Here is a 127,774-nt window from a genome sequence, read left to right on the forward strand (position 1 = left end):
TCTTACTCGCAATCTCCAGGATGCACCATACCGGAGAAAGGAAGGATCTGGGGGATCCTGCCCTTGTCTTTCATCGTTGCACCTGTTGTTTGGGATGTGGACGAAGACATCCGCCTGGCGGCTCAGGAGGACCCAGCGCCTGCCAACGCCCCTCCGGGGCGCGTGTATGTACCCACCAGTGTCCATGACCGCCTGCTGATCTGGGCGCACACCACCCTTATGGCAGGGCACTCTGGTATTACGCGCACCCTGCATTCTCTAGCCCACCTTGGCTTCTGATGTCTCCCACTATGTCAACTCCTGTTCCGTATGTGCCCAAACGAAGACACCTCGGAATGCCCCGGCAGGCAAACTAGTTCCTCTCCCAGTTCCTCAGCGATCTTGGTCACACCTGTCCATAGACTTTGTCACCGACCTTCCACGTTCTGACGGCTTCACCACAGTCATGGTGGTCATAGATCGGTTATCCAAATCATGTCGTTTTTTGCCACTAACTGGTCTTCCTTCTCTTCTCCAGGTCGCTGAGGTCCTGTTCCAACAGGTCTTCCGGCATTAAGGTATTCCGGAGGACATCGTCTCGGACCGTGGCCCCCAATTCACCTCCCGAGTGTGGAAGGCTGTCCTGGAGAAGATCGGGGCCACGGCCAGCCTCACTTCCGGGTATAGGCCTCAGTTGAATAGGCAGGTGGAGTGCATGAACCAGGAGCTGGGGAGGTTTCTTCGTTGCCAATTGGCATGGCATGTGCATGAGAGGGTGTGGCCCTTCACACAGCTTCACTGGCTTGAAACTCTAACACTGTGGACTGCAAATGTGTTCAACATATTTAGCAAATATGGGCAGGCTATTTAACGAACTAGGCTATAACGGACTAACATTCAAATTGGATTTGATCACAACGCAATACATAAAATACCGTAAATACACAACCTAAAGCAACCACATATTTAGCCATGGAGCATGTTCTGATTGGCCAGTGAGGAGCCAAGCCTCAACACACCCACAACTTGTTTATTCATCAAACCCAGCCCTTTCGCGACACCGCCAGCTACTGCGGCCATAATTCCGGTTGTGAAAATAGCAAAAATATTTCTGACACACCCCAAAACCTATATAACACTACCTACCGCCAGCGCTAAGATTTACCATTGCGTTAGGTTTGTTAAAATAGAGCCCAGACTGTATCTTGGTTGTGGGTTCATGGTCTGTTACAAACGAGAGACATAATATAAAAGTATTTGCATTCATCATTTACATAGTGTATTGGCGGCAGAAGGAAATCCTGATGAACCGGACCTACAGGATTAAGAGGGATGTTTACATCTACTACTGCCACCATAGTAGACTGGGCGAGGTGTCGGTGACAACCTGATTCATGAGTCAACTGCTGAGGCACAGCCCAAACTAGTAGCAGCCTTTGCAGCTTCATTGGGATCTAATATCACTGTTTGCCAAGGGGAAAACAGTAACTTCTTGTTCAAGTAAAACATGTCTGTGTAATACAAACTTAAATATATCTCTATTTAAATTATTTCCCCCTCTTTTACAAAACACTGAATTACAACAGCATTTAGTGATAACATTATATTTCATAATTGATGTGATCTTATGGAGACATATACTTAGTTTACAAAACATTAGGAACACCTGCTCTTTCCATGACAGAGACTGACCAGGTGAATCCAGGTGAAAGCTATGATCCCTTATTGATGTCACCTGTGTATATGAAGGGGAGGAGACAGGTTAAAGAGGGATTCTTAAGCCTTGAGACAACTTAGAAGTGGATTGTGTATGTGTGGCATTCAGAGAGTGAATGGGCAAGACAAAATATTTAACTGCCTTTGAACGGGGAATGGTAGTAGGTGCACCGGTTTGTGTGTCAAGAACTGCAACGCTGCTGGGTTTTTCACGCTCAACAGTTTTCCGTGTGTATCAAGAATGGTCCACCTCCCAAAGGACATCTAGCCAACTTGACACAACTGTGGGAAGCATTGGAGTCAACATGGGCCAACATCCCTGTGGAACGCTTTCGACACCTTGTAGAATCCATGCCCAGATGAATGGAGGCTGTTCTGAGGTAAAAAGGGGGTACAACTCAATATTAGGAAGGTGGCTGGCAGGCTCTTACCTGGTATGCCTGAGTTCAAAGGTTGGAGTAGAAAAACAACAAGACTAAACACTGTGAGGGAGTTCTTATTTTAATAATGTCCAGATTTCTCTTCTTAGCAAAATAAAGTTAAATGTCATTTTGCATACGCTCTTATCCAGCGCAACTTATAGTAGTGAGTGCATACATTTTCGTACTGGTCCCCCCATGTGACTCGAACCCACAACCCTGGCTTTGCAAGCACCATGCTCTACCAACTGAGCTACACAGGACCCTGTCCCTCATCGTTGAGATGCTCTATGCCATCAGAACTTTTCATTGACCCTAAAAGGTATTTACTACAAATAGATTTTATGATGACTATGATGTTCATTTAAATTAAGTACGAGTTTTGGTTTAACTTTGTTTTATACATTAAGCCTACATTGCTGTTAGTGTCACTCAAAAATCTACAAATTGTTGAATGATTTCCTATCAAATGATTTGTTTCATGGTTTCCAAAAGAGACTCCTAATTGTACAAGTTTGGGGTCAGGTCAACATGACTTATTGACTTTGGGAAAGTGTTGCAATAACATTGACCAAGAAATAATAACTACACTATGTAAGCCACAGAGCCACATCTTTGGTCACATCTCTGTGACTCATACCTTCCTGTGAGGCATCAATGACCACATCATTTCCTCTCTCATAGATTAAACAGAACCAGTGTGGTAGTTTGGTCACCTATTCTATGCGGAACTGAAAGTTGTTTGAGGATTCAAACAGGCAACATAATGTTTTTTGATCAAGCAACAATGCACAACAGGATGTGTATCATCAGAGGTGTTTGTATGTGACCATTTTGGCACACACTCAAGATATCATTTTTTAAAGTCCATTGATCTTTGACCAGGTAGTGTTTTGTAAACCATAACATTAGCCCACTGTAATGATGCATCTGATTATAACATTTGGGAATGAATATTCATATGCAATGTACCTTATTATTCATGCAGAAACCAGTGATAAGTGTATGGTAAGCTCTTTGATTTTGAAAACCTTTCTGTCCTTACTGGAAGTAATTGCTAATGTGCTGTGTGTGTGGTTTGTGACAGGGTGTGGGTTACATGGAATGTGATCCATTCAGGGTAGGAAGTTTACCGTATTGGCCTCACCTCAGGTATCACATGACCAGACACAGGTCGGGTGCATAGGGCGATCTGTCTGTCTGACATATATCACGTCACCTCTGTCCTGCCTCACCTGGAGGCGTTGGGGTTGAGTAATGCCCCCCTAGCTTTGTCCCACTGTGACTGAAACGCCATGCCCTGAATGGTGCTTAGCACACACACAGAGACTTACACTACAGACACTCAAATAGAAACTGAACTCACTCAGACAGAAACACAAAATACAGATAAATAGACACACGTGCACATACACAAAACAAAATGCATTAACACACACTTGCAAACATGAACAGTCATGTCTGTGTACAGTACATAGGAATAAGTAAGAAATTCATAGGAAAAATGTAAGGGTGTGCCTTTCAGCCAGGGCGTCACAATGACTGTAGTGCCACCTGCTGGTCCTTAGGCCTCTTTATATTCCTCAAATGTTTGTGAGCAGATCTAATTATCCTCACTTTTTATCAGGGTTGTGGTTAATTCCATTAAAATTTAAGTCAATTCAGAAAGTAAACCAAATTACAATTACAAATTTGTCTGACTGGAATTTAAATGAAACCCTGTTTCTACAAGATTTTTGAATGTTACTCCCTCTTTGTATTGGCACTACAGAACGAGTGGCGCATCTGTCGATCTATCCCTGCCCAATCATAACATACTTACCAAAAACAAACTCAGAATTCGATGCTGGTAGTTAGGTTTGCTAGGCCGTAGTCTTGCTTGGCCAGACTCACAGCACTGTGCTAGAAAATCAAGACTAGCTAGCAAGGCCCTAAAGTTGTGTAGCCTCATGGTTGGGGAGTAACTTATTACATGTAATCTGATTACCAAAAAACTGTAATCAGTAAAGTTACCAGCAAAAATATTGTAATCAGATTACAGATGCTTTTGAAAAACTAGATTACTTCTTGGATTACTTTTTAAATTGAAAAAAAGGTGCAAGTTTATGTTTGTTTCACCTGAGCGAGTCTGACCATAAGTGAGACCACTATGATGGCACACCAAATGCGTTTGATGGAACCTTTTTGTCTTCTAATGCCTCTTAAGAGGAAAGTAATCAAAAAGTAACTGAAAGTAATCTGATTACTTTACTGAGTTTGGATAATCCAAAAGTTACATTACTGATTTAGAATTTTGGACAGGTAACTAGTAACTGCAACGAATTACATTTAGAACGTAACCTACCCAACCATGTGTAGCCTAATGGTAATTACTTTTTCCTGTGTCACAATAGTTCTCCTGCATTGTAGCAGTTACTTCAAAGCAGTAGTAGGACCACGCACATCCTGGCAGGCTTGTAATGGTTGATGACAGTAGCCAGAACACACTGTGACATTTCCCAATCCCTTCCCCACCCCCAAACACATACAGCATTCCTCAACATCCTAAAGTAAGCAGTCTCAGCATTCCCTTGAAAGGAGTCATCCACTTCCTATATCAGTTAGGGAGCGAGGACGCATGGCTGACTCCCATATAGTGAATGAATCCAGGGGAGTATCAGATAGCATTCTGGGTTGGGAAGATTTACTGAAAGTGATGCAGTAACAGATACAGGAAAGGGAGTTACCCTTTTGACACTGTCTGACTCAATGTGACAAAGGAGCCTAGTAAGCCTTCACAATGTGAGTTAAAGGTACACACACACGCACACACTGTCACGGTTTCGGCCGAGGCTGCTCCTCCTCCTGGTTCGGGCAGGCTTCGGCGGTCGTCGTCCCCGGAGTACTAGCTGCCACCGATCTATGTTTCATGTTCGTTTGGTTTTGTCTGGATGTTGTACACCTGTGTCTTGTTAGTCCTCGTTAGTGTCCTATTTAGTTTTCGTTGTGTGTGCTTGTCGTTGTGTGTGATTGCGCTTCTGTTTCGTGTTTGGAGCTACATTTTCCCTCCAGTGTTTTGGAGAGGTTATTTTGCACATGTTTGTGCTCCGTTTGTTTTGTCGCCTGTGTGCGCCGTGTATTCGCCTTCGGGCTTATTGGGCTTCTGTCTTTTATATATCTTGCACTAAAGCCTTTGGACTGAGCCTCTGCGTCCTGCGCATGATTCATACACCACACCCACCTTCAGCATGCCTTGACAGAATCACACACCTTAATGGAATCAGCAGGATCGGCAGTGACGCCTGTGTCGCTCGAGGAGCATCTCCGTGGGCAAGAGGGCCAGATAAGACAACTGGAGACCGCTCTACAGGAGGTAATCAACACCTTGCACCGATGGGAGGCCAGCAGGGTACCCACACCTCCACCTACCCTGCCCACCCCATCGGTCGGTCCACCAGTCCCAGGTTCGGAACCCAGGGGGATTCGGCTCTCGCTCCCGAGGGCGTATGACGGAACAGCTGCCGGGTGTCAGGGGTTCCTCCTGCAGGTGGAGCTCTACCTGGCCACTGTACACCCAGTGCCCTCGGGATACGAGAGCGTTTCCGCCCTCATCTCCTGTCTCACGGGCAAGGCGTTGGAGTGGGCTAACGCCGAGTGGAGGAAGATGGACGCCAACACCATCACCTACGCCGAGTTCTCCCGCCGCTTCAAGGCCGTGTTCGACCATCCACCTGAGGGCAAAGCGGCGGGGGAGCGTCTAGTCCATTTGAGACAGGGGAAGAGGAGCGCTCAGGTGTTCGCTCTAGAGTACCGGACTCTAGCGGCGGATGCAGGGTGGAGTGAACGGGCTCTCATCGACCATTTTCGATGTAGCCTACGAGAGGACGTTCAACGTGAGTTGGCCTGCAGGGATACCCATCTTACCTTCGACCAATTGGTCGATATGTCCATCCGTCTGGACACCCTGCTGGCCACCCGTGGACGTCCCGAGGGGAGTCCGTCCATTCCGCCCTCCGGCACCTCCGAGCCGAGCCCTATGGAGCTCGGGGGTGCCGGCGCTAGAGAACGGAGGAGGAGGAGCCCGAGGGGGCCTGTCTCCTGCACCAAGTGCGGTCGTGGAGGGCACACTGCGGCCAGGTGCTGGGGAGGGTTCTCCGGGGGAGAAGACAACAGGCCACGCACTGGGGGGGCCTCCCAGGTGAGTAGACGTCCCACTTACCCAGAGCTTTCTGTTGCGCACTTTTGTATACCTGTTTGTTTTCCACAGGTTGCACCTCATTCCCAGCATAAGGCGCTAGTAGATTCAGGCGCAGCTGGGAATTTTGTTGATCGGAAGTTTTGTTTTGAGTTAGGGATCCCTCTCCTACCTGTTGACAAACCTTTTCCCGTTCATGCCTTAGATAGCCGCCCGTTGGGGTCGGGGTTGATCAGGGAGATCACAGCGCCACTTCGGATGTGTGCGCAGGGGGGTCATGAGGAGACTATACAGCTGTATCTGATTGACTCTCCTGCGTACCCAGTGGTGCTGGGGATTCCCTGGTTAAGCACCCATAACCCTGCTATTTCGTGGCAACAGAGGGCTCTCGATGGGTGGTCTGCTCAGTGCGAGGGGCGATGTCTGGGTGTTTCCGTGGGGGCGACTTCGGTGGAAAGTCCAAACCAAGTGCCCGCACTGCACATTCCGACTGAATATGGGGATTTAGCTCTCGTGTTTAGCAAAACTAGGGCGACGCAGTTGCCTCCTCATAGACAGGGGGATTGTGCGATTGATCTCCAGGCAGGAGCAGCGCTCCCACGGAGCCATGTGTATCCTTTGTCTCAAGAGGAGAGAAAAGCTATGGAGACTTACATAGCCGAATCTTTGAGACAGGGATACATTCGGCCCTCCACTTCTCCCGCCTCCTCGAGCTTCTTTTTTGTGAAAAAGAAAGATGGAGGGTTGCGCCCGTGCATTGATTACCGTGGTCTCAATCAGATTACTGTGAAATACAGTTATCCACTCCCTCTGATTGCGACCATGACGGAGTCATTGCATGGAGTGCGGTTTTTCACAAAACTGGATCTCAGGAGCGCGTATAACTTGGTGCGCATTAGGGAGGGTGACGAATGGAAGACAGCGTTTAGTACCACGTCAGGTCATTTCGAATATCTCGTCATGCCATATGGGTTGATGAATGCTCCATCAGTCTTCCAATCCTTCGTAGGTGACATTTTCCGGGATATGCAGGGACAAGGGGTGGTCGTGTACATTGATGACATTCTGGTGTACTCGTCTACCCGAGCCGAGCATATAACCCTGGTGCGTCGTGTATTGAGGAGGCTGTTGGAGCACGACCTATATGTCAAGGCAGAGAAATGTCTGTTTTTCCAGGAGTCGGTCTCCTTTTTGGGTTATCGGTTGTCCGCGTCAGGGGTGAGAATGGAGGTGGATCGTGTGTCCGCTGTGCGTAATTGGCAAACCCCAACTACTGTAAAAGAGGTGCAGCAGTTTTTGGGCTTTGCGAATTACTACCGGAGGTTTATCCGGGGTTTTGGACAGGTGGCAGCTCCCATCACGTCCCTTCTGAAGGGGGGTCCGGTGCGCCTGCAGTGGTCAGCCGATGCGGACAGGGCCTTTAGGAGACTGAAGGACCTGTTTACGTCGGCTCCGGTGCTGGCGCATCCGGATCCCGCATTACCCTTTCAGGTCGAGGTAGACGCGTCTGAGGCTGGTATAGGGGCCGTTCTCTCTCAACGGTCCGGCACGCCACCTAAACTCCGCCCCTGTGCTTTTTACTCAAAGAAGCTCAGCCCGGCGGAGCGTAACTATGACGTTGGGGACAGGGAGCTGTTAGCTGTAGTTCAAGCCCTTAAGGTGTGGAGGCATTGGCTTGAGGGGGCTCAACACCCTTTCCTCATTTTGACTGACCATTGGAACCTGGAGTACATCCGGGCAGCGAGGAGACTGAACCCTCGCCAGGCTCGATGGAGTATGTTTCTCACCAGGTTCGTATTTAAAATCACGTACATCCCTGGGTCCCAGAATGGTAAGGCGGATGCGCTGTCCCGGCGGTATGACACGGAGGAGAGGTCCGTTGAGCCCACTCCCATACTACCGGAGTCTTGCCTTGTGGCACCGGTGGTGTGGGAGGTCGATGCCGAAATCGAGCGAGCGTTGCGTACCGACCCCAGCCCTCCACAGTGTCCTGAGGGTCGGAAGTACGTTCCGCTCGAGATTCGGGATCGACTCATTTACTGGGCTCACACGTCACCCTCCTCTGGACATCCGGGTATCGGCCGGACGGTGCATTGCCTTAGCACTAAATACTGGTGGCCCACTTTGGCTAGGGATGTGAGGGTTTATGTCTCCTCCTGCTCGGTGTGTGCCCAGTGTAAGGCGCCCCGACATCTGCCCAGTGGTAAGTTACAACCCCTGCCCGTTCCACAACGACCATGGTCCCACCTCTCGGTGGATTTTGTGACAGACCTTCCCCTCTCTCAGGGGAATACCACCATCCTGGTCGTTGTGGACCGGTTCTCTAAGGCCTGTCGTCTTCTCCCTATGTCGGGTCTTCCTACTGCCCTACGGACCGCTGAGGCTCTATTTACCCGGGTCTTCCGGCATTACGGGGTACCCGAGGATATAGTGTCTGATCGAGGCCCCCAGTTTACCTCTCGTGTTTGGAGAGCGTTCATGGAGCGTTTGGGGGTCTCGGTTAGCCTTACCTCAGGGTACCACCCGGAGAGTAACGGGCAGGTAGAACGTGTCAACCAGGATGTGGGTAGGTTTCTGAGGTCGTATTGCCAGGACCGGCCGGAGGAGTGGGCACGGTACATTCCCTGGGCTGAGATGGCCCAGAACTCTCTCCGCCACTCCTCTACTAACCTAACCCCCTTCCAATGTGTGTTGGGTTACCAGCCGGTTCTGGCACCTTGGCAGCAGAGCCAGATCGAGGCCCCTGCGGTGGATGATTGGATGAGGCGCTCGGAAGAGACGTGGAACGCTGCCCACGTCCACCTGCAGCGGGCCGTCCTTCGTCACCAGGCGAGCGCCGATCTCCACCGCAGTGAGGGGCCGGTGTACGCACCCGGAGATCGAGTCTGGCTCTCTACCAGAAACCTACCCCTCCGCCTGCCCTGCCGGAAGCTGGGTCGGCGGTTTGTGGGGCCCTTTAAAGTCCTGAGAAGATTGAACGAGGTGTGTTATAGGTTACATCTACCTGTTGAGTATAAGAATATTAACCCCTCGTTCCATGTGTCTCTTCTCAGGCCGGTGGTAGCTGGTCCACTCCAGGACAATGAGATAGGGGAGACTCCTCCGCCCCCACTGGACATCGAGGGGGCTCCGGCGTACACCGTTCGGTCCATCTTGGACTCTAGACGCCGGATGGGGGGTCTCCAGTATCTCGTGGAGTGGGAGGGGTACGGCCCGGAGGAGCGGTGCTGGGTGCCGCGGAGGGACATCCTAGACCCATCTCTCCTGTCGGAGTTCCACCGGGACCATCCCGCGCGCCCTGCTCCGCGTCCTCCTGGTCGTCCCCGGGGTCGGCGCACGGCTGGAGCCGCGCGTCAAGGGGGGGGGGGGGGGGGGGGTACTGTCACGGTTTCGGCCGAGGCTGCTCCTCCTCCTGGTTCGGGCAGGCTTCGGCGGTCGTCGTCCCCGGAGTACTAGCTGCCACCGATCTATGTTTCATGTTCGTTTGGTTTTGTCTGGATGTTGTACACCTGTGTCTTGTTAGTCCTCGTTAGTGTCCTATTTAGTTCTCGTTGTGTGTGCTTGTCGTTGTGTGTGATTGCGCTTCTGTATCGTGTTTGGAGCTACATTTTCCCTCCAGTGTTTTGGAGAGGTTATTTTGCACATGTTTGTGCGCCGTTTGTTTTGTCGCCTTTGTGCGCCGTGTATTCGCCTTCGGGCTTATTGGGCTTCTGTCTTTTATATATCTTGCACTAAAGCCTTTGGACTGAGCCTCTGCGTCCTGCGCATGATTCATACACCACACCCACCTTCAGCACGCCTTGACACACACGCGCACACACACACACACACAAAGGGCACCTAAGGACAGGATATGGAACTACGTAGTAGTTGATAGGATGTTGTGATGTGGGTCAGTGAGAAGCTTTATGTGATCTGAAAGTCGTATTGTGCTGTCTCTTAATCATCATGGTTAAACACTGTGTTCCCTTGATGACCTAACTATTAGTGACAATGAAATAAGCATTTCACTTTCACTGGATTTCACAAGTTATTAGTGGGCGGCAGGTAGCTTAGTGGGTAAAAGCGTAGTGGGTAAGAGCGTTGTGCCAGTAACCGAAAGGTCGCTGGTTCTAATCCCCGAGCCGACTAGGTGAAAAATCTGTCGATGTGCCCTTGAGCAAGGCACTTAACCCTAATTGCTCCTGTAAGTCGCTCTGGATAAGAGCGTCTGCTAAATGACTAAAAATAAATAAATAAATAAAATTAGAGTTCATGTTGCGTTATGGATCAATAACACAATGAAAACAGGAATGTTTTAAGTGGAAAATCATCAGATTACTTAATTCTGAAAGCCCCATTCATGATTTATCAATGTCGTTTTTGTATACAACTCCCATATCCACACTAGTCAGTCACCCAAAAGTCAATATGGCCTAACTGTACACACCTTTCCGTTCACATACAATAAGTGCAGCAGCAGTACTAGCAGTACAATGTTTATAGCCTACTGTACAGTACACACTATACATGCAAGCATTTTAAAGGCTTGTGGGGCACTCTAATGGCTGATCAAAGGAAAATAACCCCAGAAATGTATAGCAGAGACAGAAGAGGAAGCGAGACATCTCACTCCTTTATTTTTTCTGGTTCATATAAAGACAATGAACGAAGCAGACCAGACCCAGCTGCTAATGCATCGATGCCTATGGGAGAGGCACCCCGTTAAGCAGACCGGAACGTACCTTTTTGTTAATGGAAAAAGGCCTGAGTGGTATATCTTCATTTATCCACCATCTTTTTGTATAGTAGCCTACATGCACTCTAATGGCTGAACATAATCTACATTGATTGCACTGTCTCTAAATGATTAAATACCCCACAAAACAGTCACAAAAAACACAACATGAAACATGCATATGCTAATCCTATATTCTACTTATAAATAGTTAATTAATGGCATATTAATTAGAAAAGTTTGCCTATTATAAGTTGTTCAATTCACATAGGTAGCCCAAACCCATAAAATAATTTCCAGACTTTTGATATAATAAATGGACCCATTTTTTACATTTTGTAAAAAAATATATTCTCAGAATTGTCATTCAGAACGGGAAGTGACGACAAGTGTTTTTCTTCTATCACACACAGTTGCAAAAACTGCCTACGCGTGCCAATGCGAAAGTTCCATATTGGTCCAACAAACTGGCACAGGCCCTACCCACTGGGCAAACACTGGTTGACAACGTTGTTTCCACGTCATTTCAATGAAATAACGTGGAATATACAGTTGAAGTCGGAAGTTTACATACACCTTAGCCAAATACATTTAATCTCAGTTTTTCACAATTCCTGACATTTAATCCTAGTAAAAATTCCCTGTCTTCGGTCAGTTAGGATCACCACTTTATTTTAAGAATGTGAAATGTCAGAATAATAGTAGAGAGAATGATTTATTTCAGCTTATATTTCTTTCCTCACATTCCCAGTGAGTCAGAAGTTTACATACACTCAATTAGTATTTGGTAGCATTGCATTTAAATTGTTTAACTTGGGTCAAACATTTCGGGTAGCCTTCCACAAGCTTCCCACAATAAGTTGGGTGTAACTGAGTCAGGTTTGTAGTCCTCCTTGCTCGCACATGCTTTTTCACTTCTGCCCACATATTTTCTATAGGATTGAGGTCAGGGCTTTGTGATGGCCACTCCAATACTTTGACTTTGTTGTCCTTAAGCCATTTTGCCACAACTTTGGAAGTATGCTTGGGGTCATTGTCCATTTGGAAGACCCATTTGCGACCAAGCTTTAACTTCCTGACTGATGTCTTGAGATGTTGCTTCAATATATCCACATCATTTTCCTTCCTCTTGATGCCATCTATTTTGTGAAGTGCACCAGCCCCTCTTGCAGCAAAGCACCCTCACAGCATAATGCTGCCATCCCTGTGCTTCACGGTTGGGATGGTGTTCTTCGGCTTGCAAGTCACCCCCTTTTTCCTCCAAACATAACGATGGTCATTATGGCCAAACAGTTCTATTTTTGTTTAATCAGACCAGAGGACATTTCTCCAAAAAGTACGATCTTTGTCCCCATGTGCAGTTGCAAACCGTAGTCTGGCTTTTTTATGGCGGTTTTGGAGCAGTGGCTTCTTCCTTGCTGAGCAGCCTTTCAGGTTATGTCGATATAGGACTTGTTTTACTGTGGATATTGATACCTTTGTCCCTGTTTCCTCCAGCATCTTCACAAGGTCCTTTGCTGTTGTTCTGGGATTGATTTGCACTTTTCGCACCAAAGTACGTTAATCTCTAGGAGACCGAACGCGGTTCCTTCCTGAACGGTATGACGGCTGCGTGGTCCCATGGTGTTTATACTTGCGTACTATTGTTTGTAAAGATCAACGTGGTACCTTCAGGCGTTTGTAAATTGCTCCCAAGGATGAACCAGACTTGTGGAGGTCTAAATTATTTTTCTGAGGTCTTGGCTAATTTCTTTAGATTTTCCAATGATGTCAAGCTAAGAGGCACTGAGTTTGAAGGTAGGCTTTGAAATACATCCACAGGTACACCTCCAATTGACTCAAATGATGTCAATTAGCCTATCAGAAGCTTCTAAAGCCATGACATCATTTTCTGGAATTTTCCAAGCTGTTTAAAGGCACAGTCAACTTACACAAATGACTTGTGTCATGCACAAAGTAGATGTCCTAACTAACTTGTCAAAACTATAGTTTGTTAACAAGATATTTGTGGAGTGGGTGAAAAACAAGTTTTAATGACTCCAACCTAAGTGTATGTAAACTTCCGACTTCAACTGTACGTTGAATTGATGCCTATGCCTAGTGGGTAGCCTCTTCACTCCTTGGTCTCCCGGAGCAAAAAGCCTAGCCCAGGTCCATGAATTTGTTGAACAGTTTAATCAGAAACGTCATTTTTCTTCTTGTTCAACGTCCAAGCGTAAAGGCTTCCAAAACATGCAACTGTTGGTGAACTAAATTATATGGAGAGGGAGTACAAACCAACGACGCTAGACAGAGAGGAATTTGCTTAAGCAAAAGGCAGTTTATTAAACAGAGATATCTTGTCCTGCTCAAGCTACATGCATGGACCCAATCAATTGCCTCTTATGGAGACAGTTGAGAAGGATGTTTAAACAGAGTTTACAGCATTACTTTATACAATGTAACATAAAGGAAGGGGTCCTTCTTCTAGTCCCTTGATTGGTTCCCGAGGCGTAGGAGGCGGGTCTGCTCTGTCCAGAGCAGATGCCCCATTGGTGCACGGCAGAGTCCTCTGCCCTTGGCACCCGACCAGTAGACAGGGGAGTGGAGTTTGAGTGTGCGTGCACAGTGAAATGTCTGTGTGTGTCCAGGGAACTCGTGAGGAGTTGAGAATGAGTGTGCGTGCAAATGAAATGTTTGTGGTCAAAGAAACTCGTGGGGAGTTGAGAATGAGTGTGCGTGAAAATGAAATATTGGTGTGTGTCAAGGGAACTCGTGGGGAGTAACTGGTGGTTTATGGCCGGAGGTGGGGGTGTTGTCCTGTTATCGCATTCCTGCAAGACTAGGCCATCTGGTGACAAGATATGGTGTTCTCCTCTGTCCTTTGTTCTCTGACCTGTGAACAGCATTTATTGAAAACAAGCTCCTAACACAAATGGGTCTTGCACAACATTTTAGTCAGACCAATCTATAACATTTTATATTTACTACGACAAATTATATTTACTACGACACAACCCACCTCTTGCTGAATTATTTTTACCTCACACATGAGTTGGGGTAGAGTTCTAGCTGCTGCATCAATTTCTTATTGACGAGGATCACAGCGGTCCAGCGCGAGAGCCACGATGGTTGTTGAAATGGGATCAACAGCATGCGAGGGGATCTATTCTAATCTTATCGACAACGATAGTCAATATTTTGAAGATGCAAACGTTCGCAGTCCAAAAGTACACACTGGTAAGAAGACAAACGTGTTTCCTATAAAAATGAGTTTATTTAGGGAAATTATACAAATTATCTCAAATGTTCAGGTAACAAAAGCAGACAGGGATTGGAAATCAACCTGCTCTCAGAGCATTTCATATTATTCTGTATGTAAATCCGAAACACTCCATTTAGTACGATATGTTGCATTTCGTATGTTTTGTATGAATTTGTGGATGTCATCATCCATTTCGTATATGTTACGAATTACAATTCGTACAATATGTTACGATTTTGCAAAACCTATTGACATTCATGGCATGTGGGACAAGAACACAGTTCAAATCTATGTGACCATCATTTGACAAAATAATATTTGCATAATTTCCAGCAAAGAGAGCCTAATGACTGATTTACATTGTAAAGTTTGGGATATACTGGTTGAATCAACATTGTTTCCACGTCATTTCAACAACAAAAAATAAATGTGAGGAAGTTTAATCAACGTGGAAAACTGATTGGATTTGCAAAAAGTCAAAGGGAGTGTCAAGGGCTGAGGTGTAAGGTGTGTGGAAGTCTGGCGCAGGACACCGAAGCTAGTCCAACAAAGTTTACTGAAGTTTACCAATAGGCAAAAATACAGAGAACGACCTCAACAATAAACAGAGGCGAGCAAATACGCAAACTGTGCGTAAAACTAATAAACAAGAAAACAGGTACAAAACACGCAGCACAATGGACAGGCGAAAAACAACACATAATCTAACCTAAGCAAAACAAGGAACTTATAGGACAAGTAATCAGCACACAAACGGACACAGGTGTAAAAGACAGACGAAAGCAATCACACCAAGAAACATGGAGCGGTGGCAGCTAGTACTCCGGGGACGGCGAACGCCGAAGCCTGCCCGAACCAGGAGGAGGAGCAGTCTCGGCAGAATCCGTGACAGTACCCCCCCCTTGACGCGCGGCTCCAGCCGTGCGCCGACCCCGGCCTCGGGGACGGCCAAGAGGACGCGGACCCGGGCGCGTGGGATGCCCACGGTGGAACTCAGTCAGGAGGGACGGATCTAGGATGTCCCTCCTAGGCACCCAGCACCGTTCCTCCGGACCGTACCCCTCCCACTCCACGAGATACTGGAGACCACTCATCCGGCGCCTCGAGTCCAAGATGGTCCGGACCCTGTACGCCGGGGCCCCCTCGATGTCCAAAGGGGGCGGAGGGGTCTCTCCTATCTCATCTTCTTGGAGTGGGCCAGCTACCACCGGCCTGAGAAGAGACACATGGAACGAGGGGTTAATATTATTGTACTCAATAGGCAGTTGTAACCTGTAACACACCTCGTTCAACCTTCTCAGGACTTTAAAGGGCCCCACAAACCGCCGACCCAGCTTCCGGCAGGGCAGGCGGAGGGGCAGGTTTCGAGTCGAGAGCCAGACTCGATCTCCCGGTGCGTACACCGGTCCCTCACTGCGGTGGCGATCGGCGCTCGCCTTTTGTTGACGGATGGCACGCTGCAGATGGACATGGGCAGCGTCCCACGTCTCCTCCGAGCGCCGAATCCACTCGTCCACCGCAGGGGCCTCGATCTGGCTCTCGTGCCATGGTGCCAGGACCGGCTGATAACCTAAAATACACTGGAAAGGTGTTAAATTGGTGGAGGAGTGGCGGAGAGAGTTCTGGGCCATCTCTGCCCAGGGGATGAACCTAGACCACTCCTCCGGCCGGTCCCGGCAATAGGACCTCAGAAACCTACCCACATCCTGGTTGACACGTTCAACCTGCCCATTGCTCTCTGGGTGGTACCCCGAGGTAAGGCTTACCGAGACCCCCAAGCGTTCCATGAACGCCCCCCAAACTCTGGAGGTGAACTGGGGACCTCGGTCAGACACAATATCCTCGGGGACCCCATAGTGCCGGAACACATGGGTAAATAGGGCCTCAGCGGTCTGTAGGGCAGTAGGGAGACCCGGCATTGGGAGGAGACGACAGGCCTTGGAAAACCGATCCACAACGACCAAAATGGTGGTATTCCCCTGGGAGGGGGGTAGGTCGGTCACAAAATCCACCGATAGGTGGGACCATGGTCGTTGTGGAACGGGCAGGGGATGTAACTTACCCCTGGGCAAATGTCTAGGCGCCTTACACTGGGCGCACACCGAGCAGGAGGAGACATAAACCCTCACATCCCTAGCTAACGTTGGCCACCAATATTTCACGCTAAGGCAGTGCACTGTCCGGCCAATACCTGGATGTCCAGAGGAGGGTGATGTATGAGCCCAATAAATCAGACGATCACGAACCTCGAGCGGGACGTACGTCCGTCCCACAGGACACTCGGGGGGAGTAGGGTCGGTACGCAGTGCCCGCTCGATTTCCGCATCGACCTCCCACACCACCGGAGCCACCAAACAAGACTCCGGCAGTATGGAAGTAGGCTCAATGGACCTCTCCTCTGTGTCATACCACCGGGACAGGGCGTCTGCCTTACCGTTCTGGGACCCTGGGATGTATGTGATCTTAAAAACAAACCGGGTCAGGAACATGTTCCACCTAGCCTGACGAGGGTTCAATCTCCTAGCTGCCCTGATGTACTCCAGGTTACGGTGATCAGTCAGAAGCCTGCCCGAACCAGGAGGAGGAGCAGTCTCGGCAGAATCCGTGACAGGGAGTTTTGTAAAAAAAAACAACGTTTAACCTAAATCCAATGACGACAATTTTTGTTGATTTCACGTTAGTTGACAACTCAACCAAATGTAAATAAAAACTAGATGTTGAACTGACGTCTGTGCCCAGTGGGTTTGGTTAGGCAGTGTTCACTCCGGCATGATGTGTATTGCGTTCACAATACAGTTATCTCAGGGTTGCCATATCTGTCTTTAATCATTGTCTTCCTGTCAGGTCAACTCAATAGTATATACTTTTAATTTATATTCAAAATGCTTCCTCTCACGTATCTGACACCATAGCTAATTGTATAATACTACAGAACTGTCACAAGTTCTGAAGAACAATAGTTATTTATCAAGAAGTGTCATTAGTTAAATAATCTTTCATCTAATGTGAAAAAATATATTTGCATGCTGTGGCATTATGACTGACTCCTAATACTGTGAAGTGGAAATATTGTCAATTTCAAAATATGTCAATCTGTTCCTCTGGGAATACTTGTATTCTACAAGTACTGATTGATAGGATATAAACAGTATACCTAATAATTAGTAGTCATTAACCTGTTTCCTTATCAAAAACCCACAGTAACAATTGTGTATTGCAATAATTTCATTAAGGCTAATATCAATGATTCCAAAATTTGAATCCTTTTTTTCTTTGTGTATACCACATAAAAATGTAATTATTGAAATAATTTCATCACACCTCTCTAGTTTTGATTTCATATTTATTTTCTATACTTTTTATAACGATTTATGAAGTCTATCTAATTTTCTACTAAACACACATATATGGTTCTTTGTCTGCTGGATTAAATGTTGTTGACATTTTGAAAAGATTTCAGTGTAAGCATGTTGTGCATCCCCAGCTAGTAGGCTGTAGTATAGTATCTTACTGTGCCATCAAGTGTTTCTGTTGCACAAAAGCCCCCCAAAACCACGTACAGGGCAATTAGCAGGGTGTCATGTACTTCTCTTTGCCCTCCATAACAGTGTCTGTTCCCTCACTGAGAGCGGGCCCCAGACAGTGGCCCCGGGCCCTACAGGTTAGCCACGGCCTGCCTGGCTACACTGTGTGCTGTCCTGCTGCTGTGAGCACCCACTGTGAGTATATCCCCAGCAAACACACAACCACCACACAACGTTGTTTAAATGTTGCCTCCATAAACCACTTCCTGATTTACCCTAGTGTCCCAATGTGACACATCTAAATAGAGGGCTCTACTTCTGTTGTTTCCCCTCCGTTAGGTTACTTGTGTAATCTCACTTAGGGACCCCAAAAGGCTAGAGCCGGCCCTGCATCCCAATAAATGCCTTCCTGGAAGAAATGACTAATACAAAACTCTACTTGCACCCTGATAAAGTGTGAGAGGTCAAAAAGTGGTGTGGAGTCAGTGATTGTTGCCGTGCCGCTAACTCTTATCCTGAACAGATCTTGATGATTTCATACTCAGCACATATAAAAGACAATTAAAATATGTTTGCTTGTTTTGTTCTATGGGGCTTCTTCCTATGACTTATGGCTGCCAAGTTCAACTAGCCTTATCAAAGGTACCTTGTCACCTCTGCCCTACACTCACCTTATTCTTTGTCTTTGCCTTCCCTTCTTTAAAGACATTGTTTTTCCTAGATGCTTTGGACTGAAGTCCCCTGCTTCTCGTCTTCCTCTCAGATAAGAATCTCTATCAGGGCTTGCGCAATGAGCATCAGGCTCCTCTGCCTCAGAACGAGTCTGATCCAGATGCAGAGACAGACCGTCAACGTGAAGGTCCTGACTGCAGCCCTGAGAAAACTGTAGACGGAGAAAGAAGACCTTGTGAAGGAGAGAGATGAGATTCTGGCCAGGTTGGCCAAATCAGATCAGCAGTGTGTTATGACATGATGCTGAAGTAAAACATGTATATCTAAATCCTTTTTATGTGTATGACAGAACCAGAGCCCACATCACCACTCACGTACGTCAACCCCATTGCCCCCCCCCCCCCCCCCCCCCCTTCAATGCCGGTAACCTGTCCTCGGGACTGGCTGGTGTTCAGCAGCAGCTGCTACATCTCCACCAGGAGGATGCGCTGGCACCACAGCCAGGCCTGGTGCAAGGAGGCCACAGAGAGAGAGAGAGAGATATTTGTGAAAAACACTAAAACACTATTCTTTTGGCACCGAATGACCGATCTGCACGAAACTTGATATGTGGCATCTATGGACAAAGGTGTCTTAACACAATATTTTCCATACTAGTACCTAAATCAACATGGACCAATAAACATTCACGTAGGGGTGGTCCAATGCTTCCCACAGGTGACAACTCAAACAGGTGCGTCTGGCACCTACCATACCCCGTTCAAAGGCACTTCAATCTTTTGTCTTGCCCATTCATCCTCTGAATGGCACACATACACAATCCATGTCTCAATTGTCTCAAGGCTTAACAATCCTTCTTTAACCTGTCTCCTCCCCTTCACCTACACTGACGGAAGTGGATTTAACAGGTGACATCAATAAGTGATCATAGCTTTCACCTGGATTCAATGTCTATGACATTGAAAGAACATGGAAAGAGCAACATGTTGCAAGAACATTCATATTGACCACACGGTGGCGCTATAATGGGCAAATGTTAGAAATGTGGCTTATATGCTTGAAATTTGGCGCCCATGCTCAGGGATATGAGTCTAGCTAACTCACACGATATCTGAGACATCACTGGGCCGATTTTGACGAAACTTGGGTGAATGAGGCGTCTTGCCATAGAGATCCGGCATTTACAGAATTACACTGATTGGCCCAAGGGGGGCGCTATAGTAATCAACTCTATGTATGTTAGTCACACACAATATCCCAGACACCACAGGCCCGATTTGGATGACATTTGGGTGAATGATGCGTCTTGCCATAGAGATCCGTCATTTACAAATGATGCGCTGTATCATTCGTGGGGGACAAGATGTTTACTGTTGCCTTTTTTAAAATCATGTACTATGTTATACTCCTCATCACTCACATCCCAATGTAATCATGTCTCCTGTTATAGACATTGTCACATCCCAATATAATCATGTCTCCTGTTATAGACATTGTCACATCCCAATGTAATCATGTCTCCTGTTATAGACATTGTCACATCCCAATGTTATCATGTCTCCTCCTATAGACGTTTCTGTGGGACCAGTTACCTCGGGGCCACTGGAATACCTACTGGTTTGGAATCAACGACGAGACAGCCGAGGCAGACTGGCTTTGGGTCGATGGAAATAAACTGGTGGGAGGGTAAGTTTTTTGGCTTTGCTGGGCTACAACAAAAATGTGGGCGTGTTTCGTGGACGCAGATTAAGTCTACCCCACGACTATTGGATTATCCCTGGACTGTGGTGGTACATTTTTAAAATATTGAATCGCAGACCATAGGTCTGACTAACCAATTCAACTACACCTGGGATTGTTTAATCTGGGTCTGTGTCCCATAATGTAATGTGAGAACCTGCTTTCTCTTTTACAAATGAGTATATTCATTTCGTTTTTCAAATGTTTTGGTTTACTTGGTCCTATGTGTTCTCAGTTGGTACCTGTGATGCAAACAGGTTATGGTTCATTTGACTGTGTTTTTCATATCCCAAGCCAGGCGTGTGCTATACTGTAGGCCCTACCCATTTGTTTTTCCATCTTTAAACTTCTTCAGTTGAGCACCTGCCCATTTTGCATTGATGGACAGGATCAAGATGGATGACTGTCTTTTTGTATGCTGTAAATTTGACTTTTTAGTGTTATAGCATTCTAACAAATTCATGTTTTGCCTTCTGCATGCTCTGAGTCATCCAGAAGATTACTAGAGAGTCTGTATACTGTTATAAGACTATCAACATGCGGCCTAAGGTTCACAGCCTTAGAAAGATAGTTGGGCTGCACCCCCCGCCATCACTACTTTCATTCAATATTAAATCTGCCATTTTAGTGGGTTTGTCAAACACTTGCAGCCCAACCCCTCCACCCCCACACCACCCAATATTGTCAATGTTCTATATTTGCATTCTCTCCTTTTTGGTTTATGTAACTTGCTTGCTCGTTAGGCCTAGTTTCCACATGTTGAATGCAAATGCGGCATTTGAGCTTCTATAGATTGAGAGATAATGTATCACTGCAAGCATAAACCTTGTCTTGTCAGAACTGCAGGACCAGTACTTTGGGATGGACAAACTGGTATTTATCAGAGTCAATGTGCCTATCATTGCAATCAACATATTTGCAAACTTATTTTTTGCCTTCTGCCTGTTCTGTCCTCTGCGAGGCAGAGAGCGACTCAAACAGCCTGTGAAGATACTACTGGGATCGTTAGTTTGCTGCACCACTGTTTTCCTGGTTTCTCTTATTGCAATGAAATACTTCCTCTTCACGGAATATCTGGAGCTCTCGCTTGCTGCTAATCTGATAGTGGGGTACACTTTCCCCACTAGTATGACAACCTCTGTTTGGCTGAATTTCTTCTACTACACTCAGATCGTCCCTTCCCAGCGAGCTCTCTTCACCTGGGTGAAGAGGAACATCAAACTCATCATTTACTGGGTCCTGTTTATCGACAGAGTCTTGTTTTTGTTTGATATTTCTCTTCATATTCCAGCAATAGTTGATTTACTCAACTATGTCTCTGGAAATGCTAATGGCACTTACACATCAATGAACTGTACTACGTCTGCCGCCCCAAAATACACTGAGATGGCACGTGTTGTTTTGAAAATAACCTACATCTTTTTTGGACTCTGTGTGGTAGTTGGGTCGAGCTGTGCCACTTTGCGCTACCTGTACAGACACATGAAGAGTATGAAAGAGAGTGGTAGCCCCTTCTCCTCTCCCCGTCTGCACAGTCAGATGAGGGTCACCATTACTGGGATCCTGCAGGGAATTCTCTACATAATTTGCTTTCTGTGGCTCATCTTTTATATCGTCAAAGACTTTTTCTCTACAGATTTTGACAATAATGGAAATATCTTCTACACAGTCATCTCTCTGTACACGTTTGGCACCACTGTAAACCTGGGTATTGGTCAGTCTGTTTTCCGACAGAGGGCAGCTGATGTTTGGCTCAAAGCTCAACAGGCTGTAAGGTGGTCGAAGTTCTGTGGATGAAACAATCAATCAGGTGTATAACATTGAAACTTATGCATTGTTTAATTTAAACGTGTCATGCTGTGTTGAGTTATAGTGTACTCCAGTTATAGTTGAGTTATAGTCTATCCCAGGACTATATTGATACATAGATGTAATCAATGCTAATAATAATTTGGCTTCATAGACATGGCCTAAATTATTTAAGATTCAATAGTTTACCAACAAAGTTCTTGTTTTATAAACCAGAATTAAGCCTTCACATGGATTCATTTAAACTGGGTCTGTGAAACTGGCCCATAATGTAGTAGGCTATAATATTTAACAAATTAGTCATTATACTCAATTTATTTACTTTTTATTTATTTATTATGTGTTCCTTTGTAGCTAATTTGGTAGAGAATGGCTCTTGCAGCGCTACGATAGTGGGTTTGATTCCTGGGACCACCTGTACGTAAAGTGTATGCACGCATTACTGTTAGTCGCTTTGGATAAAAGTGTCTGCTAAATGGCATATATTATTATATTTATGTTTCTACATTATATTTTACATCTGTATCTGAGATGCAATTATATTTGACAGCGTTTGTTTTTCCATCCTTTAACATTTTTGGTGGACTGTAATAATAGATTTTATATAATTATATATTTTATATATAATCTGTTTAGTACATAATATGAAGATTACTAAAATGGATAACTATACATGTTCTTGCTGTAAATTGACCTCTATATTCTCTACTACATGATTGTACTTTCGGTTACTCTGTAACAAATCTTTAACTTGTTAAAAGCAACTTGTGAAATGTGTTACTTTGCTTTGTGTACTCAATAAATAATCTAGAAAAGAAAATAACAAAAATGTGTACCCCAATGGATCTCCATGCAGGATAGGTAGGCTATTACAAACTACTGATCAGACCATAGAAATAATATTACTTTCTGTTTTACTCCTATGGGTACACTTAATATGGCCGCCGGTCCACCCATCAAGGGCATTGACTTGAATGGCAACAACCATTCTAGTCATTCTATTTCTATGGGTCCATCTAACTACATATAGCCCAGGTAAAGAGAGCCTGTGGCTCTGGATCCGTAGGTAACCGCCCCATTCCGCCCCCGTCCCGCACCCCCTGGATCCCCTGTAAAGATCCCTATCACGTTCCGTGCATGTGTTTCTTTACCTCTACTTTAAGCACACATTTTTGTGGTCACATTTCTCACTGTCCAATCGTTTTGATTCCAATCAGTTTCATGGGAATATGCATTTCGATCTTCTTAGTTATGTACAGTGTTGTTTCGAATATTGTACAGTCAGCGAATTCTAGAGCAGATAGTGTTAACAAACTGTAACGTACCTGTTTTGTATCATTATGTGATCTTGCAGACACTGATTCAGCTTTGATCTAACTTTATTAAACAAGCACCATTTGCCGGAGTAGCCTGTTCTCTAATGACCCGATTCAGACTTAGAAAATGTACTCCTTTCCTATACACGCCTTTTCTACCACTTCTCAGTAGTGGGTATTCAGATTTACCTTATGCAGGTGCATAATGGGCTTCGCAGGCGTGGTTCCTCTGTAGCTCAGCTGGTAGAGCACGGCGCTTGTAACGCCAAGATAGTGGGTTCGATCCCCGGGACCACCCATACACAAAAATGTATGCACGCATGACTGTAAGTCGCTTTGGATAAAAGCGTCTGCTAAATGGCATATTATTATTATTATTCCCTTGTGCGTGCTGAATAAATGTAATTAAACCGCTGAAAACCCTCCCACTTGCTGGCCAGCAGATTTTCTCATGGAGTTTTCATTCAATAGGGCTTTCAGCACATTTATCTAAAGCCATCCATTTAAATTTGGTGTACATTTTTTAATTATAATTTTCTCAACAGACTCACTGGAATATATGGAGAGAATGGTTCAGAATATAGCGCTCAATGGAGAAAGCCATGTAAATACACGCATATTCATCTCCTTTTCAGCACCAATTGGTAGATTTAAAAATACTCAGATCTTGGGGCGGCAGGTAGTTTAGTGGTTAAGAGCATTGTGCCAGTAACCGAAAGGTCGCTGGTTCTAATCCCCGAGGCGACTAGGTGAAAAATCTGTCGATGTGCCCTTGAGCAAGGCACTTAACCCTAATTGCTCCTGTAAGTCGCTCTGGATAAGAGCGTCTGCTAAATGACTAAAATGTAAATGTAAATGTTGTATATTATTTAGGGCAAGGAAATTATTTATGAATAATAAAAATACAGGTTTGGAGAGCCTTTACGCACGAAATATATTGGTGAATAAAGAATAGTGGTTTGATTCACCCTGAAAGTTGCCATGTTCAATTGTTTAATCTATGAACTATTGGAAGGTGAGAAAAGTGTACAATAGGGGTTGAACAGTAGTCCTATAAATCTACCCTAATATTCCTCACTAATCATGGAACTGTGATAACAACGGTCCAGTCGTCGTGAACCGTGCGCACAAATTACGGTCTGCATTCCATAATGATTAAAATAGGCTACATGTCCCAAATTACTGCACAACTTGTAATATGTTAGCCTAATATGATCCACTATTGCTAGCGATCCTCAGGAACAACCACACGAACATGACAAAGGAATGAAAGGTAAACTAACAATGGAATGGAATGATGCAAAATGTAAGGAAACGAACACTAAAGTGACAGTTATAAATGTAGGGGGATATAACTGACGGTGGCTACTGATAGTGGCTAATATTTAACCTGATACAAATTGTAAAAAATACAGTGAAAAGTCCGGGAATATAATTAAAAACATTCAACTCGGTAGGTTTGGCGGCATACTGTCATTTGCGCATGGCTACAGAAACCTATAGCTTGGGTCTCCAAATTTCATCCCTGCAGGTTATAAGGCCAGCATTTCATAAACGTCACTGTGGAAAAGGTGATATGCTTCAGTTTGCTGCCATATGACTGGTTTCACATTTGTCTCCAGCGATCATAAGGTAAAATAGATCTAAAACATTTGTCATTTATATTTACAATCCACTTATCCAAACGGCTTACTCATTTACCTAGCTCTTATCAACAGCTCAGCCTCTTATCCATTTGTCAATGGCAGTGCATGGAGAATTCTGTTATTTATATCGAGAAAAAAAATAAAGTAGATGTTACACTTGCAACCTTGCTAGATTTTGAAGAATCGCTCAGTTTAGTCTATTGGTTTTTCAGCATTATTACAGGTTCTTCAAACACTGAATTACTTTGCTGTTACAATGAAAAACATTGATCTTGAACAAATAAGACAATTTCCAACTGCTGTTGTGACATATATTGCATTATTTTATGACTGGTTATGACACCTACATAAGAGTGTCAAAACCCGCAAAACCTACCACACAAGGCAAAACATTCCATTACACCATAGCCTACTTGTCAACAGTATGGTTATGTTATATAACATTTTCTGAAATTGCCCATATTAAATTATCATTGTCAGACATACAACTACCCCAATGCTCTGTTGCTGATGACTGGAATGAATGCAGGAGGAGATTTCAGGAGCAGGACAAGACACCCTCTTTTTGACTGATGACTGATATAAGGGCATGATAGGCCTATCTGGCTTATATGATTATGATGGTCATAATGCTTCTTGACAGTGTCATAAAGTGTATTTTCTTAGTCCAAGTAAAGTGACACAGGATGGTCATAATGCTTAATGACAGGCATAAAGTGTATTTTCTACAAGTTATTTCAAACATGGTGAAAGAAAACATGACTGTATACAATTCATTACAACCAGGCAAGTGGACAGATAAGGCTCTACCTGTGCAGAGCACATGCCCCTTTGCCCTTCCAGTTTCCAAAGTGCCCTATTTGTTGATGGTATAATTTCCCTTGATTGTTGACCAATGACCAGTCATCAGCATTGGTGCGCAAAGGCAGATGCCTTATCCAAATTAGAACATAAATAACGTGTTTCATTTCCTCCTGTATTGCCTGACAAAAACAGAGTAGGTCTAAATGTATCATACATAAATACAGTTTAGCAATCAACTGACTCATCTTTGCCAGAACAATAGGATCCTGGCAATTTGATTGATCATTTTCATATTTCAGATAGGCCTAGTTTGGGTGGCTACTGGCTATATTTCTAAGATAAGCAGCTGTAATACTATGGGACCAAGATGTAACAAAATCTGGTGAATTGATTACATATTTGTGAGGAAGAACAAGGCTACTCGGCTGGCAATGAGCACTCTGCAGGCAGGCTGCCCTCCAAAGTGATGGCGCGGTGCAGACAGAACATGCTTTCCATCCAATCCTGCAACCTCCGCTACAAGTAGGCTGTATGATTCTGCTTCCTCTGGACTCCAGAGAAGTGACATGTTATATCCATAGATGATATTGGCTGCTTACAAGAATGACTTTCAGCTCCAAATGCAGCTGTAAAACGCAGTTATTTCTGTAGCCTATCTTGCATTTTGAAAATGCATCACTGTTTATGGCTGTAATGACAGGCTACATTTGCGCAACGATTATGTGCGCATGTTCGCGCGTTCACGTGCGTGCGCGGGGGTCGCACGTTTTCTACCACTCCTTTTTGGGGGTCGCGGTTCAAAACGTTTGAAAACCACTGGGATACATGATAGTGGCATCAAATGGATTTGGGTTGGGTATAGTAATGGTACAGTGTTTCTTACAATCTTCTATTTTGACTGGAATTGTGTTGGCAATTGTTAATAAGTGCAGCATTTATTCCAGTTCAAAATAGTTAAAAAAAATACTCAGATAGGGCTGCTTTCCCCTGTTCTTGTATTAATTGCTCAATGAGTCAGCTGTTATGACATTAAGACATGGTTATGACCATGTCATAAGGTGTTATGACGCTGGATGTCAAATAAAGTGTTACCCTTTGTGTTTACATCATTAAGCCTTTATGTATGTGTTATAAATTACCAAAGGGGTCTGACTTTAAAGTAAGTACTGCATGATGCAACATAGAGTATTTATGAATGTGTTATGAATGACCGAATGTGTCTGACTTCAAACTTAGTATTACATTACACTACATAAAGTGTCATTAAATAGGTTATTAATGTTCTGCTGATTTATGAAGGTTTTCTCACAATCCACAGGTTACCGTAGGGTGTGAGAGGTATTTAAATGGTTTGATGGACCAGCAAAGCTTGCGTTTGTGTGTGTGTCAGAGCCAAGATGATTTGGAGTAGTCCAACCTGAGACTACCGCACCAGGTATTCCTCTTCTGTTCCCATGCTGGAGACCAGGGCTTGATTACAACCTGTTACAATGGTGCCAACATTTTGTGGCTGATCTTTCAGCGGGGGAGTGGGTGAATGTGTCAAAGACCTTACTGGGTCCAACACCGCACGGTATGGCTCATTGTATTGTTGTGTGCATATTTGTGTACTGAGGATTTTGTCATTTGGTTCCAGAAAAAATACACTTTAAATGTCCTTATGTTGGGGGCTTTCATCAAGGTAAGAATGCATGTTTCTCCAGGAGAATATAATTTGCAAATACCCTAATACCCTATCATTTTCACTCTCACAGACACATTTTGTTGACATCTGGAACATCTGACACCAAAATAAGGTGACAATTTGAACATTTCAAATATTTTACAACAATATATTTAATACTAGTAAATGTTTGTGCTGAATACTCAATGTTGGACTGCTCTGCATTAAGTGCTGCCCTGAAAACATGGACCATGACAGTATTGGACAAACCCTACTTCAGCCTGGTTGTCTACTTTGTCAGCTTTCGTCCAGATACATTTGAAATTGCCTCAGTAGCAGTACTTGAAAGGGCAGTAACCAACCAGGAGAAAGGTGTCATGACATGGGGAGGGTTACTGGGTTAGATTCAACCTGCAAACTAACACCTTATCTTAACTTTTCGTCCTGAGGACTACTTAACACTGTGGCTGTCATCAGCAATATAACATGCAGTGGAGGCTGGTGGGAGGAGCTGTATGAGGACGGGCTCATTGTAATGGCTGGAATATAATTTATGGAACGGAGTCAAACGTGGTTTCCATATCTTTTATGTGTTTGATACTGTTCCATTTATTCCATTCCAGTCTTTACAATGACCCTGTCCTCCTATAGCTCCTCCCACCAGCCTCCACGGATAACATGGCATAAGCTCTCACTAGTCATGATAGCTTAAGACAGACAGTTGTAGAAAAGTGTTACCACACACAATATATGAACATACACCACATATCAACTGTTGACAATGCACACCAGAAAATCATGGTGCGCTCAATCTGATTTAGACCGTGTAATGTTTAAATTTAAACCATGCCCATTTAGGGCGTATGGCAAAATAAATGCAAGGCTGACTATTCTTTCAGGGTTTTTTCTTTACTTTATTCAATTTCTCTGATAGGGGCAATGCACATGAATCAACAATGTTGTACATGTGCCAGAATTAGCCAATTATACAAACGGCTCATTCATTTGGTCATGGTGATATAGCCATTGTATGACCGGCCCAACGATACATTACATACATCCACAATGATCTCTTACACTGACCGTCATGTGACCATGTTCTTAGTGGGTCCTGTGTCAAAGGTAACAGCGGTTTGTGTGCTGTACTCTAACTTCCCATCTACCGCCTGAGCTTGTTACTAACAGAGTCGTCAGTCATTTGCTAGCCCATTTCTGTCATAGTTGGTTAGAGGTTAGCTAGGATTACAGCAGGGAAGGGAGGGAGTCGGAGAGAGAGATGTAGACTGACAAAGAGGCATACAGACATATACCCCTTTCATACACAGAACAAAATCCCACTAATTTACAATGTGTGCATTTTTATACAAGCTTTTGTGTATATCTGAGTGGGGTAGAGGGTAAAAAAACAACATGGAAAATAAAAGCCACCTAAAGACCTAGTCATGATTCCTGCATTTTCACAGACCCTCTAACCAAAATACAGGTATCCGGACTGTGTGAATGGTTCCCTGCTTTTTTGCAGGTACATTCATTAACACTTCCATTGTTTAACACCTACCTATTTGAACTGCAAACAGACCCCAATGGTTTAACAACACCCCCGCCCCTCCCACTTTGCCAGTTAACCACTAGTATGTATAAATAAGTAGCAAATAAGGGGCTGTTTGAAAGGGGTCGCATAAACATAGCCTTATATATTATAATTTTTTACTGGTAGCTAACATACCACATCTTCTGTCTGAAATGGGTAATAGAGAGAAGAGAGAGGGAGGAGAGGGAGAGAGGTGAAAGAGTGCAGAGAGAGAAGAGGGAGAGAGAGGGAGAGAGAGAGAGAGAGAGACATTACATTACATTTACATTTACGTCATTTAGCAGACGCTCTTATCCAGAGCGAGAAAGAAAGAAAGAAAGAAAGAAAGAGAGAGAGAGAGAGAGAGAGAGTAATACTAGGTGTCCTACTGGGGCCTGATTGGTCTAAATTTACAGCCTTGCACTAATACTGAGAAAAAGAGGAATGAGGAGATGGCTAGATTTCACAGAACCATAGTAACTAACAATATTACTGGAAAGCATCAGTTGGCTTCACCTTTGCACTATTTTTAAGGAGCTTTGCAGACCTTTTCAGTGCTGACTGCAGAAAAAAATCTACACAGAACATCAATCTGTGTTATAAGGTGTTATAAGATTATAAAATGTATTATAAAGGCTTGGATCAAACACCAAATACTTAACTTGTCAAATACTTTACTTGCGTTCAATGGAACCTATACAATGGAACCAATAGAATAGTCTTTGTCACAAATGCAAACTCCAAGCTAAATAAAGCACACATACACATTTGCACAGGTCTGTAAGCTGTCACAACTTGTTCCCAAATATTCAAACAACATATTCTATAGTAATGTAATGAGATTTATAATGTGCTGTTAGCGGGGCCATGGTGCAAGGGTTTCATGCATATTGAAACTTTTATCAATTTGTATGCATTACAAAAAAGATAAAGAAATTAATCTGTCTTTTATGCAGAGGTCATTCAAAGATATCAGTGCCACTTCCCCGTCATGAAAATAGTTACATGACGCCCAGCAACTTTATCACATATTTATTGGAATCTCATGGTCCACAGCCCTTGTTTGTAGCCAGGTAGCAGTGCATAATCTGTAATATCAATGGATTACAGATCAAACCCTTTTGACTGGTGAAGGGGTGAATCCAATCCGGGTGTCGTTTCACTATGTGTACTGAAAACCAACAATCACCTCAACCCTTAATTATTTCTGACCCCATGACACATGCCACAGTGTAGGGTAATTGGTAGATCGCCCTGATATGGAACCTGTAGAAATAAGCGGAATAAATGGTAGTGTTGGTTCTACGGTGCAATCAAATACATGACCTCATTACTGTATATCTAACTAATTCTTTACGTGCTTTCCATTGAAGAGGATTCAACTACTTTTAAAAAATTCTGCACATTGCAACTAGGATCTTAATTCCTGATCGTTTAGGTTTTCACTTGTATTCCCTCTTGACTAGGAGATCAAGGTGCATTGTCTCGTTAACACCAGAGATTGAATTGCATAGAATAGATGTGTTTGCACAAGATTTCTCCACTAACACGACCTATAAAGTAATTGTTGCATTGGCGCCATCTAGAATATCAATATTGGGCCATAACTGTGTGTGCATCAAGGTACAAGGTTTGTTTGTTAAATGTCATTGGCATTCCTTGCAGCGAATTGGCATTTCAAGCAACAAATCTTGTGTTACTTCATCGAGCGGTAATTGTCTCAACTCAGACAAATCTTGCTGCGAGTACATCTGAATCTATATAATGCTGTAATACAGGAATTACTGCAGCAGCACTCCCCCAAACTTCTTGTTCCCATCCAACCCAATCTTTAACTACACCCCGATCTTGTGGGATCTGTGAAATCTCTCCCTCGGAGCCACAAGTCAGCTAACTCCCTGTGGCTGAGAAAAGACAATCAACTCTCAAGGTACAGTAGAATTCTCCCTTTATCTACCACAACTGGAAAGGCTTGCCATTTATGCCCAAATGCATTCTGCAAATCCAGTGGCATGTTCACATCCAAATCTCTATTTTAACCCTCAATCGATCCCTCGATTTCTTGATCAATTTTCTGCTTGTCTTTTCTGTGTCACTTCTGACGCACGTTCTGGTTGGACTGCTCTAATTCCTTAACGAGATTTCAGATTCCCCGGATATCCAATTGGATCCTGATTAACTGGGCTCAACTCATTAGCTCTGATAACTGAATTCAACCCCCATCAACCTCAAGCCCTGCCAATCTCTCAGAAACCCGACAAAATTCAACCGCCCCACCAATACAGTCAGACAATAATACTCTGATGTCTGGTAATCTCTGACTGCTGCATAAGATGACCAGAAATGAAGGCTGCCATTGATAGACTGGAGAAGAATCCAGACACCACTCATTAGTGATGTGTAAAGTAGGCCTACCATGCAGATTTTTCTGAGCCACTACAGGTCAGCAAAATCAAATACCCTCTCCTCGCAGACGTTAACACTATTATACTGTTGAATCATGAGGAACTGAATGAGGAAGACATGAAATGTGTTTCTCTACCAGCTTTATGTAGTAGCCATTGATATTATGTAACAAATTATACGTTCTCACCGTCAGTGCCACTCTTGCATCTCTCTACTGGATTGTATCTCAAACCCCTCAGTGTCTCTCTATTTACTCTTATTCTCACATTTACACCTCCACCTGTCCCTCTCTCCCTTCATTCTTCCTTCTCTCTTTACCTGCTCTTGTCTTTTGACCTCATAACCTGGTTTTCTACTCCAATCGGTTTACCTACCTCCTCTTGCCATGCTCTATGCTCTCTCTCTCTCCTCCTCTCTCTCTCCTTCCCTCTCTCTATTTCTATCTTCGGACTTATCCCTTCATCCCTGATCTCCTTCATCCCCTCCAATCCTCATCTGTTCCCCACAGGAGGACAGGAGAGAGAAAGAGAGAGTTTTCACAGGTTGCCTGCAACCAGTCTGTGGGTGAAAGCGTAAGAGGAAAGAGAGAAAGAGAAGGATAGGAGGGCTGACTTGAGGATTGTGGGACATAAAAAGCTGCTCCAAAGGACTACTGAGGCAGAAAAGCCAAAGAAAAAGAAGAAGGACCACATTTTGTGTGGAAAGGTGAGTGATTTTGGGCCACTTTGGTAGCAAATTCTTCTGGGCACATACGTGGAACTACACGGAACTACATTGACTCCTCTGATGATTACGAACATGGACCCATATCATCATGGACACTATCTCTGTATTCTCATCCATGATAAGATTTCACAGTTGAAAGATTGGAACTTCATCTGATTTGCAGTACGGGCCAATGGATTGATTATGAGCGAAATAAACGACTCAAGGGTTGGTCAATGACAAGAAGTAGTAAATGGAGTTCTCAGCGGTGCTCATTTCCATCTGATAATGAATTCTAATGGCATGCATGCAACAAGTGTGCCGTAGTCCAAGGAAAACTTGTTGACTGCTGTCTTTGCAAGTGAGAAAGAGAGAGAGGGAGAGAGAGAGAGAGAGAGAACTGGTAGGATGGGTGAAAGAGAGAGAGAGAGGCAGAGAGAATAGGTTTTTTATGGCGGTCACCAGTAGGTAATGACAGTGACGTCATTGAGTGCTTTTCTTCTCAGAATCCGTTTAATTTATTGGGTAACAACAGCAACGGCATTATCAGCATTATCATGAAGGTTGCAAAACCTCCCTGATTGATTCTAGAGATCCAGTAAAAGAGGAACAACATAAAAAAAACACGAGTGAAAGCAGCAAACTTCAGAACTTGTGCATAACTTTATATCACATTTTTGCAGGTGGCAATGTCTTACAGATATTGATTTTATGCATTGAAGTCTTCTTTAATTCTGCAGACGTGCTAATATAATGGTGCACGTCTAGAGTACTTCTATCTAGACAAACACCACTCTTTCTCTCTTCTCCCCTCTCTCGCTCCCCCTTTCTGATCCAGTGGTAAAGGACAGTCAGTAATCGGATGACAGGAGATTTGACTGGAAAAGCCTACCTTAAGATCCTCTGCTGGGGCTTTAAAGCTCTCTTCCCACTGGGCACAGACGTAATTTCGTCTAGTTTTGATTTACATTTGATTGAGTTGTCAACTAATGTGAATTCAACATGAAATCAACTAGAACAGTGTCATTGGATTTAGGTAAAAAATTGGGTGAAAAAAAGTAAAGAAAATCAGAAATTCCTTTACATTGATGACTTTTTCCATGTTGATTCAACGTCATCGCATTGAGTTTTTGTCGTTGAAATGACATGGAAACAACGTTGATTCAACCAGTTTGTGCTCAGTAAGTTGTGCCCACCCCTCCTCGCCCTCTGTCTCCCTGGCTCTCATCATGGGTCAAACAACCTACTGAACAGAGTAGCCTATGCTTTGTTCAACGCGTGAACAATTGTTTCTGTGAAAGTAATACCCTTTGTTAATACTGTATTTGCAGGGATGTGTGCTGTAGTAGTTGGATTAGTTTTTTTTCGAGATTTGTTGTTAACCTTTAAACGGTTTAGAAAGTGGTGTGTGTTGGTAATTGGCCTCCAATTATGAAAACGTCAGCATCCAATTAAAGAGTATTAGGGTCATAAAGTAATTACCTCTTGGTCATGAAATATTCTCTCTTAAAAGGCATTGAAAGTCAGAGTGAGGGGTGAGAAAATAAGGTTAATGGTCAATTGTGTCTTAAACTTGTTTTAATTCTAACACAAAAGAAGAAGAATTTAAGTAATGAATAGGAAAATAAAAGTAAAAAAGTAAAGTTGTAAAGTTGTGATAAATGAGGCAATCTAAGTAAAAATGGCAAGTACTCTCGAAAGACAGACAACACTTCCATAATGAACTATAAAAAAACAAAATGGCTGTCTATGTTACAGATAAAATGGCCAGTAATTTGCCTTATTCTTCAGATAGGTGAAGGTAGAGCTTGGATATGTCACTAATTCTGCATATTAGACTTCTAGCACAGAGGATGTGGGATTATACCTCATACCATACTCAAGAAGGCCAATCTAGGCTCTTGCACTAGACTAGATGACGAAGCACCTGAGTGGTTTCGTTTAGGGAGACAGGGGCCCTGGGGGGGTTACTGGAGCAATGAGTCCAGTTATGTTCTCCTCAAACAGGTGGCCACTGTTTATACAGTGGGGAGAACAAGTATTTGATACACTGCCAATTTTGCAGGTTTTCCTACTTACAAAGCATGTAGAGGTCTGTACTTTTTATCATAGGTACACTTCAACTGTGAGAGACGGAATCTAAAACAAAAATCCAGAAAATCACATTGTATGATTTTTAAGTAATTAATTTGCATTTTATTGCATGACATAAGTATTTGATACATCAGAAAAGCAGAACTTAATATTTGGTACAGAAACCTTTGTTTGCAATTACAGAGATCATAAGTTTCCTGTAGGTCTTGACCAGGTTTGCACACACTGCATACAGACCTTCTCCAGATCCTTCAGGTTTCGGGGCTGTCGCTGGGCAATACGGACTTTCAGCTCCCTCCAAAGATTTTCTATTGGGTTCAGGTCTGGAGACTGGCTAGGCCACTCCAGGACCTTGAGATGCTTCTTACGGAGCCACTCCTTAGTTGCCCTGGCTGTGTGTTTTGGGTCGTTGTCATGCTGGAAGACCCAGCCACGACCCATCTTCAATGCTCTTACTGAGGGAAGGAGGTTGTTGGCCAAGATCTCGCAATTCATGGCCCCATCCATCCTCCCCGCAATACGGTGCAGTCGTCCTGTCCCCTTTGCAGAAAATAATCCCCAAAGAATGACCTTCTCCCATTCCTCCTCTGGATCATCCAGATGGTCATTGGCAAACTTCAGACGGGCCTGGACATGCGCTGGCTTGAGCAGGGGGACCTTGCGTGCGCTGCAGGATTTTAATCCATGACGGCGTAGTGTGTTACTAATGGTTTTCTTTGAGACTGTGGTCCCAGCTCTCTTCAGGTCATTGACCAGGTCCTGCCGTGTAGTTCTGGGCTGATCCCTCACTTTCCTCATGATCATTGATGCCCCACGAGGTGAGATCTTGCATGGAGCCCCAGACCGAGGGTGATTGACTTTCATCTTGAACTTCTTCCATTTTCTAATAATTGCGCCAACAGTTGTTGCCTTCTCACCAAGCTGCTTGCCTATTGTCCTGTAGCCCATCCCAGCCTTGTGCAGGTCTACAATTTTATCCCTGATGTCCTTACACAGCTCTCTGGTCTTGGCCATTGTGGAGAGGTTGGAGTCTGTTTGATTGAGTGTGTGGACAGGTGTCTTTTATACAGGTAACGAGTTCAAACAGGTGCAGTTAATACAGGTAATGAGTGGAGAACAGGAGGGCTTCTTAAAGAAAAACTAACAGGTCTGTGAGAGACGGAATTCTTACTGGTAGGTAGGTGATCAAATACTTATGTCATGCAATAAAATGCAAATGTATTACTTAAAAATCATACAATGTGATTTTCTGGATTTTTGTTTTAGATTCCGTCTCTCACAGTTGAAGTGTACCTATGATTAAAATTACAGACCTCTACATGCTTTGTAAGTAGGAAAACCTGCAAAATCGGCAGTGTATCAAATACTTGTTCTCCCCACTGTATCTACTGCACATATTTGAGAACATGAATTCTTAGTTCTATTTAAGGTCTTCATTATATTATTGAGTTCTACATTATATACATTTTACAATGAGGACAGCATTTTTGCCAAGCCTTGATCTGTATAAATATGTATGCAATCAAATAAGTTCTAAACAGAAAACATTATTTCATTTTCTCTTTCTCCCTTTCTTCTAGTCTGCTAGTTTTTTTCTCCAGCGGTAACAGCCCCTATCAACCGTTGCCATGGGTGAAATGGACACGTTGAAAAAGGAGGCTGATGGTCTCAAGGCACAGATTGAAGTGAGTCTTGCTATCACAGCATGGCAATCTGTAGGTACTGTACATTAATGATTGTGCATTATTGGTGCTATGATTCCTAGTTATTTATCCGATGATGAGATATTTTTTGACTGGGGGTGATATTCAATATCACCCCCAGTCAAAAAAGATCTCATCATCGGATAAATAACTAGGAATCATAGCACCAATAATGCACAATCATTAATGTACAGTACCTACAGAGTTGGTAACGTATAGCATACATTTCGTTTCCTCCACATACCAAAACTGACATTGAGCTAAAGTTATACTAAGACATTGTAAGCAGTGTCTGGTTCCTGAAAAATGAAAATACAACAGAAGTATGGAGAACATTCCAAACAATTTATGCCTATTTTTCTACAAATATTTGACTCTTCACTTAACTTATTCCTCTCCTACCTGTAAATCCCCTTCCCACCACTAGGCAGCCCGCAAGGCGGTCAATGACACCACCATGGCCGCTGTAGCATCTGGTGTGGCGGCTGCACCCCGTGTCCAGCTGAAGAACAGAAAGACGCTGAAGGGCCACTTGGCCAAAATCTACGGCTTGCACTGGTCCGCTGATAACAGGTGAGAAGGCGTTCTTGTCCAGATAGCTGAGAATGGGAATAGCGTCAGGGACAGCCCAGCTCACCATAGACACCCCGTCACTACCACTAGCCAGTGTGATATAGGGACTAATGAACAACATAGAGAAGGTCTACCTTGAGTAAGATAGAGAAGGTTGATACAAGGGGTTGTCTGATGCGCCACTCAAACCAAATGGACTCTGACATCGAAAAGTCCCATTGTGTAATGTGTCCACAATGACATGCAGGTGTTATGGGGTTCAATGAAAAAGCTTTTGAAAGGCCTTCATTGTTTCAAATGTTGCATTGTAGCAAGTATCAAGCCAGATTCATACTGGACCTCGTGCCTAAACCCTGTTCACACAGAATTTGATACACTGACTGACCACTTGTTTAACTTTATTTTTCTCTCCAACAGGCACATGGTGAGTGCCTCACAGGATGGCAAGCTTCTTATTTGGGACACCTACACTGGCAATAAGGTAAGGAGGGATCACTAATCAGTCATCATCTTCACATCTCTAACTGTTTTCATAATAATGCATAGGATTTATATGGAGAGTTTTCCACTTGGTTTGCAAATGCATGGAGTAAATCCCTCCTTCAACCACCGATGTGTAGAAGCAGTAACCACTTTTCTTTCAGATTGTCTTGACTTTGACTACACACTACACACTCTAGGAATGTATTTATATGATAAAAGTCAGCTAGTTTGGTATCTTAAGTCTTCTAACCTTGAGACAAAGCGAACTAGAAAGTGAGTGGTTAAGCATTCTTGTCCCTGCCCTCCAGGTTTATGCCATCCCCCTCAAGTCCTCCTGGGTAATGAGTTGCTCCATGGCCCCTTCTGGCAATCTGGTGGCCAGCGGAGGCCTGGATAACATGTGCACCGTCGTCAACATCAAGGCTGCCAGCCCAAAGACCCTCAGGGAGCTGGATGCACATGAAGGTAGGTTTCATAGTACACTGTCTGCTTCACCCAAGTTATCATCAACTCCGATACCAACTGGGTTACGGTCAACTCCGTGACCAACTGGGTTATGGTCAACTCGTGACCAACTGGGTTATGGTCAACTCTGTGACCAACTACAAGAGAATTCATTACAATCGTGTTCATAAATTGGATGAGCTACAAATATGTAGGAAATAAGAAGAACAAACGATAACATCTCTATCTTTCTCCTTCCATCTCAGGCTACCTTTCTCATAGCCGCTTCCTGAGCGACACTGAGCTCCTCACTGCATCCGGTGACACCACTTGTTGCCTGTGGGATCTGGAGACTGGAAAGCAGAAGGTGATCTACAAGAGCCACGTGGGTGACTGTATGTGCCTGGCCGTGTCTCCAGACCAGAACACTTTCATCTCAGGGGCCTGTGACTCCACCGCCAAGCTGTGGGACATAAGAGATGGTGGCTGCAAGCAGACCTTCATCGGCCACACAAGTGACATTAACGCCATTGCGGTGAGCACATAAGACACAGCCCTGAGTTTTTCCTGGTCAGAATGACTCTGAATTATCTATATATATTGTAGTGACCTTAACCCAACAACTAGCGACCTTGTCAAGGTGTTGGGTTGCAGTCACAAGATTCTGGGTTCAAGCTCCGGTTGAGACTACCCCCTGACTTCAATATAAGCCAAGCAGGAGCAGAGTGCGATCCAAAATCTAAACATAATTTAGCTTCACAACACCAAATCTGTACTCTGCTAACTCAGTCAACTCACCGGGCAAACTAACCTTCAAGCTCAATAAACAAAACAAAACAAAACAAAACATACTGAAATGGCCTTCCCCTCTTTTCTTCATACCCCAGTTCTACCCTAGTGGCACTGCAGTTATCACAGGTTCCGATGACTGCACCCTCAAGATGTACGACCTCCGTGCTGACCAGGAGGTCAATGGCTACCAGGACGCTGCATTGAATGCTGGCGTCACGTCAGTCTCCCTCTCCAGCTCAGGGCGCCTCATCTTCGCTGGCTACGACAACTTTAACTGCAACATCTGGGATTCTCTGAAGGCCGAGAAAGTCGGTGAGTAAAAGTGTGAGAGAAATGTGTGAGAGAGAGGGGAGAGGACTGAGGGGATGGGTGAAAAGGAGTGGGTAGAGACAGAGACAAACACAGAGAGAACAGTCAATGTAAAGAGAGGGAGGCAGAATAGGAGATAGATGGCATGAGTGAAAAATCTGCCGAAGTGCCCTTGAGCAAGGCACGTAACCCTAATTGCTCCTGTAAGTCGCTCTGGATAGGAGCATCTGCTAAATGACTAAAATGTCAATGTAAATAAGTGGGTGGTTTAAACAGAGGCAATAAAAGGGAGAAAACATATAGTCAAAGAAGTCTGGATGAGAGGCAGTCAATCAAAGAAACATGGGTAAAAAGGGAATAGAAACTAGAACTGCATCATTTGCATCAGTGTGGATGACTTTCTTCTTCTTCTTCTTCTCTCATCTCTCTCTCTCTCTCTCTCTCTCTCTGCTCTCTCTCTCTCTCTCTCTCTCTCTCTCTCTCAGGTGTTCTGTCTGGCCATGACAACAGAGTGAGCTGCATTGGGGTGCCAGACGATGGATTGGGTGTCTGCACAGGATCCTGGGATAGCTTCCTAAAGATCTGGAACTGAGCTGATCCTCCAGAGGCGACATTGGGAAAGAGAGAGGGGGAGACAGGGAGAGGGGGGATGGATGGAGCTAGAGGAGGAGAGGAGAAGGGAAATCCTGAGAAATAAGGATGCTCATTTTGGGATTGGGGAGATATCAGGCGGAGGATGTTTGTTGTACCAGTTCACATAATTTCTTCCCTTCTCTCTCTCCCTCCTTGTCATATATGTATGCAATGTGAGAGGTGGTGAATGGGACTTCATAGAACATACTGTATAAATGGCATTGACAACAGAACAAGATGCACCCCCACTACACGTACACACGAGAGTTTGAAAGTTATTGTTGAGACTATCAACATTGAGACAATGACAAACACCAAAAAATAGGATTATTTGAAATAATAAATGAATTAATGAAGAAAATATGCTCTACTTGTATCTAAGGTGAGAGTGACAATTACACATATAGATTTCTGACAATAAAAACGTGAAATAAATACAGAAATATAATGAACATAAATAAAGATTTAGTATTACAGATCTATTTGAATTGTTTTGAGATCTTTGATGTATAAAGCCCACATTTATTAGCTGAAAGGTGATATGTACATTTATTTACATTTATGTCATTTATTAGAGTGCAGAGTACAGTGTCGTTTGGTCACACACATCCAATGTATGTGTGCCACAAGATTTGGCTATTGCCATTTTGGGCCTACAATGATACATGCTAACCAGCAGCACCCTCTGACTTTGCCCCAAAATGGCTGCCGTCACCTATCACCAGGCAAATATATGATGTAAAACTAAATGAAACCAAGTTCAATCACGTTCAATCACATACATCCGAGTTTGTCTATCTCTCTACTTTGAGTGTCCAGCACTACTGAATCCTACTTCAGGGAAAAGGTTATTGAGGAGTTACATATCAGATACGAATATATTCCCTCCCCAACTGCATTTTCTATAAAAATGCTATGTTTGTTGAAAAACCTTTCTAATAAACATATAACTCTGCATTAACATCATGTCTGTGTATTTGTGCTTTGACAGTCAACCATTTAGAAAAAAGTTTGGCCAGGCTAATGTATACAGTTGTATTTCATATACAAACCTCTTTCTGGAGGACATTATTAAATGTTTTAGTTACAGTGGTCTTTGATACACTGCCGATTTTGCAGGTTTTCCTACTTACAAAGTATGTAGAGGTCTGTCATTTTTATCATAGGTACACTTCAACTGTGAGACACGGAATCTAAAACAAAAATCCAGAAAATGACATTGTATGATTTTTAAGTAATTAATTTGCATTTTATTGCATGACATAAGTATTTGATCACCTACCAACCAGTAAGAATTCCGGTTCTCACAGACCTGTTAGTTTTCTTTAAGAAGCCCTCCTGTTCTCCACTCATTACCTGTATTAGCTGCACCTATTTGAACTCGTTACCTGTATAAAAGACACCTGTCCACACACTCAATCAAACAGACTCCAACCTCTCTACAATGGCCAAGACCAGATAGCTGTGTAAGGACATCAGGGATAAAATTGTAGACCTGCACAAGGCTGGGATGGGCTACAGGACAATAGGCAAGCAGCTTGGTGAGAAGGCAACAACTGTTGGCGCAATTATTAGAAAATGGAAGAAGTTCAAGATGACGGTCAATCACCCTCGGTCTGGGGCTCCATACAAGATCTCACCTCGTGGGGCATTAATGATCATGAGGAAGGTGAGGGATCAGCCCAGAACTACACGACAGGACCTGGTCAATGACCTGAAGAGAGCTGGGACCACAGTCTCAAAGAAAACCATTAGTAACACACTACGCCGTCATGGATTAAAATCCTGCAGCACACGCAAGGTCCCCCTGCTCAAGCCAGCACATGTCCAGGCCCATCTGAAGTTTGCCAATGACCATCTGGATGATCCAGAGGAGGAATGGGAGAAGGTCATGTGGTCTGATGAGACAAAAATATAGCTTTTTGGTCTAAACCACTCACCGTGTTTGGAGGAAGAAGAAGGATGAGTACAACCCCAAGAACACCATCCCAACCGTGAAGCATGGAGGTGGAAACATAATTCTTTGGGGATGCTTTTCTGCAAAGGGGACAGGACGACTGCACCGTATTGAGTGGAGGATGGATGGGGCCATGTATCGCGAGATCTTGACCAACAACCTCCTTCCCTCAGTAAGAGCATTGAAGATGGGTCGTGACTGGGTCTTCCAGCATGACTAAGGAGTAGCTCCGTAAGAAGCATCTCAAGGTCCTGGAGTGGCCTAGCCAGTCTCCAGACCTGAACCCAATAGAAAATCTTTGGAGGGAGCTGAAAGTCCGTATTGCCCAGCGACAGCCCCGAAACCTGAATGATCTGGAGAAGGTCTGTATGGAGGAGTGTGCCAAAATCCGTGCTGCAGTGTGTGCAAACCTGGTCAAGACCTACAGGAAACGTATGATCTCTGTAATTGCAAACAAAGGTTTCTGTACCAAATATAAAGTTCTGCATTTCTGATGTATCAAATACTTATGTCATGCAATAAAATACAAATTAATTACTTAAAAATCATACAATGTGATTTTCTGGATTTTTGTTTTAGATTCCGTCTCTCACAGTTGAAGTGTACCTATGATAAAAATTACAGACCTCTACATGCTTTGTAAGTAGGAAAACCTGCAATATCGGCAGTGTATCAAATACTTGTTCTCCCCACTGTATATATTTTTGTTGTTTCTGAAGGATTCACACCATGCTGCATTGTTGACAATATGACCGGGGGATGCAGATTACCTGTTGATTTGAGCATGGCACGCCTCCCTCACTTGCTTCGCCCGGTCACGTGATGGACCATAGTCCGGTTCAACCCGGTGCGAGAGAGGCAGGTTGAGGTTCCCAGGGTCAGAGTTGTGGGGAAAAGGTGTCGTATGCTGAGGCAGTGAAGAAAGGTAGTGTCCCATCCTCCCAGGCCGTGGGCCTGGTGAAGGATTAGATAGGGTTAAATCAGTGGAATAGTATTTTTTTTTATGATTGTAGATAAAGTAGTTGGCAGGGTGCTTTTTTTTTTCTATCACAAAGTAGAATGGATTTATTCTCCGGTCCAGTTGGTGGCGGTAATGCAACATTATATTGGTTGCCAACCGCCGTTAAACCCCACCGCAGAAGAAGAAGAAGACGGGGAGAAGACTGCTTCTGCTTGGCCACTGTTTGTAGCGAGCACATCACCTCCTAGTGTCGTCGTTTTTCCGGTATCGTCTACCGCTCAGCCATCATGTCGTCCAGAACATTTTTCGTAGGAGGAAACTGGAAGATGAACGGTGACAAGAAGAGCCTGGGCGACCTTATAACGACCCTGAACACTGCGAGCCTCAACGATGAAACCGGTAACCGGCATTCGATTTTTGTCTCTCAAAATATATTCAGTCTTAAATGTGCCCTAATACGTTGTTGACATTACATTCTTATTGATACCAATGTTCATGTTAACATGAAACTAGTAAATGTGAAGGTGTTTTTAGCACTAAACAGATGAATGATGCAGATGATTGCGTCAAACGACACAAAACAACACCATGACGTTGAAGTAATCTTTTGACCGTTATGCGGAATCCTTGGGACGGCCCTACCCTTGACCTAACCTTAACCCTTACCCTAACCAGTGGCGATTTTTAGCATGTAAATCTTGGTGGGGCAAAAAATAAACATATGTGGGATGCATGCCAGCAAAGCCACTACACAACACTAAACAATACATTAATTGCACTATAACGGTGACAAACGGTGCCCACAAACTGTTAGGGCCTACATAAAGCTGTCCCAACAGCAGTCTCAACACCTTACCACTGCTACACCTGGCTATCAGCGGAGCCTTGTCTGATAGCGAAACAGTTCATTCAGCCTAATTTACTGCCTTAAAAAAAAACATAGCTGATATGGCTGACTTGCTTAAACAAATGTGGCTTCAACTGAAAATTGAGATGTACAAACTATGGCATAAGGAGATGACAAGCGGATAAGAGGCAATTAATGAGCGAGCTAGGACGGACGTAGTCAATATAACTATTTGTTCAGCACTTTTGAAATGTACATCGACAGAATTCAGAACATGGGCCGTTCTTACAGCGTTCTCCCTGTACACCAAGTCAGAACCGTAGGATAAATAAAGGGGGCATTTAAGCAGACAATGAAACCTCTTAAAATATTTGATGATTACATTTCTCTAAAACAGGTTATAGGCTCCATGTGCACCACCAAGTCAGAACAGTAGGCTCACTTGAACAGGATGGTGGCACGGCGGTCCATCGTGGGCACATTTTGTCATCAAAGTCTGGCATTCTCTGGATTTATTTTGCTTTCAAGACAACTGGGAACTCTGAAAAAAACAAAACAAGGTTGAATCATGATGACGTCAGTGATCTTCAGGTCGTAGCTCTAGAAAGAGTCCTGAGTTCCGGATTTACAATTCTGAGTTGGATGACCGTTCAAAATGTATTTTCCCAGTCGGAGCTCATTTTTCCCCGAGTTCCCAGTTGTCTTGAACTCTCACTGAAGTCAGATTTCGCAGTTCCGAGTTAACAGTTGTTTTCAGTGCGGCACAAATCATGCTTCATTGACAGCATGGCCAATGTTGAATGTTTATCATTTTAAACTTGGAAAAGAGACCCTTAATCCCAGACATGGGACCATACAGCCACTCCACTGAATAGCAGGCTAGTGGTTGCTTTGCAATGTTTGCAGTTAGCCACGGATTCCTTCCAAACCACTCATTGTTGAATTTGCGATTTCCAACTTGTTGTGTAATGTTTATGTCCAATGGCCGATGAGCACCAATATGTTTTATCTATAATTTCTCTTCATTATTTCTCTTCGTATGACAAGGATTAAAAAGGATTTGCCAGTAGATTGTCGACTTGATTCATGATGATGACTGCTAGCTAAGATTTTGAAAGTATGATGTTGACATGATCAGTCCAATCAAAGTTACTGTAGATATAATGTGATTTTACATAATTTTATCTGTGGCCAATGACCTTGAGGCTTTTTGGATGGGCACTTCTAATGTAACTCTATGGCAGCACCCAAGGGGCTTGAATTTTCGACCTCTACCATTAGACTTCGCGGTGACGTAGTGTCCCCCCATGAGTGACAGAACACTGAGCCAATCACGTCGCAACTAGAGAACATTACCAACCCCTACGCTCCGTATTTTCCGCTGGCTGCCCCACCACCACCACAGAAAGCACTGAGCTAGGCTGAAACACCTGCATTTTGGAGCTGCCTTACTAAATAAAGCAAAAAAGAGGCTGTGTTTGTATGTGGCTTTATTATGTATTTTTTTGTATTTTTTTTACATTGTTTGCAAACTGATATGTGACACGTATTAATGCCAAAATAACATGCAAAACAGGCAAAGAATTGTGGGGCTAAAAATGTGGGGCTTTGCCCCACCTGCCCTAAATGACCTAACCCTACATTTAATCCTTACCTCAACTATTTTACATTTGAACTTCAATGGGGTAGGGTCGTCCCAAGGATTCTGGATAGCACGGACCGGGGCTGTTAGCCTAATGAGAGCTATGCTCATTGGACTGAGCATAGTTTCCCTTAACATCAGCGTGCATTGATAAGACCTGGGGATTAAATTCCCAATAATAAGCCGCCTTGTCCGCAATGCCTTGGGAGTGACTGGCTAAACACAGGTCCTGAGTCAGCTTTCCCACTGTCTTAATCCACTATCACTTACAAACAAACCTTATGCTGGGCCAGTGCTTATGGGATAGGCTATTACCACAGATAAAAGGGGAAGCCTCACAGTGCATATCCACAAATAACATGTTGAGGACGATGAAACAACGGAGCCCCATTCATTTTCAATGGAGTGAAGCTGAACTTTATGCAAATACTCTGCGAAATCGCGACGCTTTTGACCTCACTATAGCTTCCAGCCCCTATTGGATTGGCTGTTGATACCTAGCACTACCTAGCTTGCTAGCACCCACATGAGGATGAAGCTACAGTGGCTATCTGATTTAATGTGATATGTGCCAATCCCCTCTTACAGTGCCTCTTAACTGAAGACTATGTGGGAGAAACTACAGAAAGCCATTCATTTCCAATGGAAGAGAAGAGAAGAGAAGAGAAGCGAAGTGGGCGGGGGACTGTTAGGCGACGTGAACAGGGCGGGACCAAAGTTGGGCAAAGCCAGAGGGTAAGAGGCGAAGTGAGAGGGTTTACTCTGCCCAAAATCTGTCCATGAAAATAAGGCCACAAAGTGAGTAATTTGATCAATAAATAATGTAATAGCTAATTTGCTACGTGAGGCTTATTTGATTGAATAGAAGTTTCGTAATGGTTAGGTTGCACTGATATAAGTGGACATACGTGGCATTTCGGCATCTTTCAAAACAACTTTGTTTCGTAGTTGTGCCTGTTAGTCACACGTATCCAGAGCGACTCACAGTTAGTGAGTGAATTGAACCCACAACCCTGGCGTTGCAAGCGCCATGCTCTACCAACTGAGCTACAGGAGGCCTAGTATCTACCCTCTCATTGGCTATAATGGTCCCACCTGATCTCACCTCCTCCCGCCTGCCTTCCATACTTGAGGACATGTATTTCCATTGACTATCTTATCAATATAATAGATCATCTTTGGGAAAGCTGAGCTTTATGCAAATACTCTGCGACATTGCGGTGCGCTGGACCAATCAAAGCTCACTATAACTTCCAGCCCCTACTGGATTGGCTGTTAATACAGAGCACTATTTAGCTTCCTTGCTAGCACTCACACAAGGGCAGAGTACAAGTGCTAGTTAAAACGTACTGTAAGTTCTATAATCTTTGCTATCACTGTGCACATCTGTCACCTCTCTGTAAAGTTCCCTTTGTTGGGTAACAGCATCCATGAGGGTTTCCCACAGTGTAGTAAAGCTGGGAATAGCTCTCGAGAACCCAAGGGGGGTTTGTATACCCAGCCCTTGAGTTCTCAATTGAACATATGGCCCACAGCTTAATGAATAAACTACAATCCCGACGCTCTGTTTTAACATTTTAAAAACGTTATTAATCCTCTCTAGCAATAGTTTTGGAAACCTTTGGAACTTAACTTTCATATAAGCGAGAAATAATATTTCAAATACAAAATATACACTTACTGTGCTCAGTTTAGCAAAGTGCACCCAGCTGGATTCACACACTGTTGGCTAAGACACATCCTCTCACCTTGCGCTCGTGTTTTCATTAGGCTATTCCATTCCACATTTCCGGCTGGATCGCATGTGTTTCTCAAAAACAGCTGGGTACAACTTTCCTAATCTTTTGTATACTGAACAAAAAAATATAAACGCAACAATTTCAACGATTTTACTGAGTTACAGTTCATATAAGGAAATCAGTAAATTGAAATACATTCATTAGGCCCTAATCTATGGATTTCACATGACTGGGCAGGGGTGCAGCCATGGGTGGGCCTGGGAGGGCATAGGTCCACCCACTTGGGAGCCAGGCCCACCCACTGGGAAGCTAGGCCCAGCCAATCAGAATGAGTTTTTCCCCACAAAAGGGAAAAACAGACAAATATTCCTCAGTTTCATCAGTTGTCCGGGTGGCTGGTCTCAGAAGATCCCGCAGGTGAAGAAGCCAGATGTGGAGGTCTTGGGCTGGCGTGGTTACACGTGGTTTGCGGTTGTGCAGTCGGTTGGACGTACTGCCAAATTCTCCAAAACGATATGGTAGAGAAATTAACATTCAATTCTCTGGCAACAGTTCTGGTGGACATTCCTGGAGTCAGCATGCCAATAGGTGCTCCCACAAAATTTAGACATCTGTGGCATTGTGTTGTGTGACAAAACTGCACATTTAAGAGTGGCCTTTTATTTTCCCCAACACAAGGTGCACCTGTGTAATGATCATGCTGTTTAATCAGCTTCTTGATATGCCACACGTGTCATGTGAATGGATTATCTTGGCAAAGGAGAAATGCTCACTAACAGGGATGTAAACAAATGAGTGCACAATCTGAAAGAATACGCTTTTTGTGCCTATGGAAAATTTCGGGGATATTTTATTTAAGCTAATGAAACATGGGACCAAAACTTTACATGTTGCGTTTATATTTTTGTTCAATCTATCTATATATATATATATATATATATATATATACATACATATACAGTGGGGAGAACAAGACCTTAAATAGAACTGAGAATTCATGTTCTCAAATATGTGCAGTAGATACAGTGGGGAGAACAAGTATTTGATACACTGCCGATTTTGCAGGTTTTCCTACTTACAAAGCATGTAAAAATCCAGAAAATCACATTGTATGATTTTTAAGTAATTCATTTGCATTTTATTGCATGACATAAGTATTTGATACATCAGAAAAGCATAACTTAATATTTGGTACAGAAACCTTTGTTTGCAATTACAGAGATCATACGTTTCCTGTAGGTCTTGACCAGGTTTGCACACACTGCAGCAGGGATTTTGGCCCACTCCTCCATACAGACCTTCTCCAGATCCTTCAGGTTTCGGGGCTGTCGCTGGGCAATACGGACTTTCAGCTCCCTCCAAAGATTTTCTATTGGGTTCAGGTCTGGAGACTGGCTAGGCCACTCCAGGACCTTGAGATTCTTCTTACGGAGCCACTCCTTAGTTGCCCTGGCTGTGTGTTTCGGGTCGTTGTCATGCTGGAAGACCCATCCACGACCCATCTTCAATGCCTTTACTGAGGGAAGGAGGTTGTTGGCCAAGATGTCGCGATACATGGCCCCATCCATCCTCCCCTCAATACGGTGCAGTCGTCCTGTCCCCTTTGCAGAAAAGCATCCCCAAAGAATGATGTTTCCACCTCCATGCTTCACGGTTGGGATGGTGTTCTTGGGGTTGTACTCATCCTTCTTCTTCCTCCAAACACGGCGAGTGGAGTTTAGACCAAAAAGCTCTATTTTTGTCTCATCAGACCACATTACCTTCTCCCATTCCTCCTCTGGATCATCCAGATGGTCATTGGCAAACTTCAGACGGGCCTGGACATGCGCTGGCTTGAGCAGGGGGACCTTGCGTGCATCAGGATTTTAATCCATGACGGCGTAGTGTGTTACTAATGGTTTTCTTTGAGACTGTGGTCCCAGCTCTCTTCAGGTCATTGACCAGGTCCTGCCGTGTAGTTCTGGGCTGATCCCTCACCTTCCTCATGATCATTGATGCCCCACGAGGTGAGATCTTGCATGGAGCCCCAGACCGAGGGTGATTGACCGTCATCTTGAACTTCTTCCATTTTCTAATAATTGCGCCAACAGTTGTTGCCTTCTCACCAAGCTGCTTGCCTATTGTCCTGTAGCCCATCCCAGCCTTGTGCAGGTCTACAATTTTATCCCTGATGTCCTTACACAGCTCTCTGGTCTTGGCCATTGTGGAGAGGTTGGAGTCTGTTTGATTGAGTGTGTGGACAGGTGTCTTTTATACAGGTAACGAGTTCAAACAGGTGCCGTTAATACAGGTAATGAGTGGAGAACAGGAGGGCTTCTTAAAGAAAAACTAACAGGTCTGTGAGAGCCGGAATTCTTACTGGTTGGTAGGTGATCAAATACTTATGTCATGCAATAAAATGCAAATTAATTACTTAAAAATCATACAATGTGATTTTCTGGATTTTTGTTTTAGATTCCGTCTCTCACAGTTGAAGTATACCTATGATAAAAATTACAGACCTCTACATGCTTTGTAAGTAGGAAAACCTGCAAAATCGGCAGTGTATCAAATACTTGTTCTCCCCACTGTATGTATGTGTATATGTATATATATATATATATATATATATATATATATATATATATATATATATATATATATATATATATATATATATATATATATATATATATATATATATATATATATATATATATATATATATATATAAAAGTTACAAATGTTTCCAAAACTGTATCACGTGTGAGGCGTATTTGCATTTAGACAGAGCATTTGGGCAGCGTCGGGCCATTCCCCTCTCAAGGCTAAAGGGGACGTCCAATGGCTTAATGTAATGCAATGGAATTTCAGTCATAAGGGTAAGGCTGGGAATTGCCAGGGAACTCACGATACCATATTCTCACGATATACCGGAATTTTGGCGCAGGTACAGCCGACTAGCGCTAGCTAATGCTACCTAGCAAAACATGTTTGTTTTTTTGTTGTACAAATCGATACTTTGAGTCAGTATCGATAAAATATTGCGATATGTAACCGTAACGATTCCACCCCCTCCCCCATCACTACAGTGCAGGCCATGGATCTAAGTCATTGAGCACATGTACTCCATTCCCAAAGTAGCAAATAAATGATTGCATGTTTTGTTTGTGATTCATGTGTTAATGATGAAGTTTTATGAATTACGACACAAAGGAAAACGTAAAAAAAAAAAAATTCAACAGAAAACTAAAATGAGCATTTCTTAAAGGATAGGTCCAGATAGTCCCTCCATGTTTCAGTCCATGTTCCTCCATTTACTCCGACCTTTGAAGCCATGTGACCAACCTTCAACCATCCACTGACCTCAGCAGTTGCAAGGATGTTCTTCTGCTGTTCTCCTAAAGGCATCAGCATTCGGCTACGCGAACCGAATGAGTGCGCTCGCATACTCCCTTAAAATACCTTTTCTTGAAAAAGTGGCAATAGTACTGTGTCCATCTTGAGACGCTGTAGACAGTATACACTTTCTCAAAATAGCCAGAATTAATCTAAGATAACTCAAGAAATCTGTCATAATTGTTTTTGCTGAGGAGAGCTTAGTATCTCAATTTTACACACATCTAACTAAGATGTAGGGCTGTCCCCGACGAAAATAAAATAAAAATAATATATATATATATATATATATATATATATATATATATATATATATATATATATATATATATATATATATATATATATATATATATATATATATATATATATATATATATTGGTCGACCAATTGATTGGTTGAAATTTTAAAAAGTGTATTTTTCCATATAGACACACCTTTTATATTTGAATAATAATATAATATGCCATTTAACAGACGCTTTTATCCAAAGCGACTTACAGTCATGTGTGCATACATATTTACGTATGGGTGGTCCCGGGGATCGAACCCACTACCCTGGCGTTACAAGCGCCATGCTCTACCAATTGAGCTACAGAGGACCACCAATAAAATCAACTATATGTAGGCTACTTTGCCTGATGCTTTAAGCGCTGCAATTAACAATGAAGACACACAAATTACTAAAGAGGGAGCCAGAGATCAATATAGCCTAACCAGAATAAATGAACCTGTTCCCGACCCTCTTCCTCCCGCTGCTGCTGGCCTTCGCAGATTCTGCAATTATGCTCCTGAAGTTACCGGTAATGGGCTACACCAGTGGTCGGAAAACTTTACCATTTGTAGTGCCAAGTTATCGTACCATTTCTACTGATCTGTGTGCCAGTTATGATTTTCATATGCACAAGTCTTCATATCTCAAAATCAATGTCATGTGGCTAATCAAAATTCTATCTAAATGAAAATGATACAAATCTAAAAGTAACTTCTATTCCTATTGCCAATATGTACAAAAAATTATCCTGTAAATCACATTGGCTATGCATGGCCTGTTTGCAAGGAACTTGAAACATTGTATCAACTATTAACTTGGGTCTGGCCAGAAAAACTTGCAACATTGTATAAAATATTCTTGGCCCTCAAAGTTTCCAAGCCAGTGAGCTCAGGACAGACTCCGGACAGACACACAGCTGTAGGCTATTTGTGAAGTAATCCGGTAGGCCTTTTTATGACGTTTCCACCAGATCAGAGGTATATTTGCCACTGCTCTACTAAAATATCGGCCGACCAACAGCCTATCGACCGGTCGACTAAATGGCGTCAGCCCTACTAAGATGTTTGGTGCAGTATTTCTCAAGTCGAAAAATGTGCATGAAAACGAGTCGTCTCTCATTGAATGACAACAAACACTTCATTGAAGAATCCCTACTGTTGACCAATCATTGACGAAGGGGTGTAATCTTCGGCTGCTGACTTCGGCTTGCCTCGAGGAAAAAATGTAGTGTGCACGAACAACATAAATAACCCTTGCCGAAGACCTAAATGTCCGCATAATATATGCACAAACTATTCCGAACTGTTTCGGATGGGAAGCATGCGGACGCCTTAACTCCTCCTATTGTCTCCCTCTCTTTTGTCTCCTCTCTCTCTCTCCTTTTTCTCTCCCTCTCCACCTCCCTCTCTCTTACACAATCACACAGAGGTGGTGTGTGGTGCTCCCACTGTCTACCTTGACTTTGCCCGCTCTAACCTGGATGCCAGGATCGGCGTGGCCGCACAGAACTGCTACAAAGTCGCCAAGGGGGCCTTCACTGGCGAGATCAGGTAAGGCTCCACTCTAGCATATGACGACACGTCTTCCACCTTGAGACGGAATCTGTGAAAAAACGTGTTCAAGATGGCCTCCTTATTGGCGCCAGCGGGAGCGTAAAATATTTTTGGGAGCTCCGATTTTTCTGGAAATTCTCATTTAGAAACATAATTGGGAAAATGGATGTTTAACATGCTTTTTACATTTGTATCACAAACCATTTCTGAGAAAACCATGATGAAATTGGCAATTTGAAGCCCTTTTTAGACCTATGCTTCCTGTAAGTCCCTATGATCTGTGAACTGTACATGATACAGACATCTTGGTGTCGTCGTATTCTTTATAGTGTTCTCAAATATGGAGCATGTCTAGTTTCTGAAATACACATTATCACATGAATTTATTCCACATTAAATATATCAATATCTCAAAACAACCCTTTTTGATTTTATTTATAGACATATTGTTTAACAATACTCTTCAAACACGTCAAATTTCAGTAGTGGGCTCTCTGAACTGTTTTCCCCAGTTCTTAACGACGGCGAGGGCAGGTGTTTGGCAGGCGGGAGCGAAGGACACTGTGTGCTAGCTTAACCAGCTAGTCCGGTACACAGCAGGCGGGAGGCCGGGGGCGACACTGTGTGCTAGCTAGCAAGCTAGCACACGGTGTCGCCCCAGCCTCCCGCCTGCTGTGCAAGCGGTAGGCGGGGGCGGCCGGTAGACAGTGTCCTTTGCCCCCTGTCAGGCACGGTTTTCTCCAGTACACAGCAGGCTTGAAGGAACCAATGGGATGCTCGAGGGGGGGCATTCCTGCCCCAAATTGCGGGCTGCGGTTGCACACTATTGCACCCAAGTGACTAAAATATTTGCGTGTACATTGTACTTTTATTGAGCATGGAACAATCCAAGTTAACTTTTAGTAATTTCTTATCATAACTCTTTCTCAAATTTTTCATTATACTCCTACATGTCTTTGTGTGCTGCTAAATGTGCTCCTTGTAAAATATGTCAGCGTAGAGCCCTGAATTTTCATGTCCCATGTGGTAACGATGAGTCAAAATCCACTTAGCCTTTTATTGTTTTCTGGCACATTCATTTATTTTATTTGGACTGTTTCATATAACAGTCACCTTTCACTTATTTTTCAAGATGATGTGGGCTATGAGAAGACCGGTTAAATGTTAAAGGTTTAATGTTATTTTACTTAGAAAATAGTCCTGATCATATACACTGAGTGTACAAAACATTAAGAAGACCTTTCTAATGTTGAGTCTCCCCTTTTTGCCCTCAGAACAGCATCAATTTGTCGGGGCTTGAACTCTATAAGGTGTTGAAAGCGTTCCACAGGGATGTTGACCGGATGTCCTTTGGTGGTGGACCATTCTTGATATACACTGTTGAACTTGAAAAACCCAGCAGTGTTGCAGTTCTTGACACAAACCGGTGCCCCGTTCAAAAGCACTTAAATATTTTGTCTTGCCCATTCACCCTCTGAATGGCACAAACACAGTCAATGTCTCAATTGTCTCAAGGCTTAAAAATCATTATTTAACCTGTCCCCTTCATCTACACTGATTGAAGTGGATTTGACATCATTTGTTCATAATGTTTTGTACACTCAGTATAGGCCTAGAACTAGACGATATCCAAAACAACTAACAATACACTGAATTCTTCATACATTTTCAGTCATTTAAATTGTAAAGTAATGTCGTTCTACACTTAATACCACAACACATTTTTACAATCTGGGAGGTACATTTGATAAAGTATTCATAATTTTGCTGTGTATTCCGGATGGAATCAAGGCATTATAAATGTACCAGAGGCCACCGAAATATAGGTTGTGGCCGGGGAGGCCTGGCCGGCTACATTTCTATTTGGCTGGCTATCCAGGTACTTGTGGAAAACACTGATCACAGCCCTCCTTTAGGATTGCACATTCAGCAAATCACCAGCAGAGGGAGTTCCCTTTGAATCCATTTTCCCATTCACTGAGTTGGGGGGACTCATACCTTCAGAATTAGCAGAGAGCCCAATCTGGAAGTTTGTGATACAAATGTAAAAAGGATTTTAAACATCCTTCCTCCCAATGAAGTTTCTATGTGAGAATTGCCAGAACAATCTGACATACTAAAAATATTTTCTGCTTGCGCTGGAGTGGAATCTCCCTATTTCTATTTTCAATTAAATCTACTATTTAGTGGATGTATTGATAATCCCTCCCTCTTTCTTTCTCTCTTCCTCAGCCCTGTGATGATCAAGGACTGTGGCGTGGAGTGGGTGATTCTGGGCCACTCGGAGAGGCGCCACGTGTTCGGGGAGAGCGACGAGCTGATTGGTCAGAAGGTGGCCCATGCCCTGGAGAGTGGCCTGGGGGTGATCGCCTGCATCGGAGAGAAGCTGGAGGAGAGAGAGGCTGGAACCACCGAGGAGGTGGTGTACACCCAGACCCAGGTCATCGCAGGTAACAGCTGGGTTCAAACCCCATGTCTGCTGTGTGTCACAGGAATGTATTAGTCTGCTCATCTAAAGCTTTCTCATCATGCACGCGTTGAACCCTTGCAACACTAGGGTTGTGGGTTCGATTCCCACAGGTGACCAGTAGGAAAAAGTATGTAAAAGTATGCACTCACTACTGTAGGTCGCTTTGAATAAGAGCGTCTGCTAAATGACAAAAGTGTAAACGTATAGACCCATTGTTTTCTCTACTGAATAAAAATGTCCATGAAATCTTAATTGTATATCTTCTACCCAATATACCCACTTCTACCTGCTCTGTTGCACTCCTTCCAAAATATTTTAAACATTATTTTGGTTTATAAGTTGAAAATGTTACTATTTTTTGTAATATTTTTTTGGGGACAAACAAAAACATACATAGACAAAAACAATAGACAACTTAACATTTACATACATTTCAACAAACATTAACAACATCACACTTGCTCTGAAAATGTTAGCCTCAAAGGCCCTGGATGTTGCCTTGGACTTTTATGTACCTTATTCAGGAGGTAGTCAAAGGGGTTGGAAGTAGTTCACTAAACGGTGGTCTTGCCTGAGACCTAAAAAACTAACTCTGGGGTCTATTCCATTGGTCTACCTACCACATGTTGTATTATACATTTTAAGGCAATTAGTGGTAGGCCAAATATACCTTATCATTATCTACATACAGTGCCGTCCATTATCTTGATAAAAAGTTGTTGTGTTGTAGACAACGTGAAGGACTGGAGTAAAGTGGTGCTGGCTTACGAGCCTGTGTGGGCCATCGGTACTGGCAAGACGGCCTCACCCGAACAGGTACGACTCATCACCATTTCATAACATCACCATTTCATAACAATATTTACTTAGTTACCTACAACAACTGTTTTTTAATAGTTACAAGCAGATCTGTGAGAAATGGATATTGGTTCTCTTAATTAAATGCATTGAAAAGTTAGAAAGAGTTACCCAGTTGTCTGTACATCAAAACTATTGGGACAAATTCACTTATGTGTATTAAATGAGTCAGAATTGTTTAGTATTTTGTCCCATATTCCTAGCACACAATGATTGCATCAAGCTTGTGACTCTAGAAACTTGTTGGATGTACACTACATGGCCAAAAGTATGTAGACACCAGTGGAGGCTGCTGAGCAGAGGACAGCTCATAATAATGGCTGGAATGGAGTCAATGGAATGGTATCAAATCAAATCAAATCAAATTGTATTGGTCACATGCGCCGAATACAACAGGTGCAGACATTACAGTGAAATGCTTACTTACAGCCCTTAACCAACAGTGCATTTATTTTTAACAAAAAAAATAAAACAACAACAAAAACAGTGTTGAGAAAAAAAGAGCAGAAGTAAAGTAAAATAACAGTAGGGAGGCTATATATGCAGGGGGGTACCGGTGCAGAGTCAATGTGCGGGGGCACCGGCTAGTTGAGATAGTTGAAGTAATATGTACATGTGGGTAGAGTTAAAGTGACTATGCATAAATAATTAACAGAGTAGCAGCAGCGTAAAAAGAATGGGGTGGGGGGGCAGTGCAAATAGTCCGGGTAGCCATGATTAGCTGTTCAGGAGTCTTATGGCTTGGGGGTAGAAGCTGTTGAGAAGTCTTTTGGACCTAGACTTGGCACTCCGGTACCGCTTGCCGTGCGGTAGCAGGGAGAACAGTCTATGACTAGGGTGGCTGGAGTCTTTGACAATTTTGAGGGCCTTCCTCTGACACCGCCTGGTATAGAGGTCCTGGATGGCAGGAAGCTTGGCCCCAGTGATGTACTGGGCCGTACGCACTACCCTCTGTAGTGCCTTGCGGTTGGAGGCCAAGCAGTTGCCATACCAGGCGGTGATGCAACCAGTCAGGATGCTCTCGATGGTGCAGCTGTATAATTTTTTGAGGATCTGAGGACCCATGCCAAATCTTTTCAGTCTCCTGAGGGGGAATAGGCTTTGTCGTGCCCTCTTCACGACTGTCTTGGTGTGTTTGGACCATGATAGTTCGTTGGTGATGTGGACACCAGGGAACTTGAAGCTCTCAACCTGTTCCACTACAGCCCCGTCGATGAGAATGGGGGCGTGCTCAGTCCTCTTTTTTTTCCTGTAGTCCACAATCATCTCCTTTGTCTTGGTCACGTTGAGGGAGAGGTTGTTGTCCTGGCACCACACGGCCAGGTCTCTGACCTCCTCCCTATAGGCTGTCTCATCGTTGTCGGTGATCAGGCCTACCACTGTTGTGTTGTCGGCAAACTTAATGATGGTGTTGGAGTCGTGCCTGGCCATACAGTCATGGGTGAACAGAGAGTACAGGAGGGGACTGAGCACGCACCCCTGAGGGGCCCCCGTGTTGAGGATCAGTGTGGCAGATGTGTTGTTACCTACCCTTACCACCTGGGGGCGGCACGTCAGGAAGTCCAAGATCCAGTTGCAGAGAGAGGTGTTTAGTCCCAGGATCCTTAGCTTAGTGATGAGCTTAGAGGGCACTATGGTGTTGAATGCTGAGCTGTAGTCAATGAATAGCATTCTCACGTAGGTGTTCCTCTTGTCCAGGTGGGAAAGGGCAGTGTGGAGTGCAATAGAGATTGCATCATCTGTGGATCTGTTGGGGCGGTATGCAAATTGGAGTGGGTCTAGGGTTTCTGGGAAAATGCTGTTGATGTGAGCCATGACCAGCCTTTCAAAGCACTTCATGGCTACAGACGTCAGTGCTACGGGTCGGTAGTCATTTAGGCAGGTTATCTTAGAGTCCTTGGGCATGGGGACTATGGTGGTCTGCTTGAAACATGTTGGTATTACAGACTCAGTCAGGGACATGTTGAAAATGTCAGTGAAGGCACTTGCCAGTTGGTCAGCACATGCTCGGAGTACACGTCCTGGTAATCCGTCTGGCCCTGCGGCCTTGTGAATGTTGACCTGCTTAAAAGTCTTACTCACATCGGCTACGGAGAGCGTGATCACATAGTCATCCAGAACAGCTGGTGCTCTCATGCATGCTTCAGTGTTGCTTGCCTCGAAGCGAGCATAGAAGTGGTTTAGCTCGTCTGGTAGGCTTGTGTCACTGGGCAGCTCGCGGCTGTGCTTCCCTTTGTAGTCTGTAATAGTTTTCAAGCCCCTTCAAACACATCAGACGTGGTTTCCATGTGATTGATACCACTACATTGACTTCATTCGAGCCATTATTATGAGCCGTCCTCCCCTCAGCAGCCTCCACTGGTGGACACCCCTTCAAATTAGTTGATTCGGCTATTTCAGCCACACCCATTGCTGACAGGTGTATAAAATCGAGCACACAGCCATACAATCTCACCATGCGCAATGCTAAGCGTCAGCTGTAGTGGTGTAAAGCTCGCCGCCATTGGACTCTGGAGCAGTGGGGATTTTTTAAAATCGTGAATAATGATGAGTGAGAAAGTTAGACGCACAAATATCATACCTCCAAGACATGCTAACCTCTCACCATTACAATAACAGGGGAGGTTAACATTTCTGGGGGGGTATGGTATTTGTGCATCTGTAACCTTCTCACTCATCATTATTCAAGATTCATTCAGGACTATCCGTAATCATGGTTGAATCCACATTTAATGTAGAAGTGTTTAGAAACATTCTATTCTCACTAAAAGTGACTCCAAAATGACACAATACATTATTTACCATTCATTTCTATTGGGCACCAAATAATCTGAAACACAACCGAAACAAACAGCAAATGCATCCAACACGTGTAGAGTCACAAGCTTAATTTAGTCATTGCATGCTATGGATATGGGACCAAATACTTAACATTTGACTACTTTAATACACTGAATTTGTCCCAATACTTTTGGTCCTCTAAAATGGGGGGGAGGGGCTATGTACAAAAAGTGCAATAATTTCTAAACGGTTCACCCGATATGGATGAAAATACCCTCAAATTAAAGCTGACAGTCTGCACTTTAACCTCATAATTATTGTATAATTTGAAATCCAAAGTCCTGGAGTACAGAGCCAAAACAACAACATGTCTCTACCAATAGTTTTGTTGCTCACTGTATGTTAAGTAAATCTTCAACGATAGTTCCATTGTTTTGTTTTTCTGTGTCGTTAGAAGAAATAGCTTAGTGGTTTGTGCTAAATGTGGTTATATTAAGCACTAGTTTGTTTCTGCTGCAAGAGTGTATTTTTTATTTTTTTTATTTTTGGTATATACAGGTAAAAGTCAGTAAATTAGAATATTTTGAAAAACTTGATTTATTTCAGTAATTGCATTCAAAAGGTGTAACTTGTACATTATATTTATTCATTGCACACAGACTGATGCATTCAAATGTTTATTTCATTTAATTTTGATGATTTGAAGTGGCAACAAATGAAAATCCAAAATTCCGTGTGTCACAAAATTAGAATATTACTTAAGGCTAATACAAAAAAGGGATTTTTTAGAAATGTTGGCCAACTGAAAAGTATGAAAATGAAAAATATGAGCATGTACAATACTCAATACTTGGTTGGAGCTCCTTTTGCCTCAATTACTGCATTAATGCGGCGTGGCATGGAGTCGATGAGTTTCTGGCACTGCTCAGGTGTTATGAGAGCCCAGGTTGCTCTGATAGTGGCCTTCAACTCTTCTGCGTTGTTGGGTCTGGCATTCTGCATCTTCCTTTTCACAATACCCCACATATTTTCTATGGGGCTAAGGTCAGGGGAGTTGGCTGGCCAATTTAGAACAGAAATACCATGGTCCGTAAACCAGGCACGGGTAGATTTTGCGCTGTGTGCAGGCGCCAAGTCCTGTTGGAACCTGAAATCTCCATCTCCATAGAGCAGGTCAGCAGCAGGAAGCATGAAGTGCTCTAAAACTTGCTGGTAGACGGCTGCGTTGACCCTTGTTCTCAGGAAACAGAGTGGACCGACACCAGCAGATGACATGGCACCCCAAACCATCACTGATGGTGGAAACTTTACACTAGACTTCAGGCAACGTGGATCCTGTGCCTCTCCTGTCTTCCTCCAGACTCTGGGACCTCGATTTCCAAAGGAAATGCAAAATTTGCTTTCGTCAGAAAACATGACTTTAGACCACTCAGCAGCAGTCCAGCTCTTTTTTTCCTTAGCCCAGGTGAGACGCTTTTCGCGCTGTTTCTTGGTCAACAGTGGCTTGACACGAGGTATGCGGCAGTTGAAACCCATGTCTTTCAAGCGTCTCTTGGTGGTGGATCTTGAAGCCCTGACTCCAGCAGCTGTCCACTCCTTGTGAATCTCCCCCACATTTTTGAATGGGTTTTTTTTCACAATCTTGACTAGGGCGCGGTGATCCCTATCGCTTGTACACTTTTTCTGACCACAGTTTTTCCTTCCCTTTGCCTCTCTATTAATGTGTTTGGACACAGAGCTCTGAGAACAGCCAGCCTCTTCTGCAATAACCTTTTGTGTCTTTCCCTCCTTGTGCAATGTGTCGATGGTTGCCTTTTGGACAGCTGTCAAATCTGAAGTCTTCCCCATGTTTGTGTAGGCTTCAGAACTGGACTGAGAGACCATTTAAAGCCCTTTGCAGGTGTTTTGAGTTAATCAGCTGATTATTTTGTGGCACCAGGTGTCTTCAAAATGTAACCCTTACACAATATTCAAATTTTGTGACACACGGAATTTTGGATTTTCATTTGTTGCCACTTCAAATCATCAAAATTAAATGAAATAAACATTTGAATGCATCAGTCTGTGTGCAATGAATAAATATAATGTACAAGTTACACCTTTTGAATGCAATTACTGAAATAAATCAAGTTTTTCAAAATATTCTAATTTACTGACTTTTACCTGTATTTATTTGAAGGCCCGGTGCAGTCAGAAATGTGATTTTCCTGTGTTTTATATATATTTTCAGATGGAGGTTGGAATAGATTTGTGAAAATTATAATAATGCCCTTTTAGTGTAAGAGCTGTTTGAAATTTCAGCCTGTTATGGTGGGATGGAGTTTTGGCCTTCCTGGTGACATCACCAGGTGGTAAATTAGGTAATAGAGTGAGTTCCAAACCTCTCTGCCAATAACAGCTCGTTTTCAGTTTTCCCCTCCCACTCAGATGTCTCCCAGACAGTCCTAGCAGAAATTGCTCTTTGTTAAGAAGCTAATTTTGTGTATTTTTTTGCATTTTAATTAAAAACAATCACAGTAAGGTACTTAATTGTTACGGAGAAATTATTTGATATTGAGATAAAAATGGCTGCATTGGACCTTTTAACCTTTATTTATCCAGGCTAGTCTTGTTGAGATGAAAATCTATTTTTCAAGAGAGACCTAGTCCAAGTGTGCATGCATCTATTTACTATACATTTGTGCGCGTGTGTGAACTTCTCTCGTCTCGCCCCAGGCCCAGGAGGTGCATGAGAAGCTGAGGGAGTGGATGAGGGCCAACGTCTCTGAGGCCGTGGCTGACTCCGTCCGCATTATCTACGGAGGTCAGTAGGGGACACACTGAACCCAGGCTGCTGATAGCAAAGAGACAATCCCCAGAGCCACTTTTTCTAATGGAAATCTAAACAAATATATATTGGGCTGAATAGATTTGGGGTCAAATAAACACACATCAATATTTTACTGACCATCAAATGGAGCTTAGAGCATGTATAACATTACTTTGGTGTCTGTTAACTTCGAAGAATATGAATTAGTGTTCCTAAACCTTTGATATATTATAAACCTTTGATGAAATTCTTGCATATACAGTGGGGAAAAAAAGTATTTAGTCAGCCACCAATTGTGCAAGTTCTCCCACTTAAAAAGATGAGAGAGGCCTGTACACGTCAACTATGACAGACAAAATGAGAAACAAAAATCCAGAAAATCACATTGTAGGACTTTTAATGAATTTATATGCAAATTATGGTGGAAAATAAGTATTTGGTCAATAACAAAAGTTTCTCAATACTTTGTTATATACCCTTTGTTGGCAATGACACAGGTCAAACGTTTTCTGTAAGTCTTCACAAGGTTTTCACACACTGTTGCTGGTATTTTGGCCCATTCCTCCATGCAGATCTCCTCTAGAGCAGTGATGTTTTGGGGCTGTCGCTGGGCAACACAGACTTTCAACTCCCTCCAAAGATTTTCTATGGGGTTGAGATCTGGAGACTGGCTAGGCCACTCCAGGACCTTGAAATGGCCACTCCTTCATTGCCCGGGCGGTGTGTTTGGGATCATTGTCATGCTGAAAGACCCAGCCACGTTTAATCTTCAATGCCCTTGCTGATGGAAGGAGGTTTTCACTCAAAATCTCACGATACATGGCCCCATTCATTCTTTCCTTTACACGGATCAGTCGTCCTGGTCCCTTTGCAGAAAAACAGCCCCAAAGCATGATGTTTCCACCCCCACGCTTCACAGTAGGTATGGTGTTCTTTGGATGCAACTCAGCATTCTTTGTCCTCCAAACACGACGAGTTGAGTTTTTACCAAAAAGTTCTATTTTGGTTTCATCTGACCATATGACATTCTCCCAATCCTCTTCTGGATCATCCAAATGCACTCTAGCAAACTTCAGACGGGCCTGGACATGTACTGGCTTAAGCAGGGGGACACGTCTGGCACTGCAGGATTTGAGTCCCTGGCGTGGTAGTGTGTTACTGATGGTAGGCTTTGTTACTTTGGTCCCAGCTCTCTGCAGGTCATGCACTAGGTCCCCCCGTGTGGTTCTGGGAATTTTGCTCACCGTTCATGTGATCATTTTAACCCCACGGGGTGAGATCTTGCGTGGAGCCCCAGATCGAGGGAGATTATCAGTGGTCTTGTATGTCTTCCATTTCCTAATAATTGCTCCCACAGTTGATTTCTTCAAACCAAGCTGCTTACCTATTGCAGATCCAGTCTTCCCAGCCTGGTGCAGGTCTACAATTTTGTTTCTGGTGTCCTTTGACAACTCTTTGGTCTTGGCCATAGTGGAGTTTGGAGTGTGACTGTTTGAGGTTGTGGACAGGTGTCTTTTATACTGATAACAAGTTCAAACAGGTGCCATTAATACAGGTAACGAGTGGAGGACAGAGGAGCCTCTTAAAGAAGAAGTTACAGGTCTGTGAGAGCCAGAAATCTTGCTTGTTTGTAGGTGACCAAATACTTATTTTCCACCATAATTTGCAAATAAATTCATTAAAAATCCTACAATGTGATTTTCTGGATGTTTTTTTCTCAATTTGTCTGTCATAGTTGACGTGTACCTATGATGAAAATTACAGGCCTCTCTCATCTTTTTAAGTGGGAGAACTTGCACAATTGGTGGCTGACTAAATACTTTTTTTCCCCACTGTATATATATATATATACACACACGCTTGAGTGTTTTTACCAAAGTCCCTCCCCTCTCTTTCTCCAGGCTCCGTGACGGGGGCCAACTGCAAAGAGCTGGGCTCCCAAAACGATGTGGATGGCTTCCTGGTGGGCGGAGCCTCCCTCAAGCCCGAGTTTGTTGACATCATCAACGCGCGTGCCTAGAGCGCACAAGAGCAATCTAACCTGCTGCTAGTAGTGTCCTGTGACTGCCTCTCTTCCCAGAGTGTCTGTGTGACAATGGCTTTACCTGTGTTTGTGTCAACAAGGGACTATTTGACTCATTTTGTACTGCGCTGTAGTTTAGGGACCCGCCACAGTAAAAGTCCCACATTGATAATACATGTCAGTCAAGATTATTTCTCCATTGGTTGATGCAGATGGTATTCTGTGTGTTGAGGATGGGACTTTTATTATGGAACGTCTCTTTGGATGGCGGTTCCTAACAACTACTATATCAACTATATATAATCTAAAATGTACATTTCTGATATATTAATAAGCACTGCACTTAGTGATGTTCCATATAGGATATGTGCTCACTCATTACTGTAAGGGGACCAGTACTTTGTGTATTGCTAGTGACTACAAGTTCCATTGTCACTAGAAGCAGTCATGCACACGCTTGGTTTAGTCCCTCTTTTCTCTTGCATCAGACATTGCATCAACGGAAGCCACAAATCTCTCCAGTTACTGCATGACTCTAGCAGAAATATGGCTCCTTCCATCCACCCAAAGCAGTCTGGATAATACTTTTCAAAATGATTGAAAAAGAAAAGGCGCAAAGATTAAAAACGTATCTGTTTAAACAACTATTAAAAGCTTGACGTTTCAACCTTCATCAGAACCTTTTCAATTATCAAATTTTTTGTTTGCACCTCTACGCACCCTCCACTTCTTCCCTATATTCATTTAGCAGCGGCGCACAGTTTTTAAAATCAGTGACAAGGTACAAGTTACATACAGTGTGTGTGTGTGGGTATATACAGTGAGTGAAAAAAGTATTTGATCCCCTGCTGATTTTGTAAGTTTGCCCACTGACAAAGAAATGATCAGTCTATAATTTTAATGGTAGGTTTATTTGAACAGTGAGAGACAGAATAACAACAAAAAAATCCAGAAAAACGCATGTCAAAAATGTTATAAATTGATTTGCATTTTAATGAGGGAAATAAGTATTTGACCCCCTCTCAATCAGAAAGATTTCTGGCTCCCAGGTGTCTTTTATACAGGTAACGAGCTGAGATTAGGAGCACACTCTTAAAGGGAGTGCTCCTAATCTCAGTTTGTTACCTGTATAAAAGACACCTGTCCACAGAAGCAATCAATCAATCAGATTCCAAACTCTCCACCATGGCCAAGACCAAAGAGCTCTCCAAGGATGTCAGGGACAAGATTGTAGACCTACACAAGGCTGGAATGGGCTACAAGACTATCGCCAAGCAGCTTGGTGAGAAGGTGACAACAGTTGGTGTGATTATTCGCAAATGGAAGAAACACAAAATAACTGTCAATCTCCCTCGGCCTGGGGCTCCATGCAAGATCTCACCTCGTGGAGTTGCAATGATCATGAGAACGGTGAGGAATCAGCCCAGAACTACACGGGAGGATCTTGTCAATGATCTCAAGGCAGCTGGGACCATAGTCACCAAGAAAACAATTGGTAACACACTACGCCGTGAAGGACTGAAATCCTGCAGCGCCCGCAAGGTCCCCCTGCTCAAGAAAGCACATATACATGCCCGTCTGAAGTTTGAATCATTCAGATGTTCATTGGCAGAGAACTGGGTGAAAGTGTTGTGGTCAGATGAGACCAAAATGGAGCTCTTTGGCATCAACTCAACTCGCCGTGTTTGGAGGAGGAGGAATGCTGCCTATGACCCCAAGAACACCATCCCCACCGTCAAACATGGAGGTGGAAACATTATGCTTTGGGGGTGTTTTTCTGCTAAGGGGACAGGACAACTTCACCGCATCAAAGGGACGATGGACGGGGCCATGTACCGTCAAATCTTGGGTGAGAACCTCCTTCCCTCAGCCAGGGCATTGAAAATGGGTCGTGGATGGGTATTCCAGCATGACAATGACCCAAAACACACGGCCAAGACAACAAAGTGTCTCAAGAAGAAGCACATTAAGGTATTGGAGTGGCCTAGCCAGTCTCCAGACCTTAATCCCATAGAAAATCTGTGGAGGGAGCTGAAGGTTCGAGTTGCCAAACGTCAGCCTCGAAACCTTAATGACTTGGAGAAGATCTGCAAAGAGGAGTGGAACAAAATCCCACCTGAGATGTGTGCAAACCTGGTGGCCAACTACAAGAAACGTCTGACCTCTGTGATTTTCAACAAGGGCTTTGCCACCAAGTACTAAATCATGTTTTGCAGAGGGGTCAAATACTTATTTCCCTCATTAAAATGCAAATCAATTTATAACATTTTTGACATGCATTTTTCTGTATTTTTTTGTTGTTATTCTGTCTCACTGTTCAAATAAACCTACCATTAACATTATAGACTGATCATGTCTTTGTCAGTGGGCAAACGTACAAAATCAGCAGGGGATCAAATACTTTTTTCCCTCACTGTATGTATGTGTATATATATATATATATATATATATATATATATATATATACATATATACAGTGGGGAGAACAAGTATTTGTTCTCCCCACTGTATATATATATATAGTAGGTTTTCCTACTTACAAAGCATGTAGAGGTATGTAATTTTTATCATAGGTACACTTCAACTGTGAGAGACGGAATCTAAAACAAAAATCCAAAAAATCACATTGTATGATTTTTAAGTAATTAATTTGCATTTTATTGCATGACATAAGTATTTGATACATCAGAAAAGCAGAACTTAATATTTGGTACATAAACCTTTGTTTGCAATTACAGAGATCATACATTTCCTGTAGGTCTTGACCAGGTTTGCACACACTGCAGCAGGGATTTTGGCCCACTCCTCCATACAGACCTTCTCCAGATCCTTCAGGTTTCGGGGCTGTCGCTGGGCAATACGGACTTTCAGCTACCTCCAAAGATTTTCTATTGGGTTCAGGTCTGGAGACTGGCTAGGCCACTCCAGGACCTTGATGCTTCTTATGGTGCCACTCCTTAGTTGCCCTGGCTGTGTGTTTCGGGTCGTTGTCATGCTGGAAGACCCAGCCACGACCCATCTTCAATGCTCTTACTGAGGGAAGGAGGTTGTTGGCCAAGATCTCGCGATACATGGCCCCATCCATCCTCCCCTCAATACGGTGCAGGCGTCCTGTCCCCTTTGCAGAAAAGCAGCCCCAAAGAATGATGTTTCCACCTCCATGCTTCACGGTTGGGATGGTGTTCTTGGGGTTGTACTCATCCTTCTTCTTCCTCCAAACACGGCGAGTGGAGTTTAGACCAAAAAGCTATATTTTTGTCTCATCAGACCACATGACCTTCTCCCATTCCTCCTCTGGATCATCCAGATGGTCATTGGCAAACTTCAGACGGGCTTGGACATGCGCTGGCTTGAGCAGGGGGACCTTGCGTGTGCTGCAGGATTTTTATCCATGACGGCGTAGTGTGTTACTAATGGTTTTCTTTGAGACTGTGGTCCCAGCTCTCTTCAGGTCATTGACCAGGTCCTGCTGTGTAGTTCTGGGCTGATCCCTCACCTTCCTCATGATCATTGATGCCCCACGAGGTGAGATCTTGTATGGAGCCCCAGACCGAGGGTGATTGACCGTCATCTTGAACTTCTTCCATTTTCTAATAATTGCGCCAACAGTTGTTGCCTTCTCACCAAGCTGCTTGCCTATTGTCCTGTAGCCCATCCCAGCCTTGTGCAGGTCTACAATTTTATCCCTGATGTCCTTACACAGCTCTCTGGTCTTGGCCATTGTGGAGAGGTTGGAGTCTGTTTGATTGAGTGTGTGGACAGGTGTCTTTTATACAGGTAACGAGTTCAAACAGGTGCAGTTAATACAGGTAATGAGTGGAGAACAGGAGGGCTTCTTAAAGAAAAACTAACAGGTCTGTGAGAGCCGGAATTCTTACTGGTTGGTAGGTGATCAAATACTTATGTCATGCAATAAAATGCAAATTAATTACTTAAAAATCATACAATATGATTTTCTGGATTTTTGTTTTAGATTCCGTCTCTCACAGTTGAAGTGTACCTATGATAAAAATTACAGACCTCTACATGCTTTGTAAGTAGGAAAACCTGCAAAATCGGCAGTGTATCAAATACTTGTTCTCCCCACTGTATACACACACCTGTTCTGAATGGCCTCAGTGTGCAACACCACTAAGCAAGGGGCACCATGAAGACCAAGGAGCTCTCCAAACAGGTCATGGACAAAGTTGTGGAGAAGTACAGATCAGGGTTGGGTTATAAAAACTTTGAACATCCCACAGAGCACCATTAAATCCCTTATTATTATTATTATTATTATTATTATTATTAAAAAATTGAAATAATATGGCACCACAACAAACCTGCCAAGAGAGGGCCGCCCACCAAAACTCACGGACCAGGCAAGGAGGGCATTAATCAGAGGCAACAAAGAGACCAAAGATAACCCTGAAGGAGCTGCAAAGCTCCACATCGGAGATTGGAGTATCTGTCCATAGGACCACTTTAAGCCGTACACTCCACAGAGCTGGGCTTTACAGAAGAGTGGCCAGAAAAAAGCCATTGCTTAAAGAAAGAAATAAGCAAACACGTTTGATATTCGCCAAAAGGCATGTGGGAGACTCCCCAAAGATATGGAAGGAGGTACTCTGGTCAGATGAGACTACAATTGAGCTTTTTGGCCATCAAGGAAAACGCTATGTCTGGGGCAAACCCAACACCTCTCATCACCCCGAGAACACCATCCCCACAGTGAAGCATGGTGGTGGCAGCATCATGCTGTGGGGATGTTTTTCATCATCAGGGACTGGGAAAATGGTCAGAATTGAAGGAATGATGGATGGCGCTAAATACAGGGAAATTCTTGAGGGAAACCTGTTTAAGTCTTCCAGAGATTTGAGACTGGGACTGAGGTTCACCTTCCAGCAGGACAATGACCCTAAGCATACTGCTAAAGCAACACTCGAGTGGTTTAAGGGGAAACATTTAAATGTCTTGGAATGGCCTAGTCAAAGCCCAGACCTCAATCCAATTGAGAATCTGTGGTATGACTTAAAGATTGCTGTACACCAGTGGAACCCATCCAACTTTAAGGAGCTGGAGCAGTTTTGCCTTGAAGAATGGGCAAAAATCCTAGTGGCTAGATGTGCCAAGCTTATAGAGACATACCCCAAGAGACTTGCAGCTGTAATTGCTGCAAAAGGTGGCTCTACAAAGTATTGACCTTGGGGGGGCTGAATAGTTATGTACGCTCAAGTTCTTTGTTTCACAATAAAACATATTTTGCATCTTTAAAGTGGTAGGCATGTTGTGTAAATCAAATTATACAAACCCCCCAAAAATCTATTTTAATTCCAGGTTGTAAGGCAACAAAAGAGGAAAAATGCCAAGGGGGGTGAATACTTTCGCAAGCCACTGTGTATTTGCATGATTTAGCATAATTAATTCAGCATTAGCATTTTGTTTCGTTCATGTGACCGACCAATACTGGTTCATAACATGTGACAGACCAATACCTAACTAGGCTTCTTCTCTCTAAGCTGAGACCTTGGAACTGAGATATCTTCTGTTCTCAAAACAAAGGTCTGGGTGTACTGCCAAATTGCAGCTACTGATAGTGAGGATTCGTTCAGTCAGTCACTTGCATGAACACAGAAATTGGTTTATAGAAAAGCACAAACATAGAACATATAAATGTATAGAATAGAAAAGCAACAACATTAAAATGTCCATCACATTAAGATTAGGGGAGGGTAAGCTGATCCTAGATTTGTACAACACTGATATTAATAATTTAAAAAACAGACAACACCAATGTGATTGAAACAGTAAATTACCATAATTTTATTTCACATATATTTTTTTCTTCATGATAGAAGTTCTGTCTTACAACAGCAATTCTATTGACAGAGGAACCAAAGGAAAGTAGGGAAACGGGAAACAGGGACTTCAAGCATGGAGGAACAGGCCAATTTCTGCAATCATAGCAACACCCGGAGAGGGACTGTGGAGGTAACCAAGAAACAACAAGAACGAGGGACGACTGCAGAGCCAGAAAAGAGGAGAGGGGGATGAAGGAGGGAGAGTGCAGTTTTGTTTCATCATGGGTGAATGAGAGCAAACAACTGTGCAATACAATATGTATTCTTTTTTTTCTCAGTCAGCCTAGTTAGTCTGTCCTTGTCAGCCATCAGTCGGAGTGTTGCTTTTTTCGTATACAGTGGTGTGTATTTAATTTTTTCTTTGTGTGTATTTAATTCTCTCTTTTTTCTTTGACACTCATCTCAGTCTTATGTGTGTTCAGGCTTCATATCTACACTTGTGTGTCTCTATGTGCACGTTTGTGTCTGTCTGTCGGTCCGTCAGTCTGTCTCTTTAAATCTTTGTCTATCAGTCTATGTGTCTCAAAATCAGAGTAACTGTGCATCTTTAATGTTACCCTGTAGTTCTTCTGTGTATGTAGCTTAGAGGCTCTGAATGTAGTTGGTATGTCTGTCTGTCTGTCTGTCTGGTCTCACAGGGCAGTGGGGTTTCTGAAGTTATAGCCTGCAAAGCGAGCTTGATCCCCCAACTCCTCCTCGATCCTAAAGAGACCAACAGAATGGACAAAGAGAGAAAAAGAGAACTGCGTGTTCAATAATACAACAGGTAAATGCATCTGAACTGAATTTGCATCTGACATCCATATGTTCAAGGTAAAAGTCCAGGCAATCTGAACCTAGATCTGTGGTTAGGTTAGGCGGCGACTTCTACCTGCACCTATTTACCCAGTGATCAGGGAAATATAGTAGCCGTTATTGGTTAATGCTGCTGTGATTGGGCAATCAGATCCTAGATCTGTGGTTACATACACCTCCACCTGCAATTATTAACCCAGTGATCATCAGGGGTTATAGGAGCTGTTATTAGGAGTCATGCAATCGGATTCTAGATCTATGCAACTTGTAACTTCTACCTGGACCATTAACCCAGTGATCAGGGTGTTATAGTGACTGTTATGGGTTAAAGCTGCTGTGATTGGGTAAGAGGCCCTCCCCCCCTGCCCTGCTAAGAGCCCAATGGGATTATCCTGAGCGGATCCCAAGTGCTGTCCGCACTGACTGGCTCTCACACATGGGGTGACATTGGCATGTTGTTAGCATGCGTGTCACAGCAATTAGCTCGGTGACGCTCGTTTATGTGGGAATACGCTCTTGGCTACACTCTTGGCTACTACGGTCACAATCAAGGTGAAAGCTGGCCTTATATGCAGGTACAGGTCTAGGTTCAGTTTACAGTAAATAAATGCTAACCTGACCATCGACCATTCAAGGTGGAAGGTAAAACGAACGTTTGATCAGTGTCTAGGGGCAACGTCGTCCTACTCCTATTCATACTTTTAGGGATTGTTGACCTGTAACAGTAGCTTATTGGTCTCTACACAGTATAACTACAGTATATGTTAGTATATGATTACATGCAATAATAAACATAGAAGTGTATTACTATTCCTTTGAGATGCAGTGTTTATGGAAATACACTGAGTGTACAAAACATTAGGATATCCTGTGGCATTCAAACGTTGCTCCACTTTTATCAAGGATGAAAACACACCATCACACCACCAGCATGCAATGTTGGCATGATGGAAGCATGTACTCATGTGGTTTTCGCCATACCCTAGTCCTGCCAGCAGGAACCGAGATTCATCAGACCAAGCAATGTTTTTCCAATTTCCCTGTGTCCAGTGTTTTCGTTCCTTAGCCCACTTCAACCTCAGTTTCTTTTTTTTTGCTGAAAGAAGTTGAACTCTGTACGGTTGTCGGCTGCCATACCCCATTCGTGTCAAGGTACGACGAGTTGTGCATTCTTTTATGGGTCTTTGAGCACCAACGTTGTACTGGACTGTCAGTTGACTAACTGTAGCCCGTCTGTTGCTCTGCACAAATTCGTGTCAGCGTCCTTTGTCCTCTTTCATCAATGACCCATTTTCGACCACTGTCCTGCCGTTGGCTGGATGTCCTTTGGGTGCTGGACCATTCTTGATACACACGGGAAACTGTTGAGCGTGAAAAACCCAGCAGTGTTGCAGTTCTTGACACACTCAAACCGGTGTGCCTAGCACCTACTACCATACCCCGTTCAAAGGCACATAAATATACTGAGCAAAAATATAAAACGCAACATGCAACTATTTCCTATAAGGAAATCAGTCAATTGAAATAAATAAATTAGGCCCTAATCTATGGATTTCGCATGATTGGGCAGGGTGCAGCCATTGGTAGGCTGGGAGGGCATAGGCCCACCCACTGGGGAGCCAGGCCCAGCCAATCAGAATGAGTTTTTCCCCACAAAAGGGCTTTATCACAGACAGAAAAATACTATTTTTGTTCAGTGTATTTTTTTCTTGTCCATTCACCCTCTGAATGGCACACATACACAATCCCATGTCTCAAGGCTTAAAAATCCTTATTTAACCTTTCTTTTCTTTCAAGAAGCAATATAAGCCACTGAATAGCTAGAGGATCATGTTTGACCACTGACCTCATGAGCTGGTTGTACTTGGCCAGCCTCTCAGATCTACATGGTGCTCCTGTCTTAATCTGAGAGAGAGAGAGAATTAGAAGAGATTTCGTGAAAGCGATACAATTTTGTGGTCAGATTTGTATAACGGTCAGGGTCTTCTGTGTCTATGTGGAACGCTCCGCATGTCTCTGTGAGTGAGTGTTTACCTGTCCAGTGCAGAGCCCCACCACTAGGTCAGCGATGAAAGTGTCCTCTGTCTCTCCTGAACGGTGACTGACCATCACCCCCCAGCCATTGGCTTGGGCTAGCTTACACCTGAGAGAGAGCGAAGGAGAGGGAGAGAGAGAAGGTGTCAGGCAGATATATATAGAGTGATAAAGAAACACAGGGAGATAGAGAGCGGGATAGAGAAACAGAGAGCGAGCAAGAGATATAAAGAGAGAGGGATAGAGAGAGATGGAGAGTAGAAAAAGCGTGAGACAGACCGAGGATAGGTGGGGTGTGGGCGATAGACTATCAGAGAGGGTACTAAAAGGATAGTTCAATGAATGTAGGATTCTAAGTGATTGATGGAACGCTGCAGCCCGTCTGGTGTTCAACCTTCCCAAGTTCTCTCACGTCACCCCGCTCCTCCGCACAATCCACTGGCATCCAGTTGAAGCTCGCATCTACTACAAAACCATGGTGCTTGCCTACGGAGCTGTGAGGGGAACGGCACCTCCTTACCTTCAGGCTCTGATCAGACCCTACACCCAAACGAGGGCACTACGTTCATCCACCTCTGTCTGCTAGCCCCCCTACCTCTACGGAAGCACAGTTCCCGCTCAGCCCAGTCAAAGCTATTTGCTACGCTGGCACCCCAATGGTGGAACAAGCTCCCCCACGACGCCAGGACAGCGGAGTCACTGACCACCTTCCGGAGACACTTGAAACCCTACCTCTAAGGAATACCTGGAATAGTATAAAGTAATGCTTCTACCCCCCCTTTACTACCACTGTCTTTTGTCTAAACTAACACCTGACTTATTTCACCTGCTAGCACTGACTTGTTTAAAGAAATGTACTTATTGTGATCGAGATGTAGTTGTCCCTGATTGCACTGACTTTGCTCACAGCTGCTTGTTTGAAGAAGTGTACTTACTGTGATCAAGATGTGGTTGTCCCACTGGCTATCCTAAATTGAATGCACCAATTTGTAAGTCGCTCTGGATAAGAGCGTCTGCTAAATGACTTAAATGTAAATGATGGCTATATTAATCCATTCTAATTGAACAACTTTGAATGACTGTTGGCTGTACTTACGGTCAAGATTGACAACAGTTATAGATGATGGATAGCTGTAAAATGTAAATGATTGATGGCTATGAGTGTTGTAACATTTGACAGGTATATAGATGGAAGTAAAGGGTTGGCTATATAAATATGACTGATTGACGATCATATGAATGTAAAAAAGCTAATTATTTTCTTCATTCAATTATATTTTATTTGAGCATGTAACTGCCATTGAGATTGACATCTCTTTCTCAAGGACTTCCAACCTTGCCAAGAGACAGACGTGATGATTGACAGTTACATAAATGTGTATGAATGACATCACACTTTACTTGAACCCTACCTACTAGAGGTATTTTGGACCGTTCCTAAATGGACCTGGGGCTTTCCCACCCGGACCCAACACGCATAAATAAAAAATGTAAATATAGAGACCCGTTCCGAACCGACCCGATGACAACTAGACCTGTTCTGTATAGACCTGGTCGGATCCAGACCCGGTTCGATCCGAGTGAGGGAAGCAGCAGAAAAGTCATTTTTTAAGCTACTTTATTACCTCGAGCTGGGAGGGGCGGTACTGTGAGCGAGTGACACAGGGAGGAGGGAGCGAGAGACGGAAACCGACCAAACCGACTCGCGCTATAGTAGACTAATAGCTGCCAAAGCTAGGTTATTTATAATCAAATATGATTACGTCGTACCGGTCTTGACTGCATCAAACCGGGAGAAGCTAGTTAAGCTAACTAACGCTAGCTACAGCGCATGCGCTTTCTAATCCTACAATTACAAATAACAACAACTCACTGAGGCTGCAGTGCATCCACTTTACAGTCCTACAGTTACAAATAACAACTCCATTCAAAATATTAAGTAGCAACCTACCTGATGGCTCTTGGTCATTGTAGCCTATCCGTTTCCTTTCACTTTAATTCCGTCCATCCTCCATTGATTAGATGACTAACTTTTGCTACACATAGAGCGAGGCTCTATATAACTGTTGCCTACTGCCGCTTTGATGACTCATGATTGGCCAACAACAAGCTACACGCGCCACGCTCCACTCTGGTGAAAAGCAGGAGCAGCAGCATAAATTACAACATTCCTCTACTGCAGCAGTCGCGTTCGGATCTGTATGGGCCCTTCCGGACAAGTCAGTTAAAATTACACATATCCGAGACCCGTGACAATCATATCAGATCCAACCCAGACCTGTGACATTATTTAGAATTCTGGATCTGGACCCGCTCGGGTCCCGGATCGGGTCTCGGGTGTTCAGGTACAGGTGGATCCGTGAAGACCTCTACTACCTACATCAGTGGTCCCAAACTCCGGTCCTCCAGTACCCCCAACAGCACACATTTTGTGTGACGTGGGGTCATGTGACGTGGGTCACTTACGCCTGGATGGCTTCAGTGACAGAGCCGATCTGGTTGACTTTGAGCAGTAGGCAGTTGCAGGCCCGCTCCTCGGCAGCCTTCTCTATCCTCTTGGGATTGGTCACCGTCAGGTCGTCCCCGACAACCTGGATGCCCACGGAAGCGGTGAGGCGGGACCAGGCGGCCCAGTCGTCCTGGTCAAACGGGTCCTCGATGGACACCACTACAAAGGGGACAAGGGTTTTGTGTTATCTCTGACTAGTTAAAAAAAATGTATGCACTGTGTGAGTATATGTATTTTTTAAACTCTCAAATAAAATCAATCAATCAAATTCATGTTAGATTGAATTAGGAATCTAATAGGTGTCAGATAACCATTTGCCTACCTGGGTAGTCGTTAACAAAGCTTTGGTAGATGTCTGACAGCTCCTCTCCGCTGATGTGTCTGTCAGCGTCCGGAGGAGACTTGAAGTCCAGGTCGTACTTCCCCTCGCGGTAGAACTCGGACGCCGCCACATCCATCCCAATCACCACCTTATCCGTGAAGCCTGCTTTCTCGATGGCTGTCTTTATCAGCTCCAACGCTGAAAGGAGAGACGGAAAGAGGGAGGAGGGAAGGAAAGAAAGATGATAAGTGTTGGGCGGAGATCGAGAACGAGAGAGGAAGGTAGACTCTATCTTGCCTCTGAACCACTCTGTTTCTGCTTTAGACAACTTGTCTTGTTCCTTGTTTGATGAGATGATGCTGCTGTGTTGCTGAGTGCAGAAATAGTCAAGTATCCAAGCTGGAGTGGGGTTGAGAGTGAGGCAGAAAGGTTGCAAGAATACACACTGATTCTGTTCTAGATGCTAGAGAGATACTACAGACCAAAATCTATTCTAAGAGGCTACAGCTGACACTCCTTCAGGCTTTTCACACCTCTTTTTGATCTTGCCAGGGTTGACTTTCTGTCACACCTAGCTACTTCTTCAAATCATTCTTAGCCCAAGGCCCAGGGTTATCACACACACACACACCAACGCAAGCTCAAGTACAAGCTTAAGCGCTCACACACTGTTAGTTCAAAGATCATCTGATACACATTTCCTTGGCTGTTGGGAAATGTGAGAAAAGCAAGCCTTGAGGACATATCGTGACAAGCATACAGATGGGCAGACACTGTTTATGATTTTATCTGTAACACCATGTTAGATTTATGGCTGCTGTTTTCCCATAGACATTGCAGACTAGACTAGATCGTGGGTGAGAAGATTTGTCTATTGGTGTAAATGCACATACAGAATGTGGGCAACCAAAAGTGTTGAAAATATGAACATTGGCACAGTCCACTATTTTCAAAGTGCCCCCAAGAGAATGTATTATTTGAACTCTGTTCAAAGGGTTACCAGAGTCATGTTCAGTGGGACACATAGCAAAATGTTTTGAAACAGAAAAGAAAAAGTCCAGACCGCTTTCTTATGTTTGGTGTGTAATGAACACGACCCAAGATAGAGGTAAAGTGCCATGGATATCCTATGGTTGGAGTTGTACCGCGGATGTCTCGCTCGGGAATCCAACGTCTTAACCATTATATCAATAAAATACCTGTGGTCCGAGAGTGACAATTGAGCTTACAGGTCTCAGGCAGGTCTGCCCCTCACAGGACTGTGATTCTAAATCAACTCTGCTACACTTACCCTCACTGTTCTCCAGGATATTGGGGGCAAATCCCCCCTCGTCGCCAACGTTGGTAGCGTCCTGGCCATACTTCTCCTGGATCACCCCCCTGAGCGTGTGGTACAGCTCAGAGCCCACCCGTAGCGCGTCCCTGAAAGACTCCGCCCCGACAGGAAGTACCATGAACTCCTGCATGGCTAGCTTGTTGCCCGCGTGGGAGCCGCCGTTGATCACGTTGAACGCCTGGAAAGGAGATGAGGAGACAGAGGGAATTAGCAGTTAGGCCAATACCCATGTTCAGCAGCTATGGTGCAGTACATTTCCCTTTTTTTTTTCTTCGATACAGTATATGTTGTTTTTATCATACGTACCATTATGGTAAAACCATTTACACAATGACTGTTTCAGTGTTCATTATTGTTATTATGCTACTGCTACACCTCCTTCTCCTCTGATATGACAGTTACATAAGTAGTGTTTGTCTTACTGGAACTGGAAGCACCAGCTCTGTGTTTCCTGCCAAGTCAGCGATGTGACGGTACAGGGGGACCTCTTTCTCTGCTGCACCAGCCTTGCAAATGGCCAGGGAGATTCCCAGGATAGCATTAGCACCAAACTGAGCTGTCGACGAGGAAGGAAATGCGATAAATTCCAAAAAGGGCTACCAAAATCTAGGTTCAGACAAAAGCCCATTCTCTCAGTTAATGGTGGACCTGAATTGATCAGGGGATACAGCTTGACACATTTTATCTGTTTCTTTGGTAGGAGCCTGGAGACTCACACTTGTTCTCTGTGCCGTCCATTTCTATCATCGTGTTGTCCAGTTGCTCCTGCTCCACAACACTGATACCCTATGGGACACATCATATTTACACAACTCATTTATAAGCATATTAAAACGTTATTTAAATTGGTAAGTAATCGAGGACCAATTCTGTTCTTCAACAAATGGACGGATAACCCGCAACATATGGCAACTGCACACAAGAAAGATCTCATATTTTCAGCCACCTTTGAACTGAGCCAAACCCTCAAAAGTATTACCTCTTGCACATATCATAGATATAACAGATTTGCTTGTATAGAATCAGAGTACAAAATCAATGAGTTGTAAGATGTTCAGCTCATTTCTATATATACACATTGTAAAAGTGCAGCAAAATGGCAATGTGATTTTCGTACGTTGCAGCAATGTGTTTTTACTGGCTGGCTGCATCCTAAGATTGATTTTCCACTAACATCTGCCTCAGCATAAATCTCTCTCTCTGTCTGTGGCGCAGCTGTCTGAATCATAAATACACACACACAAACAATAAGACACACACACACACACACACACAGAACAATTACTCCATGCTCTTACTCACTCATACCAACACATCCCCATACACATTTCACTGCACCTATCTGGTGTTTGTGACAATAAAACATATTTTCTTTTTTTCTTCCACTGTCCTTGGTCCATCTTCACACATTTGTTTATCAACGCCTGTCTGGATAGGTTAATCGCATCCACTCAGCTTCCTGAAAGTCCATCCGGAGGCGATGGTTATCTGCAGATCAATATGTACTCACACTAAAACATGATCACTGTCACCTAGCTGACATAACACAGTCTCCAACTCACCGATGCTATGAGGGCAGGAGCCAGAGTGTCATTGATGTGGCCCACTGCCTTGAGTACACCTAGATCAGAGAAAGAAGGCAGATAGGAGAGAAGATGGTGAAGGAGGAACAAAAATCATTCTGTTTACTCAAGCATTAGATATACATGCACACAAACAAACCTTTGCCCTTGTAGCGGCTCTTGTCTCCATCCCTCAGCTCTAGAGCCTCATAGATGCCTGTGGACGCTCCACTGGGCACTGCAGCCCTGAAAAGACCTGAGAGAGACAGAGAGAGAGACGGAGAGAGAGAGAGGTAGAGAGAGAGAGAGAGAGAGAGAGACAGAGAGAGAGAGAGGTAGAGAGAGAGAGAGAGAGAGAGAGGAGGGAGAGAGAGAAAGAGAGAGAGCGAGAGAGAAAGAGGAGAGATAAGGGAGAGAGAGAGAGAGAGAAAGAGAGAGAAGGCAAGGGGAGGGAGGTGTAAAAGATGGCAATAGAGAGAGTAACGTTGGAGGGGAATTATATAGTAAGAGAAAGAATAGGTGATGCTCTTAAGAATGTATCATAGCTTTTGGCTAATCTTAGCGCTCTTTGTATGGTGTGATGCTCAGCTTTGCAGACAGGAATGAGAGGTGTCACCTTTCTCTGTGCACAGGTCCACCTCCACAGTGGGGTTTCCTCGGGAGTCCAGGATCTCCCTCGCAATGATGCTCACAATCGACATCCTGTGAAAGAGAGAGAGAAAGGAAGGAGAGAAAGAGATTTATTTTTACCATTGCATTTGCACATACAGTAAGGAAGTGCATAATGGAAGTGCAAATGAAGTGTGCAGAGTGACATTACGATTGCTATATCCCATCATGATTTATGAGAGAGTTCCACCATGTAAAGTTGCAAGACATCAAACAGTACGAATGTAATTGATTTTACAATGCATCGTGTACCAGAAGGTTAGATGGCGCTACTACCATGGTAAAAGGACCAGACTATCTGAATTCAAGTTCATGATGCTAAAACATGGCTCACTCAGACACTATGCCGCTATCAGACCTGAGAGTTGTGGAATCTGTGGTCAGTGACTCAAGCTAAATGACGACATCGTTCCTAGTCACCTGGCTCACGACTCCATGAGACACAGGGAATCCATCACTGCCATTGGTCAAGATTGGACTGTCAGCGCCCAGCTCACCATGACAAGCCTTATATCCAGAAATCCACAGGAGAGAAGGTTTTGCAATTTTATAACAAATGTCATGTAATTCTACTCATTTTGCCATGGGGCGGAGAGAAAAATATGCAGGACCGGCTCTGACTGCATGTGTGGGTATGCAGATCCGCGAGCCACTGCGGCCCCTCATGATGAGTTCACCATCAAAGTTGCCCATCCCTGCCCTATTGTGTACCATATGTCATTATCGTTTTCCTTATTAATAGTAATTAGCCCCTAATAGTTATTGTTGCTAATTGCTCATTTATTTTCATCAAAATAACAAAGGATCCCCAAAGAATTGCACAGCTATGTAATCTCCTGTCTTCACAAAAAGACAAATGTTGCAGCAGCTGAAATGAAATGTCACTGAAATGACAACTGAAATATTGTGCATTGAATAACATGCTAAAATAAGTCCCTGTACACTTACAGTTATATTCTATGACAACCCCCTCATTCTGTCAGCCCCATACATTGCCGTCTATAGATGTATGAATGTCGCTGTATGTTTTTCACTGACATTTTTGTGGTGCAGAAATATATCATACATTCCTTTCAGCCCTATATTTTCAGTCACTATGAATTTATTTAACCATATGTTCTTCGTTGAAATGCTTTGAATTTAATGGTGCCACAATATGCATAAATCCCTATCCACTTTCAGCCAATCAGCCCCATTATCGTGACTCATATATGAATGCAGCCGTAAGTTACATAACCCCTCCTCCCCAGCAGCTTGCCGTATGAGGACACCCATGTCCACACCGAACCTACTGTAGATTGCAGCACTCAGCATAAATACCCAGAGAGAGGGAGAAGGGGAGGGGTTGGGGCGATGGTGAAAAAAATAGATAAATAATTAAATCCCTCCTTTTGGCTGAAGAACAGAGGAGATTCAGAGATTGAGGAGGAGAGAGGGATGCTTGGGTATAAAGGAGAGCAGGGAGAGAGAGAGAAGCAGAAGGCTTATTTTCGCAGGATTGGCACCGATTGGACACGGTGACACAGATGCATGGAGAGCGGTCAAACGCACGGCGCACACACACACTTTTACAGACGCTGACACTATCCCTCTTCCTCTCTCTCTCACACGTTCACTGTACACACGCATCGTACACATACTGATACAGACATTCAAGGCTCTTTCCCTCCCATTCACTGTCTCTCAAACACACACACACAGAGAGACGTGTAGAGCTCTCCCTTCCTCTCCCTGCCTCATAGACACACACACACACACACACACACACACATGCTAGCACAATCACAATCACATTTTCTCCACACACACACACACAGATCATGCACAGAGGCACCGGTAAAGAACAAAAATGCTCTAATAGAAACTGACACGCACGTACATACAGTACACACACACACACACACACACACACACACACACACACACACACACACACACACACAGTGAATCAATAAAATACCTAGAACCCAGAGCCAGGGCTGACACATTAGTTAGCATACACAACCGTAACTCCTCACATACAGAACTAGGCAAGCAGCAGCAGCATCATCACCCCGACCCACTCCAACACAGCACATCTCTGCTACTGGGATGCAATCAATACAAGATGCAGGAATGAAACAGGGGGTGACGGAACACAGTCTGGAGAATGAAAAAAGAGAGAGGAAGAGAATTAGGATTTTCCATCATTACCTGCCGTCTGTGTGTTCCGCCTAATAGGGCTAGCCAGAAAATACTGGAGAGAGATGGAGAGAGAGGGAGAGAAACAGAGAGAGGGAGGGGGAGAAACGGAGAGAGAGGGAGAGCAAAGAGGAGGAAAACAGAGGGAGGGGGTAAAATGTGTGACAGAAGGGGGAGGGGATGACAGGATGACTCACAATAAGATGCTGAGAAAAGAGGAGAGAGAGAGGGAAGAGAGTGAGGAGGGGGAGGTCAAGGGGATTGACTAATTAGACGGAAAGAGGGATGGAGGAGAGGTGGATCGGAGAGAAAAAGACAGGGTACTGCATTTGGAACTGCAAATCAGCTGTAAAAATAGAGAGGGGAAGGAAGAAGTGGAAGGGGTCTGTCTACCCCCTTCTCTCTCTTTCCCTCTCTCATCTAGCTTCATCTCTCTCATCTCTCCACTCTCATCTCTCTCTCTTTCATGATCTTGTAAAGGCAGTGTAGTCGGTATAGAAGGCACCGTCCATATACACTATTACATAATCTATACTAAATAATAATAATAATAATAATAATAATAACATGCCATTTAGCCGACGCTTTTATCCAAAGTAACTTACAGTCATGTGTGCATACATTTTTACGTATGGGTGGTCCCGGGGATCGAACCCACTACCCTGGCGTTACAAGCGCCATGCTCTACCAATTGAGCTACAGAGGACCACAAACACAGGCACAGCAATGATGCACCTACAGTGATTACCATTTCTTATACACTCAGTGGCCAGTTTATTACGTACACCACCCCGTTCACGAAAATGGATCGCTCCTACAGACAGTGAGTCACGTGGCCGTGGCTTGCTATATAAAGCAGGCAGACAGGCATCGAGGCATTCAGTTACTGTTCGATAGAACGTTAGCATGGGCAAAACGAGTGACCTATACAACTTTGAGCGTGGTATGATCGTCGGTGCCAGGCGCGCCTCTTCCAGTATCTCAGAAACTGACGGGATTTTCACACACAACAGTGTCTAGGGTTTACCGAGAATAGTGCGACAAACAGAAAACATCCAGTCAGCAGCAGCCCTGTGGGCAAAAACAGCTTGTTGATGAGAGAGGTCGAAGGAGAATGGCAAGAATCGTGCAAGCTAACAGGTGGGCCACAAACAGGCAAATAACGGCGCATATTGGATGCATATCTTGGAATGCACAACTCGTCGATCCTTGTCACAGATGGGGTATTGCAGCAGACAACCACACCAGGTTCCCATCCTATCAGCTTAAAACAATAAGAAGCCACTCCAGTGGGGACACGATCATCAACACTGGACAATTGAGGAGTGGAAAAACATTGCCTGGTCCAACAAATCCCGGTTCCTGTTGTGTCATGGCAGAGTCGGGATTTGGCGTAAACAGCATGAGTCTATGGACCCATCCTGCCTGGTGTCAACGGTATAGGCTGGTGGTGGTGGTGTAATGGTGTGGGGAATGTTTTCTTGGCACATGTTAGGTCCTTTGATACCAATTGAGCAATGTTTCCATGCCCCAAAAAATGCAGGCTGTTCTGGAGGCAATGGGGGGGTTCTCATGTCACCCCGCTCCTCCGCACACTCCACTGGCTTCCAGTTGAGGCTCGCATCTACTACAAGACCATGGTGCTTGCCTATGGAGCTGTGAGGGGAACGGCACCTCCTTACCTTCAGGCTCTGATCAGACCCTACACCCAAACGAGGGCACTACGTTCATCCACCTCTGGCCTGCTAGCCCCCCTACCTCTACGGAAGCACAGTTCCCACTCAGCCCAGTCAAAGCTATTCGCTGCTCTGGCACCCCAATGGTGGAACAAGCTCCCCCACGACGCCAGGACAGCGGAGTCACTGACCACCTTCCGGTGACACTTGAAACCATACTGCTTTAAGGAATACCTGGAATAGTATAAAGTAATCCTTCTTCCCCCACCCCCCATTAAAAAAAAAAAAAAGGTAGTTGTCCCACTGGCTATCATAAGTTGAATGCACCAATTTGTAAGTCGCTCTGGATAAGAGCGTCTGCTAAATGACTTAAATGTAAATGTACTAGATGGGTGTTACATTTGAAAAATATGTTTATAAGCTGTAAGAGAACAATTACACAGAAATACCAAAACATTTCAAATGTATTTTTGCTTTAAAATATGCTTATATGCAAAAGCATCCATGAAATGTCATGTCCTTAAAAATGGCAAGTTGTTGATTACTGGAGGGGTTTAATGTTTTAGGACCGCTTGACGGTTATACAGATAGACAGGAGGTTAGGGTGAAATAGTGTGGAAGTAGTGTGTATGTGCATTTGTGTGTATGTCAGTGAAAGTGTGCATTCCTGCGCATGCATGTACGTGTGTGTGTGTTTAAAGGGGTATGCCTAGACAGAGGAGTTAGATATCTATAATTCTATAATTAAATGGCCAAGTTTAATGGGATTATCTTTGGAATACAACAACAATGTCCTTGACACCCATCTCACTCAGAGAGAGAGCGAGAGAGCGAGAGCGAGAGAGAAAGAGAAAATGGGGGAGGGGGGAGAGAGGAGGGCAAAGAGCAGAGGGAGAGAGAGAGATGTACAGGGAAAGTGCTTCTCTCCAACTCTATCCAACTACTATTTTAATCATGGTTGATTGACAGTATGTCCGCCCTCTCGTCACACGTCTGGTTCTCCAACCTCTGTTTCAGTCCACACAGCTGCTCCTGTCCCATCCTCCTTCCTCTCATTTCTTATTTTCCTTTTGGAATGTGTGTGTGCCTGTGTGCGTCTATGTTATTTGTGAGGACAGAGGGAGCCAGAGGAGGTGCAGATGTCAGGGGAGGCACAGGGGTGGATGGGTGGCCAGTAGAAAGAGAGCCAGTGTAACAGCTAGGGGAGTTTGCATGGACTCCTCTCCTAGGGCAGCATGTGCGTGTGTGTGTATGTGTGTGGGGCAATGGATGGAGAGAGAAAGCAAAGGAAATAGAAAGAGAGATTCACAAATACACACAAATTGTATTCATAGCCATGATTTGAAATAATGCCTTGGTGTTAATGCTCTAGCTTCTAATTATCGTCTATAGTTTCCAGACTCCAGTCAAGAATCATCGACACATTTCTTTCCATAGGTGGATTCTGGATGATGAGGGGGTATGCCAACAGCTGTTCAGTGTGTAGGCTAAGCATGGGTAGCTTAGTTTGCAGGTGTATCGAAAGACTGCAGAATTCCTATACTACCTAATACATTACACTAGCTCCACATTGTCCAGATGTATTTTGCCCTGTTTGTTTGTTTTCTGCCTTGCTACTACAGTTCAAAACCCAATGGTCTTATAATGAACGGTGTCTTCAAATCAGTGGTCTAAAGCAGCTACCTGCTCCTCCTGTCTCTGTGTCCTCCATTTTGATCTGGAAATTGGATAGACAAAAGCAATATGGTGGATGTGGTCTATGGGCCATCGGCTGTTGTTAAAAAAAAATAATGATGGCATTAATACATCAGGTGCCAGCTACTGCTGTCATGCCCTTTCGAAAATGGACAATAAATATCTATTATTTTTATACTTTTTAGTGATATCCAATTGTCCCATCGCTGCAACTCCCCTACGGACTCGGGAGAGGCGAAGGTCAAGAGCCATGCGTCCTCTGAAACATGACCCTGCCAAGCCGCACTGCTTCTTGACACACTGCTCGTTTAACCCAGAAGCCAGCCGCATCAAAGTGTCGGAGGAAACACCATACAACTGGAGACTGAAGCAAGCGTGCATTCGCCCGGCCCGCCACAAGGAGTCGCTAGAGCGCGATGGGACAAGGGCATCCTGGCCGGCCAAACCCTCCCTTAACCCGGTCGACGCTGGGCCAATTGGCCGCCACCTCATGCGACACAGCCTGGGATCGAATCCGGGTCTGTAGTGACACCTCTAACACTGCAATGCAGTGCCTTAGACCGCTGCGCCACTCGGGAGGCCCATAAATATTTATTCTATACTGTGATCTGCCATCAAGAGGTCCGAATGTTATGGTACGTACAGGACAGGTATCAGGCTTGTCTTGTAGATGGAGGTTCATGCCCCAGCCCTGCTATCCTCTAGCCTGACGACTCACACAATTCTTCCGCTGCTCTGTTGTTCACTACATACTTTAGTCGGAGATTGCCATCATTGAAGTTGTTCGTGGTGAGGAGGGGCACAAGCGGTGTTGTACAAAACAAAGTCAGCGATTGGATCGTCTCTAACCAATCAGAGTATCAAAGCCAATGACGAATTTTCAAACCTCCGCTTTAACCGGTTTCCACTAGATAGCACAGCCACAAAGTCCCAAAATGGGCTATATCCCAAAAATTAATGGGGAAAAAATAATTTTTGGGCTTAACTTAAGGTTGGGGTTGGGCAAAAGGTTAGCAGTGTGGTTAGTGTTAAGGTAAGGTTTAAAATCATATTTTAAAGCTGCAATATGTAACTTTTTGGGTGGCCTGACCAAATTCACATAGAAATGTGAGTTATAGATCTGTCATTCTCATTGAAAGCAAGTCTAAGAAGCTGTAGAGCTGTTCTTGTGTGCTATTTCTATGCTTCCCGTTATTAAGTTTTGTTTTTGCGTCTTTTACACCAGCTTCTTTTACATTGGGCTCCCGAGTGGCACAGTGGTCTAAGGCACTGCATCTCAGTGCTTGAGGCGTCACTACAGACCCCCTGGTTGGATTCCAGGCTGTATCACAACTGGCCGTGATTGGGAGTCCAATAGGGCGGCGCACAATTGGCCCGGGTTTGGCCGGTGTAGGTCGTCATTGTAAATAAGAATTTGTTCTTAACTGACTTGCCTAGTTAAATAAAGGTTAAAAAAACAGCGAAAATACACTATTTTTGGTTACTGAAAATATTTCACAGCAGTTTAGCTGGTACAATGATTCTCTACACATTGCTTGTTTTGTCACATTAATTTAATTTAACACATTAATTTAAATTAGGAGAACTATTACAATTCTAGCAACCAGGAAACGGCAGAGCGATTTCTGCATATTGCACCTTTTAAGAAGAGAAATTGTAGAAATGGGTGGGGTTTATGACTTTGTGGATGTGGTAACTAGTGACGACGACTTCACACAGGTGTGTTCTGGCTGTGGCCCAACCCATTGGTTTCTTGACAAATCAGACAGCCCCAAATGTGTTCACATCCAGTGAAGGCACAGATTATCCATTAAATTAACCAGATGGCCTCTCTAACAATTAAAATGTTAGAGTCGCTCTGGATAAGAGCGTCTGCTAAATGACAAAAAAAAAAAATATATATAAAGAAAAAAAAAGAAAAAAGAAAAATATATGTGTCTTCAAAAATGGAAGAAGGTCGGGAGGAGGCAAGATCAGGTGGGACCATTCTAGCCAATGAGAGGGCAGATACGCGAGTGAACAACAGGCACAACTCCGATATACAGTGTTTTTTTTTTCTCAAAATCTCTCTCGGACAAGGTGACCTTTATCGAGATATTCGGCTCTATTTACTCTTAGATTCGAAAATGCTAATTAGCATCAAAGTGGACATCATGCAAGACTACAAATCCCTGCAAGCTCCTGCACGTCATCTCTAGCTGACACCTTTGCTAACAGGTATTGTGTCAATTTAAAACTTGCACAAGACAGTTCACAGAATTGTCAATTTTATAGAAATGTATCCAATTTATTAATTACTAAATTGAGTTAACAGATAGTTAATCTGTAGTTCTTTAAGATAGCAACATTAGCGTTTCATTAATTGGGGGTGGGGAGAGGGACATACAGGTGAATATATTGATAAGCCACCTTGTCCTAAAGAGATTAAGTGTTTCTAAAATCCCTATAGGAAAAATGAATGATGGAAAAATGATTGGAACCATTTCCTTGTTTGACCGCTAGGTTTTATGGGTATTATGACTTGTACTGAGGTACTCTATAGTGGAGACGAAACTAACTAAATCTGTGAGCTTGGCATAGCATTTGGCAGGAGCAAGGAGTCTGGTTAGCCAGGCAAGCTATCCTCCCCCTAATTCACTGTGCTCAGAAAGTAGCCCACTGGTAAAAATGTGTTACTTACTCCTGCTAGAATAGCATTCAGTACTCACCTCACCTAACTCAACTCTCCTGTGGCATGCCTCACCACCAGGCAGGTCCAGGCTTGCTCTGAACTTAAACATGTACAGACTCTCACTGTGCACTGATCAGTAAAGCAATACTGCAGATTGATATATTGTGTTAGTGGAAAAACGTGGTTTGCCATGTTACCAATGTCAACCCCTCCCCACTAATGATCACCTGCCTGCCCTAATAAAAGCTATTCAAAGTTCTCACCCGTGTTCTCACCATTTGCCAAGGACAATGTAGGTAGTCTATGGAGGATGTCTCTCTTTTGCACTCTAGATTTTGTTACATAACTATGGAGGGAGGGTAGATAAAAAGGTAGTATATACTAACTACTAAATCCTGAGGGCTGGGTTGTTTGACACGCCTCCTTTACAGTGAGCTCTCGCGAGCGAACCCCCAGATGTAACAACGCCTGGTTGTGGACTGATAAGGTAGCTAACGTTAAGCTTTTGCAATCTTAAATCTGATTTATTAAATAAATCGTCAAATGTATGTTATGTAGAAAGAGTACACATTTACATTAAGTTTTACATTTGGAACAACTTAGTATATGTATTTATTTTAAAACAACCGCATTAGCAGTTGACAGCTAACTAACCCTAGCAAGCTGCTAAGAACGTTAGCTAGCATTTGTTTGTTGTTTTTAACTAGCTATGTGCTAAGAATGTCCATAGCAGATTAGGAAGATGGTATTCGTTTTTGTTTAGTTTGCTTCGTTATATATATATATAAAAATAATGACACTGGAAAATGATTGAATCGAAACGATTTTACAGGCCTTGTCTGGAATTTAGCTAGCTAGCAAGCTAACGTTAGCCTAACGAGTTATGGGGGTAAGTTAGGTAGCCAAGATATAAAACGCTCTTTTTAGTCGATTTGGCAAGCTCTAGTTGAGATTTGGTATGGCTAAACTGTTTTTTTTATTTGTTAGTCAGCTTGCTACCTTCACATTACCTCGCACTTTGTATGCGGAAGTGACAGCCAGTAGTTAGCTAGCTAGTAAGGAACAATGTAGTAACTAGTAAGGTTTGAAAGTGCTAATAACTTTAATTAGCTAGCTAGCTGGTTAGTAAGTTAGTTATAATTGTGTCCATACTATTCATGCCTGTATGGTATAGTGAAAAACAATTCTTAGGACATAACTTGCTTCTTTAGAGGTTGGCTAGCCTACAACCCTACTGTGGTAGTTAGCGCTATTCAGTCTGATACAATGCCTTATACTTTTTTGGGAACAGGTCCCAGCACCTCTGCAAGCCAGAATGTTTTGTCTGTTTTTGTTGGACAGAATTTAGAACTGGCATTGTTGTTAATTACTTATCTTAGTCTTACTCCTAGCCCAGCCCACAACCATAAAAAAAATCATAAGACCCTCATTGATTAAATGGTGATGTAAACCAGACATACTCTATATAATGACTAGATGGTATTGTCTCTGCCCTAACAATGGGAGTCGTTGTCGAAACAGGGCTCCGAGCGGCCCGTCTTTCCGCGGTTATGGCTCCAGAACTGACACACCCACTAATTTTAAGCATACAAATTAACAACATGCTGGTCGCGTAGTTCCAAACGTTAAATAGGTACACAAATCTCCGGGGTGAACCATTAATTTAAAAGATTAGAAATTGCATAAAAAAACGTGATATATTAAAGAAGAGGGTACAATACTGTGTACACACATGCTTTGTCCCGCAACGAGCCATTGTTTACAGACAGATGGCTTTTTGCGGAAGCTTCCGTAGCCTGGCATCCTTGATCAACCAAATCGAAACTATTTGGTTTCACCAAAATAAAGTTTCAAGTCAACAGAGGCATAGCCAATATCTCTAGGAACAATACTTACGATTCGTCGGATTGAATGTGGCCTTGGCTATCAAATAAGCATTTAAAACATTTCTATCCAGGGTCTCCCATTTTCCGCCTGTAGAAGTGGTAGATTACGTGATCTAGAATGGACTACAGTGGCAGCCCAGGCCACAGGCGGAAAATGGAAGATCCTGTATAAAAACGTGTTTTAAACTCTTTAATTGTTAGCGAAGGACACACTCGACCTAGTGAATCGTAAGTATTGTTCCTCGATATATTGGATATGGCTCTGTTGACTGGAAATGTTATTTAGGTGAAACCGAATAGTTTAGATTTGGTTGATCAAGGACGCCAGGCTACGGAAGGTTCCGCAACTAGCGATCTATCTGTAAACAATGGCTAGTTGCTGGGCGAAGCAATGTACAAATCACTTAGAGGGCAAACAAACTACTCATCCCATACAGCATTGCGGTCTGTATCGTCCATTCACAGAGCAGATAAAAATGACGTGACCCCTGGAATCTTTCCTTTGAACTGTTGAGAAACATGCCGGTTGTTGGTTGGGCGAGGTGTTGCATTTCCAATTTCTGTTAGCAAGCTAAACAACCACACACCGCCCTAAAATAAAGCATGAGATCTGTTAGCGAACACATGATGGCACTCGATAGCACTGTCCCAATTGCAAACATAATTTGTTGGTCGTGTTATAATCTCCTGTGGGCAGATCGAGCATCTGACCAAATTATGCAAGATTTTACCTCTTGGTTAAACGAGATTAGTGGTGTTAGAAAAGACCCAGGGTCTGTTTCTGTGGCGGTAGAAACGCTAAGGCTCATGGTTAGTGTCGTTTTTGTTGCTCTATGAAACCAGGAACCGACGGTAAATGTTTCGGGGGTTTTTGCAATCTCTGGAGAGAGAAAAACGTCTAAATTGCACAGTAATATCGCTAATATTTCATATCACCAATGGTTACGAGGATTGATAATCCACTTCCGGAACCTTCTTCTTCTTCAGTGGGGTTTATCGGCGGTTGGCATCCAACATTATGGTGCATTACCGCCACCTACCGTACTGGAATGTGGGCCAGAGACGGGGAGAAACTAAATCCTACCTGCCAACCCCGTTTCTCTTAAAAAAAGATAACAAAATATTTGAGACTATATCTAATGACGTTCTGCTCAATATACTCTTTAAACTAATTTCCTGTATCCCCTTCTCCCTCATACTAAATCTCATCCTCTCTCTTTCCCTCTGATACTGCCCACACTGTAGCAATACATTTACATTTAAGTCATTTAGCAGACGCTCTTATCCAGAGCGACTTACAAATTGGTGCATTCAACTTAGGATAGCCAGTGGGACAACCACATCTTGATCACAGTAAGTACACTTCTTCAAACAAGCAGCTGTGAGCAAAGTCAGTGCAATCAGGGACAACTACATCTCGATCACAATAAGTACATTTCTTTAAACAAGTCAGTGCTAGCAGGTGAAATAAGTCAGATGTTTGTTTAGACAAAAGACAGTGGTAGTAAGGGGGGGGGGTAGAAGGATTACTATTATACTATTCCAGGTATTCCTTAAAGAGGTAGGGTTTCAAGTGTCTCCGGAAGGTGGTCAGTGACTCCGCTGTCGTGGGGGAGCTTGTTCCACCATTGGGGTGCCAGAGCAGCGAATAGCTTTGACTGGGCTGAGCGGGAACTGTGCTTCCGTAGAGGTAGGGGGGCTAGCAGGCCAGAGGTGGATGAACTTAGTGCCCTCGTTTGGGTGTAGGGTCTGATCAGAGCCTGAAGGTAAGGAGGTGCCGTTCCCCTCACAGCTCCGTAGGCAAGCACCATGGTTTTGTAGTAGATGCGAGCTTCAACTGGAAGCCAGTGGAGTGTGCGGAGGAGCGGGGTTGACGTGAGAGCACTTGGAAAAGTTGAACACCAGACGGGCTGCAGCGTTCTGGATAAGTTGCAGGGGTATAATGGCACAGGCAGGGAGCCCAGCCAACAGCGAGTTGCAGTAATCCAGACGGGAGATGACAAGTGCCTGGATTAGGACCTGTGCCGCTTTCTGTGTAAGGTAGGGTCGTACTCTGCGAATGTTGTAGAGCATAAACCTGCAGGATCGGGTCACCGCTTTGATGTTAGCAGAGAACGACAGGGTGTTGTCCAGGGTCACGCCAAGGTTCTTTGCACTCTGAGCAGCTCCGTCTTGCCGAGGTTCAGCTTGAGGTGGTGATCCGACATCCACACTGATATCTGCCAGACATGCAGAGATGCGATTCGCCACCTGGTTATCAGAATGGGGAAAGGAGAAAATTAATTGTGTGTCGTCTGCGTAGCAATGATAGGAGAGACCATGTGAGGATATGACAGAGCCAAGTGACTTGGTGTATAGAGAGAATAGGAGAGGGCCTAGAACTTAGCCCTGGGGGACACCAGTGGTGAGAGCACGTGGTGCGGAAACAGATTCTCGCCATGCCACCTGGTAGGAGTGACCTGTCAGGTAGGACGCAATCCAAGAGTGAGCAGCGCCGGAGATGCCCAACTCTGAGAGGGTGGAGAGGAGGATCTGATGGTTCACAGTATCAAAGGCCGCAGATAGGTCTAGAAGGATAAGAGCAGAGGAGAGAGAGTTAGCTTTGGCAGTGCGGAGAGCCTCCGTGACACAGAGAAGAGCAGTCTCAGTTGAATGACCTGACTGGTTAGGATCAAGAAGGTCATTCTGAGAGAGATAGCAGGAGAGTTGGCTAGAGACGGCACACTCAAGAGTTTTGGAGAGAAAAGAAAGAAGGTATACTGGCCTGTAGTTGTTGACATCGGAGGGATCGAGTGTAGGTTTTTTGAGGAGGGGTGCAACTCTCGCTCTCTTGAAGACGGAAGGGACATAGCCAGCGGTCAAGGATGAGTTGATGAGCGAGGTGAGGTAAGGGAGAAGGTCTCCGGAAATGGTCTGGAGAAGAGAGGAGGGGATAGGGTCAAGCGGGCAGGTTGTTGGCCGGCCGGCCGTCACAAGTTGCAAGATTTCATCTGGAGAGAGAGGGGAGAAAGAAGTCAAAGCATAGGGTAGGGCAGTGTGAGCAGGACCAGCGGTGTCATTTGACTTAATAAATGAGGATCAGATGTCGTCAACCTTCTTTTCAAAATGGTTGACGAAGTCATCCACAGAGGGGGAGGAGGAGGATTCAGCAGGGAGGAGAAGGTGGCAAAGAGCTTCCTAGGGTTAGAGGCAGAGGCTTGATATTTAGAGTGGTAGAAAGTGGCTTTAGCAGCAGAAACAGAGGAAGAAAAAGTAGAGGAGGGAGTGAAAAGATGGCAGGGAGTCTAGTTTTCCTCCATTTCCACTTGGCTGCTTCACAGTCTCTATTTCCTGACAATCACACTTTCCTGATGGATGCTTTCCTATCACGTTGAATGTCTTATTCAACTGGCTGTGTCCCACCCTTAATCTTGTAAAAATAGCCTCCTCTCTTCTGTCCCTTCCTGCCGTCCTCCCCTCCCCTCCTCTGTACCTGAAAATAAATGCCTTCTCTTATTATTTATATTCCACTGCTCCTGCCATCTCTGCACCATCACTGTATATATCAGTCTTTTTGCCTCTGCCTTGCTCATTGACACTTCAACATCAACATCCCCACTACTAAGTGCTTGTTTAGCCTGTTCATCTACTGCCTCGTTCCCCTCCTCCCCCACATGGGCTGGAACCCAAGTAAATCTTATCTGAATACCCATCTGTTTAATCCTGCCATGGGTTTGTAGCACCTCATAAAGCAGGTCTTGTCTGCTACGTGGGCTAAAGGACTGGAGACTATTCTGTCTGGCTTAACTTCCTCCACCCACTGCAAGGCCAACAGTATGGCCATCAGCTCCGCCGTATATACAGCCAGATGATCTGTAATACGTTTCCTGACTTTCACCCCACACTCCTGCACTACAAATGCTGACCCAGTACGTCCTGTCCTTGGATCTTTTGAACCATCTGTGTAAATGGCCACAAAATCCTGATACAGTTTCCAGACGTCTCTTAAAGAAATCAGCTGGATCAACCCCCTCCCTATCTTTCTGTATTCTCTCCAACACTTCTAGATCAACTACTGGAGGCGGGAGTAGCCATGGTGAATTTACAGGAATAACTACCGTTGGACTAAACTCCCTTCCATACGGTCCCATCTCCTTCGCCTGGGTATTACCCACCCAACCAAAGCTCGTGTGGGGCAATCGAAAGACGTGGCTTCATGGTTCCCACCACAATTGCAACGTCACATTTTCGTCACTTTTATAACACATATGATCTTTTCCACAACATGGACATCTCGGCTTCTCCGTTCTGCAAACACTTGAAACACGACCAAAAGCTTTACAGTGATCACACTGCATTGGTCTTGGGAGAAATGCTCAGACTCTGTAGTTAATATACCCTAACTGGACTTGCATAGGGAGAGACTCCATATCAAAAAACGAAAGAACAGCAAGACTCGTCACTTTTTCTTCATTCACCACACGATTCATCCGACGTGCATCAATCACTCCAGGAATATTTTTCATCTCTTCAACATCGACTTCCCACGAGACGCCAGATATAACCCCCTCGAGGGTTGCCCTGTTCCTAAGAGACACACACGGCACTTCAAACTTATCAAATCGGGTGAGACGCAACACACGTTTCTTCTGATCCGCAGAAGCACAACAAATCTAAACAAGGCCGCCTCGTGATCCTCACAGCCTTCACTCTACCCAGCACTCTCTCCACCAGTTTGGATATCTCAAATGGATTCCTCAAGATTGGTAATTCGATCAACTGCTCCTCATTTACAAACTGTACTCCTACAGATACGAAGTGACATTCTCATCACTGTACTCTACTTTGCTCCTTTTTCCATTCTTTTGGACAATATTCAAATTCTCGTTGATTCTACCGCCATTAGTCAGAATCCACTTCATCATACGCTTCCGCCATCTTTTTCCCACTTCCGGAACCTCTCGTCGGTGCCTTATTTAGGCAGAAAGGCAGTCGAGAGGAGGCAAGATCAGTTGGGAACAGTCTAGCCAATGAGAGGGCAGATACGCATGTAAACAACCAACATGCCATGTGCGTCCAGTTATATCAGTACATTCGTAACAACATTACGAAACTACTATTACGCTGAAACGCAACATGTAAAGTGTTGGTCCCATTTTTTCATGAGTTAAAATAAAAGATTCCAGAAATTTTCTATATGCAAAAATAGGCTTGTTTCTCTCAAATTTTGTGCACAAATTTGTTTACATCTCTGTTGGTGAGCATTTTTACTTTGCCAAAATAATCCATCCACCTCATAGGTATGGCATATCAAGAAGCTGTTTAAACCGCATGATAATTTACACAGGTGCAACTTGTGCTGGGGACAATAAAAGGCCACTCTAAAATGTGCAGTTTTGTCACACAACACAATGCCACAGATGTCTCAAGTTTTGAGGGAGTGTGCAATTGGCATGCTGACTGCAGGTATGTCCACCAGAGCTGTTGCCAGAAAATGTAATGTTAATTTCTTTACCATAAGCCGCCTCCAACGTCGTTTTAGAGAATTTGGCAGTACGTACAACCGGCCTCACAACCGCAGACCACGTGTAACCATGCCAGCCCAGGACCTCCACATCCAGCTTCTTCACCTGCTGGTTCGTCTGAGATACCCCACGAGACAGCGGATGAAACTGTGGGTTTGCATAACTGAAGAATTTCTGCACAAACTGTCAGAAACCGTCTCAGGGAAGCTCATCTGCGTGCTCGTCGTCCTCACCAGCGTCTTGACCTGACTGCAATTCAGCGTCGTAACCGACTTCAGTGGGCAAATGCTCACCTTCGATGGCCACTGGCACGCTGGAGAAGTGTGCTCTTCACGGAGGAATCCCGGTTTCAACTGTACCAGGCAGATGGCGTTGTGTGGGCGAGCAGTTTGCTGATGTCAACGTTGTGAACAGAGTGCCCCATGGTGGGGTTATGGTATGGGCAGGCATAAGCTACGGACAACGAACACAATTGCATTTTATCGATGGCGATTTGAATGCACAGAGCTACCGTGACAAGATCCTGAGGCCCATTCATCTGTCACCAGCACCTCATGTTTCAGCATGATAAGGCACTGCCCCATGTCGCAAGGTTCTGTACGCAATTCCTGGAAGCTGAACATTTCCCAGTTTTTTTTCATGTCCTGCATATTCACCAGACATGTCACCCACTGAGCATGTTTGGGATGCTCTGGATCGACGTGAACAACCGCTTGTTCCAGTTCCCGCAACTTTGCACAGCCATTGAAGACTAGTGGGACAACATTCCACACTCAACCGCCTGATCAACTCTATGCAAAGGAGATGTCATGCTGCATGAGGCAAATGGTGGTCACACCAGATACTGACTGGTTTTCTGATCCACGCCCCTATTTTTTTTTTTAAGGTATCTGTGACCAACAGATGCATATCTGTATTTCCAGTCATGTGAAATCCATAGATTAGGGCCTAATGATTTTGTTTTTTTTACCAGGTAAGTTGAGAACACACAAATTTACAGCAACGACCTGGGGAATAGTTACAGGGGAGAGGAGGGGCGGATGAATGAGCTAATTGTAAACTGGGGATGATTAAGTGGCCATGATGGTATGAGGACCAGAGTGGTAATTTAGCCAGGACACCAGGGTTAACACCCCTACACTTACGAGAAGTGCCATGGGACTACAGAGAGTCAGGACACCTGTTTTAACGTCCCATCCGAAAGACTGCAATGTACCCAATCACTGCCCTGGGGCATTGAGATATTTCTTTAGACCAAGAGAAAAGAGTGCCTCCTACTGGCCCTCCAAAACCACTTCCAGCAGCATCTGGTCTCCCATCCAGGAACCGACCAGGACCAGCCCTGCTTAGCTTCAGAGACAAGCCAGCAGTGGGGTGGTATGCGCTTGGGTGGTATTTCAATTGACTGATTTCCTTATATGAACTTTAACTCAGTAAAATCGTAGATCAAATAAATCTCACTTAGCAAATTAGCAGTACACACTCATAAAACAGGTTTCCATCCAACATTTATATGTGAGTAAAGTACGTCGGATAAAAAAATGTCACAACAGGCGTGTTGGAAACGGCAAATTTGTCGGTACACTTTCCAAATGTCGACAAAATAAAATACGCTAGACAAAGTGGGATTTTTTTTGTGTTTAAAATAAATTAGGCGAGAAATGGCGTTGGAAACCCCTTATGTGCAAATAATGATATAATAACCATCATATCGAATTCAACTTGGAGTCACGCAATGATATGTTATGTGGTCCTCCCACAATGACTCGGGAAAGCATGCCGTTTATTAGGCTACAGATGAAATAAGTTATTTACATTTTCATTTTAGGCATTTAGCAGATGCTCTTATCCAGAGCGACTTATGATGAATTTCACAGGGTGGTGAAAGTGCATGGTGATGATCTTGATGCTACCCTCCAATAAATATTGAGGGTCTTATTCTGGTGACATGATGATCGATGCTTGGCTACCATTTGACAAATAAAAAAAATCTCGCTCTTATCCATAATAACCTTATTATGTAGGTAGCCTACCTGCACTGTAGCTGCGAGCTGTTGGCTAGAGCGTACGTGCCAAGACCAGAGTGGGCACATTTGCTATATAACGCAACTGTTGTTGTGACAAAACCATCAGTAAAGTTAGAAAATGCGATGGAAACCCATTTAACTCTGTTTTTTTTTATTCATTACATGGGAATTTAACTGCAAAAGTTATTTTATGTGCACTACGTCATCACGCACAGCCTTTTATCTGCAAGAAGTCAACTTGATGGAAACGTGCATTTATTTTTATGCCTAATCTTTTAAATTTATTTTTGGTATTCGCATACATATCTGTCGTCAATTGGATGGAAACCTAGCTACAGACCTCCATACAAAAAGTCCCCACTTTGTCTGCTTATCGCTGTATCTCGCGTGGACAGATTTTGACGGGAGTGGAGCCTCTCGCTTAGCCTGTTCCTGTCTGTGTGCAAACCCATTGCAATTGTCTTTTTTATTGACCAAATGAGCAGGTATGTGTATTGCTCAGCAACATACTGGTCACAGGACCTTGTGCTGTAAACAGTGTATTACACAGCCACCCCTGTTTGGACTGTCTGACAGCCTATTGTGTGCACTTGGAGCTATTAAGATGCGTGGCATTCTTACCACTTGTTATTCACAAACACACGATTGGAGCTGTGGCCAAGGGGTCATACAATGGTGGTGTCTGCTCTCACTCTCGTGCCCACCCGCTCATGATGTGTGTTTTTGCCTCTCTCGTCTCTGTCTCTGTCTCTCTCTCTCGTTAATCCCTAGTGTGATAAACCCATGATGATACGCATCTCTTCTCGAAGTTATGAGAACAGCTACCAAATAGATTGCTGATTTTTGTCTTCCCCGATTGGTCTGAAGTTTCACTAGCGTCAGTACATATTCGACCCTGTTTCTGTCTCCCTCCCTCCAGATGCAGACCATAAAGTGTGTGGTGGTGGGTGACGGTGCGGTGGGAAAGACTTGCCTGTTGATCTCCTACACCACCAACAAGTTCCCTTCGGAATACGTCCCCACGGTGAGTGGCACTGGAGTGTTGTCAAGAAAGGTTTTGAGCGGAGAGTCAGGGTTTGTCAAGTATCTAGGCTAGGGGGTATGCAACAGGAGGCGCTGCAGTTTGTGCCGTTTGTTCCAGACCATTTCTAACACATCTTTGATTCAACTAATCGATTTTAAACCACTATTGGATGAATCAGGTGTGTTAGTGCTGGGCAGGAACAAAAGCCTCCACACACCGTCTGTCATTCTTTATGGCTGGAGTTGCCAATCATTGGTCTGTGCAGAATCTCAAATATAGAATGGGTTTTGATGAGAAGGTATTTGTTTTATAACTGAAAAGAGGAACGCCTTGAGGAAGAGCCAAACCCGTAAGGAAGTGGTTATGGACCAAAAAGCATGAGTCAGACTACAAGCCTTTTCATACTATTTGCCAAAAAGGGATGAAAACCGACAACTCAGTCCAACTGAAATAAAGAAATACAGTAGGTAGCCAGGAATGGGTAACTTTGATGGGGGTGGGGGCCACAAAAAATCTTAACTTATCATGGGGGGCCGCAGTTGATCACGGGTCTGCGTACCCACAGCCATACCCCAGAGGGCCTTCAAAAGGGGGGCCGCCAGTTGCACATCCCTGATGTAGCCTAATCCTGTAGCTCACCGAGTTGGGACTCAGCACAGCAATGGGGTGCTGCAGACGGTGTGTGATGAGTAGCTGTTTCTATCAGACCCATCTCTCTCTCTCTGGCAGTAATCAGCACAGTGCTGTACCAGAGCCTGGCAGAGAGAGAGTCTGTCGACTCAGCCCTCTCTGTCCTCTGCCCAGTCAGGCCCAACGGGGTTTCATATTGTTGGCCCATGAAACAGACACCAACTGTCTCCATGACATTTCTCTGTCTGTCTATACAGTGCAACAGTGCACTCTTCTCATAAGAATCACGTGTAAATTTAAGATGTTTTATTCTAAGCAGATTACTCTCAAAAACAATGCACATGGTGTTGACAACTACTGGTTGGTTTGATTTGGTAGGTATTGAAATACTCTTACATGTCATACATGTAAAGAAATAGGCTGAGAACCTACAACCGCCTACTGTAGACTTATAATGGATGTATGTAGTGCATTCTTATAACCTTTCATTTATTGGTGAATACAGTTCTTGTACTACTGCATTTGGGAGTTGAAACATCTGAATATTGGTGTAGTGTGGACAGTCACCGTTGTAGAGGCAGGTTTTTTTTACCCACCAGTTTCTCTGTTATTAGTCCTAGCTCTGTCCAAACATATTATCGTCATGACGGTCAGAGATATGTTTTTGACTTTGCTTGGTTGCTCTTCAGTGTGTTCTGCCTGCTGCGCCTTTCCACTGCGTGCCCCACCGCCTCACTCTTTTTATGTCTAAACTTGAACTGCCCTAAGAAGCCCTGCCTCCCATGGTTTCTCAACCCAATAGAGACAAACTGTTCTCCCTCTGGATCAGAGAATGCATTAGCTGACCAAGGGTGTGTGGAAGACTGAATGGTTGCATCTTAATAGTCGAAAGTGTCTTCCTCATCTCCTCGCTTTCATCTGTCTCCACTGATGTGTAAACACATACAGTTGAAGTCGGAAGTTTACATACACTTAGGTTGGAGTCATTAAAACTCGTTTTTCAACCACTTCACACATTTCTTGTTAACAAACTATAGTTTTGGCAAGTCGGTTAGGACATCTACGTTGTGCATGACACAAGTAATTTTTCCAACAATTGTTTACAGACAGATTATTTCACTTATAATTCACTGTATCACAATTCCAGTGGGTCAGAAGTTTACACTAAGTTGACTGTGCCTTTAAACAGCTTGGAAAATTCCAGAAAATGATGTCATGGCTTTATAAGCTTCTTATAGGCTAATTGACATCATTTGAGTCAATTGGAGGTGTACCTATGGATGTATTTTAAGGCCTACCTTCAAACCCAGTGCCTCTTTGCTTGACATCATGGGAAAATCAAAAGAAATCAGCCAAGACCTCAGAAAAATAATTGTAGACCTCCAAGTCTGGTTCATCCTTGGGAGCAATTTCCAAACGCCTGAAGGTACCACGTTCATCTGTACAAACAATAGTACGCAAGTATAAACACCATGGGACCACACAGCCATCATAACGCTCAGTAAGGAGACGAACGTACTTTGGTGCGAAAAGTGCAAATCAATCCAAGAACAACAGCAAAGGACCTTGTGAAGATGCTCGAGGAAAACAGGTACAAAAGTATCTATATCCACAGAAAAATGAGTCCTATATCGACATAACCTGAAAGGCCGCTCAACAAGGAAGAAGCCACTGCTCCAAAACTGCCATAAAAAAGGCAGACTACGGTTTGCAACTGCACATGGGGACAAAGATCGTACCTTTTGGAGAAATGTCCTCTCATCTGATTAAACAAAAATATAACTGTTTGGACATAATGACTGCACAAGGCCGGAACGTTGTCAGGAATCTCCCACCCAAATTGAAGGAATGTCGCTCATGGTCCACACTACAAAGACAAACATGTACTCTAAAGTAATAGAAGTTAACACTGTTACTCATTCCCAGGTGACAGCCATAAATGACTCCTTTTTAATATAATACCTAAAGATGGCAGCATTGATTAGTGTTTAACACTAATTGACATTTTCCAAAGCAATGGCAAGAACTGGATACACCATTTTCAGTCCCTTTTTTGCACCCCACCTAAGTAATGGTAGGAGAAACATTGGTTGGGCTAAAGAGAGAGTGTTTGGAGGACAGGGTTAGAATTTTCCTTAAGTTTGCTGGGAAAAAAAAAAAAAGCTTGGAAACTATTCTGCCCTATGGGAGTCACTGTCTACGCAGCATTGTGTGATGGAGACGAAACATGAGAAATGTCAATGCCATTCAGCAGCATTTGGGACAAAGCGTAGTGGTTTCGTCAGCACATATAAATGAGCTGAGTCAGACAGTTTCTCATTCTTACTGAAGAGTAGGTGGTTTCATTGCCTCTACAGGGAGGCACCTTCAAAGGAACAAGAACGCCGTGAAACATTCGTTATCCAACCTAAACGATACCCTACTTACACAACACAAGAACGCTACGCAAAATGGCGTTATTGCGTCAAGTTATGAATGTCGGGGCTCCACGCGTCTACGTAGTGTCACTATGCAATACCATTTTTTACGTAGCTACTTGTAGTTCTTCCATGCGTACATATGGTATAAATCAGGGCTTACTTAGTTGACAACATGGTTCCCTTTGACCAACTACCACTCTGTCATAGACCGTTCTGTGAAGGGAACTAAAGTGGGGGATTTCCATGTGGTCTATATGATGGAATATTGGCCTAGGTTATGAAACTGAACCTAGCCACAGCATGACCCATATTCCTGTATCCATACGTGTACCAAGTATGATGTATGCCTACTGTAAACTCACGCTCTGTGGAAAGAAATAATACAAAAGAATCCAGTTCATGTAGATTGTTCTAAAACCATTATTTGGCCAACAGTAATAGGCCATGCATTATTTTGATTCCTGCTATGAAAGTATCTGCCTCTCCCTGTTTCACTGTCGGCTGCTGACTCTTATTCCCTCTACCCACTGTGCGCACGGAGGAGAGAGCAATGCATTCTGAGAAGCACAAGCATATGAACGTTGCTCAAAATGCTATTGCGGGGAAAATACAGTTTTCAAAGCAACTACTGTTCTAGTTACATAGAGGAGAGTCACAGATTTCTGTGAGTGTATATAACGTATTTCTCACCTCTTAATATTGAGTTCATGGCACCACTTTACAACCGGAGTAGGCTATAGTTAGTATGGTTTTGATTTGCCCGCGGAGCAGCGCGTGAAATTTGCAATGACTAGGCTTAGTAGTTTTTGTTGGACATTAGCCTTCATTTACTGATAGCCATGTAGGCTAATTGATTAATCAATCTAGCAACAATATCACATTTAGAGTTAGTAATCTAGCGAAGTGTCCACTTCCTCAGGTGGTGAATAATATAGCCTATAGTCCAAAATGCTCAAAGATGCCGGCAAATTCTCTGAAGAGCCCAAAATAAATCAGATCATTCTGGATCCAATTTTGACAGGTTGCACATCAAAATATCAATGATGCATTTCCTGGATATGTTGGATGAAACGGCTTACTTTTTGAATCATAGGCTACCATCTCAGTTGTCTTACTTGGCACTGGAATACAATTGTTTAGAGCCCTGCTGCTAATGTAAAGAAACTGTCCCTTATATGTATATTGTTGTATTTGTTATCGAGCAAAATAGTTACATTTATCACAATATGGATTGTTGGCTATATCGCCCAGCTCTACTGTATGGTACAATACTTTCTGCTGCAGGGATTATTAACTAGATTCAGCCGCCGGATGTTTTTTTTCTTGAGCGGATGATCAGGGGGCCAGAATGTAATTACAAACAATTAGTAGACTGCAAATTGACCACAAGAAGCGCAAACTGATATAATATTTGACTAAAACATAATAATTTCAAAAATTCCTTACAGTATATTATACAGTTTATACAAATGTATCTCTCTATTATGCGTTGGAATACTTTGGAACAGATTTCCCAAATTAAAATAACTTGGAGCAGATTTGCTGGTGTTTTTACAGTCTTATGTCCAACAATTAAAAAGCATAATTTTTATTGCTCAAAAGTTGGGGTGCCAAGTAAAATCACGGCCCACGGGCCGCCAGCTGGTGAACCCTGTTCTACTGTAGAGTACAAGACTTTCCAGAGGTTTGGAATGAGGAAAAACCTGTCACTCACTCATCTGATATCTAATAGTGAAAGAGGATACTTAACAGAGACATACTGACACCAGTATAGTAACATCAAAAATAAAGTATTGAGCAACTTTTAACTTTTAAGCACTGCCTCCATGTTCATCAGACAGTTCCATGGTTGCCATGGCACAATGAGGTAGCCTAGGCAGAGAGCTCTGTAAATATTGGGTGCGTTTGTAAAGACACACTGGCCATCTACTCTGATTTCAGCACTCTCGTCTGAGGGTGCATTCATAAATTCACTCTGGCTATCTACTCCAATTTCAGAGCACTCTAGTCTGAATGTGCCAGAGCGCAGAATAACTGAGGAATTTGCGAACGCACAACACCCGTTGAACACCCGTTGTAATTAAATTGTTGCCAGCAGCACAGTTACAGTCACCAACGCTCTAGATAACATGAAAACAGCCTAACCAGTTCTGCTAGGGCGAGTACAATGGTCAGAGTGAGGTGTTCTCTCATTTGTCTCTGGAAGTAGCTAGCCAACTTTAGCCAGTTAGCTTGGGTGCTTGACTGCCGTTGTGTGGTCAGAACGCTCGGATCAACCCTACTCCTCGGCGAGAGCCTCCAGTGTGTGCTCTGAAGGCTCCGAGAGCGAAGCGCTCTGAATTTACGAATGCCCAGAGCGCACTCTGAGCGCACTCTGGCACTCCAGAATGAATTTACAAACACACCCATTGTATATGTTTTGTTATAAAAAAATGGTAAATGTTTTGTTACATTGAAAAAAAATATTTGGGGGGTTTTAATTGCTCTGGGTTTTGTTCACATACATCTGGTTGTCTTGACTCACAAAGTTGCAGGGTTTAACGGGTTTAATCCGGCCCGCGAGATGATAAAAAAAATAAAAATAAAAAGTGCTGCAATTTTTCTATAAAATAAACTGCTGTTCCAATTGCGTCCACTGGATGGCGCAATAGCAATTGTGTTAAGCAAGCAAACTGTTTATACCGGGGCAGAGCAAGTAGGTCAAGCACGTGCAGCCAATGAGCTACTTTGTTTTGCCCGCAATAGTTATTACGGCTTCTACTTTTAACATTATGTGCTTTGGCACCCTCATTGCCCCAATATGTCTCTGTCAAAAAAGAGAAAAGTGGACGCAGAGTGTTCCAAGAAAAATTGTCATCCTATTTATTCACGGAATTGAATGGGAAAGCTGTATGTTTGGTGTGTTCAGAGCATGTTGCAGTGCTGAAAGAATATAACCTTCGTCGCCACTATGTGAGTCTTCATGCCGACAAATATGACAACTTTCAAGGACAGCGGAGATGAGAGAAGGTGAATGAACTGTTGGCGGGTCTGAAGAAACAGCAGTCTGTGTTTACTCACAGCCGAGACATCAGTGACGCTGCAGTGAAAGCTAGCTACCTCATTGCTAATGAAATCGCAGTGGCTTCAAAACCATTTAGTGAGGGTGAATTTGTAAAAACATGCATGATGAAGGCAGCGGAGATTGTGTGCCCTGAAAGCGGCAGGCTTTTGCAAATATCAGCCTGACAAGAAACACAGTTGCAGACAGGATTTCCGATCTTTCAGTGGATTTGGACAGCCAGTTGAAGCAAAAAGTAAAGTCATTTATTGCGTTTTCGGTTGCAATTGATGAAAGCACGGACATTACAGATGTTGCACAACTGGCCATTTTCATCCGCGGAGTTGATGACACATTGACCGTCACCGAGGAGTTTGTGGAGTTGGTGCCGATGACAGATACGACAGCAGCTGATATTTTTACCGCACTCGTCGGCGCGCTGGACAGGGTCGGAGTGGACTGGTCCCGCGCTGTCAGCCTGGCTACAGATGGTGCGCCCTCAATGATCGGGAAAAAAGCAGGCGTTGTGACAAAGTTCAGAGAGAAAGTGCAATCTGCAAATGGAGGACGTGATTTTTTGACTTTTCACTGTATTTTGCACCAGGAGGCTTTGTCATTAAAGATGGATAACGTCATGAAGGTGGTCATCCAAACTGTTAATTTCATCCGATCCAGAAGCCTGAATCACCGTCAGTTTGACAGCCTTCTCAGAGAGAAAGACCACATCTATGGCCTGCCATACCACACTGAGGTAAGATGGTTAAGCCGAGGTGTTGTGCTGAGGCGTTTCTTTGATTTACGAGAAGAAATTGAACAGTTCATGGAAGAAAAGGGCAAACCAGTGTTAGAATTTCATTCCGCAGAATGGATGCAGGACCTTGCATTTATGGTGGATGTTACAGAGCACCTGAATAACTTGAACAAACAGCTGCAAGGGCGCAACAAAGTTGTCACCCAGTATTATGACAGCATACGTTCTTTCAAGTTGAAGCTGTCATTGTGGGAGACGCAACTTGCCGGTGGTGATGCAGCTCACTTCCCCTGTCTGAAAAATGTGTGCGCGACCCAACATGTGGCAGCCATGAAGCGGTTCAAAGATAAAATAACGGGACTGTTACGGGAGTTTGAGCAATGCTTTCAGATTTATGTTTATATGTTTTTATGTTGATGTGCTATTGTTTTTAATTTATTTTATTTGTATATTTAACCTATTCTTGACTCTGTGGTTCTTGCACTTGTTTGGGGAACAGGATTTCATTATTTTTATCTACATTTCTGCCTGAGAAATGACACCCTGATATAGATCTGTGATATACTTCTGTGAATCACTGAGGCATTGTGTGTTTGTGTGTTCTTTGTCCTCAGAACTTTCAAATAACTTGAGGTGTTTTATGATTAATAGTGATGTTGTGCTTTTGGACACTGTCCTCAGGCTCCAGCTTTATGTTTATATGTTTTTATGTTGATGTGCTATTGTTTTTAATTGTTTTTATTTTATTTGTATATTTAACTTATTCTTGACTCTGTGGTTCTTGCACTTGTTTGGGGAACAGGATTTCATTATTTTTATCTACATTTCTGCCTGAGAAATGACACCCTGATATAGTTCTGTGATCTGTGAAACAGTTCTGTTAATCACTGAGGCATTGTGTGTTTTTGTGTTCTTTTTCTTTAGAATTTTCAAATAAACTCGACGTGTTTTATGATAAATAGTAATGTTGTGCTTGTACTATTTTGGACACACTGTCCTCAGGCTCCAGCTTTATGTTGTATGTTGATCGTATTAAAACAAAGAAAACAATCTGAAGTTGTTGTTTTTAAGTTATATATACCATGATTTTTCCGGTCCGGCCCACTTGGGAATAGATTTTCCTCCATGTGGCCCCTGAGCTAAAATGAGTTTGACACCCCTGACTTAGAGGATAAATCATTAGGGATTTCAATCTGTCTCTTCCTCAGGTGTTTGATAACTACGCGGTGACAGTGATGATTGGAGGGGAGCCCTACACTCTGGGGCTATTCGATACAGCAGGTAAAACAAAATGGCCGCTCCGCTACATGAGCTCTTCTTAACTACAGTGTCTTGAGCATCTTCTCACTCACCATGGTCTGCTTGTATTACATTCACATTGTGCTTACATTGGGATTATGGATCGTGTTTCTCTCCAGCCATCTAAGCGTTTTAACATTGCATGGGTAACTCACCTTGTGCACTAGCCTATGTAGTGATAGCATGTACCATGGTGTCTAAACACGTTTTTGTGTTTGTGAGTTAGTCTACAGATGGTTAGTCCACTGAGCTCAAATATTAGCTAGATAATGTAGAGTTCATTGTGTAGTTGTCTTATCTAGGCTTGTTCTTGCATAGGAAAGGTAGCCTTGATGTAAACTCCAAAAATGTTTCTCTCTCTGTTGCCCTCCTAAGGTCAGGAGGACTATGACAGACTGCGACCGCTCAGCTACCCCCAGACAGACGTCTTCCTTGTGTGTTTCTCTGTCGTATCGCCCTCCTCCTTTGAGAACGTCCGCGAGAAGGTGTGTGTGTGTAGAATATAACTTTATTGTCCATTGGTTAGAACAGAAATGTGTCTTCTGCCTTTCCCAACACCCCCAGATATATACACACAAACACATACGTGACTTGTGTTTTCTAGCCCATGTCTTCACACCCGTGTTTCTCTATAAACATAGCATTATGTTCCTCTTCCGTGTGTTCTTTCTCTCCCCTCCCTCTTTCTCCATTACTCACTCCTGCATAAAATGATATATAACATGAAACCCTCCCATACTCAATGGATTTAATATACTGCAGGATCAGAACCAAATATGCCCTCCTCCTCTCCCACAGTGGGTCCCAGAGATCTCCCACCATTGTCCGCGTACGCCCTTCCTGCTGGTGGGAACCCAGATGGACCTGAGAGACGACAGCAACACAGTGGAGAAACTGGCTAAGAACAAGCAGCGGCCCCTGGCCCCCGAGAGCGGAGACAAGCTGGCCCGGGACCTCCGGGCCGTCAAATATGTGGAGTGCTCCGCCCTCACCCAGGTGTGTGTGTGTGTGTGTGTGTGAGAGAGAGAGAGACACAATCTCTATCTACTAAGTCTGGCCCTCATTCAGGGAAACAGGAAATGGTGGGTGTAAGTGGCTTGTGTGGTTTCTGAAAAGTAACTTCCTCTAACTTCCTCTCACACTGTTCTCCTTTGTGTTGATAGATGTCATACTTGGAACTATTAGCGGATGATGGCTACTGTTGACAGCATTTCATAGTGCCATCTTGTGCAACTGTGGACATTGTGAAACTAGGATAGTGGGTCAATAAGTAAATTGACTTGACTTACTTATTCCTCTCTTTTTCCCCTCTCTCTCTCTCTCTCACAGCGAGGTCTGAAGAACGTGTTTGATGAGGCCATCCTGGCCGCGCTGGAGCCGCCAGAGACCAAGCCCAAGAAACGCTGCGCACTCTTATAAAACATTTAAATGGGGCCAAAGAGCCAAGTGAAAGACCGAATTTAAAAGACAGACAGGCGGACACAGGAACAGACAGGAAGGGGTGTAGAGGGAGCAAGAGAGGACAAGTGAGACATTTGTTTAACAGTGCCTTCAGTGATAGAGGTGGATAGGTAATAAACAGAGACATAGAAATACATCACAATATGTAATAGAATGTATATCTATGGTTCTGGTAACAAGCTGATCAATTCTCTTCCTAACCAGTATAGTCCTTATTAGGAGACCGACGGAGCAATATAGGGAAGAGACAAGGTTTTGAAACCCCTATTGCCTTATAGTTACAGTACAAACAAAATGGGCTTGACAAAAAGAGGAAGAGACTGTGTGGAGTTTATTTTGTGTTTGATGATACTAAAAACTGACTGGAAAATGTTGATTAAGCTGCGCAATCTTGACGTGCACACACACCTGCTTTACACCCTTCAACCCACAACTGCTTTTCTCTTTCAAACTGCCCGCCGTAGTTTTGAAAATCCTGCTTCTACAAAGATTAATTGTTCTTCTTCACTTGCTATCTGACATCATCTCTCCAATGGGAACTACAAGCGCTTCTTACTTCCTCTTGGTTTTCACTGCTCCAAAAAAGGCAATAACATTAACTGAATTTCCACTTGCCATTTTTTTTGCCATTTATTGTTTTGGAAATGATGGTGTATTATTGATGATAATGAGAGTATTATATATTTTTTGGCTCTTTATTTCTGGGGGTCCCCTAGTGGTTAGCGGTTTGGACTCTTGAGTTGTTGTTTTTAAATATATGTTTTATTATTAGTTTGATGGTTGTGTGCCAATGTGTTGTGTCACTGGTTTCATTTAACAATCATAATATGCCTCTAATGACTATGTAGCTGGTTGTGATATCAGTAGTAATAACAGCAAAAAGCAATAATGGTTAGGAGTAACAATAATAGCTCTATTGAAGCATCCTCATCCGGTTGTTTGAAATAAATAAAAAATACTTGAACTTGAAAATGGTCTAAATTTGAGCTCAGTTTCCCCATGAAGCATACTATACTATTTATATATACAGTACCAGTCAAAAGTTTGGACACACCTACTCATTCCAGGGTTTTTCTTTATTTTTATTATTTTCTACATTGTAGAATAATAATATAATATGCCATTTAGCAGACGCTTTTATCCAAAGCGACTTACAGTCATGCGTGCATACATTTATTTTTATTTTTTTTATTTTTTTTTGTGTATGGGTGGTCCCGGGGATCGAACCCACTACCTTGGCGTTACAAGCGCCGTGCTCTACCAGCTGAGCTACAGAGGACCACGCCTCATTGCGTCGTCTCAGGTCGTTGATGTTCACGATGAGTCGGTTGTTGTTCTCGCTGATCATGTCCCGTACCTTGCTCTGGTAGACCCCCTGGTCTTGCTTATTTTCGGCGTTTAGAATAATAGTGAAGATATCAAAACTATGAAATAACACACATGGAATCATGTAGTAACCAAAAAAAGTGTTAAACCAATCAAAATATATTTGAGATTCTTCAAAGTAGCCACCCTTTGCCTTGATGACAGCTTTGCACACTCTTGGCATTCTCTCAACCAGCTTCACCTGGAATGCTTTTCCAACAGTCTTGAAAGAGTTCCCACATATGCTGAGCACTTGTTGGCTGCTTTTCCTTCACTCTCCCGTCCGACTCATCCCAAACCATCTGAATTGGGTTGAGGTCGAGGGATTCTTGAGGCCAGGTCATCTGATGCAGCACTCCATCACTCTCCTTCTTGGTAAAATAGCCCTTACACAGCCTGGAGGTGTGTTGGGTCATTGTCCTGTTAAAAACGAATGATAGTCCCACTAAGCCAAAACCAGATGGGATGGCGTATCGCTGCAGAATGCTGTGGTAGCCAAGCTGGTTAAGTGTGCCTTGAATTCTAAATAAATCACTGACAGTGTCACCAGCAAAGCACCCCCACACCATAACACCACCTCCTCCATGCTTTACGGTGGGAAATACACATGCAGAGATCATCTGTTCACCCACACCGCGTCTCACAAAAACACAGCGGTTGGAACCAAAAATCTCCAATTTGGACTCCAGACCAAAGGACAAATGTTGACCGGTCTAATGTTCATTGCTCGTGTTTCTTGGCCCAAGCAGGTCTCTTTTTATTATTGGTTTCCTTTAGTAGTGGTTTCTTTGCAGCAATTTGACCATGAAGGCCTGATTCACACAGTCCCCTCTGAACAGTTGATGTTGAGATGTGTCTGTTACTTGAACTCTGTGAAGGGCTGCAGTTTCTGAGGCTGGTAACTCTAATGAACTTATCCTTTGCAGCAGAGGTAACTCTGGGTCTTCCATTCCTGTGGCGGTACTCATGAGAGCCAGTTTTATCATAGCGCTTGATGGTTTTTGCGACTGCACTTGAAGAAATGTTCCATATTGACTGACCTTCATGTCTTAAAGTAATGATGGACTGTCGTTTCTCTTTTGATTATTTGAGCTGTTCTTGCCATAATATCTTCTGTGTACCCCCCTACCTTCTCACAACACAACTGATTGGCTCAAATGCATTAAGAAGGAAAGAAATTCCACAAATTAACTTTTAAGAAGGCCCACCTGTTAATTGAAATGCATTCCAGGTGACTACCTCATGAAGCTGGTTGAGAGAATGCCAAGAGTGTGCAAAGCTGTCATCAAGGCAAAGGGTGGCTATTTGAAGAATGTCAAATATAAAATATATTTTGATTTGTTTAACACTTTTTTTATGGTTACTACATGATTCCATGTGTGTTATTTCCTAGTTTTGATGTCTTCACTATTATTCTACAATGTAAAAATAAAGAAAAACCCTTGAATGAGTAGGTGTGTCCAAACTTTTGACTGGTAATGTGTGTGTATATACAGTGAGGGAAAAAAGTATTTGATCCGAACAGTGAGAGACAGAATAATAACAACAAAATCCAGAAAAACGCATGCCAGAAATGTTATAAATTGATTTGCATTTTAATAATAAGCCATTTAGCAGACGCTTTTATCCAAAGCGACTTAGTCATGCGTGCATACATTTTTTTTTTTTTTGTATGGGTGGTCCCGGGGATCGAACCCACTACCTTGGCGTTACAAGCGCCGTGCTCTACCAGCTGAGCTACAGAGGACCAGGTGTCTTTTATACAGGTAACGAGCTGAGATTAGGAGCACACTCTTAAAGGGAGTACTCCTAATCTCAGCTTGGTACCTGTATAAAAGACACCTGTCCACAGAAGCAATCAATCAATCAGATTCCAAACTCTCCACCATGGCCAAGACCAAAGAGCTCTCCAAGGATGTCAGGGACAAGATTGTAGACCTACACAAGGCTGGAATGGGCTACAAAACCATCGCCAAGCAGTTTGGTGAGAAGGTGACAACAGTTGGTGCGATTATTCGCAAATGGAAGAAATACAAAAGAACTGTCAATCTCCCTCGACCTGGGGCTCCATGCAAGATCTCACCTCGTGGAGTTGCAATGATCATGAGAACGGTGAGGAATCAGCCCAGAACTACACGGGAGGATCTTGTCAATGATCTCAAGGCAGCTGGGACCATAGTCACCAAGAAAACAATTGGTAACACACTACGCCGTGAAGGACTGAAATCCTGCAGCGCCCGCAAGATCCCCCTGCTCAAGAAAGCACATATACAGGCCCGTCTGAAGTTTGCCAATGAACATCTGAATGATTCAGAGGAGAACTGGGTGAAAGTGTTGTGGTCAGATGAGACCAAAATCGAGCTCTTTGGCATCAACTCAACTCGCCGTGTTTGGAGGAGGAGGAATGCTGCCTATGACCCCAAGAACACCATCCCCCCAAGAACACCATCCCCACCGTCAAACATGGAGGTGGAAACATTATGCTTTGGAGGTGTTTTTCTGCTAAGGGGACAGAACAACTTCACCGCATCAAAGGGGCCATGTACCGTCAAATCTTGGGTGAGAACCTCCTTCACTCAGCCAGGGCATTGAAAATGGGTCGTGGATGGGTATTCCAGCATGACAATGACCCAAAACACACGGCCAAGGCAACAAAGGAGTGGCTCAAGAAGAAGCACATTAAGGTCCTGGAGTGGCCTAGCCAGTCTCCAGACCTTAATCCCATAGAAAATCTGTGGAGGGAGCTGAAGGTTCGAGTTGCCAAACGTCAGCCTCGAAACCTTAATGACTTGGAGAAGATCTGCAAAGAGGAGTGGGACAAAATCCCTCCTGAGATGTGTGCAAAACTGGTGGCCAACTACAAGAAACGTCTGACCTCTGTGATTGCCAACAAGGGTTTTGCCACCAAGTACTAAGTCATGTTTTGCATTGGGGTCAAATACTTATTTCCCTCATTAAAATGCAAATCAATTTATATCATTTTTGACATGTTTTTCTGGATTTTTGTTGTTGTTATTCTGTCTCTCACTGTTCAATTAAACCTACCATTAAAATGATAGACTGATCATGTCTGTCAGTGGGCAAACGTACAAAATCAACAGGGGATCAAATACTTTTTTCCCTCACTGTACAGCTCTGGAAAAAATTAAGAGACCACTGCAAAAATATACGTTTCTCTGGTTTTACTATTTATAGGAATGTGTTTGGGTGAAATTAACATTTTTGTTTTATTCTATAAACTACTGACAACATTTCTCCCAAATTCCAAATAGAAATATTGTCATTTAGAGCATTTATTTGCAGAAAATGACAACTGGTCAAAATAACAAAATATGCAGTGTTGTCAGACCTTGGATAATGCAAAGAAAATAAGTTCAAGTTAATTTTTAAACAACACAATACTAATGTTTTAACTTAGGAAGAGTTCAGAAATCAATATTTGGTGGAATAACCCTGATTTTCAATCACAGCTTTCATGTGTCTTGGCATGCTCTCCACCAGTCTTTCACATTGATGTTGGGTGACTTTATGCCACTCCAGGCGCAGAAATTCAAGCAGCTCGGCTTTGTTTGATGGCTTGTGACCATCCATCTTCCTCTTGATCACATTCCAGAAGTTTTCAATGGGGTTCAGGTCTGGAGATTGGGCTGGCCATGACAGGGTCTTGATCTGGTGGTCCTCCATCCACACCTTGATTGACCTAGCTGTGTGGCATGGCGCATTGTCCTGCTGGAAAAACCAATCCTCAGAGTTGGGGAACAATGTCAGAGCAAAAGGAATCAAGTTTTCTTCCAGGACAACCTTGTGGAGTGGAATGGCTGTCATATTCAACAGACACTGGAATGGAATGGCTGTCATACAGTGGGGAAAAAAAGTATTTAGTCAGCCACCAATTGTGCAAGTTCTCCCACTTAAAAATATGAGAGGCCTGTAATTTTCATCATAGGTACACGTCAACTATGACAGACAAATTGAGAAAAAAAAAACCCAGAAAATCACATTGTAGGATTTTTAATGAATTTATTTGCAAATTATGGTGGAAAATAAGTATTTGATCGCCTACAAACAAGCAAGATTTCTGGCTCTCACAGACCTGTAACTTCTTCTTTAAGAGGCTCCTCTGTCCTCCACTCGTTACCTGTATTAATGGCACCTGTTTGAAGTTGTTATCAGTATAAAAGACACCTGTCCACAACCTCAAACAGTCACACTCCAAACTCCACTATGGCCAAGACCAAAGAGCTGTCAAAGGACACCAGAAACAAAATTGTAGACCTGCACCAGGCTGGGAAGACTGAATCTGCAATAGGTAAGCAGCTTGGTTTGAATAAATCAACTGTGGGAGCAATTATTAGGAAATGGAAGACATACAAGACCACTGATAATCTCCCTCGATCTGGGGCTCCACGCAAGATCTCACCCCGTGGGGTCAAAATGATCACAAGAACGGTGAGCAAAAATCCCAGAACCACACGGGGGGACCTAGTGAATGACCTGCAGAGAGCTGGGACCAAAGTAACAAAGCCTACCATCAGTAACACACTACGCCGCCAGGGACTCAAATCCTGCAGTGCCAGACGTGTCCCCCTGCTTAAGCCAGTACATGTCCAGGCCCGTCTGAAGTTTGCTAGAGTGCATTTGGATGATCCAGAAGAGGATTGGGAGAATGTCATATGGTCAGATGAAACCAAAATAGAACTTTTTGGTAAAAACTCAACTCGTCGTGTTTGGAGGACAAAGAATGCTGAGTTGCATCCAAAGAACACCATACCTACTGTGAAGCATGGGGGTGGAAACATCATGCTTTGGGTCTGTTTTTCTGCAAAGGGACCAGGACGACTGATCCGTGTAAAGGAAAGAATGAATGGGGCCATGTATCGTGAGATTTTTAGTGAAAACCTCCTTCCATCAGCAAGGGCATTGAAGATGAAACGTGGCTGGGTCTTTCAGCATGACAATGATCCCAAACACACCGCCCGGGCAACGAAGGAGTGGCTTCGTAAGAAGCATTTCAAGGTCCTGGAGTGGCCTAGCCAGTCTCCAGATCTCAACCCCATAGAAAATCTTTGGAGGGAGTTGAAAGTCTGTGTTGCCCAGCGACAGCCCCAAAACATCACTGCTCTAGAGGAGATCTGCATGGAGGAATGGACCAAAATACCAGCAACAGTGTGTGAAAACCTTGTGAAGACTTACAGAAAACGTTTGACCTGTGTCATTGCCAACAAAGGGTATATGACAAAGTATTGAGAAACTTTTGTTATTGACCAAATACTTATTTTCCACCATAATTTGCAAATAAATTCATAAAAAATCCTACAATGTGATTTTCTGGATTTTTTTTCCTCATTTTGTCTGTCATAGTTGACGTGTACCTATGATGAAAATTACAGGCCTCTCTCATCTTTTTAAGTGGGAGAACTTGCACAATTGGTGGCTGACTAAATACTTTTTTTCCCCACTATACATGTAGAGATGCGGATTTAAGAAACATTTGCAGTGGTCTCTTAATTTTTTCCAGAGCTGTATATACAGTATATATATATATATATATATATATATATATATATATATATATATATATATATATATATATATATATACAGTGAGGGAAAAAAGTATTTGATCCCCTGCTGATTTTGTACGTTTGCCCACTGAAAAAGAAATGATCAGTCTATCATTTTAATGGTAGGTTTATTTGAACAGTGAGAGACAGAATAACAACAAAAAAATCCAGAAAAACCATGTCAAAAATGTTATAAATTGATTTGCATTTTAATTAGGGAAATAAGTATTTGACCCCTCTGCAAAACATGACTTAGTACTTGTTGGCAAAACCCTTGTTGGCAATCACAGAGGTCAGACATTTCTTGTAGTTGGCCACCAGGTTTGCACACATCTCAGGAGGGATTTTGTCTCACTCCTCTTTGCAGATCTTCTCCAAGTCATTAGGTTTCGAGGCTGACGTTTGGCAACTCGAACCTTCAGTTCCCTCCACAGATTTTCTATGTGATTAAGGTCTAGAGCAGGGGTGTCAAACTCATTTTAGCTCAGGGGCCACATGGAGGAAAATCTATTCCCAAGTGGGCCGGACCGGAAAAATCATGGTATATATAACTTAAAAACAACAACTTCAGATTGTTTTCTTTGTTTTAATACGATCAACATACAACATAAAGCTGGAGCCTGAGGACAGTGTGTCCAAAATAGTACAAGCACAACATCACTATTAATCATAAAACACGTCAAGTTTATTTGAAAATTCTAAAGAAAAAGAACACACAAACACACAATGCCTCAGTGATTAACAGAACTGTTTCACAGATCACAGAACTATATCAGGGTGTCATTTCTCAGGCAGAAATGTAGATAAAAATAATGAAATCCTGTTCCCCAAACAAGTGCAAGAACCACAGAGTCAAGAATAGGTTAAATATACAAATAAAATAAATTAAAAACAATAGCACATCAACATAAAAACATATAAACATAAAGCTGGAGCCTGAGGACAGTGTCCAAAAGCACAACATCACTATTAATCATAAAACACCTCAAGTTATTTGAAAGTTCTGAGGACAAAGAACACACAAACACACAATGCCTCAGTGATTCACAGAAGTATATCACAGATCACAGAACTATATCAGGGTGTCATTTCTCAGGCAGAAATTTAGATAAAAATAATGAAATCCTGTTCCCCAAACAAGTGCAAGAACCACAGAGTCAAGAATAGGTTAAATATACAAATAAAATAAAATCAATTAAAAACAATAGCACATCAACATAAAAACATATAAACATAAATCTGAAAGCGTTGCTCAAACTCCCGTAACAGTCCCGTTATTTTATCTTTGAACCGCTTCATGTCTGCCACATGTTGGGTCGCGCACACATTTTTCAGACAGGGGAAGTGAGCTGCATCACCACCGGCAAGTTGCGTCTCCCACAATGACAGCTTCAACTTGAAAGAACGTATGCTGTCATAATACTGCGTGACAACTTTGTTGCGCCCTTGCAGCTGTTTGTTCAAGTTATTCAGGTGCTCTGTAACATCCACCATAAATGCAAGGTCCGGCATCCATTCTGCGGAATGAAATTCTAACACTGGTTTGCCCTTTTCTTCCATGAACTGTTCAATTTCTTCTCGTAAATCAAAGAAACGCCTCAGCACAGCACCTCGGCTTAACCATCTTACCTCAGTGTGGTATGGCAGGCCATAGATGTGGTCTTTCTCTCTGAGAAGGCTGTCAAACTGACGGTGATTCAGGCTTCTGGATCGGATGAAATTAACAGTTTGGATGACCACCTTCATGACGTTATCCATCTTTAATGACTTGCAACACAAAGCCTCCTGGTGCAAAATACAGTGAAAAGTCAAAAAATCACGTCCTCCATTTGCAGATTGCACTTTCTCTCTGAACTTTGTCACAACGCCTGCTTTTTTCCCGATCATTGAGGGCGCACCATCTGTAGCCAGGCTGACAGCGCGGGACCAGTCCACTCCGACCCTGTCCAGCGCGCCGACGAGTGCGGTAAAAATATCAGCTGCTGTCGTTGTATCTGTCATCGGCACCAACTCCACGAACTCCTCGGTGACGGTCAATGTGTCATCAACTCCGCGGATGAAAAAATGGCCAGTTGTGCAACATCTGTAATGTCCGTGCTTTCATCAGTTGCAACCGAAAACGCAATAAATGACTTTACTTTTTGCTTCAACTGGCTGTCCAAATCCACTGAAAGATCGGAAATCCTGTCTGCAACTGTGTTTCTTGTCAGGCTGATATTTGCAAAAGCCTGCCGCTTTTCAGGGCACACAATCTCCGCTGCCTTCATCATGCATGTTTTTACAAATTCACCCTCACTAAATGGTTTTGAAGCCACTGCGATTTCATTAGCAATGAGGTAGCTAGCTTTCACTGCAGCGTCACTGATGTCTCGGCTGTGAGTAAACACAGACTGCTGTTTCTTCAGACCCGCCAACAGTTTATTCACCTTCTCTCATCTCCGCTGTCCTTGAAAGTTGTTATATTTGTCGGCATGAAGACTCACATAGTGGCGACGAAGGTTATATTCTTTCAGCACTGCAACATGCTCTGAACACACCAAACAGCTTTCCCATTCAATTCCGTGATTAAATAGGATGACCATTTTTCTTGGAACACTCTGCACTCTGCGTCCACTTTTGTCTTTTTTGACAGAGACATATTGGGGCAATGAGGGTGCCAAAGCACATAATGTTAAAAGTAGAAGCCGTAATAAATATCGCGGGCAAAACAAAGTAGCTCATTGGCTGCACGTGCTTGACCTACTTGCTCTGCCCCGGTATAAACAGTTTGCTTGCTTAACACAATTGCTATTGCGCCATCCAGTGGACGCAATTGGAACAGCAGTTTATTTTATTGAAAAATTGCAGCGCATTTTTATACTTAAAAAAAATAAAAAATATATTTTTTTAAATCATCTCGCGGGCCGGATTAAACCCGTTTGCGGGCCTGATCCGGCCCGCGGGCCGTACGTTTGACCACTCCAAGACCTTAATGTGCTTCTTCTTGAGACACTCCTTTGTTGCCTTGGCCATGTGTTTTGGGTCATTGTCATGCTGGAATACCCATCCACGACCCATTTTCAATGCCCTGGCTGAGGGAAGGAGGTTCTCACCCAAGATTTGACAGTACATGGCCTCGTCCATCGTCCCTTTGATGTGGTGAAGTTGTCCTGTCCCCTTAGCAGAAAAACACCCCCAAAGCATAATGTTTCCACCGCCAAGTTTGACGGTGGGGATGGTGTTCTTGGGGTCATAGGCAGCATTCCTCCTCCTCCAAACACGGCGAGTTGAGTTGATGCCAAAGACCTCCATTTTGGTCTCATCTGACCACAACACTTTCACCCAGTTCTCCTCTGAATCATTCAGATGTTCATTGGCAAACTTCAGACGCGCATGTATATGTGCTTTCTTGAGCAGGGGGACCTTGCGGGCGCTGCAGGATTTCAGTCCTTCACAGCGTAGTGTGTTACCAATTGTTTTCTTGGTGACTATGGTCCCAGCTACCTTGAGATCATTGACAAGATCCTCCCGTGTAGTTCTGGGCTGATTCCTCACCGTTCTCATGATCATTGCAACTCCTCGAGGTGAGATCATGCATGGAGCCCCAGGCCGAGGGAGATTGACAGTTCTTTTGTGTTTCTTCCATTTGCGAATAATCGCACCAACTGTTGTCACCTTCTCACCCAACTGCTTGGCGATGGTCTTGTAGCCCATTCCAGCCTTGTGTCTGTCTACAATCTTGTCCCTGACATCCTTGGAGAGCTCTTTGGTCTTGGCCATGGTGGAGAGTTTGGAATCTGATTGATTGATTGCTTCTGTGGACAGGTGTCTTTTATACAGGTAAGAAGCTGAGATTAGGAGCACTCCCTTTAAGAGTGTGCTCCAAATCTCAGCTCGTTACCTGTATAAAAGACACCTGGGAGCCAGAAATCTTTCTGATTAAGAGGGGGTCAAATACTTATTTCCCTCATTAAAATGCAAATCAATTTATAACATTATTGACATGCGTTTTTCTGGATTTTTTTGTTGTTATTCTGTCTCTCACTGTTCAAATAAACCTACCATTAAAATTATAGACTGATCATTTCTTTGTCAGTTGGCAAACGTACAAAATCAGCAGGGGATCAAATACGTTTTTCCCTCACTGTATGTATATATATATATATATATATATATATATATATATATGACAGCTATAAAACTTAACAATAAAAATATCTACAAGTAAACAATATGCTATCCTTGTTTTGCAGGCTTTACCCACACACATCAAACAACTATTTGACTTCACATCTACAGTGGGGAGAACAAGTATTTGATACACTGCCGATTTTGCAGGTTTTCCTACTTACAAAGCATGTAGAGGTCTGTAATTTTTATCATAGGTACACTTCAACTGTGAGAGACGGAATCTAAAACAAAAATCCAGCAAATCACATTGTATGATTTTTAAGTTATTAATTTTCATTTTATTGCATGACATAAGTATTTGATACATCAGAAAAGCAGAACTTAATATTTGGTACAGAAACCTTTGGTTGCAATTACAGAGATCATACGTTTCCTGTAGGTCTTGACCAGGTTTGCACACACTGCAGCAGGGATTTTGGCCCACTCCTCCATACAGACCTTCTCCAGATCCTTCAGGTTTCGGGGCTGTCGCTGGGCAATACTGACTTTCAGCTCCCTCCAAAGATTTTCTATTGGGTTCAGGTCTGGAGACTGGCTAGGCCACTCCAGGACCTTGAGATGCTTCTTACGGAGCCACTCCTTAGTTGCCCTGGCTGTGTGTTTCGGGTCGTTGTCATGCTGGAAGACCCAGCCACGACCCATCTTCCACGCTCTTACTGAGGGAAGGAGGTTGTTGGCCAAGATCTCGCGATACATGGCCCCTTCCATCCTCCCCTCAATACGGTGCAGTTGTCCTGTCCCCTTTGCAGAAAAGCATCCCCAAATAATGATTTTTCCACCTCCATGCTTCACGGTTGGGATGGTGTTCTTGGGGTTGTACTCATCCTTCTTCTTCCTCCAAACACGGCGAGTGGAGTTTAGACCAAAAAGCTCTATTTTTGTCTCATCAGACCACATGACCTTCTCCCATTCCTCCTCTGGATCATCCAGATGGTCATTGGCAAACTTCAGACGGGCCTGGACATGCGCTGGCTTGAGCAGGGGGACCTTGCGTGCGCTGCAGTATTTTAATCCATGACAGCGTAGTGTGTTACTAATGGTTTTCTTTGAGACTGTGGTCCCAGCTCTCTTCAGGTCATTGACCAGGTCCTGCCGTGTAGTTCTGGGCTGATCCCTCACCTTCCTCATGATCATTGATGCCCCACGAGGTGAGATCTTGCATGGAGCCCCAGACCGAGGGTGATTGACCGTCATCTTGAACTTCTTCCATTTCTTGTTGCCTTCTCACCAAGCTGCTTGCCTATTGTCCTGTAGCCCATCCCAGCCTTGTGCAGGTCTACAATTTTATCCCTGATGTCCTTACACAGCTCTCTGGTCTTGGCCATTGTGGAGAGGTTGGAGTCTGTTTGATTGAGTGTGTGGACAGGTGCCTTTTATACAGGTAACGAGTTCAAACAGGTGCCGTTAATACAGGTAATGAGTGGAGAACAGGAGGGCTTCTTAAAGAAAAACTAACAGGTCTGTGAGAGCCGGAATTCTTACTGGTTGGTAGGTGATCAAATACTTATGTTATGCAATAAAATGCAAATTAATTACTTAAAAATCATACAATGTGATTTGCTGGATTTTTGTTTTAGATTCCGTCTCTCACAGTTGAAGTGTACCTATGATAAAAATTACAGACCTCTACATGCTTTGTAAGTAGGAAAACCTGCAAAATCGGCAGTGTATCAAATACTTGTTCTCCCCACTGTTTTTGTCACTCAGTTATTGCCTCTATAAAATCATGTAACTCCATGAAGGTGAGTTTTTAAACTTGAGGCAGTAACTGCATAGTCTGCTTTTTACAATGCATTCGGAAAGTAGTCAGTCCCCTTGACTTTTTCCACATTTTGTTACGTTACAGCCTTATTCTAAAATGGATTAAATACAAAAATGTAATCAATCTACACCCAATACCCCATTATGACAAAGCGAAAACTGTTTTTTAGAGATTTTTGCAAATCTATTAAAAATAAAAAACAGAAATACCTTATTTACATAAGTATTCAGACCCTTTGCTGTGAGAGTCGAAATTGAGTTCAGGTGCATCCTGTTTCCATTGATCATTCTTGAGATGTTTCTACAACTTGATTGAAGTCCACCTGTGGTAAATTCAATTGATTCGACATGATTTGGAAAGACACACCTGTCTATATAAGGTCCCGCAGTTGACAGTTAATGTCAGAGCAAAAACCAAGCCATGAGGTCGAAGGAATTGTCCGTAGTGCGCCGAGACAGGATTGTGTCGAGGCACAGATCTGGGGAAGGGTAACAAAATATTTCTGCAGCATTGAAGGATTGATGAGGGGAAAAACGATTTAATCAATTTTAGAATAAGGCTGTTACGTAACAAAGTGGAAAATGTCAAGGGGTCTGAATACTTTCCGAATGCACTGTGTTTTTTTTCAGGTAAGTCCTGAAGTTTTTTCTCTGAAAAAGTGTCCAGAGAGGAATATCAAAACTATTCTGAACAAAAGTATAAACGCAAAGTGTTGGTCCCATGTTTCATGAGCTGAAATAAAATATCCCAGAAAATTTCCATACGCACAAAAAGCATATTTCTCTCCAAATGTTGTGCACAAATTTGTATGCATCCCTGTTAGTGAGGATTTCTCCTTTGCCAAGATAATCCATCCACCTGACAGATGTGGCATATCAAGAAGCTGATTAAACCACATTATTATTACACAGGTGCACCTTGTGCTGTGGACAATAAAAGGCCACTCTAAAATGAGCAGGTTTGTCACACAACACAATGCCACGTATGTCTCAAGTTGAGGAGCATGGAATTGGCTTGCTGACTGCAGGAATGTCCACCAGAGCTGTTGCCAGAAAATTGAATGTTTATTTCTCTACCATAAGCCGCCTCCAACATCATTTTAGAGAATTTGGCAGTACGTCCAACTGGCCTCACAACCGCAGCCCAGGACCTCCACGCCAGCCCAGGACCTCCACATCCGACTTCTTCACCTATGGGATGGTCTGAGACCAGCAACCTGGACAGCTGATGAAACTGAGGAGTATTTCTGTCTGTAATGAAGCCCTTTTGTGGGGGAAAACTCATTCTCATTGGCTGGGCCTGGCTCCCCAGTGGGTATGCCTGGCATCCAAGTGGGTGGGCCTATGCCCTCCCAGGTCCACCCATGGCAGCGCCCCTGCCCAGTCATGTGAAATCCATAGATTAGGGCCTAATTTATTTATTTCAATTTATTTCAATTTCCTTATTGAGTTACAATTCGTAACTCAATAAAATTGTTGAAATTGTTGCATTTATATTTTTGTTCAGTATAAATGCAATACCAAAGTTGATAAAAGTGGTGAAAGAACAAAGTAGCTGCTTAGAAATAGTGTTTATATCCATGCTATCTCATGGTATAGTGAAAATGCTAAATATAACTACTTGGTTAGAGATGGGTGAAGTTCCTAGTTTTCTTAATGTCATGTCCCATACTATTTATTTAACCTTCTCTGAATCCAGAACAAGCAATGCAATGTATCGGAAAACAAACATGCAATGTCCTTCATTCAGTATGTTTATCTATCTCTGGGCTGCTCAACCCTGCTGATCATGAGGGATTAAATTAATAAGGGTTTGTAGCAAATTCAGCAGGCTTTTCTGTATGTAATTAATGCATGCCTTTTCATTCATATTAAATGGAAACAACCGCCATACAAGTATCATTTTCCCAGAGGTTAATAGCGCTGACACACGTTGATGAAACCAGTGGAACCAGTATTTGAAGTGGATGGACAAAGTTTATAATAATGTACACTAGTAACCCCTTAAGGGTGGAAGAGTTGAGGGTTAACTTGTTATATTTTATGGCCACTAGGGGGAGGTATGCCATTTGTTTTGAGTGGAGTTCATTGCTCAAGTCCCATTTTGATTGGTGATCTAAAATGGATCTCATTCCAATGAAATGAAGTGATGAAATTGAGTGAAGAACCATTGGCTTTAGTCTCCATGAGGGAAACGTAGTGGAGAGATTTAAGCAGAGCAAATGGGGAGTGTGTTGGTTTGTGTGATCTGAATATGTGAAAAAGATAGTTCACGGGCGAGTTTAACAAAAACATACAGATAATCTTCAGCATTAAGATCATTGCTCGTCCATTGCATAGTGCATACCAATGGAATGATCTTAGTGGTAAAGATGATCTTTAGGTTGCTCGTCCATTGCATAGTGCATACCAATGGAATTATCTTAGTGGTAAAGATAATCTTTAGGTTTTTGGCAAAACCCTGGACAGCAAATACATTGGGGAACACCACTCCATGGATAATTGATTCAGTAAGCAAAGAGACACAAATGGTCTTCACAGACAAATGGAGGTCCCAGTTCACCTTCATTTCTTACATTTTTACATTTTAGTCATTTAGCAGACGCTCTTATCCAGAGCGACTTACAGTTAGTGAGTGCATACATTTTTTTTTTCATACTGGCCCCCCGTGGGAATCAAACCCACAACCCTGGCATTGCAAACGCCATGCTCTACCAACTGAGCTATACGGGGCATTCTTCAACAGAATGATGTGTAGTGCTATATCTCAACTTGTCACAGTAAATGTGTATCAGTCTGACATACTAGTCTATAAATTCTCTTTCACCATACCTCTCCCACAGACGGATTTCCCTCCATTACAAATCTAAACTATAGCCACTGCACTTTATCATACATTTTACATTTACATTTACATTTACGTCATTTAGCAGACGCTCTTATCCAGAGCGACTTACAGTTAGTGCATACACAGTACAGTTAGTGCATACATTATTCTTATCTTTTATGAATTGAACGTCTTTCAACATCACAATAGGGTCATTGAAGGTAAAGTCTGTTCTTACAAGTGAGGCTACATTCAAGATCTCCGTCCCAACCTAACCCCCTTAACAGCCTGTACGGATACTGTAGGCCTATGTGTGAATCATTGGGAATGCAAAGTGTTCAACATAATTCCATCCTGCCATCAATGAGTGTAAACCCTATACTCTTATTAACCCTGTCCTTCAGTTGATGCATTTTTTATGCATCGATCATGATTACTGTGGCCCTGTTATCCAAATACAACGGTCCGGAGAGTCAGTCACCACACAACCCAAGTGTCCGGATATGATCTGTTCATTGACATAGTCCTAAAGACCCTTTTTACTGTGGTGTCTGGCCCACTAGTGAATGTTCCCATAGGCTACTCCACCTAAAATAACATGTATTGATAGTTGCCTTTCTGTAACTTGTGTTGGACAACAAACTACATGTCAAATATAATCCTGAACAGTACAGATGTCAGCTCTCTTTTAGAACTAAGCTGATGAGCTTGATGTTAAGTAGCCAAGAAAGGTCTCGTGAAGTAAGGGGTTCTTCGTTATCCACAGAGAAATTAGATATAAATCAGCCTTCTTGCGTAGTCAAGTGGGTGGTGTAAGCCAGTGACACATTGACTGCTGTAAGTCCTACATTGCCTGAGTCAGTGGTTAGTGCATATTATGGGATGCCAATTTGACCTCATTATAAGAGTGTTGTCATGGGCAAGGGGCAGAAGAGAATTATGGGATAGAAACCTGACCTCTCATTTTTTTTTACAGAGGACACACGGTTTGCTTAAACAAAGATACGTCACAAAAATATTGGGAAATATAAATGGCATATCTCTCTTGAATCAACTTCGGCATCCAAAGGACAGTACCTGTTTACATTGGTGATATATACAATGTACATGTTCATAAAAAAAATTAATGGAGACATTTAGACATACACGGTTAACAATAGATATACATTGCATCTATGGGGAAATTATAATTGTTTACAGTATGTGAACTGTTTAAAGGCTCATGCGTTGGTTTGTATGTCGAAGTAGGGTCAAGCGCCACAGTCCCTCTATCTCTGACATAACCGGTTACCATGTATACTGTGACAGCGAGGCAGCCAACTGTGATATTATGGGATGTTCTTTGTTTTGTCATGACTTGTCCTGGTATGGGATGGGAGGGGGGGTGGGGGGGTAGAGATAAATGTTGACGTGTGTGTTAGGCCTCTTGAGTGGACCTGGGAGCAGAGAGAAAGCAACCTATCTCTGGATGCAAGGACTCAGTCAGATCTCCATGGCATTCTTATGATAGGTTACATTACACCATTTATCCATTCAGCCTGTATTGCCATTGGCCATCTCCCTTAGGTGACTCTCAAGACAGTCAGGTTTAAACAGCATCCAGAGAGCCCAAACAATCTGAGGAAATCCCACAGATTGTGACATGCCATTGTACACCTATGCCAACACTTGAAAATGGGGCCCGATGTAGCCTATATCAGCGAATGGCGTGTGCATACATTCAACCATACTGTGGTTTTATAAAGGCTTCCTGAGAAAGAGAAAAAAAAAAAGTGAGAGAAGAACCCTTGTGCATGATGAAGTCCGTTGCAGACGTCACACAGTGTATTTTGAGCTCTGGGGCTCCTGTGCCCCCAGCTTCAGTTATTTAAAAAAATAATAAAGACGCACTGTACTCTGTAAGGAGTGCTTATGAGACAGTAGTGAGACAGAGCTGGGGAGGGCGAATTAGCACTCAGATTATTATGGAGTGGCAGCGGTGTGGGGGAGGGAGGGATGGTGGGCAGCAGCTCTGCATATTATGGGATGCAGCGTGTTGTTGGGTGGGGGGAGGGGTGGGGCGGAAATTAAGGGGGGGGAGGCGGGAGGAGGGGTGGTGTGAAAGGGAGGGAAGGAGGGATTAGGGACGGAGGGGGTGGTTGGTGGAATATTATGGTCTGGTCTAGGCCTGTTTTTGAGTGCTGTGCTGTGCTGTGCTGTGGCCCTCCCTCCCTCCTCCCTGCCTGAGAATGCGCCTGTGTTACCAAGGGAGCCCTGCATACGCATCGAGATCAAGGCTCTACGACATGTTGCGTATTATGGGATGTTTATTCTCAGGTATGGATTGAATAAAAAAGGAGACAGACCTGAGAGACAGAGAGGTACTCAGAGGAGAGCCATTTGTCTGTCTGGGAAACTCAGTCTGGGTTTGTGGGAAGAAATCTGCCAAAGTATGTCCTCTGTTCATACCGTATCCCTATTCTTCACATAGATCTTGAGCTAGGGTTGGAGATCTTTGCTCTATGAAACCAGAATGTATATATTCATACATTGGTCCCATTGATAAGAACAAAGGCTCCTTTCAACAAGTCAATGAAATGCAGTGTACAACAGCAGGGTGAAACCTTGACACTGAATTCCAGAAGTAATACTGACCAAAAAGAGACATCATCATTGCACTGGTTTTCAGAGTTCTTGGACCTCAGGTGAAATTGAACTTGGCATCAACGGTATTCTATTCCTTGGTTATCTGTCTCTGCTACTGTCCTGTCTCCTGCAGTCTCCCATAGATTCATTCAATCCTATTTTTCATCCTATTCATCCTATTTTTGAAGACACCACCCGTCAGGATGTTGGTAATGAATGATCATAATGGCTATGCAAATAGGTAGGCTATACCTATTTTTGTCCATGACAGAAATATGGCATATTGTTCTCATTTCACAATGCAGTATGTGCATTGTCTGGTTATCAAGTCAATACCTCCTATGTACACAACATCACGTGTGTCTACCTGTCTGACTGTCAAGTAGTTGCTTATCTGTCTGTCGGTGTGCTTTCTGCTTATATCAGTGGGTGTGTATGATCATATCCATATGCACTCCTTTGCCTAGTAACAGTGAAACATTAAAGGATGTCTGAAATGAAGAGGGTGTGGGGGTGTGGAGGGAGGGGGGACTGGTGTGGGTGGGGGTGGTGAAGGAGTATTATGGTCTGCATTTTGGCTTACATGGTAATCTGACCCCGCCTGTAACCCCCACCCACTTGCGAGTGCTTATCTCCATAGCGACAACCAGGACAGGAAGGAATATTATGGTCTGTACTTTCTTTTTACTCAGAAATTACATTATGGGATGTTTAGTGGTGCGTCCGCCGGTATGGGGGAGGGGCGGGCTGCGTGTGGGTATCCATGACAACCACCACATATCCTTCTGATTGGTGATTATGGGATGTTACACAACCCCCCTTCCCCCCTCCAAATACACACATGAACACTGTGTCCACAGTGAAGGAGAGGTAGGGGGGAGGGGAGGAAATAGAGGGAGCGAGAAGAGAGAGAGAATTTAGGAGTGTGCATGTGCTTCATTTCCGCTGTTCTTTGTGCCGGCACTCTACCTCACCGTGAGAGAGAGTGGAAAAACCAGGAAGAGACTAGTGTGTGAGTGGGACAAAGGGAGGGACAAAGGGAGGAGACGAGAGAGAGAGAGATTCTGCAAAAATATCCTCTGTGTACAACGAAAAACACAAAATAATGAATGCAGAGCAGAATTAGGCCGAATCCCGCTAATTATCAAAATCCAGAAAAGAGCTGTTAAATTCTATAACCACTTAAAAGGAAGCGATTCCCAAACCTTCCATAACAAAGCCATCACCTACAGAGAGATGAACTTGGAGAAGAGTCCCCTAAGTAAGCTGGTCCTGGGGCTCTGTTCACAAACACAAACAGACCCCACAGAGCCCCAGGACAACAACAACAACACAATTAGACCCAACCAAATCATGAGAAAACTAAAAGAGAATTACTTGACACATTGGGAAGAATTATCAAAAAAACAGAGCAAACTAGAATGCTATTTGGCCCTAAACAGAGAGTACACAGTGGTAGAATACCTGACCACTGTGACTGACCCAAACTTAAGGAAAGCTTTGACTATGTACAGACTCAGTGAGCATAGCCTTGCTATTGAGAAAGGCTGCCGTAGGCAGACCTGGCTCTCAAGAGAAGACAGGCTACGTGCACACTGCCCACAAAATGAGGTGGAAACTGAGCTGCACTTCCTAACCTCCTGCCAAATGTATGACCATATTAGAGACACATATTTCCTTCAGATTACACAGACCCACAAAGAATTCGAAAACAAACCCAATTTTGATAATCTCCCTTATCTACTGTAAGTCGCTCTGGATAAGAGCGTCTGCTAAATGACTAAAATGTAAATGTAAATGTAAATACCACAGTGTACCACCACAGCAGCAAGATTTGTGACCTGTTGCCACAAGAAAAGGGCAACCAGTGAAGAACAAACACCATTGTAAATACAACCCATATTTATGTTTATTTATTTTCCCATTTGTACTTTAACTATTTGCACATTGTTACAACACTGTATATATACATAATATGACATTTGAAATGTCTTTATTCTTTTGGAACTTCTGAGTGTAATGTTTACTGTTAATATTTATTGTTTATTTCACCTTTGTTTATTATCTATTTCACTTGCTTTGGCAATGTTAACATACGTTTCCCATGCCAATAAAGCCCTTAAATTGAATTGAATTGAATTGAGAGAGAGAGAGAGAGAGAGAGAGAGAGAGAGAGAGAGAGAGAGAGACAGAGAAAGATCAAAATCCAGAGCAATTAAATTCTACAACCCCCTAAAAAGAAGTGATTCTCAAACCTTCCATATCAAAGCCCTCACCTACAGGGAGATGAACCTGGAGAAGAGTCTCCTCTGCCAGCTGGTATGGGGACTCTGCTCACAAACACAAACAGACCCCACAGAGCCCCAGGACAGCAACACAATTAGACCCAACCAAAAATATAATTACTTGACACATTGGAAAGAATCAACAAAAAAACAGAGCAAACTGGGATGTTATTTGTCCCTAAACAGAGAGTACACAGTAGCAGAATACCTGACCACTGTGACTGACCCAAAATTAAGAAAATCCTTGACTATGTACAGACTCAGTGAGCATAGCCTTGCTATTGAGAGAGGCCGCCATCGGCAGACTGCCCACAAAATTTGGTGGAAACTCAGCTGCACTTCCCAACCTTCTGCTGACTGTATGACCATATCAGAGACACATATTTCCCTCAGATTACACAGACCCACAAAGAATTTGAAAACAAATCCAATCTTGATAAACTCCCATATCTATTAGGTGAAATACCACAGCGTGCCACCACAGCAGCAAGATTAGAATGGCTTGAACCCTGACTATATCAGTAATTAATAAAACCGTAACCCCTTTAATTTATGATACATTTCTGGATGGATTTCTGTTTCACACAAAAACTACATTTGCCACACTGCAACACAAATTATCCCCAACTGGTAGATACATTGTGCCTTTTTGCCAGTATTGAAAAAGGTAGATTGCATCACTTATGAGCTAATTGCGTACGCCTACATTTAATATCCACATTGTACATTATCAATGCTTTGGCTTAGCTTCATATGAAGTACTTTTGCACTCTAATATCCACTCAGTATGTAGCACTTCAGAAACATGTTAGGATTCAAACAATTTTCTCACCATTGAGTGCAATACAGTATAGGCCTATCACAAGGCCTCCTTTGCAGACCCTGGGTCTCAGCTGTTGGTTATGCTGTATAGGCTAGATCTGACTAGTCACTAGGATGATACAGAGACCTAAATGACACATGGCTTCGAATAAGGCCTCGTTAGTCTGTCTATGATGCATGGTGACTTTTGAACCTATAACCATGGTCTCCCTGAGTTTATGGCACTTCTGTTTTGTCTTTGTGTCTGCTTTGACTGGAAACAACATGTTTTATTTCAGTCATGGTCGTTTGGTTATGTGTAGACAACCCATGGAGGGATGAGCAAATCATTGGAATCATTCAATGGTTTTCAAATGGGCCTCCTCAAGTTCACAGTACAGTGTTTACCTGCGTGCCCTGTGGTGAACCTCCACAATGAATGTATGGTTTATAAGTGTTCATAAGGCTTCTATATATAATTTGCCTGTGCATGCTTTGTGTCAGTCCATGATGAAATATGCTTTAAGCTGTACAGTACAGTGTCTCAACATATATGTAGATCGTGAGACTGAAGTTAAATGCAGTCATGTGGTGCACAGTTGCCATGTGACGTATTT

The 127,774-nt window shown here is 43.4% G+C and overlaps 4 protein-coding genes across 4 annotated transcripts; 3 read left to right on the forward strand and 1 right to left on the reverse strand.

Moving 5' to 3' along the window:
- Positions 1 to 35,826: 35,826 nt before the first annotated feature.
- On the forward strand, positions 35,827 to 39,094 carry LOC311133024 (guanine nucleotide-binding protein G(I)/G(S)/G(T) subunit beta-3-like; the record flags this gene model as incomplete). Its single annotated transcript, XM_084166442.1, has 7 exons — positions 35,827 to 35,883; positions 36,329 to 36,474; positions 36,892 to 36,955; positions 37,266 to 37,422; positions 37,668 to 37,936; positions 38,289 to 38,505; positions 38,988 to 39,094. The coding sequence occupies 7 exons, from the start codon at positions 35,827 to 35,829 to the stop codon at positions 39,092 to 39,094; spliced, it is 1,017 nt and encodes a 338-aa protein (XP_084022568.1).
- A 3,130-nt stretch (positions 39,095 to 42,224) lies between these two features.
- Positions 42,225 to 63,101, forward strand: LOC311132793 (triosephosphate isomerase A). Its single transcript, XM_084166131.1, has 6 exons — positions 42,225 to 42,452; positions 51,361 to 51,484; positions 53,720 to 53,937; positions 54,688 to 54,773; positions 60,312 to 60,399; positions 62,307 to 63,101. The coding sequence occupies exons 1-6, from the start codon at positions 42,341 to 42,343 to the stop codon at positions 62,423 to 62,425; spliced, it is 747 nt and encodes a 248-aa protein (XP_084022257.1). The 5' UTR covers positions 42,225 to 42,340; the 3' UTR covers positions 62,426 to 63,101.
- Positions 63,102 to 68,202: 5,101 nt separating this feature from the next.
- On the reverse strand, positions 68,203 to 79,733 carry LOC311132114 (gamma-enolase). The gene is made up of 12 exons (XM_084165311.1): positions 79,689 to 79,733; positions 77,443 to 77,528; positions 76,987 to 77,082; positions 76,827 to 76,885; positions 75,981 to 76,050; positions 75,687 to 75,820; positions 75,220 to 75,442; positions 73,929 to 74,126; positions 73,564 to 73,765; positions 71,098 to 71,206; positions 70,910 to 70,968; positions 68,203 to 68,970 (listed from the first exon to the last, which is right to left on the reverse strand). The coding sequence occupies exons 2-12, from the start codon at positions 77,525 to 77,527 to the stop codon at positions 68,901 to 68,903; spliced, it is 1,305 nt and encodes a 434-aa protein (XP_084021437.1). The 5' UTR covers position 77,528; positions 79,689 to 79,733; the 3' UTR covers positions 68,203 to 68,900.
- Positions 79,734 to 85,985: 6,252 nt separating this feature from the next.
- On the forward strand, positions 85,986 to 106,531 carry LOC311132115 (cell division control protein 42 homolog). Its single transcript, XM_084165312.1, has 6 exons — positions 85,986 to 86,205; positions 96,055 to 96,159; positions 104,209 to 104,281; positions 104,675 to 104,784; positions 105,098 to 105,295; positions 105,629 to 106,531. The coding sequence occupies exons 2-6, from the start codon at positions 96,055 to 96,057 to the stop codon at positions 105,716 to 105,718; spliced, it is 576 nt and encodes a 191-aa protein (XP_084021438.1). The 5' UTR covers positions 85,986 to 86,205; the 3' UTR covers positions 105,719 to 106,531.
- The last annotated feature ends 21,243 nt before the right edge of the window (positions 106,532 to 127,774 follow it).

Source organism: Coregonus lavaretus (genome assembly GCF_964263955.1).
Source record: "Coregonus lavaretus genome assembly, chromosome: 7".
Classification (NCBI taxonomy): Eukaryota; Metazoa; Chordata; class Actinopteri; order Salmoniformes; family Salmonidae; genus Coregonus; species Coregonus lavaretus.

What these genes read in the sequence shown, in the direction of transcription:
- LOC311132793 (XM_084166131.1), top strand. Translation starts at nt 42,341, where the DNA reads ATGTCGTCCAGAACATTTTTCGTAGGAGGAAACTGGAAGATGAACGGT. An exon ending in CCAGACCCAGGTCATCGCAG is followed by an intron (nt 53,938 to 54,687) that starts GTAACAGCTGGG and finishes GTTGTGTTGTAG; the next exon opens with ACAACGTGAAGGACTGGAGT. An exon ending in AGACGGCCTCACCCGAACAG is followed by an intron (nt 54,774 to 60,311) that starts GTACGACTCATC and finishes GTCTCGCCCCAG; the next exon opens with GCCCAGGAGGTGCATGAGAA.
- LOC311132114 (XM_084165311.1), bottom strand. Translation starts at nt 77,527, where the DNA reads ATGTCGATTGTGAGCATCATTGCGAGGGAGATCCTGGACTCCCGAGGA. An exon ending in GGACCTGTGCACAGAGAAAG is followed by an intron (nt 77,083 to 77,442) that starts GTGACACCTCTC and finishes TGTCTCTCTCAG; the next exon opens with GTCTTTTCAGGGCTGCAGTG. An exon ending in GAGCCGCTACAAGGGCAAAG is followed by an intron (nt 76,886 to 76,986) that starts GTTTGTTTGTGT and finishes TCTCTGATCTAG; the next exon opens with GTGTACTCAAGGCAGTGGGC.
- LOC311132115 (XM_084165312.1), top strand. Translation starts at nt 96,055, where the DNA reads ATGCAGACCATAAAGTGTGTGGTGGTGGGTGACGGTGCGGTGGGAAAG. An exon ending in TTGAGAACGTCCGCGAGAAG is followed by an intron (nt 104,785 to 105,097) that starts GTGTGTGTGTGT and finishes CCTCTCCCACAG; the next exon opens with TGGGTCCCAGAGATCTCCCA. An exon ending in AGTGCTCCGCCCTCACCCAG is followed by an intron (nt 105,296 to 105,628) that starts GTGTGTGTGTGT and finishes TCTCTCTCACAG; the next exon opens with CGAGGTCTGAAGAACGTGTT.